This window comes from Pleurodeles waltl, chromosome 3_1, assembly GCF_031143425.1.
Source record: "Pleurodeles waltl isolate 20211129_DDA chromosome 3_1, aPleWal1.hap1.20221129, whole genome shotgun sequence".
In the NCBI taxonomy this organism is placed as follows: Eukaryota; Metazoa; Chordata; class Amphibia; order Caudata; family Salamandridae; genus Pleurodeles; species Pleurodeles waltl.
In genome coordinates this window covers 1069844157-1069988335 of record NC_090440.1, presented here as the reverse complement: position 1 = coordinate 1069988335, position 144179 = coordinate 1069844157, and the positions used below count along the sequence as shown (strand labels likewise).

Below are 144179 nucleotides of genomic sequence, written 5' to 3'. Positions count from 1 at the left end.
CAAAGCCCACATGCCAGAAAATACTTCAAAGTATAGGCAATGGGTCACCATTGATGGGCAACGGGTGGAGGCTCTGCGTGACACAGGAGCCAGTAAGACTACTGTCAAGAGTCAGCTGGTGTCAGCAGAGCAGATAGTCCCTAATTCATTCCACTAGGTCATAGTTGCTGACAATCCTGAGAGTCACCTACCGGTGGCTCTGGTTCCCTTTGAGGGTGGGGGTCTCTGGTACTCTGAAAGTAGCTGGGAGTCCTGCCATGCCTGTAGATTGTCTGTTGGGCAATGATCTTGAGCATACTTCCTGGAAGGAGGTAGAGCTCAGATCCCACCTGAAGATGTTAGGTTTGCCTGAGTGGGTCTGCATGACCACACGTTACATGGCTGCCCGGGAAAGGAGTCAAGGGCGTCTGTAGCCTGGAACGATGGCCCAAACTGCTGCAAAGAGGAAGGGTAAGAGGTGCGGGAAAATTGCTCCAGAAGTTCCCATGGAGGTGGATGGGGCCCCTGAAGAGGAAGAGGCCCCTGAGCTAACTGGAGAGAACATAGCTGACCTGGGCAACCTGCCTGAACTTGCTGGCTGGCAAGTAGGGGGTGGGCCAAACAGGGCAGAATTCTGCAAGGTGCAGAAGGAATGCCCCACCCTTGAGGGTCTGAGGCAACAGGCCACAGCCCAAGCAGCAGGTGACGCCTCTGGCACTCACCGTATTTACCTGGAGAATGATCTCCTTTACAGTATGCCTAAGGTTCCGGGCCCTGGGACAGCACATGTGCTGGTGGTCCTCCGGTGTTACTGGGCCTTCCTACTGGGTCTGGCTCACGACATTCCCTTGGCAGGAAATCTGGGCCAAGACGAGACCTTTAATAGGCTTGTCACCCACTTCCATTGGCCCAGAATGAGGTTAGCCTCAGATAATTTCTGCAGAGCTTGCCCCACCTGCCAGGATAGTGGGAAGACAGGGAAAATGCTTAAAGCTCCCCTGATCCCACTCACCGTCATTGGTGCCCCCTTTGAAAGGGTGGGTATCGATATTGTTGGCCCCATGGACCCCAAAACTTCCTTGGGCAACAGGTTTATCCTGGTTTTGGTGGGCCATGCCACCCGCTATCCAGAGGCCATTACTCTGAGAACAGTGACTGCACTGGTGGTGACCAGAGCCCTGATGGGAATATTTACCCGTGTGCAGGTCCATAAGGAAGTTGTGTCTGACAGGGGCACAAACTTCATGTCTGTATATGTGAAGTCCATGTGGGATGAGTGTGGGGTGACCTACCGGTTTACCACCATTTATCGTCCTCAATCCAATGGGCTTGTTGAGAGATTCAACAAGACCCTGAAACGCATGATTAGTGGCCTGACTGAAGCCATGAGGCATAAGTGGGACGTCCTATTACCATGCCTGTTATTTGCTTACAGGGAAGTGCCCCAGAACAGGGTGGGATTCAGCCCATTTGAGCTTCTCCATGGTCACTCCATCAGGGGACCACTGAGCATAGTTAAAGAGGGCTGGGAGAAAGTTCACAAAACTCCTCCCAGGATGTGGTCAGCTAAATGCTGGCCCTCCGCAACCAAACCCAATGCTTCTGGAAGCACACCAAGAGTAACCTTGAGACCAGTCAAGAGGTGATGAAGGAGTGGTATGACCGGAAGACCACTCTGGTTGAGTTCTCACCTGGAGACAAGGTTTGGGTGACGGAGCCAGTAGAGCCTCAGGCTCTCCAGGACCACTGGACTGGCCCATTTGAGATTAAGGAGCGTAAGGGAAAGGCCGATCACCTAGTGGACCTCAAGACCCCAAGGCACCCCCTAAGGGTCCTCCATCACAACAGACTCAAACCTTACTTTGGGAGGTCTGAGGTCAGTATGCTCCTAGTCATAGTTAAGGGCACGGAAGAGGAGAGTGAACCTCTCTCCGAGCTCCTCTCTGCCAAAGAAGGTAATGGGCCAGTGGAGTGTGTCATTCTCTCTGACTCCCTGACTCTAGACCAGAGAGGAGACTGCTATGAGTTGTTAGAGCAGTTCTCTTCCCTGTTTTCCCTTACTCCTGGACTTACCCATCTATGTGTCAATGATATTGACACAGGAGACAGTCCCCCAGTGAAGAATAAAATGCACAGGTTGTCGGATAAGGTAAAGGCCAGCATCAAGGAGGAGGTCTCCAAGATGTTGACCTTAGGGGTTATTGAGAAATCCAGTAGTTTCTGGGCCAGCCCTGTGGTACTAGTTCCTAAGGCTGCTGACCCAGGTGCAAATCCAGAACTCTTGTTCTGTGTAGACTTCCGGGGTCTCAACTCAGTCACACGGACTGACACTCACTCCTTCCCCCGAGCTGATGAGCTCGTTGACAGGCTAGGCACTGCCAAGTTCGTGAGTACGCTTGATCTTACATCAGGGTACTGGCAGATCGCCCTCACTGTGGGGGCCAAGGATAGATCTGCATTTTCCACACCTGATGGCCATTACCAGTTCTGGGTGATGCCCTCTGGGTTGAAGAATACCCCGCTACCTTCCAACAGTTGGTTAATGGGGTCCTAGCTGGAAAGGATGCCTACTGCACAGCCTACCTAGACGACATAGCTGTCTATAGTTCCAGCTGGGAGGAAAATCTGGTCCACCTCAAGGAGATGCTTCAGGCCCTGCAACAGGCAGAGCTGACCATCAAGGCTAGTAAGTGCCAGATTGGGCAGGGTTCCGTGGTGTACTTGGGACACCTAGTAGGTGGTGGCAAGGTGCAGCCACTCCAGGCCAAGTATGAGACTATCAAGGCTTGGCAACTACCTAACACAGACTGAAGTGAGAGCCTTTTTAGGCCTCACTGTATACTACAGCAGATTTGTCAAGGGCTATGGTACCATTATGTCACCCTTGACAGAACGTACTTCCAAGAAGCAACCTAGGTTTGTGAATTGGACAGAGACTTGTCAGAAAGCCTTTGATTCTCTGAAGGAAGCCATGTGCACGGCCCCCGTGCTCAAGGCCCCTGACAACTACCAGGAATTTATTGTGCAGACAGACGCTGAAGAGCATGGCATAGGGGCTGTTCTAGCACAGCTAAATGAGGAGGGCTCAGACCAACCAGTAGTCTTTATTAGCAGAAGACTATTACCACGGGAACAGAGGTAGAGTGCTATTGAGAGAGAAGGATTTGTTATGGTCAGGGCACTGAAGAAGCTGAGACCATACCGGTTTGGGACTCACTTCCGGGTTCAGACAGACCACAGGCCCCTCAGATGGTTCATGCAGATGAGGGGTGAGAATCCTAAACTCTTGAGGTGTTCCATTTCCCTACAGGGGATGGACTTTACGGTGGGCATCGCCCGTGCATTGACCACACCAACGCTGATGATATCTCCAGATACTTCTGCCTTAGCGATGAGAGATCCCAGGAGGTTGGGTAGAGCTCCCCACTTTCAGCTGGGGAGACACATGTTAGACCTGACAGCTATAGGGTGGTCACCCCTAACTTTTTGCCTGCCTCCCTCCACTTTTTAGATACTGTTTGTGCTAGTTTTAAGACTCTACACACTTTACCACTGCTAATCAGTGCTAAAGCGCATATGCCCGCTCCCTTAAAACATGGTAACTTTGGATCATACCCAATTGGACTATTTAATTTACTTATATGTCCCTAGTAGAGTGCACTATGTGTGCCCAGGGCCTGTAGATTAACTGTTACTAGTGGGCCTGCAGCAATGATTGTGCCACTCACTTAAGTAGCCCCTGAACCTTTTCTCTGGCCTGCAATTGTAAGGCCTATGTGTGCAGTTTCACTGCCAATTCAACTTGGCATTAAATAGTACTTGCCAAGCCTAAAACTCCCCTTTTTCTACATATAGGACATCCCTAAGGTATGCCCTAGGTAACCCATAGGGCAGGGTTCTGTGTAGGCAAAAGGCAGGACATGTATCTATGTAGTTTACATGTCTTGGTAGTGTACAACTCCTAAATTCGTGTTTTCACTGCTGTGAGGCCTGTTCCCTTCATAGGTTAACATTGGGGCTGCCCTCATATATTGTTTGAGTGGTAGCTGCTGATCTGAAAGGAATAGGAAGGTCATATTTAGTATGGCCAGAATGGTGACATTAAATCCTGCTGACTGGTGAAGTTGAATTTAATATTATTATTTTAGAAATGCCACTTTTAGAAAGTGAGCTTTTATCTGCACTGTAGGAAAGTTCTCCTTTTTGCCGTGGTCACCCCCAAACTTTGTGGACAGGTACTGGTGGTTACTGTTCGTTCGTTAAACTTTATTTCGTCAAATATTGCCATAAAAGTCAAGACAAGAGATAAATACAACATACACATATACATTTCACAATTGAATATAAGATACAATACATACAATTAGCAAGAGATATATGGATGTCTCCATGATTAAGCAGTACCGCATATAAAAATATAAGTAACAATTTATAAAGTAATTAAAAGCCAGAACTAAAAAATTAATTAACTTGGATCGAAGAAACAGTGCATCATATACCTATACAAGGAAGGGAAAGATCGGGCCACCTAACAAAATATTACAGTTTGTGACCAAGTCGTTTTCTAATAAGGTACACATTGAATAAGAATCTACTTGTGCCAAACACCACTAATTGCGAAGTATTAGACTGGAATATGCGCTCTGCTTCTTTGTAGGATATAACCCCCACATATTTACAAACGGGTTTTATCCAACAATCCCTTGGTTTCTTGTATACTGGGCAAAAGAAGAGTAGATGAACAACATCTTCTTTAGCCCTTAAAGTACAGAGAGTGCACAATTCACAACCTTTTACCCCTCCCCAATTGCATGTGTATGCATTAGTCTGTAAGACCCCATACCTAAACTGTAAGTATAGTGTTTTTGCCAGTGGAGGACCGATCTCATCCAAAAATTGTTCGAAATAAGGTGTATCTTTTATGTTTAAAAAATTTAAAGTCAAAGTACCAATCGATGAACTATGCAATAGCTCTCCGTTGACATAAGACCAAAAGGTGTCCTTTACATATTTCCTAGTACATGTTGTCATATTCTGAGGAACTTCCCATAGGTGTGATAAACCTAATCTCTCATACCACTTAGATACATATTTTAACCAAGGGGTATTCATATGACCATCTATCTGAGTTAATTCAGTCAATCCACTCTTGTAATCACTCAACTCCGGGGTTACCCATAACCTAACCCAATACAGCAGTGGTCTTAATAATGCTTGATAGTCTGCTCTTTTAAGGTTAATATCAAGGAAAACAGGGACTAGAGGAGTCCTTGTTGGTATTTTGAGTAGCCTTCGTACAAAGTGGTTTTCCGTTTTTCCAAAGTTATTGTTACAATAGTAGCCCCAGAGTTCAGCACCATAAAGGGCGGCCGATTGGGCCTTCGCTTTATATACTTCAAGTGCCAGTGAGATTGCTTTAGAGTAACTAGCTCCGTGTACTTTTAAAATAGGCATTGAGTTTTGTTTAAGGGATAAGATGCTTTTATCCATCTGTCCTTTCCAGGACAGGTTACTATCCAGCATTAACCCCAAATAATTAAAACTCCCTACCTGTTCCAGTTTTTGATTCTCCAAGGACAGATTATTCCTGAGGGATTTCTTCTTGGGGTTTATGGACATATACTTAGTTTTGGTAGGATTTATTTCTAACCCCTTCCCCACACAATATTTCTGAAAAGAATCCACCAAATTTTGCAAACCTCTCGGAGTTTGAGAAATAAGGATGGTATCGTCAGCAAATAATAATGCCGTAACCGGCTCACCACCTAGCTTCGGGGAGTCATGTACACAATTCCTTAAATAGCTCGGAATATCATTAACATATAATGAGAAGAGTGTAGGTGCTAACACGCAACCTTGGCGCACACCACGGTCTACAGGTATGGCCCTTGAGGTTTCACCTTCTTTTCCCCATCTAATTTTTGCATAGTTCCCTGTGTGTAGCTTGATAAGTTCTTTAAGTAGTTCCCCAGGGACCGCCATGTTCCTTAGTGTAGTCCACAACAAATTGCGAAGAACAAGATCAAAGGCGGCCCTTAGATCCACAAATGCCACATAGAGACTACCCTTCCTTATGTTTATGTACTTCCAACAGATGCACATAAACCTAAATACCTGGTCAACCGTACTGATTTTTGTTCTAAACCCAGCCTGATATTTGGTTATTATTTTAGTCTCTTCAATCCAATCTAAAAGCCTATTTAAAATGTGTCTGGCATATATCTTTTGAAAAGTGTCTATTAAACTTATTGGGCGATAATTGCTTGGATCATAGCGATCACCTTTTTTAAAAATTGTTGTAATTTCTGCCCCTTTCCATGAATCGGGGATCGGTGTGCCTGCCACAATGGAATTACTCAGGTAGTTTATATAAGGCCCCCACACATCCACATCGTATTTTAGTAGATCGCCGGGAATTTTATCAGGGCCTGGGGCTTTGCCCATTTTCACAGCTAATAAAGCCTTATTAGTTTCTTCTAAACTAAAAGATAATGGAGCGATACTCATTTCTAAGTTTGTCTCATAGTCCCCGAAGGGCAAACTCTCCTTTTTGTTAGCATAGAGCTTAGTGAAGTGATCACACCAAGTGTTTTCATCTAAAAAAATATCCTTTGTTGATCTACCCTGCTTATTTCCCTTAGCGATTAAGTTCCAGAACATGCTCTGATCCCGTAACTTAGCTGCACTCAAGAGATCCTCCCAAAGACTTTCATCCCATACTTTTTTAGCTTGGGCCATAGTGTTTTTGTAGGTTAGTCTACTGCTTTTTATATCCAAACAGTTCCCGGATTTTACTGCCTGGATCAGTCTTGATTTTGCTATTCGACAATCTTTGTTATACCATGGGTTCGCTGCCTCAAGATGGTTCCTTATCCTATTACCATCTTTTTTATAAATTTTACTCACTAGTGGAGTTAGTGCATCTACCAGCTTAAGATGTAAATCAAGAACACCTTGTGTTCCCACTAATGCTGACTGTAAGTCTCCTACCGTTTCAATAAATACATTGTAAATATTTATCAGCGTCTTTTCTGTTCCCAAGATATATGGCCATCTTAGAACACGCCTGTTATTGGTTACCTCTAGCTCCGCGACCGTGGTATTTAATAGGGTCTCTTCTTCGGATCTAATAATAAATGATTGAGAGTCTAGCCATAGTTGGAGGGGGAAATGATCACTCTCTGTCCTATGGTCTATCTTGAAATCAGTTATTTGGTCCCATATATTCCGGGTAGCCATTACAAAGTCTATATGTGACCTGGAATTTCCCTTAAAATAGGTTGGAGCTGCTGGTCTGTCTGATCGAAATCGACCATTGCAAGCCCTTAGATCATGTACCACAGTCAACTGTAAAATCTGTAGGGCGGCTTTTGTGCTTTTAGCTAGACTTGCAGATTCTAAGGGCAAGATATCATTAGCAGCATCTTGTTCATCAAGCAATTTTTCCAACCCCAAGACAGGCTCATATTTACAGTTAAAGTCCCCACCAACTAGCACTTTATATTATCTCCTAGTGAATCTAAAAAGGAATCCAAGAGTTCTACCACCTCTGATTCCTTGCTAGATGAGGACGGTCTATTATATATCTTTATTAAATATATAGTTTCTTTCCCTCTTGTGTCAATTTTAAGGCCTAGTAGGTCCAGAGAGGGGATGGATAATTGGGTGACAACTATTTCTAGAGTCACTTTAACCCAGATAACCAGCCCCCCTGAGGCTCTACCTCTAGTTGATGGAATAGCATAAGAACAGTATGTTTTATACCCCAACCTATGGGGGGTTTCTACCATCCAAGTTTCCTGTAGGAGTATGATATCATAATTTTCAATATAGGAACACCATACCACGTCCTCAAGATTCCTGGCTAAGCCAGCTATATTCCAAGATATCAGTCTAATATTTGTTTTCCCTTTTACACAGGGTGAATCTAATACTACAGGTAAGTTATCTTTTTCTGTAACATCCTCTAGTTCGACTAAAGGATTTAACTCTTTGCCTTGGTTATAGTTTTTACTAACATCATTAACCTCCATTGACACTGTGAGGCACTTATCAGGTACGCCCAAACTAATTACCTCACTCAAAATAGAATAAGGGGATTTAACGCTATTTACCAATTTAACTGTCCATGAGTTTCTGGGGCTCGAAGGTACTAAAAGTTTCCGTTCTAAATATTCTATACTCTGTTTTTGCTCCCACTTCTGGGTATATACTAACATTCCTGTGATAGATTCCCCTGCTCGTGGGAGTCAATCGTTTTCATCCAAAGTACTCAGTACCGAAAATCTATTTTCAATTGGAATGTAAAAATTTGTGTTTCTTCTATTAGTCAAGAGTCTGTGTTTTTTAGAAGATTCTGATGTACTGGCTAGATGTCTATAAAAGTAACCCAAAGGGTGCACACCCACATCAGACTCCTCTACATCCAGAGAAGCTGCTCTAAGAAGAACAGTCGCAACATGTTGAGGGTGCCTAAAATTAACAATTACACAATCCCCCTTACATTTTTTCCTCGCATTTCCGATCCATGGTACCCGTCTAGTAGACAGTATATGATCGGATAAATGTGGGGGGAAACCACAATTTTTGTTTAGCCAAGCAACTGATTTCCGTTTGAGGGAATCATGTGATTCCTCACGGAAATTCATTGCTGTTGGGTCTAAAGGAGGAACATTCGAAAGGACAATGACATATGGTTCACAATCAGGTGGGAGATTAATATGATTTGGTCTGTTCTCGGGAGTAGTGTACCTCACGGTATTGGATGCAGCTGCTTTCATATGAGAGGTACTATCCACCATACATGGTGGCTCCCTAGATTCTGGTAGACATGACGTCTGTGCTACAACCAATTGTGCAGAGTTACCAGATTGGACAGGTAGGTCAGACTGTTTCATAGTCTGTTCCTTACACATCCTATCTAATAGACCACCCAACCTAGATACCTCCGTAGATAACAATTCAATTTTTTCCATAAGAGGTTTAGTCATATGGTCTAGTTTTTCCTCAAATATCTTAGCGATGTGACCCAAGAGATCACAATTCATATTGTCCTTATTAATTATAATCTCGATATTAGCTACATTACTTCTATGACCATATTCTGTCGTTGGTTTAAGATGTATGTTCCCCTGCTTTATTTGCGTTTTTCTGCATTTTCTAACAGCTCTCTTAGGAGGAGAGTGAGAAAATACAGACTCGCTCGGGGGCTCCAATGGGTCTTGAATTGGTGGCTCTAAAACTAAGGACAAAATGGCTGAGTTTTCCAAAGGGAGAGCTTCAATATTAGGGGGATCCGCCATAATAGAACCGCTACCATCGTCTACAGAGGAAATAATTTCTGAGGTGGACTCCTTCCCTAAGGATTTCCTTCTATCAATGTTTATCTTGCTCACCATTTTAACCAAGTAGTTATCCAGGGTGGAAATATTTTTAGCCATTCTACACCACCCTCACGTATATAACAACCACTACTAGTATTGATAAAATACTCGATGGACTGTCTAGTATTTTATAGCCCTGCCCTACACAGAGCTTTTATATCGCAACAAAGAGTAGGGCATCTACATATATCAACAATAACACAGAACAGCAAGTGTATATGACCCAAAAGGCACAATAACTTAATTAGATGGAGCCCAAGTATACAGCTTACTAAAGTGTTAAAATAGGAGCAGTTAACAGCTTAGCGAATTTGCCCAACCCGACCCCTTCCGGTCCTCTAACGGCTGCCCAACGGCCCGCCCTTTACCTGCGCTTAGCCAGGGGCAGGACCAGTTTATTAGCGCCTGCGTGCACGCAAGATGCGTTGGTTCCGCTTCCGGGGTGTAAGGGGACCTAGGCAATGTAGTCCCGTCCTGTCCCGTCAAACGCTCCCCCCACACAGCGGTCGCGATGTCAGGCGACGGCGGAGGGGAGACGTGGAGGCCAGCAGAAGGAACAGCAGTCCCGAGGACCACAGGGGCACGCAGGTAAGTAGCACGATGCGGGCGTAGGTAAATTTACTGTAGTCTCTGACTTGGCCTCGTGACATAGGTGACCAACCAAGACGTTTCCAGTTCCGTTGCTTGCAGAAAAGAGAGGTGTGAAGGAGGCTTTAGGTTTTAGATAACCAAAAGTGAGAGTGGGGACAGTTCCAAATGAGTGAGAACGACAAGCTAATAGGCTATAGTTTCAACCAGACTGCGCCTTTTAAATGGGGTAATTATTAATTGTGTAAGCCAGGTTAACACCAGCCCAGCTAAAGTAGTTAAACAATCGAGCAGAAAGTGATGTGTATAGAGAACACTTTGCCGAGGGGTAACAATCTATTTGAGTATAAGTTCGAATTAAAAAGGAGGAAGATAAGAAAAAGAATGAATAAAAAAAATAGATTGTCACTTAGATGTCCCACGTGTGGTAGCTCCTGAGATGTTCCTGCTCTTGATATCCCAACAAAGGCTGAAGGCGAGTCCCGAAGTTCCCAAAAAGACACTGCTGGCCGGGTCAGGAAGGACGATAGTTCTTCGCTCCAGTAGGTATTTCGCTTTCCTTTGTGAGCTGGGACCCTCAGAGGGCAAGTGAAAGGGGGGGGGCCCAGCCCAGCCTCTTCCGGGCAATGACGGGCAAGGACGGGCCTGCCCTTGGCCCGGGCTTCGCCCGGGCGCCGCCCGCGTGCGTCCCGCGCAGCGGGAGCGAGAGTTGATTTTAAAGGGCTCCTGCCCTTTCTCAGCTGTAGAGAGTTTCCCCGGTCTCTGGCAGGCAAAAGCGCTTCCCGCGACGGCGGGAGCGTGAGTTGATTTTAAAGGGCTCCTTCCCTTTCTCAGCTGTAGAGAGTTTCCCCGGTCTCTGGCAGGCAAAAGCGCTTTCCGCGCAGCGGGAGCGCGAGTTGATTTTAATGGGCTCCTACCCTTTCTCAGCTGTAGAGAGTTTCCCCGGTCTCTGGCAGGCAAAAGCGCTTCCTGCGACGGCGGGAGAGCGAGTTGATTTTAAAGGGCTCCTGCCCTTTCTCAGCTGTAGAGAGTTTCCCCGGTCTCTGGCAGGCAAAAGCGCTTCCCGCGACGGCGGGAGCGCGAGTTGATTTTAAAGGGCCCCTGCCCTTTCTCAGCTGTAGAGAGTTTCCCCGGTCTCTGGCAGGCAAAAGCGCTTCCCGCGACGGCGGGAGCGCGAGTTGATTTTAAAGGGCTCCTGCCCTTTCTCAGCTGTAGAGAGTTTCCCCGGTCTCTGGCAGGCAAAAGCGCTGGTGGTTACTGACTCTTGGCTGTGCCCTGGGTACTGCTTAACAGTCCCAGGGCCCGTGCTCTGTGTAAAGTGGATATGCAAATTAGGCTAATTATGATTGGCAAAATTAACTTACCTGTAAGTCCCTAGTATATGGTAGGGCACGGAGGTTTAGGGGCCCCAGCATAGGTAGTGCCCCCATAGGTACACTGCTGAGGTGCCTAGTGTCATTTTAAAGGCAGGCCTGCCTTGCTGGCTGCTTTTAAATTAAAGTTACATGCAAATTCAACTTTGGAATTAAAAGTAGTTCCAAAGTCGTAAACTACCTTATTGTTACATATAAGTCACCCCTAAGGTGTGCCCTATGCGCCCCTAGAGCTGGGTGCCATGTAACTATAAGCAGAGACCCTATAAAATAGTTTTATAGGCCCTGGTAAGGTAAAACAGCCAAATTTGTTTTTCCCTCATTGTAGTGAGTTGCCTCCATAGGCTTGAATGGGGAGACTTTATTTTAATTTTAAAAATCCCCTTAAGTAACTGATAACAGACGTTTGGTATCAAATGAATTGCTATAATAAATCCCACAACTTCCAGTTGTTGGATTTAATATAACTTGTTCAGGTGAAGAGTTTTTAACTTTACCTGAAAAGCTGCCAACTTCAGCCCTGCAGTGTTTTTGCTGCTTTGCTATGATTGGCCAGCCTCTGGCAGCCTGGCCAGGGTGCCTTGATGAGTTGTGAAGTGGCCTGGATCAACACAAAGAGATGTGCCTGGGGGAGGAGATCTCCCCTCAGCAGATGGGGAATTAGGAAGGGCAAGGGCTGCCAAACTGGTCTTCAAAGGCAGAGAAGGACATTTAGAGCAACCCAGCAACACCCTCACATCCTGCAAACCCAGACAATTAGGTGCCCCCTTGATTAGATTAGGAGAGGGCAGGAGCGGGGTGTGTTTAGGATTTTTAGCCTCACCAGTGGGTGGGATCAGCCAGATGTAACCTCCAAAAATCACTTTCAGCCATGATGGATTTTTGAGGAATGTTGCTCCCTGGGATTGATTTTTGCCAGACTTCCCAGGAAGTGGTCATCACAGGGGGAAGGACCCTGCCACTGTTTGGAGAACCAGGACCCCCCTGTTTTTCACCTGGGAGCAAGGATAAAACTGGCAAACCTGCACCCACACATCAGATCCCCATCAGATTCCAACAAGGAAGAACTACAGGCGAAGAAGGACCGCCCTGCTGGACCCCTGGCCTGCACCTGGACCCTGCACTCTGGAGGACTGCACCAGCTGCACACTGGGCCTTCACCACAAGAAGGACTTTGCCTGGCTTCAACTGGTTCAAGGGGGACTCCGTGTTCGCTACAGGTGAAAACTTGCTAACCAGAGTCCCCTGCACCAACTCCTGAAGAAACCAACCAGCTGACCTCTGTCCAGTGGCCAAAAAGGAGTTTGCAGCAGGTGCATTCTGGGAGCTGTAGTCCACACCCTCAAGGAGCATCTCAGAGCTTCTGGAACCTTGGGGTGAACTGTGGACCGCAAAAGAAACTTAAAATAACATCTGGAAGAAGATCCAGAAGTTTGGAGAAATTCAGAGAACTTTTGAAAAAAAGCTCCATAGAGGGACCGACCCGCCATGGCAACTCTAGCCAGCTTGCCTCACCGTGACCCAGCCTGACTTGCAGGTTCGTCCCGGTGAACAAATCTCCAAAAAAGAGACTAAGGCCCTCATTACAACATTGGCGGTAAAAGCTGCTTACCGCCGTGCAGAAGACAGCCAACACACCGCCGCGGCCGAGGAATTCCGCCACAGCTATTATGACCCACAGTTTGGAATCCGCCAAAATTCAAACACCCACACAAGTCCGCCACACCAAAGGTCAGTGATAAACTGGCGAAAACAAAACCTCCACCATCACGTCAACAGAAATACGCCCACACTATCACGACCCATGAATCCACGCGGCGGTCTTTCAACCGCAGTAGTCCATTGGCCGCGCTCAAACTACACACACATTTACAAAACACAGCTACATTGGACAATTCCAAATACACACACCTGATACACATACACACCACTCCCACACACCCAATACAATATAAAACACACACCCACATCACCCACAAACGCCTACTACCAAAAATTTCGAAAGAAGGCCAGAGAGAGACAGCACCAGCAAGAACAACTGCATCCACAGGCACACAACACCATAACCCACAGAACTTCCACGCACCTCACACAACACACCACTACATATCAGCACACTTATCACCACACACTCCACCCCACACATCACCTACACCACCCCATGGCACGGCAAAGACACCCCAGGTTCTCGGAGGAGGAGCTCAGGGTCATGGTAGAGGAAATCATCCGGGTAGAGCCACAGCTATTCGGATCACAGGTGCAGCACACCTCCATTGCAAGGAAAGATGGAGCTATGGCGAAGAATCGTGGACAGGGTCAACACAGTGGGACAGCACCCAAGAAATCGGGAGGACATCAGGAAGAGGTGGAACGACCTATGGGGGAAGGTGCGTTCCGTGGTCTCAAGACACCACCTGGCGGTTCAGCGGGCTGGCGGCGGGCCCCCACCTCCTCCCCCACAACTAACAACATGGGAGGAGCAGGTCTTGGCGATTCTGCATCCTGAGGGTCTCGCAGAAGTAGGTGGAGGAATGGACTCTTTTAAGTCAAATCTTAACTATAACATCCCCCACCCTACCTGCATGCCAACACATACCCCCACCCTCACCCTCACCCCATTAATCTAACTCCTCAAAAATGTCCCTACATCACAAACCACACATCCTAACACCAAGCCGTGCATGCAACAACAAAGCATGGACACTCATCAATAAAGCATGCCCACTGCACATACCCATACAACCCCCTAAACCACCATCACACAAGGTCCCACACAGGAATGCAAGCACTGGGGTACACGGTCACCCATCCATTGCACACCATGGCACACACAGATGTAATAACCATCATTTATACCCCTGCAGGACCCCTACCCAACTTCACCGGACAGGAGGGTCCACACATGTCCACACCACCAACAGAAGAGGCCAACAGTGATGACAGCACCTCTGTCCAACTGGATCTAGGGGACCTCTGGACAGTTGGTTCCCCTGACACAGGCCACTACAGACCTTCCCCCCTCTGGAAACACCAGCACAGCACCCACTCAGCGGGCCTATACCTCCGTCCCCAGGACACGTCAATCAGCAGTGTGTCCACCACTACAGGGAACCCTGGCCAACCCACCACCCCAACAACAACAGGGACCTGGGGGCAGTGGCAGTGGGCACACAGTCCAGGGGACGGAGGCCCAGGAACACAGGGGAACTGGGAGGGCTGCTGTGCGACAGGGGGCGGACAGGCCAAGGGAACCCACTCTCCACGAGGCCCTCTCCTCCATCATGGGAGCCTACCACCACTCCCGGGAGACAATGGCAATGGTACTGGCCAAGTTTCAGGAGACCCTGCGCCTGCAGGAGGAACAGTATATGGGCTTCAGGGAGGAACTCAGAACCATCAGCTCCACCCTGGGCACCATCGTAGGGGTGCTGAAGGAACTCGTGAACACCAGGAGGGACACTGTGGCACTACAAGGGGCCCTGACACTAGCATGGATGATGAAGTGCCCACCACCTCCGCCGGCCCTAGTGGACAGGACGCCCCGCTACAGGACCACCACACCAGCACCCCACTCCCAGCAGAGGGAGAACCACCCCGCAAACGGTCCCTGAGATCCAGGACAAAGACAGAGCACGATGCCAAGACCCCCGCCTAGAAATGAGACCACCCTGATTGTCATCCTACTGTCCCACTTTGTCACCCTGTCCATACTTAAACTGCCCCAGCTCCACTTCCTATGCCCATATGGGCAATGCACCTGTGAGACTAATAGACTGGACTCTGCCATGGACATTCCTCCGCCATCACCCCTCACCATTTTACTACCTCCTCCAATATTGAGCACTTAAATAAACTCACTTAAAGCACAAAACAATCTGGAGTCTTTCTGTGATTTCGAAATAGTGTATTAGCAATTACAGTGACAAAATGCTCTTACAATTGTAATGTCAACATACCTATGTCACACAGCTCTAGTCCATGAGGAATCTAAGCAGATGTCACACAGTGGGACCCACATCTGTGAAATCGTAAGGTAAAGTGACAACTCAGTGCAAACACACTGGGTGAAAAGGACAGCCAGTAGAGAGGTAGTAGTGTTAAAGTACATGTAGTAGGCAGGTCTGTACTCTTACCTGTGTCTCACTAGAAATATTGCTGGATCACTGAGTCCCTATTGTTCATGTCTTCTTCCTCTGCTTCCTCGTCTTCACTGTCCACAGGCTCCACAGCTGCCACAACACCGCCATCTGGACCATCCTCCTGCAGAAAAGGCACCTGTTGTCGCAAAGCCAAGTTGTGAAGCATACAGCAGGCCACGATGATCTGGCACACCTTCTTTGGTGAGTAGAATAGGGATCCACCTGTCATATGGAGGCACCAAAACCTGGACTTCAGGAGGCAGGAAGGTCCTCTCTATAATCCTCCTAGTCCGCCCATGGGCCTCATTGTAGCTTTCCTCTGCCCTTGTCCTGGGATTCCTCACTGGGGTCAGTAGCCATGACAGGTTGGGGTAACCAGAGTCAACTGCAAATGGCGAGGGACAACTGATAGACACACACTAACCTATAGAGATATCCCCAGACAACCATTCCCACTGTCTTGCTCCCAGGAGGTGCTCACCTAACAGCCACACACGGTGCCCCTGGAGTTGCCCCATCACATAAGGGATGCTGCTATTCCGCAGGCTGTAGGCGTCATGCACTAAGCCAGGGAACATGGCATTCACATGGGAGATGTACTAGTCGGCCAAACATACCATCTGTACATTCATTGAATAACTCTTCCTGTTTCTGTACACCTGTTCACTCCTGTGGGGGGGGGGGGACTAAAGCCACATGGGTCCCATCATTGGCACCTATGATGTTGGGGATATGTCCCAGGGCATAGAAATCACCTTTTACCGTAGGCAAATCCTCCACCTGAGGGAAAACGATGTGGCTCCGCGTGTGTTTCAGAATGGCAGACAACACTCTGGACAACATGTAGGAAAACATAGGCTGGGACATCCCTGATGCTATGGCCACTGTTGTTTGAAAAGACCCACTTGCAAGGAAATGGAGCACTGACAGCGCCTGCACTTGAGGGGAGATTCCTGTGGGATGGCGGATTGCTGACATCAGGTCTGGTTCCAACTGGGTACAGTTCCTGGATTGTGGCACGGCCAAGCCTGTATGTGATAATCACATGTCACTACTCCATTGTCGACAGGTCCACCAACGGTCAGTACACCGGAGGATGCCGCCATCTCCTCACATGTCCCAGCGGACGGTGCCTATGAAGGACAACAGCGAGCACAGAGTCAAACAACTCAGAGGTACTTACCCACAGTTTACAAGAACACCATTCATACACAAAAGGTGGCCTGTATGTGTGTTGAGTCTAGGCCTAGGTATGTGTGACGCAGTTTAAAATTAGTCCATGTGGGCCCCTGAAATGGCGGCTGCCTGACCTCTAAAGTGGGACAATGGGATGTGAGGTAACTGCGCTGGCGCTGTACACCGTTGCGGTAGGCGGTCGAAGACCGCTGCACAATGCTGCATTGGTTAGCATTGGAGCCTATGGGTCCCAGGAGCCAATGACGATGTACGCCGGCGGTGACGGTACACACCGCCGCAGACGTGACCGTCATTTTCTATCTGTTCAATCACTCGATACCTGATCTTCGACAGGAGAGGAACTACACTGCAAACGCTGCTGTGACCTAGGTCTGGAAGAGACAATGGCTCGAGTGTCTGGGGAAAGGGCCCCTGCCTTCACATCGGAGGAGTTGGAGAAACTCGTGGATGGGGTCCTCCCGCAGTACACGCTACTCTACGGTCCTCCAGACAAACAGGTGAGTACACTAGGAGCATGCTGTATGGGCTATGCCTGTGTGGAGAGTGCTGGATGTAAGAAGGAAGGGGGGAGAGTGCTGCGTGCATGAAACGACGGTGAATGCATGTGCCACATGCAAGGGTAGGGATGGGGGCCAATCACTTTGACGGTGCAGTTGGTAATAACTTACTCTTCCCCCTGTACATTTCATGTAGGTCAGCGCCCACCAGAAAAAACATATTTGGCGTGCCATCGCCAAGGACGTCAGGACCCTGGGGGTCTACCACAGACGGCGCACCCACTGCCGGAAAAGATGGGAGGACATTCGCCGCTGGAGCAAGAAGACGGCGGAGGCTCAGCTGGGGGTGGCCTCCCAACGTGGGAGGGGTGCCCGTCGCACCATGACCCCCGATGTTCAGGGTTCTGGCGGTGGCCTACCCAGAGTTGGATGGGCGCTTGAGGGCATCACAGCAGACACAAGGGGGTGAGTACACTCTCATTCTGCTGACTTTGCGCGCAGTGGAGGGGTCTGGGTGGGGGAGGTGGGCTGTGGGTTTCCCTAGGCCAGGGCGAGTTCCGTAGTCAAGGTCCCTCCGTAAGGCAGGCCATGTGGCACCTCACCCCACATCTGTAGAGTGCCAAGTACACCTAGTCATGCCCCTGTGTCATCTAAGTGTGCAGATGTCGTCCATAGCCTTGTAGGGCATTTCCCTGGAATTGAACAGTGGAGCCCAAGAGCGTCACGTAGTGCAGGGGGCTTCTGTGTCTGTCGTGTCCGCCAGCGGTAGCGGTAATGCATGCACTCAACATGTCTTTCTTCTGTCGTCCCCCCATTTTTGTGGTCTCCCTGTTCTTGTGTGCATTAGCATCATCAGGCGGAGGAGCAGTGGCACCGGAGCACCAGGGGGCTGCATCCCACATGGCCATGGAGGGCCACACTAAGGACTCAGACTTCACCAGTGGGACGGAGGGTGAGGGGAGCTCCACGGCGGGGACAGGAGCTGAGACCAGTGACACGGACTCATCCTCTGATGGGAGCTTCCTTGTTGTGGCAGCAATATCTGTGCCCCCCCCATTTACAGGTACAGCCACCACCCCCCTTCCAGCACCGCCCTCCCAGCAGCCCCTCAGCCATCGCCCCCTGCCCGCTCACCCGGGAGGGTGGGCATCACCTTCGCCCCAGGCACCTCAGGCCCTGCCCCAGTCACCCCTGCTGCCCTCAGTGAGGAGGCCATTGACGTCCTCAGGTCCCTCACTGTTGGGCAGTCTACCATTTTGAATGCCATCCAAGGTGTAGAAAGGCAGTTGCAACAAACCAATGCATTCCCGGACGGCATTCATTCTGGTCAGGCGACCCTTCAGCAAGCTTTTCAGACTCTGGACTCAGCACTGATGGCAGCCATTGTCCCTGTGTCTAGCCTCCCCCCTCCAACTTCCTCCACCCTGACCCAATCCCCTGTACCTCAGCCAATCCCAAGCACACCCACAGACCAGCATGCACACACCTCAACACACAAGGGAAGATCAGGCAAACATAAGCACCACACATCCCACGGGCACTCACGCAAGCATCACACACATGCAGACACACCAACATCCACTGCCTCCACTGTGTCCCCCTCCTCCTCGTCTCCCTCCTCCTTCCCAGTCTCGTCGACACTCACACCTGCATGTACTACCTCTACACCCACTACGTCCCTCTCCAGCACACCCACCAACACACCCCGCTTACGTGCAGTCACCACCCCACTACCATTCACACATCCTGTGTGTCCTCTCCCAGTGTGTCTGTGACACCCCCTCGCAAGATACACAAACGCAGACACACACCCACCCAACAGCCATCCACCTCACGACAGCCTCCAGCGCATGCACCTTCACCCAAAGTCAGCAAACGAACACCTCCTACAACCACCACCTCTTCCTCCTCTCCCAAACCCCCTCCAGCTACCCGTCCCAGTGTGTCAAAAAAACTTTTCATGTCCAACCTTGACCTCTTTCCCACACCTCCCCCACCCCGTCCGCCTCCTAGGTCCCGAACTAGCACCTCAGCCACAACATCTCCAGGACCAGTGGTGCCTATAGTCACCGGAATCTGGAGTGCATCGGCCACTAGGGCAGCCAGTGTGGCAAGGAGTCACAGCACAGACAGTCCCCCACCTGTGAAGCATCAGAAGTTGGCCAGTACCCGGCGGGAGAGGGGGAAGACTCCAGTCACCAAAGTCGCTCCCAGGGGTCCCAGTGGGAGTGTGGACTCAGCTGTGACACCCTCCAAGGTGGGGAAGGGCCACAAGAAACCAGGAAAGTCTGGGAAGAGCAGCACGGCGGAGAAGACCACCATCATCCCCGCTGCGCAGGAGGCCACCTCCAGCACCAGCCCAGCTGCCCAGGACAGGACCGCAAGCACAAGCCCAGCTGCCCAGGACAGGACCGCCAGCACAAGCCCAGCTGCCCAGGACAGGCCCGCCAGCACAAGCCCACCTGCCCAGGAGGCCACCGCCAGCACAAGCCCAGCTGCCCAGGACAGAACCGCCAGCACAAGCCCAGCTGCCCATCACAGGCCTGCCAGCACAAGCCCACCTGCCCAGGAAGCCACCGCCAGCAAAAGCCCCGCTGGGCCATGAAGGACCGCCAGCAACTGAGTCCCTGCAATGGAGACCACCGCCTCAAGCACCACTGCACAGGGCACCGCCATCTCAAGCACTGCTGAACAGGGCACCGCCATCTCAAGCACCGTTGAACAGGGCACCGCCGTCTCAAGCACAGCTGAACAGGGCACCGCCGTCTCAAGCACCGCTGAACAGGGCTCCGCCGTCTCAAGCACCGCTGCACAGGGCACCGCCGTCTCAATCACCGCTGAACAGGGCACCGCCATCTCAAGCACCGCTGAACAGGGCACCGCCATCTCAAGCACCGCTGAACAGGGCACCGCTGTCTCCAGCACTGCTGCACAGGGCACCGCCGTCTCAAGCACTGCTGGCCCATGAGCGGCAAGGGCACTGACGCAACTGAGCCCGTCACGGGGTGAATGATGCACTCTGGGCACCATGCCCCCTCCAGAACCAGTGGAGACTGTCATCCACTACCTCTGTCCTTAGCAGGATGAAGCACTCTGGGCACAAAGCCCCCACCAGAACCAGTGGAGACTGTCATCCACTACCTCTGTCCTTAGTAGGATGAAGCACTCTGGGCACAAAGCCCCCTCTAGATCCTGTGGAGACTGTCATCCACTACCTCTGTCCTTAGCAGGATGAAGCACTCTGGGCACCATGCCCCCTCCAGAACCAGTAGAGACTGTCATCCACTACCTCTGTCCTTAGCAAGATGAAGCACTCTGGGCACAAAGCCCCCTCCAGAACCAGTGGAGACTGTCATCCACTACCTCTGTCCTTAGCGGGATGAAGCACTCTGGGCACAAAGCCCCCTCCAGAACCAGTGGAGACTGTCATCCACTACCTCTGTCCTTAGCGGGATGAAGCACTCTGGGCACAAAGCCCCCTCCAGAACCAGTGGACTATCACATCCACTACCTCTGTCCTTGGCAGGATGAAGCACTCTGGGCACAAGCCCCCCTCCAGAACCAGTGGAGACCGTCATCCACTTGTGAGACTGTGGCTTTGCACTCCCCAGGATTGAACAGTGGGCAAACCACCCACTGGAGAGACTTGTGAGACTGTGGCTTTGCACTCCCCAGGATTGAACAGTGGGCAAACCACCCACTGGAGAGACTTGTGAGACTGTGGCTTTGCACTCCCCAGGATTGAACAGTGGGCAAACCACCCACTGGAGAGACTTGTGAGACTGTGGCTTCGCGATCCCCAGGATTGAACAGTGGGCAAACCACCCACTGGAGAGACTTGGGAGACTGTGGCTTTGCACTCCCCAGGATTGAACAGTGGGCTTGTGGCCCCCTCGTGGATTTGGCGTTGTGCATTCAAGCGGCTGAGGTGCCCCCCCTTTCCCTCCCCCTGAGGTGCCTGTTTAGTTGCTCTCTGATGCCCCTGCTGTGTTCTCTCCGTCATGGTCGGGGATCTTGTGTGGGCCTCGCCCATACGTGTGGTCCCAGTGTTCCACAGACTTTATTAGAGCACTACCTGGACTACTATGCTTGGTATATATTTTGTACATGGTGTATATATATGTTTCTGCCTACTTTCTTTTAATATATTACAATGATTACACTCATTTTCTATTGTCTTTGCATTCTTCCGGGAGGTTTGGGGGGTGTAACTGTGATGTATTGATATGCATTAGTGTGTGTGTTGTGGTGGGTGAGGGTGGGGGTGTTGTGTGTCCCTGTTTTTTTCCTCCCCCCTCCCCTGTGGCGTAGGTGCAGTACTCACCGTGGTCTTCGCAGGTAGAATTTGGAGTTCCGGATCCATGGCGTCCTCATTCCTCATGGGGTGTGTAGAGGTGAGTGTTTTTCCTTCGGGATTCCTGTTTCCACCGTGTTTTTATCCGCGGTGAATCCGCCCCGGAAAAGGTGGTAGATTGGACGGTCATAATAGTGTGGGCGGTACATTGTCTCCTGCCTGTCTGTTGGCGGTGACCGCCGCGCTGTTTGTTTGTACTGCCGTGGCGGTCGGAGTGTTAAAGTGGGTGTCTTTGCTGGCGGTTTCCGCCACAGTCGTAATTGCAAATTTGTTACCGCCGGCCTGTTGGCAGTCTTACCGCCGCTTTAACACTGACAGCCAGGGTTGTAATGACCACCTAAGTCCGAACGTAGGAAGTTGACCCGGACTGCCCAGCCAGCGTATTTAAAGAGGGCTCCACTGACGTCGGATCAAGCTTCAGGTTTGCCCCGGTCGAAGGATTTTCACCTTGAAAAAACGACTATGTCCGAAGGTAAAAATCTGCACTGAGGGCTCCCGCAACGTGTATCCGAGGACGAGTTCCAAGAGGTCGGATTGGACTGGCAGGTTTGTTCCGCAGAAGAAAATCTCCAGGAAAATGACTAAGGTGGTCATTATGACCCTGGCGGTATTACAACCGCAGGGCCAAAACGACGGGAGCACCGCCAACAGGTTGACGTTGCCTCCCGGCTTATTATGACTGCGGCAGTTGCGCCGCGGTCGCACCGCCGGGGGCGGCGGTTTGCCGCCACAATGGCCCCAGCGGATGTAATCCGCCAGGGCAGCGCTGCTTGCAGCGCTGCCCAGGGGATTACGACTCCCCGACCGCCAGCCTTTTTCTGGTGGTCTGAACCGCCAGGAAAAGGCTGGCGGTACGGGGAGTCGTGGGGCCCCTGGGGGCCCCTGCAGTGCCCATGCCACTGGCATGGGCAGTGCAGGGGTCCCCTGACAGGGCCCCATGCGGCTTTTCACTGTCTGCTGTGCAGACAGTGAAAAGTGCGACGGGTGCAACTGCACCCGTCGCACAGCCGCAACACCGCCAGCTCTATTTGGAGCTGGCTCCTATGTTGCGGCCGTGATCCCCGCTGGGCCGGCGGGCGGAAACCAGGTTTCTGCCCGCCGGCCCAGCAGGGATCTCCAAATGGCCGTGGCGGGGGTGCGGTCGCATTGGCGGCCGCATGGCGGTCAGATCTTGGCGGGCGGCGCCAAGGTCGTAATGACCCCCTAAGTCTTTTGACCGAGGCCTCCCGCGGGCTGTACCCTAGCCGGGCTCCATCGTGGTCAGCCTTAAACTTTGACTTTGCCCGGGTCGAGGTGCGACCAGATGTCCAGATTGGCACTTTGTGTTTCTATGTGCTAGAAAACAATAATTCTTAAAAAAATGTATCCGTTTTTGTGTCATTTTAAAGCTAAAAATATTTACTATTTTTATAAATTGATTTTGGATTTTTAAAATGTTTCCTGTGTTTTATTGAATGACTGTTTTGTAATATTTAAATGCTTTACGCTTTTCCTCCTACGTTAAGCCTTGTCGCTCGTTGCCAAGCTACAAAGGGTGGAGCTAGGTTTCATTTACTGAGACCTAACTGGACCTAACTGGAGGTGAGTGGCCTATTGCTAAGTGTAGGTATTAACCTGCCCTTTTCAATAATCTATTTTCCAACACTTTTTGGTGCACAGTGGTGTGATCCTGTACTTGTATTCAGTATCAAATTACAGTTTTAAGTAAAACAAATTAAAAATCCTTTTAGATTAATTTCAATTATTGCATTTCTGTGATTTTTCTAAATTCTTGTTTCCAATTTTTGCAAAAAGTTTTTGTTGACACAAAACTAGGGAACCATGGAGTTTGAGCTGGCTAGCCTACCCACACTGACAGTAGTCCAGCTTAGGGGGCTGTGTACTGCAAGGGGGTTGCCTGCAACCACTGACCTCAGGAAGCATGTCCTGATTAAATCCCTAACAGCATGGGCTGAGGCCCAAGAGGTAGGCTCAGAGGAAGCTCCAGAGTAGGAAGAAGCAGGGGAGGATGCTAGCTCCAACCACTCAAGGGAGGGAGGGCATCTGAGCCTAAGTGAGGAGGAGGAGGACCGGTCCTCACTGCACATAGTCACTAGGGGCATACCCAAAGCTAGTTGGGGAAAGAAGGTGGTTCAGGAGGATAGAACCTGTCCCTCAGGGAAAGAGAGCTGGAGGCCCAGCTAGCATTTATAGCTTTGGAGGCAGAGAACCTGGCCCTAGAAAAGCAGAAATGGGCAAGGGAAGAGAAAAGAGATGGTGTCAGTGAAAGAGAAGCTGACGTGTCCATGGGTGGGGGGTTTTGCCCCAGATTACCCAAGGGAGTGGTTCCTGCCTATATAGAGGGGATGACATAGATAAATGCCTGGGGCCTTTGAAAGGGCCCTCCAAATGAGCAGAGTTAAGCCTCAGTACTGGGGTTCACTTCTTTGGGAGTCTGTCCCCAACTCTGGGAGGGATAGGCTCCTAACCTTGAGAGGAGGAAGATTCACACCCCATTGTGAAGAGATGCTTAACTAAAAGGTTTGGTTTGGCCCCAGAGCAGTATAGGCTCAAGTTTAGGGATACCCAAAAGACAAGTACCCAGTCCTGGGTGGACTAGGTAGACATCTCAGTTAAAGCACTAGAGGGCTGGATACAGGGCAACAACATAAGTACCTTTGAGGGGCTGTACAATTTGATTATGAGGGAGCACCTTCTAACTAATTGTGTCCAAGAGAATCTACACCAGTATCTAGTTGATTCCAAGTTGACCAACCCCAGAGAGCTGGGGGAGGCAGCAGATGACTGGTTAAAAACTAGGGTTAACTAGAAACCCCTAGGGGGTGATCAGAAAAAGGGAGGACATTGTTCTTCTCAGGGGAAGAAACAAGGGAAAGATGATAAAAAAGCCCAAGGAGTCCTCACAAGAATCCCCAAAAACTTCTCAGGGTGAGGGAGCCCAGACCATTCCACTTCTAAGGGGAAAGGGTATCAGGGGAAGCATTATTATCCTGTTAAGGCAGGAACATTTCAGGAGCTTGCTAAGGCTGGCAAGTGCTTTGAGTGTCACCAACCTGGACACAAAAGAGGAGATACTATCTGCTCCAAGAAGCCCCCCCACTGGTGGGCAATCCCAGAGGTTTGCTAGTGTAGGGATTGGGTGGAAGCTGGCCCAGGTCTGGGATCAGGGTACACAGAGGTCACCTTAGTATCTGTGGGTGGGGTGGACATTGCAACTATGACCACCTTACCTCCCAGCATGGAGAGGTATAGGCAGAGGCCTAAAGTCAATGGGACTGAGATGGAAGCTCTGAGAGATACAGGAGCCAGTGTGACAATGGTCGCAGAGAAGCTGGTTTCTCCAGAACAGGTCTTACCTGGTGTCTTCCCCCAAGTGACTTATGCAGATAGCAGAACTAAACTCCATCCCATGGCAATTGTGAGCCTTGACTTGGGTGGTGTGACTGGTCCTAAGAAGGTAGCTATAGCTCCTGCCGTCGCAGTAGAGTGTCTGCTGGGAAATGATCTTGAAGCATCTGAATGGTCAGAGGTGGAGAGAAGGGTCCATACACAGATGCTGGACCTCCCTGAATGGGTGTGTGCTGTGACCAGGTCACAGGCAGCACAACAGGGAAGTGCTGGACACTTGGACCCTGGAACAATGGGCCTAACCTCCAAAAAGAAGAGGAAGGGCACTGGGTCTGACTTGCCACCCCCACAAGTACAGAGGGTCAGGAGGAATCCAAACCTCAGGGGGAGGACCTGAACTCTGAGGGAGGGCCACTTCCCCTGCAAGCTCTGCCTGACTTGGCAGAACTGCAAGGGGCAGGTGGCCCCACCAGAGAATAGTTGTGCCAGGGACAAAGAGAGTGTCCCATTCTTGAGGGCCTAAGGTAGACTGTTGCCAGGCAAGAACAAGGGGATACCAGTGGAACCCACAAGGTTTACTGGGAGGATGGAGTTCTCTACACTGAAGCAAGGGACCCCAAACCAGGGGCAACCAGGAGAGTGGTGGTCCGCCAGAAGTATAGAGAATTCCTCCTCACTTTAAGCCATGATATACCCTTAGCTGGACATTTGGGACAGATCAAGACGTGGAACAGGCTGGACAACCATTTTTATTGGCCCCAAATGTCAGAAAAAGTCAGGGAGTTTTGCAGCCAGGCCAGTGGCAAGGTAGGGGGCAAGCCAAAGCAAGTGGTTGGGACTCCCTTTGAGAGGGTGGGGATTGACATTGCTGGTCCCCTAGACCCACCAACTGCCTCAGGCAACAGGTACATTTTGGTACGTGTGGACCATGCCACCAGGCACCCTGAGGCAATACCCCTCTGGACAGTCACTGCTCCCACAGTGGCTAGGGCCCTACTTGGTGTGTTTGCCAGAGTGGAATTCCCAAAGGAGGTGGTCTCAGATAGGGGCACAAATGTTATGTCCGCCTTTCTGAAAGCCATGTGGTATGAGTGTGGTGTTACTTATTAGTTCACCCCCCCCTATCATCCACAGACCAATGGTCTGGTAGAAAGATTTAATAAGACCCACCAACTGCCTCAGGCAACAGGTACATTTTGGTACTTGTGGACCATGCCACCAGGTACCCTGAGGCAATACTCCTCCGGACAGTCACTGCTCCCACAGTGGCTAGGGCCCTACTTGGTGTGTTCGCCAGAGTGGGATTCCCAAAGGAGGTGGTCTCAGATAGGGACACAAATGTTATGTCTGCCTATCTGAAAGCCATGTGGTATGAGTGTGGTGTTACTTATAAGTTCACAACCCCCTATCATCCACAGACCAATGGTCTGGTGGAAAGATTTAATAAGACCCTGAACGGCATGATCATGGGTTTGTCTGACAAACTCAGGAGGAGATGGGATGTTCTCCTCCCATGCCTGCTGTTTGCCTACAGAGAGGTGCCACAGAAGGGGGTTGGCTTCAGCCCTTTTGAATTACTGTTTGGGCACCCTGTAAGAGGCCCATTGTGCTAGGTGAGAGAGTCTTGGGAGAAGCCTCTCAAGAGTCCAAGGAGAATATGCTGGATTATGTGCTGGGCCTCCGGTCACGCATGGCTGAGTACATGAAGAAGACAAGCAGAAACCTGGAGGCCAGCCAAGAGATCATGAAGCTCTGGCATGATCAGAAGGCTACCATGCCTGAGTATCACCCAGGACAGCTGGTGTGGGTTTTGGAGCCTATGGCTCCTAAGGCATTTCAAGCCAAATGGACTGGGCCCTATCCAATTGTGGAGACAAAGGGTGAGGTCACCTACTTTGTGGATCTTGGCACTCCCAGTAATCCTCATAGGATCCTGCATGTCAACAGATTGAAACCCCACCAGGACAGGGCAGGCATGACCATGCTGATGGTCACTGATGAAGGGAAGGAGGAGGAGAGTGAACCTCTGCCAGACCTCCTGTCCTCAAATGAACAAGATGGTTCAGTGGAGGGAGTGGTACTCTCTCCCAAGTTGACAGACCAGCAACAAAAGGACTGTAGAAAGATATAGGAGCAGTTTGCTAGTCTGTTCTCCCAGACCTCTGGACTCACCAATTGGTGTGTCCATGACGTTGACCCTGGTGACAGCTTACCTGTCAAAAACAAGCTGTACAGGATGTTTCACCAGGTCAAGGCCAGCATCAAAGCTGAAGTGGCTAAGTTGTTGGACCTCAAGGTAATTGAGTACTCTGACAGTCCTTGTTCCAGTCCAGTGGTACTGGTACCCAAACCTAATCTCCAAGGTGGGAAGAAGGAATTGAGATTCTGTGTGGAATACAGAGGTCTAAATGCAGTCACTAGGACTGGTGCTCACCCCATACCTAGAGCTGATGAGCTCATTGATAGGTTGGGGGTTGCCACATTTCTGAGCACATTTGATCTGACCTTGACTGTCAGATTGCCTTAAGTCCAGGAGCTATGTAGATGTCAGCATTTTCCACTCCAGAGGGCCACTTTCAGTTCAAGGTGATGCCCTTTGGCCTGAAAATGTTTCCTGCCACCTTCCAACAATTGGCGAATACAGTCCTGTCTGGGTTGGAATCTTTCAGTGTAGCTTATCTGGATGAGATAGTGGTATTTAGTTCCACCTGGGAGGACAACCTGATCCACCTGAAGGAAGTGCTTCAGGCCCTGCTTCAAGTGGGCCTGGCTATCAAGGCAAGCAAGTGCCAGATAGGGCAGAGCTCAGTTGTGTACCTGGGCCACCTTGTTGGTGGAGGCAATGTACAACCTCCCCAGCCCAAGATCCAGACTATCCTGGATTGGGAGGCTCCTAAAAGTCAGACTGGTCCTTTCTTGGCCTGACTGGGTACTACAGGAGGTTTGTTCAGAATTATGGGACCATAGTGGCCCCTCTGACTGAGCTTACCTCCAAGAAACAGCTCAAGAGGGTCATTTGGACCCCAGAGTGTCGGAAAGCTTTTGACACCCTAAAACAGGCTATGTGTTTAGCACCAGTGTTACTGGCCCCTGACTATAGCATGGAGTTTATAGTGCAAATAGATGCTTCAGAGGAAGGGATTGGGGCAGTGTGAGCACAAGTTAATGAAGAGGGCCAAGATCAACCAGTTGCCTTCATCACCAGGCGACAACTCCCCAGAGAGAAACAATGAAGTGCCATTGAGAGGGAGGACTTTGCAGTGGTCTGGTCCCTGAAGAAGTTGAGGCCATACCTGGATCGGATTGGAATGGCAGGTTCATCCCACTGAAGAAAATCTCCAAAAAAACAACTTAGTCCTAAGGTTAACTTTTGACTGAGGCCTCCCATGGGCTGTAGCCGAGCCGGGCTCCATCACGGTTGGCCTTAAACTTTGACTTTGCCCCGGTCGAGGTGCGACCAGATGACCAGATTGGCGCTTTTTAAAAATTCATATCTCCGGTTCCCCTCATCCGATTTATTCATTTTTGTGTCATTTTGAAGCTAAAAATATTTACTATTTTTATAAATTGATTTTGGATTTTCCTGTGTTTCATTTAATTACTGTTTTGTGATATTTGTATGCTTTACGCTTTGTCTCCTAAGTTAAGCCTTGTTGCTCATTGCCAAGCTACCAAGGGTGGAGCTGGGTTCAATTTACTGAGACCTAACTGGACCTAAGTGGAGGTTAGTGGCCTATTTCTAAGTGTAGGTACTTACCTACCCTTACAAATAACCCATTTTGCAACATGCACTCAAATCTTTCTGTGCCTTACAATCCACGTCTGGCTGGGTTTAGTTGACAGCTCCTTGTGCATTCACTCAGACACAACCCAAACACAGGATACTCAGCCTCACGTGCATACATCTGCATTTTGAATGGGTCTTCCTGGGCCGGGAGGGTGGAGGGCCTACTCTCACATAAAGGATTGCCACACCCCCTACTGGGACCCTGGCAGAAAGGATTGAACTGAAAGGGGACCTGGTGCACTTCTAAGCCGCTCTTTGAAGTCTCCCCCACTTCAAAAGCATATTTGGGTATATAAACAGGGCCTCTGCCCCTTCCAACTCAGACACTTCCTGGAGAAGAAACTTGTAACCAGAACCTGCATTCTGCCAAGAAGAACTGCCTGGCTGCCCAAAGGACTCACCTGACTCAATTCTGTGAAGGACTGCTGCCTTGCTGTTGCCCTGCTGCCTTGCTGCTCTCTGGCTGAGGTGAAGAAGTGCTCTCCAAGGGCTTAGATAGAGCTTGCTTCCTGTTCCCTGAAGTCTCAGGACCAAAAAGACTTCATCTCTTCAAGAAGGACTCTTTTTGCAGTGAAATTAAATGCACAGGCAGCCTGCCAGAAATGATGCACAGCCTGCACTGCTGTGAAAATTTCACTGCATGCCGAATCCAGAATGACGCAGCCCGACTTCACAACGAGAAGATCAATGCAGCACCAGCGTAGAGACTGGAAATTCTACAAATGGCTCACTGGATTGACGCATAGCTGAGCTGAAACGACGTAGCCCATCTTCCAGAGAGGAATCGATGCAGCACCTGCTATGCAGTAGAAAATTCGACACAAAGCCCAATGGATCAGCGCAGTTCCTATGACTTCGTCCTGTCAGGGAGGGAAATCCATGCACCGGCCCAGGCGGTCTGAAAACCCCGAAACCCGAAGAGGATTCACAACCAAGCGCCAGAAATCAACGCACAGCCATCCCTGCATGGAAGCTAAACGACACAACGCCGTGTGCGGCCCGAGAAATCGACGCACACCCCTTTTGTTTCCACGCTTCTTCTCCTCTGTGGCTCTTTGCTGACATTTTTCACGTGAACCAGGTACTTTATGCTTGAAGGAGACTTTGTTTGCTTTTAAAAGACGTAAGACACTTTGGGGGTTATTCCAACTTTGGAGGAGGTGTTAATCCGTCCCAAAAGTGACGGAAAAGTGACGGATTTACCACCAGCCGTATTACGAGTCCATTATATCCTATGGAACTCGTAATACGGCTGGTGGTATATCCGTCACTTTACCGTCACTTTTGGGACGGATTAACACCTCCTCCAAAGTTGGAATAACCCCCTTTACATCACTTTTCAGTGATATCTCTACATTTACTTATTGTATCTATGATCGTTTTGACCTGCATTTAACCAGATGAATATTATATATTTTTCTAAACACTGTGTGATGTATTTTTGTGGTGCTATATGGTGGTATTGTATGATTTATTTCACTAAAGCTTACACATTGGCGGTCATTCCAACGGCGGCGGGCATGGGGTAACCGCCAAATGGCCGCCCGCCGGCCCAGCAGGAAAGACCCAGCAATGATGAAGCCGGCTCCGAATGGAGCCGGCGGAGTTGCTGGGGTGCGACGGGTGCAGTGGCACCCGTTGCGATTTTCAGTGTCTGCTTTGCAGACACTGAAAATCATTATGGGGCCCCTGCACTGCCCATGCCGGTGGCATGGGCAGTGCAGGGGCCCCCAGGGGCCCCACGACACCAGTTCCCACCATCCTGTTCCTGGCGGTTTTACCGCCAGGACCAGGATGGCGGGAAGGGGGTCGGAATCCCCATGGCGGTGCTGCAAGTAGCGCCACCATGGAGGATTCCTTGGGCCAGGGGTAAACCGGCGGGAATCCGCCGGTTGCCCTTTTCTGACCGCGGCTTTACCGCCGCGGTCAGAATGGCCCAGGAAGCACCGCCAGCCTGTTGGCGGTGCTTCCGCGGTCCCCGGCCCTGGCGGTCATGGACCGCCAGGGTCGGAATGACCCCCATTGCCTTCTAAGTTAAGCCTAACTGCTCAGTGCCAAGCTACCAGAGGGTGGGCACAGGATAATTTGGGTTGTGTGTGACTTACCCTGACTAGAGTGAGGGTCCTTGCTTGGACAGGAGGTAACCTGACTGCCAACTAAAAACCCCATTTCTAACAATGTTGCAACCTGCAGGTCAGCTAAGTTATCTTTATATAGAACCTCACATAGTGCCACCAGTAGCATTTGATTGTAGCGGTTTCATTTTCCTGTAACATATTTGCTAAAGAGTCCATCTAGATGTTATCTTCCAGTCTTTCACAGAAAGTTTACATACAGTACATAATGGCAGTCAAAACACACCCATAATCATCCCAACTCCAAAGGTGGATGTTTCATTTGACTCGTTAGGAAAAGGCCCTCGGTGTGCTGCTGTTGGAAGTGGCCCTTTTTGCAAGGTCATCCCTAAACCTTTTGCCTCCTTCCTCCAATTTTGCTGACCAGTTCTTCTTCGCTTTAGGACTCTGAGCATTTTACCACTGCTAACCAGTGCTAAAGTGCATATGCTGCCTGTGTAAATTGTATTGTTGATTGGCTTATCCTTGATTGGCCTATTTGATTTGCTAGTAAGTCCCTTGTAAAGTGCACTAGAGGTGCCCAGGGCCTGTAAATCAAATGCTACCAGGGGGCCTGTGGCACAGTATTCCTGTAAACATAGCTTGGACCTGCCACTGCATTGTCTGTGTGTGCAGTCTTGCACTGCCAATTCAACTTGGCAAGTGTACCCACTTTCCAGGCCTTAATCTTCCCTTTTCATACATTTAAGGCACCGCTAAGGTAGACCGTAGGTAGCCCCATGAACAGTGTGCAGTGTAAGTTAAAGGTGGGACATGTACTGATGTGTGTTACATGTCCTAACAGTGAAATACTGCTACATTTGGTTTTCACAGTGGTGCAAGGCCTAGCTCTTTCATAGGTTTACACGGGGCTGCCTTTAAATATTATTAAAGTGTAGGTTCCCTTTAAGAGCAGATTGAAATGTGGAGTTTGGTGTCTCTGAACTCACAATTTAAAAATACATCTGTTAGTGAAGTTGTTTTTTTAATTGTTAGCTTGAAAATGCCACTTTTAGAAAGTGGGCATTTACTTGCTTAAACCATTCTGTGACTCTGCCTGTATGTGGATTCCCTGTCTGGGTCAGTTTGACAGTTGGGCTGTTTGTAAATCCATTTTTAGACAGTGAGACAAAGAGACCTGCAGTGTAGCCTACATATTCTGATGAGCCATCTGTGCTAGAGTGAAGGAAGTAGTGGTCACTTACATGTGAATCGGCGGTGCCTACCATCTCACAATGCAGTCTCTAACCCCCTGGTGTGTGTGTATAGGGCTTGGCCTGGCAATGCGGGATCGTTTGAACATCAGAGTCTTTTCTTTGAAGTATACCAACTTCAAAGGCAGAAAGGGGTATAAGTATTGGACTCAAAACCCCATGCTTTAGATTTCTTCAATATCATTTCTGGAACCAAGAGGAACCTCTGCCAAGGAGAAGAGCTGAAGAGCAGAGAAGAAGTGCTGCCCCTGCCTGTGGCTGTGCTTTGTTGGACTAACCTGTAGTTGCTGCTTCTGCCTGTGAAATTGGGACAAAGACTGGACTTTGTGGTTGTTCCTTCTTGTTAATAATCTTCAAGGGCTTGATTTGAGCTTGCCTCCTGTTTTTAAGTATTCCTCTGCTAACATCTTGACTCTCTGCTGAGACTCCTGCCCTGCCAAGTACTGCCCTTGAAAGATGAAGTTGGCAGACATGAGCTGAAAATCCAAGGACAGAATCCCATGCGGGGAAATTTTAGATGCAACATCTGCAATGGGGCTAATAAACGACGCGCCGCCAGCTTCCCGGGTAAAATTGATTCTCTACCTGCATCGCGGCTGGGAGATCGACTCATTGGGGCTAGAGAAACCATGTGCAACACCTTCGTGTGGCTGCTGATAACTATGCAAACCCCACGCAGTGCGGTTTTCTAACACTGTGCAACAGAATTGTCTGCGCATTGTTCCTGAGCATCAAAGTCATTCCGACTCTGCGTCGATTCGAGGCGCCCCGTCCGGAAATTGACGTAATGCTCTCTTGCAAGGGAAAGAAATTACGCATTGGTGACCCGACCAGAGAAGAAATGATGCATGGCCTCCCTTGTGAGGAAGGAATTGACACATCACTGCCTTTCACGAAGCACGCTCGCCCGTGCAGCTTTATTTTTTACGATAATCAGGTACTTTGTGCAAAATCATTGTTTCCATTGTGTTCTATCAAGTAAGACTCTTAGGGCCAGATGTAAGACGGCGAAAAACGCCATTTGCGAGGCACAAAAGCCGTTACGCAATGCTGAAACACATTTTGCGAGTCGGTACCGACTCGCAAAATGTGTTTCAGACTCGCAAATAGGAAGGGGTGCTCCCAACCTATTTGCGAGTCGCACCACCATGTAGAGTTGATTTGTGACCGCGAAAGCGGTCGCAAATCAACTCGCAGTTACCATCCACTTGAAGTGGATGGTAACTCATTTGTGAATTTGTGAATGCTCACAATAATATTTTTTCCTACTCTGAAAATAACCGAAACAAAAAGGTTTCGGTATTTTTTCTATTTGCAAAGAGAAAAAAAACAACTGCTTAATTGAAAAGCAGTCACGGACATGGAGGTCTGCTGTCTCCGGCAGGCCACTATCTCTGTGAGTGCCTAGACTCGCTATGGGGTCGCAAACTACGACCCACCTCATAAATATTTATGAGGTGGGTCTGTGCAACCCCATAGCGAGTCGCAGAAGGTATCTGAGACACCTTTCTCCATAACATTTTGCGAGGTGCAAATTGCGAGTCGCTGGGACTCGCAATTTGCACCTCGCAAAATGTTTTCTACCTACATCGGCCCTTATTCTTTTGAAAATTCATATTTTAACTTGTGTGTGTTGGATTTTTGTCATTTTGGTCTTGTTTGCTTTAGATCAATATTACCTATGTGTTTAAACTGGTGTGGTGTCCATTTTGTAGAGTTTTCACTGTATTATTGTGTGTGTTGGTACAAATACTTTACACATTGCTTCTGAGTTAAGCCTGCCTGCTTGTGGCATGCTACCAAGGGGGTGAGTGGGGGTTAACCAGTTTTGTTTCTAATTTGCCCCGACTAGAGTGATGGTCCTTGCTTGGACTGGAGGGGTAACCTGACTGCCAACCAGAGACCCCATTGCTAACAGCTGCATTAAATGATTTTTAATCAGTCTTCTGCTTCCCTCTGGCTACTTCCCACTTCTCCTTACTTAACAGCTTTTCTAAAAAGGTGTAATTAGTTACACACTTTGTTTTGCAGCTATTACCCCTGGACTTCCATTTAGTCAAATACTGGCTGCTTAAAAGACACATACCTCATGCTCAAGGCTGAGGTATTCTTCATTACAACACTTCACTTTTCACAAAAAATAGCAAATGCAAATGAGTGCACCTCATCATCTGCCCTGTGCATTAACCTTATTCCATAAAAAGTGTTCAGAGCACCCTGTTAAGTCATTGGAGGCCAGGTAAATGAATGTAAAAACAAAGGCTTGCCTACCTTTCACGTAACAGTGCATTTTCTATAGCTGATGTTTGTGCATATATTGTCTGCTTGCTATAACGTGATGTGCTTGCGTATTTTAATGCATTTTAGCTCACAGGAAAGCTGAACACAAGTCATTCTTCATTGGTAAATGGTAGGAGACATCCATCCACAGGCTGAATTGCAAAATGTGTTATCCAGAAACCTGAGTTCAAAAGTCAGTTTCCCTACCTCACCAAATTGTGTAGTCCAGGGCAAATCACTGTACTTCACAGTACCTCTTTTTTTGCATGACCAATCTGAGGGTTCAGGGTGTGAGCTGTAGAAAAAGGCCACTCGTACATTGTTTCATGGGGAATTGCTTTACAATTACCAATAACATTTGTTATATGTGCCACAGACGTAAAACTGAAATCTTTCATGGTTGACATGTCAACATTGTCAGGCCACAGGATTATTCTTGAGTAGTTCTATGTTTCTATTTAGAAATTAACAATTTCAAGTAATGTCTTTCAATACAGTGATACCATCTAACATATTAAACGGACACTTTTAAAAAAGTGCTAAACTATTTTCGCAGAACTTTAAAGAATCTTCATCACATTTTTGCATTATGGTTGTTGTGCTAGCGCGCCTGGTCCTTAGTAAGTAAATTTACAAGGAGACGCGTATAGGCCAATGATGCTTTTGGATCGCATGGAGTATCCTTGCTGTGTAGTAATCGATGAACATCAATTATCAGTGTAATCAATCAACAACCACTAAGAGAATCATTAAGCATGAGACAATATATCAACATTTCATGAAAAACTACAACTCAATTATACATTTTATCAATTTTATTTCCCAATTAGTTACAATACTAAATCATTAAGTTAATTCAAACTTTATTCAATTCAGCTCATAATTAGCTCATTAATGACCACCAATAACATAATCTAATCAGAACCTGAGAAAACATATGCTCAATTGCTTCAGCATAAGCCAAAAAGATGATTATACCAGCATTAATAGCAGAGTTCAGCAATCAGTTTGTCAATCATCTGTCACTGTCAACATCTATCAAAGAATCCTACCTAACCCAAATTAGCATTTAGCATGTGGGACTTCAAGCGAAAACAATTTAGAACATGAATTTGGAAAAACATCTAGCTAGTAGATAACCTATAAAAACAGAGCAGTGGGTACCTAGAAAGAAAGGCACAAAAGTTAATAAGTCACATTGTCATAGCTATCTATCCACGAAATGGATCAGCACCAAAGTCAGTCTTTGTCTTCAGGTCATCAATCGATCAGCAATGCATCAGGATCTCAAGAGCAGGAGCCCAATGACATATTCTCGAATCACATCTTCTGGCATCAGCTTTTCACCCCTTGCATCTGCCCTCACATCTGAAGTTTTAGCCCCTTGTCATGACTTTTATATTAGAGTTTTTCAGTCCAATCCCATAATTCCTAATTGGTCAGTCAATCAACAGTTATGACTCTAACCTATAATATTAATTTTACATATCTATAAATTCTAATATTTTCCCATCCCCAATTCATTGCTTGGTTCACTGTACAATGACCTCATCATCCGGCTCATCAGGTATCGAAAATGTTGCATCTTCTTCTCCAGTCAGTGCTTCTGTTATTTGAGTCCTGGGAAAGTACATCAAGTCTACTCTACACATGAGTGTTTCAATTTGATTTCATCATCTCCTGTCCGTTGGTACATTGCAGCAAATTCTAGCTAAGCAAACTTTAACATTGGGTGGTTCAAGGTCAGCTTAGCATCTCAACTTCACTCCTGCATGCTCTAATAATTCAGCTTCTGCATGGCATGAGGCCTGGCAAAACTAGGCCACAACTTCGGCTAAGTTAACTCTACAATATAATGCAAAACATAGGTTATACATCTTAATATGACATATTACATTATTATTATTATACATTTTCATTATTTCACACATTTTTAGTTCTTTTAGTACAAGTTCGCATAAGTGGCTGCCATACCCAGTGGGCACATTTTCAAACATGCACATATTATTTTTCTCTACAATTAATTTCTCTATGAACTTTTATAAATCATAACATATAAGCATTTTATAATAATTTCTAATTAGCATATGTGCTTCAACAGTTGCGTAATTACATTCTAAACCTTCGATTGCTCAGTTCATGCTTTGGCTCTTAGGGCCAAACCCATAGCCCAACTAGCAATTCATGTTCTCAGAACAACCTCATCTCTCTCTAGGAAAAGGGATAGAAAATCCTGCAGGCACTACCGAGACCTGCAATCAGGCGGATGACATAATATTCTCGGACAGCCTTGGTAAGCTTCACGCATGCACAGCAGAAAAGGAAGTTATGGAGTCCTCTGCATTGGCAAACAATACAGGCCGATCTGCCAATGCCGTGGGATCCTTCACTCCCTTAAAAGCCCATATGTTATGTATAATTGTTTTACCACATCATGAATCACCCGCACATTTAAGCTCCACCATTAAACAAATACGTTTCAGCAAAGGGAACACCAACACGGTCATCGCCGGTCTCTGACTGTCGTTTGCTTTAAACAACATGGCTGCCTCATTATTTATTATTATTATTGAATTAGAGCAAAGGGTTTTGGGCCACCCTCTCACCTAAATATTTGGCTCATCATTGCCCTTGATTGCGCGCAGTCGCGAAAAGTGTGCACACAAACATTCTGCTGCTGCACGCTAAGAAAAATAATTACATGGAACATTGGTGATGATAGTTGCCATAAAGGCCCTGGTTAATTTCTAGTCAGTCTTATTTCATTCGTGCCCCATTTACAGACATTTGTTCTGCCTAAAAACTCAAGCAGAAATAGTAAATATGTGGAAAATGTTTATCATTTCCAAAATCAGTTGGAAATTTCATTACTTTCTAACGTTCTTAGGAAATCCAGATATCTACGTGTCCGTCAAAAAATCTGGACTACAGGATTGGACTTCCTCTACTAAGAGCTGAATGTAAACTAGTCGGAGTAGGAAGGTGATGTACTCTGTGTTCAGTTCTCCATACCCAAAGCGCTCCCCACAGCCTCAACATTTCACAGTGAAATAATATAACAATGTAGGAGGCTGGCCTGGCTTATAGTGGGTAACTGATGGTACTTACACCTTGTGCCAGGCCCAGTTATCCCTTATTAGTAGATTAGTAGTGTTCTAGCAGCTTAGGCTGATAGAGGTAGCTATAGCAGAGCAGCTTAGGCTGAACTAGGAGACATGCAAAGCTACTACTATACCACTTATATCACATAGCACTATATCATAAGAAACACAATACTCAGAGTTGCTAAAAATAAAGCTACTTTATTTTAGTGACAATATGCCAAAAGTATCTCAGAGGATATACTCCCTTAGGAGGTAAGTAAAATACACAAAATATACACATAAACAAAAATCAGGTAAGTAAACAGTCAGAAAAGTAGTGCAAACACTGTAGATTACAATAGGATGCAATAGGAGACAATAGGACTTAGGGCAACACAAACCTTATACTCCAAAAGTGGAATGTGAATCACAAATGGACCCCAGGCCTAGTGTAGTGTGTAGAGGGTCACTGGGAGTGTAAGAAAACACTAATGGTGTCCAAGATACTCCACCCCAAGACCCTGAAAAGTAGGAGTAAAGTTACCCTACTACCCCAGAAAGACAGTAAAGCCGAGATAGGGGATTCTGTAAAGGCAACAACTGACTGCAAAGCACTGATGATAGATTCCTGGACCTGAGGACCTGTAAAGGAAGGGGACCAAGTCCAAGCATCATGCAAGTGTCCAGTGGGGCAGGAGCCCAATAAACCCCAGATGAAGGTGCGAAAGGGCTGCCTCTGAGTGGAAGAAGCTGAAGATTCTGCAACAACGGAAGGTGCCAGGAACTTCTCCTTTGCACAGAAGATGTCCCACAGCGTGCTGGAGGATGCAGAGTTGTTTTCACACAGAAAGACCGCAAACAAGCCTTGCTAGCTGCAAGAGTCACAGTTAAAGAAAATGGGTGCTGCCTGGACCCAGGAAGGACCAGGAGGTGGCCCCTTGGAGGAGGAGACAGAGGGGGCGCCCAGCAAGACAGAGAGCCCACGCAGAAGCAGGCAGCACCCACAGAAGCACTTGAACAGGCGTTCAAGAAATCTGAGCATGGCGGTTGTCTCAACACTATAAAAGAGGGTCCCACGAAGTCGGTGGTCAACTCAGCGAGTTGAGCAATGCAGGACGGAGTGCTGGGGACCTGGGCTGTGCTGTGCACAAAGAATTCCTTGCAAAAGTGCACAGAAGCCCTAGCAGCTGCAGTTCACGTAGTACACAGGATTACTGTCTGGCGTGGGGAGGCAAGGACTTACCTCCACCAAATTTGGACAGAAGGACCTCTGGACTGCGGGGGTCACTTGGATCTAGCTCCTGTGTTCCAGGGACCACGCTCAATGAGAGGGTACCCAGAGGACCGGTGATGCAGAAGTTTTGTGCCTGCGTTAGCAGGGTGAAGATTCCGTCGACCCACAGGAGATTTCTTCTTGGCTTCCAGTGCAGGGTGAAGGCAGACAACCCTCAGAGCATGCACCACCAGGAAACAGTCAAGAAAGCCGGCAGGAATAGGCGCTACAATGTTGCTGGTAGTCGTATTGCTACTTTGTTGTGGTTTAGCAGGCGTCCTGGAGCAGTCAGCGGTCGATCCTTGGCAGAAGTTGAAGAAAGAGATGCAGAGGAACTCTGGTGAGCTCTTGCATTCGATATCTGAAGAGAAACCCACAGGAGAGACCCTAAATAGCCTTCAGGAGAGGATTGGCCACCTAACCAGGTAAGCACCTATCAGGAGGGGTCTCTGATGTCACCTGCTGGCACTGGCCACTCAGAGGCCTCCATTGTGCCCTCACACCTCTGCATTCAAGATGGCAGAGGTCTGGGACACACTGGAGGAGCTCTGGGCACCACCCCTGGGGTGGTGATAGACAGGGGAGTGGTCAGTCCCCCTTCCCTTGTCCAGTTTCACGCCAGAGCAGGGGCTGGGGGATCGCTGAACCGGTGTAGACTGGCTTATGCAAGGAGGGCACCATCTGTGCCCTTCAAAGCATTTCCAGAGGCTGGGGGAGGCTACTCCTCCCCAGCCCTTAACACCTATTTCCAAAGGGAGAGGGTGTAACACCCTCTCTCAAAGGAAATCAATTGTTCTACCTTCCTGGGAGTGGGCTGCCCAGACCCCAAGAGGGCAGAAACCTGTCTGAGGGTTGGCAGCAGCGGTAGCTGCAGTGAATACCCCAGAGAGCTAGTTTGGCAGTACCCAGGGTCCATGCTGGAGCCCCGGGGATGCATGGGATTGGCACCCCAATACCAGATTTGGCATCGGAGGATGATTCCATGATCTTAGACATGTTACATGCCCATATTCGGAGTTACCATTGTGAAGCTACATATAGGTATTGACCTATATGTAGTCCAAGTGTGTAATGGTGTCCCCACACTCACAAAGTCTGGGGAAATTGCCCTGAACAATGTGGGGGCACCTTGGCTAGTGCCAGGGTGCCCTCACACTTAGTAACTTTGCACCTAACCTTCACCAAGTGAGGGTTAGACATATAGGTGACTTATAAGTTACTTAAGCGCAGTGTAAAATGGCTGTGAAATAATGTGGACGTTATTTCACTCAGGCTGCAGTGGCAGTCCTGTGTAAGAATTGTCTGAGCTCCCTATGGGTGGCAAAAGAAATGCTGCAGCTCATAGGGATCTCCTGGAACCCCAATGCCCTGGGTACCTAGGTACCATATACTAGGGAATTATAAGGGTGTTCCAGTGTGCCAATCACAATTGGCGAAACTGGTCACTAGCCTGCAGTGACAATTTTAAAAGCAGAGAGAGCATAAACACTGAGGTTCTGGTTAGCAGAGCTTCAGTGATACAGTTAGGCACCACACAGGGAACACATATAGGCCACAAACTATGAGCACTTGGGTCCTGGCTAGCAGGGTCCCATTGACACATATCAAACACACTGACAAATAGGGTTTCCACTATGAGCACTGGGGTGCTGGCTAGCAGGATCCCAGTGAGACAGTAAAAACACCCTGACATATACTCACAAACAGGCCAAAAGTGGGGGTAACAAGGTTAGAGAGAGGCTACCTTCCTACCCTACAAACAATCCATCGTATAATGGTGCAGGGATATCCACTGACATACTTATGTCATAGACACAGCACAGGCTAAACAATGATTCATCTTCCACCACACAACCACATCAAACAACATTCTATCGGAAATCCACAAAAGGGAGGGCCTTATTCAGCATAAAATCAGAAATGTACTCGTTTAGATTTCTTTCTAAGTTAGTAGCAAATGTTTGTTATTTTGGGAAATCGCTAATATTTCCAGGGGTATGCATCAGAAGTTGTGACCATTGCACTTTCCTGTCATGGTTGTTGGTCATCAATGATAAAAAATACTGTGGGACCGAAATATTGAGGGCTAAATATCGGGGACCAAAATTTTACCAAGATGAGTGCACATTGGTAAGAATAGATTTACTTCTCTTAACTCCACATCTGCATACATTGAACACATATTGTCAAGGTAGATACGTGTGAAACTAAGTAAAGTGATCTATACTTAACTATCTGTACTTGATGTTACAAATGATTCTTGTCTATTTAGTCCAAAGGATTTTATCGTTTGTTCACCCGGTTTTGGACCTTTACTCTGAGTTATCTCTCTACCTCAGTATCTCTCATAGTAATTTCACTGTAATTGGACTGAGCGTGTTTATCAGTGTTTAAGATAGGCTGTTGATGCCCAGCTCAAATAAGGGACATTGAGCAGGTTACACATAAACATGGGGCACACGCCTGTAAGCATGTGTGCGTTTTGCACGATTGTGCCTACTGGCCTGCGCAGCCACGTAATTGTGCACCAGTAGCCTGGCAGAAGAGACCCTGTGAGAGTAGGTGCTGACCTGGGGTAGGCCTTATAGTTTAGTGGGATTCATAGATAGGTCAATAGGCTTTACTGGGAAATCTGTAGTGCTCTGACTGTTTTTACACCATTTTGGGGGTCTTTCTTTTTCATTCAGCCTTGCATGCCCTTGGCAGCAGTACATCAGTGACGTTTTTAGTATGAGAGTGGGCTGCGCACTGTGCTCCCACTCATGCACTCCCAGTTACATCTTTAGGCTACTACACAAACGTTGCACAATTATCTTCCCTTCTCCTTGGGCACAACATTGTTTACTTGGACATGCAATATAAACTATTTAGTTCTGAGCAGTGCTTTGCAACTGACGTTTGTAGATGTAGAATAGACGTTACAGTTACGCCCAAAATACAGAAAATGTTTCACATACACATATTGTGTCCGTGTAAAATAAGGATAACTTGGCCCCGTAGTCCGAAGTAATATGAAGCGCGAGGATAATTTGGCACCATAAACCGATGTCATTTGAAGAGCGCCCATGATGTAATGGTCACAAGAAGAAACAGTATAAGTCAAACCCTCAGATGCAGGGCCTCAGGAGTCTTTTACTGCTTTTCATTGCCTGACATTCACACCCTGCGAGAAGGGATCCTGCTCAGGCGAGATGGCTCAAGTCAGCAACGTGAAGCGGGAACCATTTTCTAAATCGGTTACATTGTCCTACATGTTGTCCTTCGCAGCAGCACACAGACTGAGCAGGTGAAGTTAGGAGTTCTCTCTCTCTCTCTCTTGCCATATCTCTCTTTATGCTTTATTTTTCTCTTTAGCCCTCTTTCTTTCTCTCACTCTCTTATTATCTATTACATCTTCTCTCTTCCCCCTCTTTCTCTCCGTCTCTCTCATCCCCTCCCTTCCTGTTTCTCTGGCTTTCATTTTCCGTTTCACTGACTCTCCCGACCTCTTCTTCGCTCTCCTTTTACATCCTCACTCTTCTTATTCGCCATCAACACCTCTTCCATCGCTGTCTACCTCTCTTACTGTCTCAACTCAAACAAATATAATAATCGTTATTACCTATAATGTTACCAGCAGGATTTCCTATTCATGGTATTTGGAGTGTACCACAAACTCAAAGTCCTTAATTTAAATGCCTGACAAGTAACACAACTACGCTCTTATGTAGACAACCTACCTAGAGCAGAGCACTAGCAAATTATGGTGAAAGCAGTCCTTGAAATCAGACATGAAATTGAAAACTTTTGGTTACTTCCTGCATGAGGTTTGGGAAGGCAGCAGGTGTAGTATAGGTGAAAGTGAGGTCATGCTTCTGTAGTGGAGCTGGGAAAGAGTCGTCAGCGTCTAAAGGTTTTCACTATTTGTGTGTCTAACCCACAACCTGTTTGCTTCTGGAATGCGTGAGATGTGTTTCACTAATTGTAAGTGTGAGAGCAGTATAGTTTTGCTGACATTGATGGTGGTACCAGTGGTTTGTCAGGACTGAAGGAAAGTGATGTTCTTGCCTTCAAAGGAACGCTTTTCCGTGTGTGGGGGAACTTTTTTTGTGTAAGACAAGGCTTTGACCTTTCAAATATAATATGGACTGAGTTTCATCCATTCCGCCTACAGCCTGCTTGCTTTTGTATTTTGTGTGTACCAAGGATGCATTTTTCGTAAATTGATAGATAACATTATAACAGCGCTATAATATCGATGAAGTCTGCAGTCATCAGAGACGGAGTTGTATCAGTAAAAGTGCTTCAAGTGACCCTAAATGAGGCCAAAGGAAGCATTTCTCATGTGATGAATGAGGATTTTGTATGTTTTTGTGGCTGAGTTAGTGATTGATGGATGGATTACTCTGTCACAAAAGCGAAAGATATCCTGTCCACCTTATTACATTTGCCATAGGCTATAGTGCATGTTTAATACCTGAAAGCCTGTCATGCAGGTATAAAAACCATCCATATTTTCCTTTTTACAGGCAAATGGAAACACACGTAGGGCCTAATTGCTAGCTTTCTGGTCCCTTCCCCTCACTTTATCCACAGTCAGAGTCATTCACAAAGAATGACACATTCACAGATATCAAACGTCCCCTTTGGGCAGGTCATTGACACTGCACTGCCACACTCCACAAAAACACACATCTGCCCATCTCAGGCACAGGGAGAGTGAGGTGTACAGAACATCTTGTCAAACAACATCAACACCACAGCAAACTAACATCTACCAATTAAACTGACACCCTCACATTCCTCACATGCCTTGGACTATCATCAGATTGAAGGCACATACGTATGGATGTGACATGAAACACGAATACCCCTTCCATGAAACATGCCTGTAATGGACCCACACATCACCCAGATTGACCCACAATCGAAGGTCAATGGGATGCACAATAGTCTGTGAAACAAACATCCAAAGCTCACAGTACAAACAATACCAGCACAATGGGGATGGCGGCATCAGGAACACTCATGTAAGGATGCTGTCCGTGGGGCACATTTCACTTTGCACATACCCCTTAAACATAAACACCATTTGCAGAGGAACTGGCCCTTCATGTATCTGAGCCAAGTGACATGCCTACCTGCCAAATCTGTAAGTGCAAGTCAAGGAAGCACATACAACAGGAACAGCATGGGTCATACATCTAGATGAAGTATCTGCAAGGTACACACATCAAATACTTACCCTAACAAACATAACACAATGCACTGACACCCCGATTGGATAAACACCCACATATCCATACAGTGAACATCTATCCTTGTCTTGGGTTACACCATCATTGCCCACAAAGTCAGATATTGCAAACAACAGCAAATGGATTAGCAATCAGGAAGAAACACACACAACTGTAGGCATACAACACAAGTTACTCTGGAACAATGAATAGCTGAAAAGTAATGGCAGGACAAATGTGTACTCAACAATACAAGAGCCTGTGTTTATTCAATTCAAATGCTGAAGAGCAGATTCATTGGCCAGTCAACATGAGACCATGCACATTACTGTGCCCAACCTTGACTCCGATCAAAGCCAAGGAACCTACATAGGAAGGGGCTGAAGTAGGCAGGGAGGCTCTTCAGGTGTCATCCCCTGTCCGTCACCACCCCAGGGGTGGTGCCCAGTGCTCCTCCAGTGTGTCCCAGACCTCTGCCATCTTGAATGCGGAGGTGTGAGGGCACAATGGAGACCTCTGAGTGGCCAGTGCCAGCAGGTTACGTCAGACACCCCTCCTGATAGGCCCTTACTTGGTTAGGTAGCCAATCCTCCTCCGAGGGCTATTTAGGGTCACTAATGTGGGTTCCTCCTAAGATAACGAATGCAAGAGCTCACCAGAGTTCCTCTGCACTTCTCTCTTCGACATCTACCAAGGATCGACCTCTGACTGCTCCAGGACGCCTGCAAAACTGCAACAAAGTAGCAAGAAGACTACCAGCAACATTGTAGCACCTAATCCTGCCGGCTTGCTCGACTGTTTCTTGGTGATGCATGCTCTGAGGGCTGTCTGCCTTCACCCTGCACTGGAAGTCAAGAAGAAATCTCCAGTGGGTCGACAGACTCTTCCGCCTGCCAATGCAGGCACCAAACTTCTGCATCACCGGTCCTCTGGGTCCCATCTCATCTTGACGAGCATGGTCCCTGAAACACAGGAGCTGGATCCAAGTGACCCCGACAGTCCAGTGGTCCTTCTGTCCAAACTTGGTGGAGGTAAGTCCTTGCCTCCCCACGTCAGACAGTAATCCTGTGTACTGTGTGATCTGCAGCTGCTATGACTTCTGTGCACTTTTGCAAGAGTTCATTCATGCACAGCAGAGGTCCCCAGTACTTCCACCTGCATTGCCCAACTTGCTGAGTTGACCTCCAGCTTCGTGGGACCCTCTTTTGTTGTGTTGAGACGACCGCCATGCTCAGATTTCTTGAACACCTGTTCAAGTGCATCTGCGGGTGCTGCCTGCATTTGAGTGGGCTCCTTTTGTTGCTGAGCGCCCCCCTGTCTCCTCCTCCAAGGGGCGACCTCCTGGTGTTTCCTGGGCCCTGGCAGCACCCATTATCTTCAACCGCGACTCTTGCAGCTAGTAATGCTTGTTTGCAGTCTTTCTGCATGGAAACAACTCTGCATCCTCCAGAACACCATGGGACATCTTCTGACCAAAGGAGAAGTTCCTGGCACCTTCTGTTGTTGCCGAATCTACGGCTTCTTCCATTCGGAGGCAGCCCTTTTGCACCCTTATCCGGGGTTTAGTGGGCTCTTGCCTCCCCAGACACTTGCGTGATTCTTGGACTTGGTCCCCTTCCTTTGCAGGTACTCAGGTCCAGGAATCCGTCTTCAGTGCTTTGCAGTCAGTTGTTGTCTGGGCAGAATTCCCTATCCCAACTTTACTGTCTTTCTGGAGTAGTAGAGTAACTTTACTCCTACTTTTTAGGGTCTTGGGGTGGGGTATCTTGGACACCCTTAGTGTTTTCTGACACTCCCAGTGATCCTCTACACACTACACTAAGCCTGGGGTCCATTTGTGATTCGCATTCCACTTTTGGAGTATATGGTTTGTGCTGCCCCTAGGCCTATGGTCTCCTATTGCATTCTATTGTGTTCTACAGTGTTCGCACTACTTTTCTAAGTGTTTTACTTACCTGATTTTGGTTTGTGTGTATATTTTGTGTATTTTACTTACCTCCTAAGGGAGTATATCCTCTGAGATACTTTTGGCATATTGTCACTAAAATAAAGTACCTTTATTTTAGTAACTCTGAGTATTGTGTTTCTTATGATATAGTGCAATGTGATATAAGTGGAATAGTAGGAGCTTTGCATGTCTCCTAGTTCAGCCTAAGCTGCTCTGCTATAGCTACCTCTATCAGCCTAAGCTGCTAGAACACTATTAATCTACTAATAAGGGATAACGGGACCTGGCACAAGGTGTAAGTACCACTAGGTATCCACTATAAGTCAGGCCAGCCTCCTACACATACAGCCCCTACAGGAAACTACCATAGTACAGACTTCACCCTTACACTTAGGTGAAAATGAAATGGAATATGGTGGGTACACAAAGGCCCATACTTATACTTTTTTAGTGCCACATTTGCGCCACTTTTTGACGCAAAAAAGGCGCAAACTTACAAAATATAATTGTATTTTGAAAGTTTGAGCCATTTCTGCGATAAAAAATGACGCAATTGCGGCGCTAAGAAAGTATAAATATGGGCCAAAGTGTCTTCTGTGTGCATTTGTGGACATGTGACCTACTAAATGCAGACTCATGGCACCTCGATTTCTGTGCTATGTAACTTTACCACAGAATACTCCTTTGAACATATATGTCTATCTTACAGAGATGGCATTCAAAGTATGTATTGCACAGTCTCTGCTATGTAACCAAGCTACTGAGTCACGTCATGGCCTCCTAGGAATCTACACACTGTATGCACTGTGGGTCTGTCATTTGTGCAATAAACCTGTACAGGACAAATATGACTTATTTGAAGGCGACAATAGAACCATGGGAGTAAGCGACCTGTCATGAATCAAAGACACACATTGACAATGATGCAAAATGCACTTATGACTAGTTCTGGGATTTATCTCAGTACCCATTCCTAATCTAGTCAATGGACAGGGACATTTCTGGTAAGTTTTGCCACTAATGCCACATATTGGCCACCTGGCAGAATCTGCAGGTCTACAGGAAAGGGGCACAGTTGCATAGCCAGAGTGACACTCCCACAGCCTGCCTATGTCCCATACTGGGAGATACATTTGACAGGCCCTGATATCTGCAGGCTGAGCATACAGAACCTACATGAAACCCACATTTCCATCACTTCCATGCATGACAGTACATCATGTGACCATCAGCAATGTGGCTTTTATGGCAACCTGATGGGAATAGTGAGTCATGATATGCTTCCTAGACAACAGTTTGGCAAGATCAGATGTGGGTAGAAAGATCTGCTGCGCAATATACATTGCTTACAGGATCCTCAAATGACTTAGACAAGATACATACACAGCTCGTGCTGTCATGCACATACATGTTGTCTAACATGTACAACGATCATAAACAAAGAAATGTAATTGGATGGCAGTAAAGTCCTCCTGCCTAGTTATATACATCCACTACAAGGAGGATCTAGGACCCCCAAAAACATCACAAAGCACAATGCGAATGAGCACAACATATAGTACCGGTTTCCAATACCTGCACCATGTACATCCCATTGATGCCACACAGACTGTAACAACAGGCACTCAAGGAGTCTAACTGGCACACAAGGGCACATTGTAGTCTGTGAGGAAGGAGAGAATGGTTTTGAACAGAGTAAAATGTGCCTGTGAGGTACTTACTTGCTCCTCTGATAAGCTATAGAGCAGACCACACAGGATAAGACCTATGTCACAAGCCTCTCCAGGTCCTCTGGAGAGAAGGCAGGGGCCCTTTCACCTCCTGGACGTAGCATTGTTGCTCCCTGAGGCAGCACACAGCAGAGCAGCAGAAGTCTTGCAGGTATTGCTGGCTGCAGTGGCAGGAGCCAAGTGACTGATTTTGTACAACATGGCGCACACATAACACCACTTTCGTGGTCATCACCGCCGACTGACAAAGCCATTGGGCTGAGACTGCCACAGGCAACAATGTTAACTGTGTTTGCTGCAGTTGAACCTGCCTACCGTGTGGGTGACTTCCACCGGCGGCCACAGGCAATTCCTGATGTCCTGTGGAGTAGGTCTGGCATGTGCCATTTTGGCAGCTTGAAAGACTGTGGCCCTCATTACGACCCTGGCGGTCAGTGGTAAAGCGGCAGTAAGACCGCAAACAGGGCGTCGAAAAAAAAAAGGAATTATGACCACTTCACCATTCCGACCGCCATGGCGGTGAAGACCGCTGGGCTGGAAATTGCGGTCTCCAGCCCGGCAGTCGTCACTAGACCGCCAACGGTATCAGGACCCTGCATACCGCCATGGATCTCGGGTGGTTGGGAACCGCCATGAGAACCATGGTGGTAGGCACTATCATTGCCAGGGAATTCCTTCCCTGGCACTGATAGGGGTCTCCCCCACCCCGATACCCCCCACAAATCCTCCCCTCACACCCCCCAGCCACCCCCCAAAAATGGCACAACCCCCCTCCCCACCCCGACCCCAAACATGCACATATACACCCCCTACATGCACACACCCCCAACATGCTCATATACACACCCCTACACGCACACATACACCCCAACAACACATACCTGCACACATACCTGCACACATACACACAGACATGCACACCGTCCGACCCGCACATATTTCCCATACACACAACACCCCCTGTACGCATACACTCACTCACTCACCCCTCTACACTCCCACACGCCCACCCCCATGCACGCACACAACACTACACCCCCCCACCCCTTCCCTAACGGACGATCAACTTACCTTGTCCGTAAAACCTCCGGGAGTGGATGGGATCCATGGGGGCAGTCCCGCCACCAGAACACCGTCACCAGAACACCGCCACACCAAATCATGGGACGTGATTCAGTGGGTGGTGTTCTGTTGACGTGGCGGTGGAGGTTGAGTAACCTCCACTTTCCTGCCGTCCGCCAGTATGGCTGCTGGCGGCTTTCCGTATGAAAAAGGATGTCAGGCTGCAGCAGTCATAATACGCGGCGCGGAAGACCGTGGTCTTCAGCACGGCGGTACATCGGCGGTCTTGCGAAAAGACCGCCGAGGTCGTAATGACCCCCTGTATGTGGCCCTGTTATATGCATCACAAAAACAATATACGTTTAATATCATCACAAACATATTCAATCAGTCTTGTTGTGTAGGTTCGTCTTCACAACCACCAGTGTGGTGTGTTGAAGGACACAGATGGCTTATGACAGTGGTGCATAGGCCACCACCGCTGACGGTATTTTTGGCAGTCAGAAAATACAGTCATATTTTGAGGTGCAATTGTGTAGCAGATAGTTGGGTGTCTTCCGAATTCATCTTGTGGTCACATGTTCACAACCATGGGGGTCACATTTGACCTTTGTGTAGTGTCCAGCTTTGATGTGTACTGGGTGTCATGTATATCCAGTCAGAAATTCTTTGTCACATGATATTGTTGGTATGCATCATGTATGTTGCTGTGGACACAGTGACTAATGTTCCAAATAATGTAGTTTCACACATAGGTACCCTGGGAGAGGGAGGATGCAACAACCTCCTGTCTACCGTCCATTGCCAGACCTTCAGACAATGGGGGAATGCCACGTCATCCAGCTCTATTGTCTGAATAAGCAAAGAATAGTGGATTTATGCCATCAGTTGAAGCCAGATCTGATGCCAGCTAACAGTAATCCATACCTCATACCACCCATTGTACTAGACATGTCACTATTGCACTTCCTGACCACAGGGTCCATCCAACATACAGTGGCCCTATCTGGTGGTATGTCTCAACCTAAGTTCAGTCTGGTGTTGAAAGATTTCCTATCAGCAATGTTAAAACACATTGAGAGCTGTGTCAGATTCCCCCGACACAGGGAATTAGCCACTGTGAATGCTTGCTTCTATGGTTTTGCCCTTCTCCCACATGAGGTGGGGACTATTGATGGCACACATGTTGGTTTGGTGCCACCACAGGCCACTGAACAAGTCTATTGCAACAGAAAAAACTTCCATTCTATCAAACTGCAGGTTGTCTGCTTGGCGGATCCCTACATCTCAAATTCGTGTGCCTGCTTTACTGGTTCAGCCTATGATTGCTATATAATGAGGAACAGCACTATACCCCTGCTGATGTCACAACTGCAACCAGAGAGGGCCTGCCTAGTTGGTAAGGCACATCTGTACTGATTGTTTATGAGCAATGTCAGATGCTACAATCATGAAGTGAGTACTCATTGTTGCACTTACGTCCCATTCCTTAACAGGACACTCAGCATAACCAAACAGTCTCTGGTTATTGATGCCACCGGGGAATCCAACTACGCCAGTGGAAGTTTGCTTCAATGAGGCCCATGGAAGAACATGGCAGGTTTTGGAGTGGGCTTTTGGGCTCCTGAAGGCCAGATTTTACTGTCTGGACAGGATTGGTAGAGCCCTCTTCTACTTACCCGGGAAAGCGTGTCAGATCACTGTGGCATGCTGCATGCTCCAAGCATTGTCCTGCATAGGAATATCCTGTACATTCCAGAAGAGGGGGAGCCTGCAGTGCCACCAGGGGAGAATCTTGAATGAGAACTGCAGATGAGAACCCTGAAATGCAAACTGAAGATCACAGTGGTGAAGAGGAAGGAGCTGACTTGTGAAAAGATCAAATCAACTTCTACTTCTCACGAGTGTAAGTATGTCATATGATTGTTCTTTTCCAGCATCACTGATGCACCATCTGATGTAAACATGACCATTTTTATATAGTCCAGCTTATTGGCAGTTTAGAAGTCTTTTACAGCTATAGTGATAGCCTCCGCATTGCATGTACTCAGAGTTACAATTCCCCCAAACACTGTTTTGTGCTCTGTTGATGTTACGGATCGGAATTTGAAGTAGAGGATGAGCAATTTTATAACTGAAATATCTGTGCTCTCAATTATAAATGTGTGATACCGAGCACTGCGCAGTTCTATCATGAAGTCAGAGCGTATCACGCTGTTGATTGCCTCCAAAAACTCAAAGGCATAGTTCATGTTCCTCCAGCTGACTGGTATCTTCACATGCGATGTGGTCATGGATGTCATGAACAGACATTGAAGTGTTCATTTTAACTGCTAGCAACACATTGTGGATGAGAATATTTATCTCCTCAGGAAGAGATCTTTGCCATTCAACCACTTCTAGTCTGTTTGCACTGTCACTAGTGGTTTCAGTCAGCATGGTGCACACTCCAAAACCCATCCTGGCAGCTGCACTTTTATTTCTTATGGTCACCAAAGCAGATTCATGAACTTTGCTACACAGGTGGCGTTTCAAGTAGTCCAGCTTCCAGCCATCACTCCATTTCTTCCCACTAGATAAGTCCCCTGCGATTTTTGCTTCTGCACGTATTCTGCAAATCAGGCCTACTTTTGGATTGTATAGAAATAGCTCTCCCAGTTGTACGCGGACCTTGCTTCATGACTTCTGTGTCTCAGTCTCCACAATTTCTTTCAGCCATTCTTCTTTGAACAGAAGACAGCATTTCTTCCTTTGTGGTAAAGCACTGTTCTCTGCAGAAATCACAGAAATTAGAAACTTTGGGGACAATCAGTCGGAGCCCACTATGCTGCAAAACCTGCAAAAAAAAAGAGGGACTTTTTTAAGCTTGGAACAATATTCAAAGTTGGTTCTTATGCTATTGAATGCACTCTACCAGACAAGTCTGAGCTATCTCTTGGAAAATGTAGCAAGTAATTACCTGGGCCTTTCTGTTTGTTCTTTCACCTGCCTGTAGATGTAACACTGTCTTAGATGTCTGCAATAGAAGAAAACAATGGTTACAGCACATGCTTATGTTCCAATGTTTCAGATGTACTAAAATGAAAAGCTACCAAATAATTACTTTGTCTTTCTGCTTCTACTCACATGTGCCTTTTTTGTAATCTATGAGTAGTGCTATCGCAGATGACTGCAAGAGAAGAAAATGTGATTAAAGTAGGTTGTCATATTCCACTGTACTAGGTGCACCATAATGAAAATCTGCAAAAGTATTACCTTGTCTTTCTCCTTCTACTCACTTGTGCCTGTTCAAATTTATGTGTAGAAGGGTCTAAGATACCTGTAAAAGAGGAAAAAATTATTAAAGCACCTGATTGTTTCAATGCCTCAGAATCATCATAAGGAAAAAACTAGCAAATAATAACCTGTTCTTTCTGCTGCTACTCCGGTCTGCCCGTCCTCATTTATGACCAGTACTCTCTGAGATAACTGCAACAAAAGAAAAGATGGTTAACAGTTGGTTACAGCATGTTGCCATATTATAATCTGCCAGGTGACCCAGATGGGGGACCTACCAAAATATTACATAGTCCTTATGCTTCTCCGCATATCGGCCCATTCGAATCTATAACTTGCTTGGTCCACAAACCTGTAATTGAAGCAAAGGTGTGGATCATGAACACTGATTTATCTAGAGCCCTTAATCCCACCTGGAACGTCTACAGAATTACCTGGTCTTCCTTGGGCCTCATCCCTGCTCATTCAAATCCAAATGATGACTGTCTGTAATTAGAAAGAAGATATTTAGCATAAGTTATAGGAGTTATATATATGTTGATGCTAATCCTGCAAAGCACCCAGAGGCCAATTGAAACCAAAGAGAGACTCCTTTTAATGCCTTCTCTGAGCAGGCATTAAAACTCCTGGAAAAAATGATGCAAAGAAATCTGTTAGATTTCTTTGCACCATTTTTATGGCCCCACTATCAGGGGAATGCTTCTTTTGCACACATTATGGCTGGTACAGGCATAATGTAGCGCAAACGGTTACAAAGTGGTGCAATGCATGCATTGCACCACTTTGTAAATATGGCCCTGCTTTTTTGGCCTCCTACCGTCACATTTGGCACCTTTGTATGAGGCTGGAGTGCACCAGAAAAGCCTAAAGCAGCAAAAGATCATAAAATGAATAATTCACTTGTAACTCCATTGGAAGAAGACCCCAGGGCAGGTGATGAAAGATTGGAAAGACTAATAAACATGGGCCTAAGTTGTAACCGCCCTTATGAGTTACACTGTTAATTTTACCAAATAGGCGGACAAGAAAATAGGAAGCCAGAAGCACATTTGCACAGCAAGTCCTCAACCAATGTGTTAACACCACCCAAAAGAGTTTAGTTAGAATCCTGTGGTGTATAAGGAGCAACAGTGAAGTGAAGATGGGATCTAAAGGGAGTAAAGTAAACAGTGACACTGCAAGAAGAGGGGAGAGAAGTTTAACTAGGCACATTCACTATAGTAGTAGGCTGTGGTAAATTAAAACAAAAAAAATGTTGTGCCCTTTTCTAAATACCACAGGAATTCTATTACCGGCGGGTGCTGAGGTCACAGAGAGAGAAAACAAAATTCTGTGGAAATGCAGTTGCTATGTGTTCACGTTAGATTCTTCTAGCCTTGTTTCATGTTAAGAGATTGTATGTATTGCGCGGAATGAAATATTTTATTTCTATTTTCGCTAGAGACCAAACTTAACAATACACCTTGACTGCTTATAGATCTTCTAAGAGGAAATACGAAACCTTCAGGGCCTAGCTGGTGAACTTGCTACATTACCACCTGAAAATGTATGGCAGATGACTTTCTATCTGCCAGACCCCGCTATCATTGCAAGCCATGGAGAGCATAGATCAGTGCAGGGGAAGAGCAGGCAATCCTGCCTATTAGGGTACTGTCCTGAGATGAAAAGTAAATAAGTGGACAGCAAAAGTAGACACCACATCTGTGGACTCCTCTCCTAATTACAGATAGAAGAGAATAAATAAAACCCAGGCGAGAGTTTGATTTTATTAGTAGAGGAAAATGAGCAAACTGCAAATGTAAAGGGACAGTGGGTCTGCAGGAGGGCTGGAAATCGACCTGTTGAGGAGTGAAGAGTATGGGCTGCTGGGATTTTTAATACTAAATGACAAGAACCTCGTCCCTTCCAATCAATTACCATTCAGTATCTCACAAGGAAAGAATATGGAGCATGCACGGTTAGGAGCTAAAAAATTATTATTAAACTATATGGCACAATGTATTTAAAGCTATCAATAGGCACGTTGTGGTATCTTGACGTAGTTCCAGGCATGTGCATGGAACTTAAGCAGAGTTAGAATGTAGCTTGGAGTTCAGTTATGTTATGATGTGAAAGGAGAGATGCCGGCTGAGGAGGATAGAAAGTGCTGGATGACGTTATTTCCTTGGAAGTGAAATAAACCATCTCCTGAGGTATTTACTGGCTGGTGGAGTCACTTGTATACACATTGACAACAAGCAGAAACAACCTACGAAGAAGTCACCTCAACAGTTTCATAATTGATGTGCAACCTCCGCTTGCTTCACTTCAATATTGCCTTAATCGGTGTGCCATTATTTACCAGTGCGCACCAGACCCTTGTGCTCGCGCTCTGCCTGCACTTCCGCTTGCAATCTGCCCGTATCACCAGGCAGCTTGAGGAATGCTCAATGAACAGCTCAAGGAACACTCGCTCCTGCCACATGTGATATCTCGTGAATCCTGAACAGCTACTGGAAGGAAGGGTGCGTGTGCACCTGCGCGTGCACTTTACAGGGAACATTGCTTATAACCCCTCTTAACAAATGTCTCCTCCGTGTCTCTAAATTTCTCCTCCATATAAATACTATCAGAGCAATTCCTCTTCACTCAGATAAATTCCCCATACGGAATGCTTCTTATGAGTGACCTTGGATGAAAGCTAGACCCATGCAATATACTATTGGTTGCCGTGGGCTTACGTTGGAATGTTGTTTGTAATTTGTCATATTTTATAAATACCATTACATCCCAAAAATCTATCTGACTTTCACTCATTTTGTATGTAAATTTTAATCCCACGTCGTTATGATTCAATTTTGTAAAAAAATTCCTTGAATTGTCCTTCTGTACCATTCCAAATTATAAATAGGTCATCAATATAATGGAGCCAGATCACTACCTTCTCCATATATTTCTCATTTTCATCTCGCCAAGCTATGTGTTTTTCCCACCAACCCATAACAAGATCAGCGTAGCTTGGAGAGAAGGAAACTCCCATGGCAAAGATATATATATATATATATATATATATATATATATATATATATATATATTACAGGGAGGCGATCTTAATTGGGTAGTTATAGTTAGGTACTGTTTCTAAAAGAAATGCCTTTTTTGGTTTGTTATTATCTTTGGCATCTTCACAAAACTTTACAAAAAACTACTCTTTTTTGCCTAGTGTTTTCATTAAATGTTTCTAGGTGATCCATCAAGCAAAGGGGGTTTGCAAAGAAAAAGGTAGGAATCCCAAAACATAAAATCCTCATGTTCTTTCCATAAACTTTATTTTGAAATGGTCTTCTGCCCAAATGAAAGAACACAATTGCAACAGATTTGGCAGGGAGCTAGCTCTTAATCCAGAAAGCATGCTTTGTGAAATGTTTGTATAAATACATTCAGCAGTTTAGAAGAAATTAACATACAAAAATATTTGCACATCTGGACAATTGGTCTTTAAGGACCCTCGCGAGAGTCCAACGAGCCAAGCTTCAAAACTATGATCATTCTGTTTGCCCTATGGGGCTTTTTCTCTTGAGCCAGCTTGCTCCTGTGGGAGTGTGCTCCTGCACGAGTAAGTGCTCTGATTAAGGCCCATATTTATACTTTTTGACGCTAAACTGCGCTAACGCAGTTTAGCGTCAAAAAATTTAGCGCCGTCTAACGCCATTCTGAAGCGCCATGCGGGCGCCGTATTTATGGAATGGCGTTAGCCGGCGCAAGCAGACCGGCGCTGCCTGGTTTGCGTGGAAAAAAACCACGTACACCAGACAGCGCCGGCGTAGGGGGAAAATGGCGTATGGGCGTCTTAAAATGGGGCAAGTCAGGTTACGTCGAAAAAATCGTCGTAACCCGACTTGCGCCATTTTTTTTCGACGCCCATCCCCCATCAACATGACTCCTATCATTGTAAAGATAGGAGTCATGCCCCCTTGCCCAATGGCCATGCCCAGGGGACTTCTGTCCCCTGGGCATGGTCATTGGGCATAGTGGCATGTAGGGGGGCACAAATCAGGCCCCCCTATGCCACAAACAAAAAACAAAAAAATACTTACCTGAACTTACCTTAATGTCCATGGGATGGGTCCCTCCGTCCTTGGGTGTCCTCCTGGGGTGGGCAAGGGTGGCAGGGGGGGTCCCTGGGGGCAGGGGAGGGCACTCTGGGCTCATTTTGAGCCCACTTGTCCCTTAACGCCATCCCTGACCCAGGCGTTAAAAAGCGGCGCAAATGCGCCGTTTTTGGCCACGCCCACTCCCGGGCGTCTCTTTTGCCCGGGAGTATAAATACCACGTAAAGGCCTGGGAGTCATTTTTTAAGACGGGAACGCCTCCCTTGCATATCATTAACGCAAGGAAGGGGTTCACGCTAAAAAATGACGCACACTCCGGGCACTTTGGCGCCCGAAGCGTCTAACGCCAGAGTATAAATATGGCGTTAGTTGGCGTTAGTTCTGCGTCGAATTTGCGTCGAAAAAAACTACGCAAATTCGGCGCAACCAGAGTATAAATATGGCCCTAAGTGTCTGCAACATGAAAGAAATATTGCAACAGCCACAAAAAGATTTGGGGACTACAGCCCTCATTATGATATTGGCGGTAAGTCCCACTTACCGCCATGCCGACTGCCGCCAACATAACGTCGCCGCGGTGGATAACCGCCAACTATATTATGACACACACATGCCAAACCGTCACTATACAGCCACACACACAAGTTCGCCAGCCCAAAGGTTAGTGATAAACTGGCGGTATCCTAACCCACACCATTACGCCAACAGAACAACGCCCATCACATTATGACCCATGAATCACTGCAGTGGACATTCAATGTCGGTAAACTATTGGCGGGACATACCGCCGCGCTCAAAATACAAATACTCAAACAAAACTACACCACATTGGACAATTCAAACTACACACACCTAACACACATACACACACCACACCCACACCACACCACTATAAAACACACACCCACAATACCCACATCCCTTTACGACTAGAAATAAAAGCCACCAGAGAGAGATACAGCAAGAGCACCCATACAACCAGAGCCACATAACACCATCACCTTTACACTATCCATGCAGCTTACATCACACACCCCAACACATCACCCCACACACCCTCACCCACACCACTCACACTACACCCATGGCACCTGTAAGGAAATGCCTCCTTGGCATGGTTGCCCCCTGACTTTTTGCCTTTGCTGATGCTATGTTTACAATTGAAAGTGTGCTGAGGCCTGCTAACCAGGCCCCAGCACCAGTGTTCTTTCCCTAACCTGTACTTTTGTATCCACAATTGGCAGACCCTGGCATCCAGATAAGTCCCTTGTAACTGGTACTTCTAGTACCAAGGGCCCTGATGCCAAGGAAGGTCTCTAAGGGCTGCAGCATGTCTTATGCCACCCTTGAGACCTCTCACTCAGCACAGACACCCTGCTTGCCAGCTTGTGTGTGCTAGTGAGAACAAAACGAGTAAGTCGACATGGCACTCCCCTCAGGGTGCCATGCCAGCCTCTCACTGCCTATGCAAGTATAGGTCAGTCACCCCTCTAGCAGGCCTTACAGCCCTAAGGCAGGGTGCACTATACCATAGGTGAGGGTACCAGTGCATGAGCATGGTACCCCTACAGTGTCTAAACAAAACCTTAGACATTGTAAGTGCAGGGTAGCCATAAGAGTATATGGTCTGGGAGTTTGTCATACACGAACTCCACAGCACCATAATGGCTACACTGAAAACTTGGAAGTTTGGTATCAAACTTCTCAGCACAATAAATGCACACTGATGCCAGTGTACATTTTATTGCAAAATACACCCCAGAGGGCACCTTAGAGGTGCCCCCTGAAACTTAACCGACTGTCTGTGTAGGCTGACTAGTTCCAGCAGCCTGCCACACTAGAGACATGTTGCTGGCCCCATGGGGAGAGTGCCTTTGTCACTCTGAGGCCAGTAACAAAGCCTGCACTGGGTGGAGATGCTAACACCTCCCCCAGGCAGGAGCTGTAACACCTGGCGGTGAGCCTCAAAGGCTCACCCCTTTGTCACAGCCCAGCAGGGCACTCCAGCTTAGTGGAGTTGCCCGCCCCCTCCGGCCACGGCCCCCACTTTTGGCGGCAAGGCTGGAGGGAACAAAGAAAGCAACAAGGAGGAGTCACTGGCCAGTCAGGACAGCCCCTAAGGTGTCCTGAGCTGAGGTGACTCTAACTTTTAGAAATCCTCCATCTTGCAGATGGAGGATTCCCCCAATAGGGTTAGGATTGTGACCCCCTCCCCTTGGGAGGAGGCACAAAGAGGGTGTACCCACCCTCAGGGCTAGTAGCCATTGGCTACTAACCCCCCAGACCTAAACACGCCCTTAAAAGTAGTATTTAAGGGCTACCCTGAACCCTAGAAAATTAGATTCCTGCAACAACAAGAAGAAGGACTGCCTAGCTGAAAACCCCTGCAGAGGAAGACCAGAAGACAACAACTGCCTTGGCTCCAGAAACTCACCGGCCTGTCTCCTGCCTTCCAAAGAACTCTGCTCCAGCGACGCCTTCCAAAGGGACCAGCGACCTCTGAATCCTCTGAGGACTGCCCTGCTTCGACGACGACAAGAAACTCCCGAGGACAGCGGACCTGCTCCAAAAAGACTGCAACTTTATCCAAAGAAGCAGCTTTAAAGAACCCTGCAATCTCCCTGCAAGAAGCGTGAGACTTGCAACACTGCACCCGGCGACCCCGACTCGGCTGGTGGAGAACCAACACCTCAGGGAGGATCCCCGGACTACTCTACGACTGTGAGTACCAAAACCTGTCCCCCCTGAGCCCCCACAGCGCCGCCTGCAGAGGGAATCCCGAGGCTTCCCCTGACCGCGACTCTCTGAAACCTAAGTCCCGACGCCTGGAAAAGACCCTGCACCCGCAGCCCCCAGGACCTGAAGGACCAGACTTTCACTGCAGAAGTGACCCCCAGGAGTCCCTCTCCCTTGCCCAAGTGGAGGTTTCCCCGAGGAAGCCCCCCCTTGCCTGCCTGCAGCGCTGAAGAGATCCCTTGATCTCTCATTGACTTCCATTGCGAACCCGACGCTTGTTCTAACACTGCACCCGGCCGCCCCCGCGCCGCTGAGGGTGAAATTTCTGTGTGGGCTTGTGTCCCCCCCGGTGCCCTACAAAACCCCCCTGGTCTGCCCTCCGAAGACGCGGGTACTTACCTGCTGGCAGACTGGAACCGGGGCACCCCCTTCTCTCCATTGAAGCCTATGCGTTTTGGGCACCACTTTGAACTCTGCACCTGACCGGCCCTGAGCTGCTGGTGTGGTGACTTTGGGGTTGCTCTGAACCCCCAACGGTGGGCTACCTTGGACCAAGAACTGAACCCTGTAAGTGTCTTACTTACCTGGTAAAACTAACAACAACTTACCTCCCCCAGGAACTGTGAAAATTGCACTGTGTCCACTTTTAAAATAGCTATTTGTGAATAACTTGAAAAGTATACATGCAATTGAAATGATTCAAAGTTCCTAATGTACTTACCTGCAATACCTTTCAAACAAGATATTACATGTTAAATTTGAACCTGTGGTTCTTAAAATAAACTAAGAAAAGATATTTTTCTATAACAAAACCTATTGGCTGGATTTGTCTCTGAGTGTGTGTACCTCATTTATTGTCTATGTGTATGTACAACAAATGCTTAACACTACTCCTTGGATAAGCCTACTGCTCGACCACACTACCACAAAATAGAGCATTAGTATTATCTCTTTTTACCACTATTTTACCTCTAAGGGGAACCCTTGGACTCTGTGCATGCTATTCCTTACTTTGAAATAGCACATACAGAGCCAACTTCCTACAGCACCACAACAACACCCCTGGTTCTCAGAGGAGAAGCTAAAGGTCATGGTGGAGGAAATCATCCGGATAGAGCCACAGCTATTTGGATCACAAGTACAGCAGGAAGATGGAGCTATGGCGGAGAATCGTGGACAGGGTCAATGCTGTGGAACAGCATCCCAGAACAAGGGATGACATCAGGAAGAGGTGGAATGACCTACAGGGGAAGGTGTGTTCCGTGGCAGCAAGACACCAACTAGCTGTACAGAGGAATGGTGGTAGACCCCCACCTCTCCCACCACAACTAACAACATGGGAGGAGCAAGTCTTGGCAATCATGCATCCTGAGGGCCTGGCAGGAGTAGGAGGAGGGCTGGACTCTGGTAAGTCAAATCACTATCACCTCCCCTACCTGCATGCCATCACAAATCCCCACCCTTACCCTCACTCCCATCACTTCACCACCTCCCACATACCCCACCATCACAGCCCACTCATCCCAATACCAAGCCCTGAATGCAACACCAATGCATGGACACCCCTCACAGACCTGCATGGACACCTATCACTACTGTATTCACACTCGAGAGAATCACCTAGCCCACCAAATTGCAACTCACACAAAGGCAAATCTGCCAGGGTAACAAACAACCATAGAGGGAAACACAACCATGCACAATATGTCACACGCAAAAACAATAACACTGCATTCAAATCCCCACATGTACCCCAGCCAATGTCACCGGAGAAGAGGTGCCAGCAACAACCAGCCCCCCCACCAGAAGAGGCCCACATTGATGACAGCAGCTCTGATTGCCTAGATCTGGATGACCAACCTGGCCCATCAGGGATCTCCGGACAGCCGGTTACCCAGGCACAGTCACACACCACAACAGAGCCTCCCCCCTCTGGAAACACCACCACAGCACCCACCAAGCGGGCCCATACCTCTGTCCCCAGGACACGTCAATCAGCAGTGTGTCCACCACTGAAGGGACCCCAGGCCATCCCACAAACACAGGACAATCAGGGACTTGGGGACAATGGCTGTGGGCACAGGGTTCAGGTGACAGAAGCACAGAACAACAGGGAAGCTGGGAGGACTGCTGTGTGACAGGGGAGGACAGACCCAGGGAACTGACTCTCCAGGAGGCACTCACTGCGATCCTGGGAGCTTACCAACATTCCCAGGATACGCTGGACAAGATACTGGACAAGTTGCAGGAGAACATGCGGCTGCAGGAGAGACAGTACCTGGGAATCAGGGAGGACTTGAAGGACATCAACACCACCCTGGTCTCCATTGAAGGGGTGCTGGCAGACATGGCCAACACTATGAGGGAGGCAGTGGCACACCACCAGGCCCCTGACACTAACCAAACCTATAAACAGCCCTCCACCTGTGCTGCCGCTAGAGGACAGGAGGCCCTGCCACATGACCAACAGGCCACCAGCACCTCTCCCCCTGCAGAAGGAGAACCACCTCACAAACGTTCCCTGGGATCCAGGCAGAAGCCAGAGACTATTGCCAAGACCCCGACAGGAAATAACACTCTCCTGATTGTCACCCTTGTGTCCCACTCTGTCACCCTGTCCACATTGAACTGCCATTGCTCCCCTTCCTATGCCCCCTTGGACAATGCACCTGTGATACAAATAGTCTGGACTCTATTGTGGACTTTCCTCCATCATCAACTCAGCCCATTCCACTACTCCCTCTATCTCTTAGCACTTAAATAAACACCCTTTGAAAAAATACAAATATGGAGTATGTCAAATGATTTAAGTATGTATTCGTTTTTCCAGGTTTAAACATTGCAATTCAACTGTACAGTATTGTATACATTGGAAAGACCTGTAGTTGGCTGCAGTGAACACATTAGGAGCGATAGTGGGGCACAAATATCTGTAAATAGAGATGCTAAAGGGTACATTAAGTGGCCATAGAAGTGGGAAAAACAGCCTGCCAGTGACAATGTCAAACACAAAACTGTCAATTAAATGTGAATTTACACTGTCATACCTGTGTGTTGGTGGAAATATTGACAAATTATTGCACTTCTGTTGTCCTCATCCTCATCCTCTGCCTCCTCATCTTCACTGTCCACAGGGTCCACTGCTGCCACACAGCCATCTCCAGCCTCCTCCTCCTCCAGAAAAGGCACCTGGCGATGCAAGGCAAGGTTGTGCAACATACAGCATGCCACGATGATCTGGCAGACCAACATGGGGGACTAGTGCAGGGATCCATCTGTTAGATGGAGGCAACAAAACCTGGCCTTCAGGAGGCCAAAGGTCCTCTCTATATTTCTTCCTCTTCACCCTCGTGCCTCATTGTAATGTTCCTCTGCCCTTGTCCTGGGATTCCTCACAGGGGTCAGTAGCCATGATATGTTGGGGTAACCAGAGTCACCTGCAAATATCGAGGTACAACTGTTAGCCACACACTAATCCTTAGGGCCCACATCATACCCATACACCAACATACACTGGGTGGGAACCGGGGCTTACCTATTAGCCACACCCTGTTCCTCTGGAGTTGAGCCATTACATTTGGGATGCTGCTACTCCCCAGGATAAAGGCATCATGCACAGACCCAGGATATTTTGCATTGACGTGAGAGATATACTGGTCCGCCAGGCACACCATCCACACATTCGTGGAGTGAAAGCTCTTTCGATTTCTGAACACCCGTTGCTTTCCACCCGGGGGCGGCGGCAAATGCAATATCTGTTCCATCAATAGCCCCAATAATGTTGGGGATATGTCCCATTGCATAGAAATAAGCTTTCACTCTGGCCAAATCCTCCACCTGGGGGAAAACGATGTAGCTGTACATGTGTTTAATCAGGGCAGACAACACACTGTTCAGCACTATTGAGAACATTGGCTGAGACATTCCTGCTGCCAAGCCCACTGTCACTTGGAAGGAGCCAGTTGCCAGGAAATGGAGCACTGTTAGCACTTGCACAAGAGGGGGGATCCCGGTGGGGTTAAAGATAGCAGATATTAGGTTAGGCTCCGTTGGGCACACAGCTCTGTGATTGTAGCCCTGTCCAGTCTATAGGTGAGGATAATGTGCCTGTCCTCCATTGTTGCCAAGTCCACCAGGGTTCTGTACATGTGGTAATGTCTCTATCTCCTATTCATCCGCAGTTGTTGCAATCTATAGGGCAAAATGGTGATCAGCTGGTCATTAGCTCTTTACTCCAACGACTACAGTTCAATGCATGTTGTGATTATAACAGTATTTTGTTGGAGATGTCCAAATGGTGCACTTGTGTACTGTGACGCAGTTAGGATCCAGGGCCTGCCCGCCCCTCCGAAATGGCGTTGGCCTGTCCTGTATGGAGGGACAGATGGAAATGAGGTAATTCCGCTGACGTTGTGCATCGTTGCGGGAGGTGGTCGAAAACCACTATGCAACTCCTCCTTGGTAACATTGGACCCTATGGGGTACAGTGGCCAATAGTGATGTACGCCAGCGGTGACTGTATGCACTGCCGTGGACGTCACTGCCATTTTCTATCTGTTCACTCACTTGCTACCTGACCTTCAACAGGAGAGGACCTACACTGCATGTGCTGCTGTGACCTGTGTCTGGAACTGACCATGTCTCATGTGACTGGGGAAAGGGCCCCTGCCTTCACCTCGGTGAAGTTGGAGAGACTGGTGGATGGGGTCCTACCCCAGAACCGAATGCTGTATGGGCCTCCAGACCAACAAGTGAGTGCACCGTGAGTACGATCCATGGTGCGTGAATGCATGGAGTGCTGTGTGTGAAGGCCTCATGTTTTGGGTGGGTGGTGGATGGTCTCTGGGCAGACTGCAGCATGTATGATGGGCCATGTCTGTGCTAATGGGGATGGGAAGGGGCATGGTGGGCCCTGATTGTAACAGGCAGGACGATCGGACTAATACCTTTCCCTGTGTCCATTTCCCTGCAGGTATATGGTGTGCCATCGCTGAGGACATGCAGACCCGAGGGTTCTATGGCAGGTGGAGCACCCACTGTCAGAAATGGTGGGAGGACCTGAAATGCTGGGCACGAAGACCGAGGAGGCCCAGATGGGGATGGCATTCCAATGAGGAAGGGGTGCCTGTTGAACCCTGACCCCCCTGATGGCCCGTATACTGGCGGTGGCCAGTCCGGAGCTGTATGGGCGCTTGGGGGTATCACAGCAGCCACAAGGGGGTGAGTAGAGTACCCCAATATACAACTTGCACCTGGTGGGGTGGGATCCCGGTGGGGGCCCTGTAGGTGCCCCTAGGCCAGGCCTGGTATTGTATTGTTTGGTCCCATGTTAGGCACGGTTCTGATGTGAAAGTACTCCAACCAAGCTAGTAGGCATCCACTACTGGATAGGGTTCTGTGGGTCTCAGGTATGCTGCAATTGGCGTTAGGTTTCCCTTTCCATGGCCTGGTTACTAGCATTGTGACTGGTAGTTGCCTAGTGTGTAGGGCTGTTCCCTGTGTGTGAGTGTGTTGTGTACGACAAAGGTGGTGTTGTTGGCACCATTGACCAAGTGTATACTTTGTGTCTCCTCCCCCTTTTTGTTTTGTCACCCTGTCATTTTGTGCATTAGCATTATCTTGTGAAGGAGCAGAGGCACCGGCGACGGTGGGAGCTGCATCCCACAGGACCCAGGAGGCTGAATCCACTGACGGTGAGGGCACCAGTGGGACGGAGGGTTAGGGGAGCACCACGGTGGAGACAGGAGGGGACAGTTTGGACTCCGATACCTCCTCCGATGGGAGCTCCCTTTTGGTGGCAGACACTTCTATGCCCACCCCAGCTACAGCTACCACCCGTACCAGCACTGCCCTCCCAGCAGCCCCTCAGTGAGTTTCTTGGGCCTGCTCACCCAGGAGGGTGGGCATCACCTTCGCCCCAGGCACCTCAGGCCCTGCCTCAGTTAGCTCTGCTGCCCTAAGTGAGGAGGCTATTGACCTGCGAACCATCTCTGTTGGGTAGTCAACCATTGTGAATGCCATCCAGGGGCTGGCAGCCCAAATGCAACAGACAACTGCATTCATGGAGGGCATTCACACTGGCATGGCGGCCCAACATAGATCAATTCAGGCTTTGGCCTCCTCTCTGATGGCAGCCATTTTCCCTATTTGCAGCCTCCACCCTCCAACTTCCTTTACCCAGTCCTATTCCCCTCAACCCCAACCTATCCCAAGCACACAGTCAGACGAGCATGCACCCAGGACAACACACAAGAGTAGACGTGTCAAACACAAGCACAACGCTTCATCCCACAGGCACTCACACAAATACCATCCAGAATCAGACATAACAACATCCACTGCCTCCACTATGGCCCCCTCCTCCTCGTTGTCTACCTCCTTCCCAGTTTCATCTCTACTCACACCTGCAAGCACTACATCCTCATCCACTACCCCATCACCAGCACACCTAACAGCACACGCCCCTCACTTGCAGGTGTCCCCCACTTCAATGCACACGTCCCCTGTGTCCTCTCCCACTGTATCTGTGCCCCCTCCTCCCAAAGTACACTAACGCAAGCACTCAGACACCCTATAGCAATCTGCCTCACAACAGCATCCAGCCCATGCACCTGCACCCAAACACAGCAGACAGACACCTCCTACCATCACTCCCTCTTCCTCCACTCCCAAACCATCTCCCTCTTCCCGCCCCAATGTCCCTAAGAAGCTTTTCCTCTCCACCATTGACCTCTTCCCTACCCCTCCGCTGACCCTCACATCACGCCAGGGCAGTCAAAACCCAGGCAAGCACCTCAGCCACCCAGTCCATGGGCACAATAGTGTCCCCAACTACTCCAGGTGGGAAAGGATCCTGGCCACCAGACAGGCAGACAGACAGGGTGCCAGCCCCAAGTGCGTAGAGGAAGGGCAGGGAGTTAGCCCCAGCTGCAGGACAGAAGGGCAAGGAGGCAGCACCTGCTGCAGGACAGAAGGGCAAGGAGGCAGTCCCAGCTGCAGGAAGGAAGGGCAAGGAGGCAGCCCCAGATGCAGGAAGGAGGGGCAAGGGGCCTGCAACAGCAGGCAGGAAGGACAATGGGCCTGGCGAAGGGACTCTGTCAGAGCCCCCACCACCAACCATGGTGGTGCAGCCATCTGAGGCTGCAGGGGAAGGGCTGGAGCCAACCCACACCACTGCCAGCACTGCCACCACATCACTGCCAGCAGCAGCAGCCCCAATGGGCAACTGTCCAAGGCTGCAGAGGAAGGGCTGGAGCCTTCACCTACCACTGCCAGCTCCACCAGCAGCACCACCACTACCACCACTGGGCAGCCATCACTGCCGGCGGACAGTGTGTAGTCCTGCGGCCATGGGCTGTTGTGCGGCCTGGCCCCATCAAATTCTGTGGGTCTGACACCCAGCTGAGAGACTGTGACCTTGCACTCCCCAGATCTACATCACTGGGCACAATGCCCCCTCCAGAACAAGTGGAGAAGACATCCATTCACCCCATCCTCCAAAGGATGAAGCTCACTGGGCACAATGCCCCCTCCAGAACCAGTGGACAGGATGAAGCTCACTGAGCACAATGCCCCCTCCAGAGCATGTGGACATGTCACCCACTTGAGAGACTGTGGTCTTGCACTCCCAGGACTGAGCGCAATGGGCATGTTGCCCCCTCCTGAGCATGTGGGCAAGTCATCCACTTGAGAGACTGTGGCTTACACACCCCAGGACAAAGAGCAATGGGCATGTTGCCTCCTCCAGAGCATGTGGGCAAGTCACACACCGAGAGACTGTGGCCTTGCACTCCCCAGGACAGAGTAATAGGCGTGTTGCCCCCTCCAGAACCAGTGGCGTTGTACCATCTTCTAGCTGAGGTGTCCCCCTGCTACCCATCCCCCTAAGGTGCCTGGCTATTTTCGGCCTGATGCCCCTGCAGTGTTCTCTCCGTGTTGTTGCAGGAGTGAGGTGGAGCCTTAGACTATGTGATGTGGCCCTGTGGCCCACAGACATTAAGGACTGAGCAGTGTCTCTAAATTTGTAAATATCTATATACTTGTTGATTTGGATGCACGTATTGCTACTATACTTATCTTATTACACACACTTTAATAAATTAATTTTGTCCTTGCTTTATTCCTGAGGGGTACGGGTTGAATATGTAATGTTACTGCATCTGCTTGTGTGTTGGTGTTGGGGGTGGGGGTGTTGCATGTCGCGTGTGTGTCACTCTCTTTTCTCCCCCCCCCTCCTGTGTGTGCTAGGCGGCAGTACTCACCGTACTCGTCTTTGCCAGCATTGTTGTTCATAGTGAAGCAGAAGGTAGAAGAGCATGGGAGGTTAGTTGTTTCCCTTCTGTGCAGTGTTTCCGCCAGGCTTTTGATGACGTTGGTACTGCCCCAGAAAAGGTGGCGGATTGGTGTCTCATAATACAGTGGGCAGAACATTGTCTTCGGCCTGGCTGTAGGCGGCTACCGCCGTGGAGCCTGTTGATTTGGCACTGGCAGTCGGTGTGTTAAAGTGGCTGTCTGTCTGTGTGGTTTCTGCCATGGTCATAATTTCATGTTTATTTCTGCCGGCCTGTTGGCCGTATTACTACCGCTTTATCACCAACCGCCAGGGTTGTAATGAGGGCCTTAATCCCCTGTCTTGGATAAGTTAACAAAACAGAATGTAAGGGCAGTTGATAGTGATACCCCACCCTCCTAACCCTTGTGAGAGGTTCCCAGAGGGACCACTGCCTAGGGCCAAAGCTAAAACAAAAGTTTTTTTTTTTTTTTTTTCCATGATCCAGAATTACTCCTGCAGAATTGCAAAACAATTGGTGGATTTAATCAAGATGCCCCCTGGGAGGGCCAGGGCCAAGGGGTTAATATATAGAGGAAATTGGGATGGGTGCATGCACATGCATCCCCATGAGCTGGTTGCAGCCCTGAGGACCAATCTCCCTGGGCCTGGTGTGTAGCCCCACTCTCTGAGTCTGCTAAGGCGTCAAGGACACCACCCCCAGGAGCCAATAATTAAATCAGGGGTTGCAAGGCCCCCATTCCCGAGTCATTTTCCACACCAGAGACCCTATCCCTGGGACTTTCGTTGTACTGAAAAGGGGGAGGAGGTACACAGCCCTCCTCCTCGAGTCTGTTAAGGCCCCAGGGACGTTGTTCCCCTGCAGTCAGTGGTTTAAAAAGGAGGGGAGGTTGATGTTCAGTCATTCCTTCCTGAGCCTGTTAATTAAAGCCCCAGGGACCCCAACTCTAGGGTCAGCTCAATCACTGTGTCCTGGGGGCCGCACCCTGGGTGATAGTTTCATTGCCCACTGGAGCATGGGCAGAGAAGGCATGCCTACTTTCACCCAGTGGGAGCTTTAAAAATGCTTCCATGGGATTTGAGAAAACATCTGTTTCACTGCCCATGCTCTTGTAGGCAGAGAAACTCAGATTTCTCCCACCAGGCGGGAGCAATGTCATCTTCTGCTGCACCCATGATGATTGCATGCAGGACGCCAGCTGGACAGTGGGGTCCTGGAACTACTCCTGTGACCTCAATATTGTCATTTGTGCATGCCCTGGTTGGGTGCCAACCTAAGTCTCCAGGGATAGGGTCCTTGAGGACTGTAGTGGTTTAGGGAGGGGGTGCTCTTTGCTCTCCTTAAAAATGAAAGGCCCCTGGGAATAGAGTCCTTGGGGCCATAAAAGCTCGGGCTGCACATCCTGATCTACTAATAGAATAGAAAGGCCCTGAGGGATGGGGTCCCCAGATCCCTAAAGGCTTGTTTTCAAACTTTATTATACAATTTTATAATGATAACTACAGTTAAACATGTTTATTGTGTGTATTATTGAAATATACCTTAGGTTAGAAATATTTGTGATTTTTGGGGCAAGATGATAGATCTGCTCTATACATATTGATATACTCCCTTCTTCATAAAACCAATGGGAACCCTTTTTGTATTTTAGTGTTCTGACTCCTTGACAAAGTCAGTAAGTCTGTCTGAGTGTGGCCAGGACCTGTGAGTCCATCTGACACTACTTATGCCATAAGGCCATGTTTGGAATGGAGTTGGCTATTTGCAAGCACAGGGCAGGCTCTGTGGGAAACCAAACATCATGCACAGCCTTTGGCCATGCACAGCACGGTAATGACTGCCCTCTGGTGAAGGTGGGTGTTTACTTTTACATATTGTAATGAAATACTACTTTAAATTTATAAGAACAAAATTTGAATTTTGCCCAAAAAATAAAAATTAAAGTAACCTTATAGTTAGCTGGAAATATCACCGACAATGTAACATTTTAAACACAACAACCACTGAAATTCGCCAGTTATAGCTATCTCCAGTAATTATAACGTGTTCCCTAAGGTAAAATTGCACCCCTACCATTCACAGTCTTGTCATCTATGGTGTCATTTCAGATGTTGCAATGATGGCAACAGTGCTGTCACAGGACATGTCATATCCTATGTAATATGCAAGGTAATTAGAAGTGCATTGTGAGGTTTATTTTAGGGCACAAGTTTTAGTTACTTGATATAACTATTAATGGTGAATTTCAATGTTTTTTTTTTGTAAAATGCTACATTGCCACTGAAAGTTTCACCTAACTATAATGTTACTTTACCCTTTGTTTTTTTCTGTGAATTCTAAGGTTTTTTAGTGTACAGTAACACATATTTACAATTCCTAACTGTAACTTCACTTTAACTTTTGCTTTCTTCAGTGAACGTCTCGGGTTTTTGAAATACAAATTAATATTTTATTATGATATGATACCACAACACAGTGCTACGCACAGCCTTCTGCCGGGTGGGCCTGTCAGATTTATCTGACCTATAGCCAGACAGTGCATTCCACTCGATTGGAGCAGCCAAACCCCACTGTGCATGGTCTTTGGCCCTGCACAGCATGAGGTTGACCCCCGCCAACCCCTCCCAGTGGCAAGTGAGGCAACATTACAATATGCCGATCTGCTCCCCAGCTCCGCAGGTCTCCCGGACTCTGGCTTATGCTGCTACTGCTGGCAGTCATCCACCTGCTACCTGCCTGTGCCACTAGAAATCAGCAGAAAGTGCTGCATAACTGCTTACCTATTTCTTTTCTATTTCTATTAACCCATTACATCAGACTACCTGCATTGTAAATCAGAGAGTTAGCTTGTTTTAGTAGGTTAGCTCCCTCTGCACTATGTTTTCAGTATTTTACCTGTTTTCTCCTTATGCACCCTTTTCGTATTTTGCACTTTACTTGTTTTCTCTTAGCCACGCCGCCCGCTCCCTTTAATCCTGTTGGAGGATGCTGTCCCTCTATGTAGGGTGCAAAGCTAGGCACACTGTGCAGGGGGTCAAGGCAACCATACTTTGGTTTCCAAAGCTAAAAAGCAGATCACCTAATGCTCTAATTTTATTGTAGCTTGGTCGAACAGTGAGGCCAATCTTGGAGAAGTACAAAGAAGTTGTTGTACTCACATTATCAATCATGCAATTTGAAGGAATAACTTGGGACCAATTTATATAAATACTTCAGATTTTTATATAAATTTGAAGACCAAAATTATCAAAATTGGTTAAGAACTTTTGGAGATATGCATTTTTTTAATTTTAAATAAATTGTCTTTCCGTGCGTAATTATGCATTAAAGGAATCAATGGAAAGTCACTTTTAAAAATACATATAAAATCTTACAGTTGAGTTACCAAGTTATCCTTTTGCAGGTTGGTGGAGGTTGTCGGTGGGCACACTGTGCCAGCTGGAGAAGTTTGGACGGCTCTAAGTTCAGGCGGAAGCAGCTGGGAAATGTCTCTGGAGCTGGTGCAGGGGCACTGCGAAGGACCACTTGGAAAAGCAATGCACAGGTAAGTTGAGAGGTGAATTCTTGGGGTCCCCTTGGAGTGTCAAGGTTGTAAGGGCTGAGGGACCCTTAGGGCACAGCAGGTTCTTCGTTGCAGGACACAGGGCAGCCAGGTGCAGATTGAATTGGGGATCTAGGAGCTGTGTGCAAAGATGCCGTTTGGATCTGGAGGTAAGCCTCTTTAAGGGTGGCTTGCAGGACAACAAAGGCACTCCGAAGAGAGGACCAGGGTGTTCCAGAAGTCCCTTACCTGGGGCTTCCTCCTGGTCCTTTTTCAGCTCTGGGCGGGCTGGTTTTCCTGGTGTTCGATGTCAGCAGACCCAGGGTATTGATACAGGTCAGCCACTGGAGAGCACAGCACCACCAAACCTGGCAAACTTGCAGAGTTTGTCCCTGTGGCCATCAGTGTATTGTCAGGTCTGGCTGCAACTTTTGGTTTAGGAGTTAGTGACTGATCAGTGAAGTGATCCTCACTGGATTGCTGGTTCCTTCTGTGTTGCAGAGGTGTACCTCCAATCTGGAGAGAGTTCTTGGTTGATTGAGTTGTCCAGAAACCCCTCAGCAGCGATTGTTGGGTCCTGGGCGCAGCAGGCAGGGTTTAGCACCTTTTCTTTGCTAAGCAGGTCCACAGTTCTTGTGACTTGGATCTTCTTTGTGCTGGTCTTCTTTGTGTTCTTCAAATCAGATTTCTTGGTCTAGGGATGCCCACAAAATACTTAATTTAGTGTGCATTTTAGGGGGTACCTGGTAGTGTCCAATGGGACACTTAACTTTGGGTGGCTACACCCACTATATTGACCACGTCCAGTGGGAAGGGGCACCTACCTAACCCTGATTGCCTTTTTTCCTTCCATCTAAGATGGAGGAAAATTAAATGGGGTGTCCACCTTGCAGGCAACAACATTGGATAGTGCGTTTCTGGTGGGGCCACTCCTCTGAAACTTTGTGTGGTTTCTTGCCTTTGTTCCATCCAAAAGTTGGGGTTGAGTTTCTCCACCACCCGTGAGGGAGGGGGAGTTAGCCCCTCCACCCAGGAAGAGCATGTTTTTACAAACCAGAGGGACAGGGCTCTCCCCCAAGGTTGGTATATTGGGTGTCTGGAGGTGACAGGCTTGATAGAATAAGTCAGCAACCATGCTAGGGTAGGTAGCTTTTGATGGGGCACGTCTAAGGTAACCCTTGGATAGAGATAGGAATAAATTCAATACTGGTACCAGTCTGGATTTATCATTCTGAGTTGTTTGATACCAAACAACCCAGGGTTCAGAGAAGCCATCATGTGGCTGGGAAACTCGTGTTGACCAGTGTCCATCACATGTATTAAAATGGCTTCTCTGTTCACTCACTATGTCCCAAGTTTGATAAGGGCACAATGGGGACATATTGCTCATGCACCTATGCCCCACATAAAATATGATGCGCCCTGCCTTATGGCTCTAAGGGCTGCCAAAGGGGTGTCCTACCCATAGTAAATGCAGTGTATGGTAGACAAGGCACACAGGCAGAGCTCCATGTCGAGTTTTTGTTTTACGTTTGCACCGGGACGCTCAACCTGCAATGGCAGTGCTGGGTTCATCTAGATACATGGCCCTAGAGGGTGACACAATCAGTGATGCTGTCCTCAGTGGTCTTCCCATAGTACCCCATTCCCTGGGTACCTATGTACCCACTTACTAGAGACTTACAGTGGTAGTTAACAGTGTGTCCAATTGTGCCAATGAATCATAACAGTTATAGGGAAAGAGCTCTGGCCCAGGGTACCTGGTTAGTAGGAGCCCTGGGCACTACAACTTCTTATCTACGTCAAACATCAGGTAAAAAGTGGGGACTAACCATGTCAAAAAGAGGCCTTTTCTCACAACTGTTTTGCTGCTCCTGCCACCCTGCATCCAAAACCCCTCCCAGATACTACTTAATGGAGGCCACAGCAAGGCCGTCCAAAAGGCACACCAAAGACAAGCCCATCTGTTGCCGTCTGTGCCTGGACCATGCCCAGCACCACAAACTTTGGCCCTCTGACAACCTACAGATACTCCACTGAAAAACTCTGATCCCTGACCTCCAGATGCTGCAACAACTACTGCTACCTCGCATCGCCTAGGTCAGCAGTGGGACCGTTCACCTGCTGCCATTGTCTCTTCAAATGCAACTCAGAACATCACTCCCCAGCAGGAGCCCAGGCCAAACGCTGGACCCTATCTTCTCATCCAGCAACAGAGTCAAGTACAGTCATGACACTGAACTCACCTGGACCGACCATACCATTGTCAACTTCACCCTCACAGGAGCACCTTGCACCACTACCAAGACCCCAAGCTCCCCCTACCACAGCTGGACCAAAGTGACAGAAACCCAATGGAAGGATGCCCTCAGCACTACCCACCCAACCCTTCAAACAGCCTAGAACAACCTGTCAACAACCTCTATGCCTGGATCACCAAGTGCACAAACAGAGTTGCCCCTATCAAGACTTCAAAGACTAACAGATCCACCAAACAAGCCACCTGATACACACCAGAACTCACCACACAGGACATCACAGCCTTGATGAACTCCATCCACTCAGTAGCACCCACTGCCCCCCTGCCCCCCCACCTCTTCAACCTCGGAAGCAAGGAAATCTGCACCAAACTCAGCTCTGTCCTCAACACGTCCATCACCTTAGCCGCATTCCCTAAGCAATGGAAGCACACAGAGGTGAGACCTCTCCTGAAGAAACCCCATGCTGATCCCAGCAAACCCAAGAGCTACTAACCAATCTGTCTACTCCCCTTCCCGATCTAGATCCTTGAGAAAGCCATCAGCCCTCAACTCACCAAACACGTAGAGAACCACAACCTGTTGGACTCATCTCAGACCTGATTTAGATCCAACCAGAACACTGAGTCCACCCTGATCGCCTCCACCGGTGACATCAGAATACTCAACTGGGTGACAAAGCAGCCCTGATCCTCCTTGACCTTTCCACAGTGTTCACCACAGTACCCCACCACAACCTCATCAGAAGGCTCTGCCAAGGAAACACCCTCACATGGATTGTATCCTTCCTCACCAGGCAGACCCAGAGAATCCACCTAGTTCCCTTTATGTCCAGAACTAAGAGCATTTTCTATGGCATTCCGAGGGCTCACCCTCCGGCCCTCCTTGTTCAAGACTTACATGACACCCCTAGCCAGCGTCGTCAGAAGCCATGGCATCAACATAATCTCATACGCAGATGACATTCAGCTCATCATTTTGCTCTCAGAAGACCCCCTTCACCACCAGCACCAATTTCCACAGCTGGCTGACAAGTGTCACCAACTAATTGAAGACCAACTGCCTGAAGCTTAACATTGACAGAAGTTCTGATCTTCAGAAACAACACCTCTCTGTAAAAGACTCCTGGTGGCCTGGCAAATTTGGACCCACACCCTCACCAAAAGATCACTCCTGCAACCTCTGTGTCATCTACTACGGCAACACACTCTATGCCAGAATCCCCACCCAACTCCTGAAGAGACTCCAGACCATTCATAACTCAGCAGCACAACTCATCCTGGACCTTCCCAAAAGGATCTACATCACCCCCCACCTCAGGAACCTCCACTGGCTCCCATCAGGAAAAGGTGCTAATTCAAGATGCTGACACGTCTACAAAGCCCTCCAAAACCAAGGACCAACTTACATCAACCACCGATTGAACTACACCAACCCTCAAGACACCACCACCCCCACCAACACCCCTTGCATCTGTCAAAGACGCAATGGAGGATGCCCTTTCTCCCACTTCACCACCAAATCTTGGAATTAACTACCCCTCCACCTTCGAACAGCACCATCATTCACCGAATTCAGAAAGGGTCTCCAAACATGGCTCTTCGATTGATAGTAGCAGGACCCGTAGTGCCTGGATACCCTCGTAGGTGATTAGCCGTCCTCTATAAATCCTGTTTGAGTTGATTCGATTTGATTTACTGGGTAAGGATGTGCATGATTTATAGTAACTGAAGGTTGTGCATAAATTATAAATTTAAGTTATAACTATTGCTTTAGCATTTGTAACTTTTGTCCAGTTTTTTGCTAGGTTTGTATAGAAAGAACTTAGAAAGATTTCCTAACTATAATTTACCAATTACCTTATTGTTTTGCTCTGAATTATAATGGTTTTGATTTTTTCATGACAAGTGTGTTTGAAATTGTTTTGTTGAATGTCATTTTTTAGGATGTTGTTAATTGGAGTGTCAGTAGAATGGGGGAAAGTGTTGTACAGTGCAATGTGATAGAATGGAGTATTGTAGAGAGGAAGAGTGTGCAATGGAGTAGAGTGGAGTTGGGTAACATACAGTGGAGTAAAGTCTTATAAATTGAGACATACGGTGGAATGGAGCAGCATGTTGTACAGGGAAGTGGCATACATTGCAGCAGGGTAGAATGGAACAGTATTCTTTGAAGTGCGATAGATTGGAGCGGCATCCAATTGAATAGCATAGAATTGAGTGGCATAGAGTAGAGTGTTTTGCACTGGAATGGTGTAGAGTGGAGTACAGTACAGTGGAGTGGAATACAGTGGCATGGCATAGATTGCAGTGGTGTACCATGGATTGGTGTAGAGTGAGGTAGCATGGAGTAGAGTTGCATCCTCTGGAACTTGACGACAGTAGAATGCCATAGAGGGCAGTAGCATAAAGTGGAGTAGTGCATAGTGGAATTGCATGCAGTGGGGTGGCATAGAGTGGAATAGCATACAGTGCAGTTGTGTAGAGTGGTGTGACGTACAGTGGAGTAGCGTTCGCTGGAGTGGTGTACTTTGGAATAGGGTAGAGTGGAATAATATAGAATGGAGTAACTTAGAATGGAGTGTTGTCCAATGGAACAACATAAAATGGAGTAGTGTACAGTGGAGTGGAGTACACTCGAGTGGCATAGAGTTGATTGTCATCCTGTGGAGTGGAATACAGTAGAATAGCAAACAGTGGAGTGTCATTAAGTGGAGTAGCACACATTTGAATATCATAGAGAAGAGTGGCATTCAGTGCAGTGGCATAGAGTGGAATACTGTATTGTGGAGTAGCATACAATAGAGCAGCCTACACTGGAGTGGTGTACAGTAGGTTGGCAAAGACTGCAGTGGCAAACAGGGGAGTGGAGTCCAATGTAATAACATACAGCGTAGTGGTGTAGAGTGGATAGTATGGAATGGAGTGTTGTAGAGTGAAATAACATACAGTGGAGTGGTATAGAGTAGAGTTGTATTCAGTGTAATAGTGTAGAGTGATGTTGCACAGAGTGGAGTGAGGTACAGTGGAATAGTAAAGAGTCTAGTAAAGTGGAGTAGCGTACAGTGGAATAGGGTATAGTGGACTAACATACAACTGAGTGGTGTACTGTAGATCGGCGTAGACTGAAGTGGCATGTAGTCGTGTAGGGTACAGTGGAATACCATATTGTGTCATGACATAGAGTGGAATGGCATTCAATGCAATAGCGTACAATGGTGTGGCGTACACTGCAATGGTGTACAGTGGAGTAGCATCCAGTGGAGTGGCACACAGTGGAATAGCATACAGTGGAGTCTGCTACAGTGGTGTACAGAGGAGTGGGATGGAGTGGAATACCATACAGTGGAGTGGAGTAGAATGAAGTTGAAGGCAGTGTAACATAATAGAGTGGAGTGGCGCACATTGGAGAGGTATACAGTGAAGTGGGGAATAGTGGAGTGGCATAGAGTTATGTGGCATAGAGGGTAGCAGTGTACTCTGTAGTGGCACAGTGAATATCATAGAGTAGAATGGTGTATAGTGGAGTGATGCAAAGTGCAGTGGTGTACAGTGGAGTTGGGTGGAGTGGGGTACCATACAGTGGACTGCTGTAGAGTGGTGTGTACAGTGGAAGAGCATAGAGTGTAGTGACGTACAGTGGAGAGGTGTATATTGGAGAGGCATAGACTGGAGCAGCATACTTTATAGTAGTATAGAGACGAATAGCATATACTATTATTATACCAATGGGTGGTTTAGAAGGAAATATGGCGATTCCTGTCACATACCTGTTCAAATAGTATCCCAATACAGGTCTCGTTATCAGACATTGCACTTAACAGGGAAAAACACCCCAAACCCCTCAACATCAACAATCTATGATTGTTGATAACCAATTATACATAATAAGCCACATGTCCCACAATTGTCTAATGTTACAATCTTCACAGTTTATAAAGGGCCCGGATAATAGGGAAGAGTATGCATGAGGTGATTGGAGATACTGGAGAATCTGGGAAAGCAGTACGGAATATTAAATAAATGAGAATATGAACGGAAATCGAACAACAACTTGATATATATGGGAATACTATTGTGCAGCCCTGATGAAGTCACTGGGTTATTTCCCAGACAAAACACTTGTTGGCTGGAGTGACTTGAGTCTGATCTGAAGATTTGAGGAATATGTAAACAAACTGTGAAGATTGTAACACTGGACAGTTGTAAGACGTGTGCCTTATTAGGTATAATTGGAATAGCATATAGTATAGAGGCGTAGAGTGGAGTTGCATAGAGTGCAGTGGAGTGCAGTGGAATGGCATACAGTGAAATAGCGTAGAGAAGAATGGCCTGTAATGGAATGGTGTACAGATGTAGATAAATTTAGATAGGAATGTAGAATATGGTGTGAAAATAAATTTAAGGCAGCAATTGTGTTAATCCATATTTACCAACCAAAGTGGAGGCACGCATGGTGGCCTTGCATTGCTTTGTTAATCTCTAATAAGTATTTTGTTGGCCCTGCAGCACCATGTATAATTCAAGAGTAACACAACACAATAATAAACCTGGGTGCTAGTGATATTGTGCCACAGTATAACACTGTACATTTGCTGTATACCATAGTTCATGTTGATGGGAAGGCAGTACATCAATTTTCCCTCACTTTGAATGTATTTTGATTTGGGGTATTATACATATTATTTATTAAAGTGATAATAGGTATTGAAAATAGTTTTATTTTTCTACATATTTTTTAAATGTTTGGAGGGTGGCATGCCAGTAGGTAGCAAGTACCTGTTTGTTTTTAACAAATTTATATTTTTTCTTTACGTTTTTGGACTTGTGCTATATTTTAGGGCAATTTCTTTGCTACACCTTATTTTGTTATATTTCTTTAAGGTGTAAAAATGATAAAATACCCTAGAGTACACTATACTGGTAAAATAATTGTTGTTTTCAAGTCTTTAATGTAACTAGAGTATAGGTGGCTCTTTATGGTAGATATACAAAGGAAGGTATGAGTTAGCTGAGGAAAGTGATTGGATTCTATACCTAGAGTAAACATGTGGTATATGAGCAAGTTTGGTTAATCTATGGTCCTCAGAGGCATTCTTTGTACTTCATTTCATTTTTGTAAAGGCAGTCATTAGCCAATCATATAATGCCTTTGGCATGTACCACAATAGTTTCACAAAATTACTGTAAAACTACTGCAGCAATAGATATTACTAAATTGTACACCCATATAACACAATAAATACCTACCCTATTTACCTCAAACCCCACAAAGGATCATATGCTCCCCACAATCCAATTCGGTCAAATCTGATTTGCTGTTTGGGCATACGTTAAATACAAATATCTGTGGAAAATGCATAGGGGACAAATGTGTTTTGGGCTCCCTTTTTTCTTTGCTCCCCGCTGATCAGTCACCACAAACTTTCTATCAAATGCCAATGTAGAAGGAAGAATAGATCATATAGGTTTTGTTGAAATTCTTCGAATGGGTGAAAAATTACTCAATGACAACTGTTGAATTGCTATCTCTGGTAACCATAACTTTAACTACAGAGTGGCTACTGCCACTCTATAATATGTATATGTATTGTCCACTGGCAGTCACCACTGGTTAGTCATAGTCAGGATCGTGTTTCCATCAGAAACGTGTTTTCTTTGTATTCTAACAACTTTGGTGCTGTTTGATGAATCTCAATGAAACTTTCTAAAAAGTTTCTCTTTTTGCATAGTTTGTGCATTTAAGTTTTTAGGGTAGATCTGTCCAGTGGAGAGAGAGAAAAAAGAAGGGGACTCAAAATACAAAATCCCCATGCATTTTCAATAGACTATTGTAGGCAGTGTTACTGCAGAAACTGCAGAATGGAAGTACACCATATGTGTCAGAAAGCTAGGTCTTGGTCCAGAAAACATGCTTTTATGTGATTTGGTATAAATCTGTTCAGTAGTTTCAGAGTTATCAAGCTCCAAAATATCTTTATATCTTGACAGTTGGGTTCGAGGAACTCTTGTGAGAGTCCCTCAAGTTTTAAATAATAGAGACTTCTGATTAGACTAGGGGTCTTTGTTATCCTTGGGCTTACTTGCTTCCGTAGGATCAAGGCTCTGATTGGCTGCTAACAAAATGAAGAACAATGCTGCCGGCGGCCATTACAGGACTTGAGACATAGGGGGTCATTCTGACCCTGGCGGTCGGTGATAAAGCGGCGGCCAACCCGCCAACAGGCTGGCGGTCCAAAAAATGGAATTCTGACCCTGGCGGGAACCGCCAACAGAGCCCGCCACTTTAACACTCCGACCGCCACGGCGGGACAGACAAACAGCGCGGCGGTCACCGCCAACAGGCAGGCGGCAGACAATGTACCGCCCACCCTATCACAACTCACCAATCCGCCACCTTTTCCGGGGCGGGAGCACCGCCGAAAAAAACACGGCGGAAACAGACTACGAACGGGAAAACGCTCACCTCTATACACTCCACGAGGACGGAGGACAGCATGGAGCCCGAATTGAACATCCTACCTGCTCTCGTCTACCTGCTCATCTACCACGAGTATGAACTCCGGCGCAGACGACAACGGTGAGTACCGCACCTACGACACAGGGGAGGGAGGAGGAGGAAGGGTTACGGGCACACACATACGCAATACACCCACCCCCCAACTATCTACACACCAATGCAGAGCACCAAGTCAAAGTGACACCACCCAAACCCCCCGGAATAATGAAAAGATATAATTAAAGTGAGAAACTAAATTTATGTATAAAATAGGTTCATTGAAGTCATGGTAAAATAGGAAATTGAAAAAAAAAATTCAACTTTAAACATTGCTTAACCGATAAATAGAGGCAATAAGTCCAGCACAGTCACTGAAATTTCAACTGTCCGTGGGCCAAAGTGTATCAACACATGGGCAAAGCCCACACAGGAGACCTGAGTCCGTTGGAGAGAACACTGCAGGAGCATCAGATGATAAAACTACAGGCACCTCAGGGGGAAGGGAAGGGGGGGCACCATAGCCACATGAGTCCACGACGCCAGATCCACGAAGGGGCCACCATGCCCACTGTTCAATCCTGGGGAGTGCAAAGCCACAGTCTCTCAAGTCTCTACAGTGGGTGGCTTGCCCACTGTCATATCCTGGGGAGTGCAAAGCCACAGTCTCTCAAGTCTCTACAGTGGGTGGGGTGCCCACTGTCATATCCTGGGGAGTGCAAAGCCACAGTCTCTCAAGTCTCTGCAGTGGGTGGCTTGCCCACTCTCACATCCTGGGGAGTGCAAAGCCACAGTCTCTCAAGTCTCTACAGTGGGTGGCTTGCCCACTGTCATATCCTGGGGAGTGCAAAGCCACAGTCTCTCAAGTCTCTACAGTGGGTGGCTTGCCCACTGTCACATCCTGGGGAGTGCAAAGCCACAGTCTCTCAAGTCTCTACAGTGGGTGGGGTGCCCACTGTCATATCCTGGGGAGTGCAAAGCCACAGTCTATCAAGTGGATAACAGTCTCCACAGGCAATGGAGGAGGCAGGGTGGCCCGAGTGCAGCGTGAACAGTAGCTCGACACAGAACCTGCACTGTCATTGGGCCAGCGGTGCCTGGGACGGCGGGGCCCAGCGGAGCGGTGCTTGAGACGGCGGGGCCCAGCGGAGCGGTGCTTGAGATGAAGGGCCCAGCGGAGCGGTGCTTGAGATGAAGGGCCCAGCGGAGCGGTGCTTGAGATGGCGGTGCCCAGCGGAGCGGTGCTTGAGATGAAGGGCCCAGCGGAGCGGTGCTTGAGACGGCGGTGCCCAGCGGAGCGGTGCTTGAGACGGCGGGGCCCAGCGGAGCGGTGCTTGAGATGAAGGGCCCAGCGGAGCGGTGCTTGAGATGAAGGGCCCAGCGGAGCGGTGCTTGAGATGGCGGTGCCCAGCGGAGCGGTGCTTGAGATGAAGGGCCCAGCGGAGCGGTGCTTGAGACGGCGGTGCCCAGCGGAGCGGTGCTTGAGACGGCGGGGCCCAGCAGAGCGGTGCTTGAGATGAAGGGCCCAGTGGAGCGGTGCTTGAGATGAAGGGCCCAGCGGAGCGGTGCTTGTGACGGCGGGGCCCAGCGGAGCGGTGCTTGAGATGAAGGGCCCAGCGGAGCGGTGCTTGAGATGAAGGGCCCAGCGGAGCGGTGCTTGAGACGGCGGGTCACAGCGGAGCAGTGCTTGAGATGAAGGGCCCAGCGGAGCGGTGCTTGAGATGAAGGGCCCAGCGGAGCGGTGCTTGAGACGGCGGGGCCCAGCGGAGCGGTGCTTGAGATGAAGGGCCCAGCGGAGCGGTGCTTGAGATGAAGGGCCCAGCGGAGCGGTGCTTGAGACGGCGGTGCCCAGCGGAGCGGTGCTTGAGATGAAGGGCCAAGCGGAGCGGTGCTTGAGACGGTGGTGCCCAGCGGAGCGGTGCTAGAGACGGCGGGGCCCAGCGGAGCGGTGCTTGAGACGGCGGGGCCCAGCAGAGCGGTGCTTGAGATGAAGGGCCCAGCGGAGCGGTGCTTGAGATGAAGGGCCCAGCGGAGCGGTGCTTGAGATGGCAGTGCCCAGCGGAGCGGTGCTTGAGATGAAGGGCCCAGTGGAGCGGTGCTTGAGATGAAGGGCCCAGCGGAGCGGTGCTTGAGACGACGGGGCCCAGCGGAGCGGTGCTTGAGATGAAGGGCCCAGCGGAGCGGTGCTTGAGATGAAGGGCCCAGCGGAGCAGTGCTTGAGACGGCGCTGCCCAGCGGAGCGGTGCTTGAGATGACGGGCCCAGCGGAGCGGTGCTTGAGACGGCGGTGCCCAGCGGAGCGTGCTTGAGACGGCGGGGCCCAGCGGAGCGGTGCTTGAGACGAAGGGCCCAGCGGAGTGGTGCTTGAGACGGCGGTACCCAGCGGAGCGGTGCTTGAGATGAAGGGCCCAGCGGAGCGGTGCTTGAGACGGCGGTGCCCAGCGGAGCGGTGCTTGAGACGGCGGGGCCCAGCGGAGCGGTGCTTGAGACGGCGGGGCCCAGCGGAGTGGTGCTTGAGATGAAGGGCCCAGCGGAGCGGTGCTTGAGATGAAGGGCCCAGCAGAGCGGTGCTTGAGACAGCGGGCCCAGCGGAGCGGTGCTTGAGACGGCGGTGCCCAGCAGAGCGGTGCTTGAGATGAAGGGCCCAGCGGAGCGGTGCTTGAGACGGCGGTGCCCAGCGGACCGGTGCTTGAGACGGCGGTGCCCAGCGGAGCGGTGCTTGAGACGGCGGGGCCCAGCGGAGCGGTGCTTGAGATGAAGGGCCCAGCGGAGCGGTGCTTGAGACGGCGGTGCCCAGCGGAGCGGTGCTTGAGACGGCGGTGCCCAGCGGAGCGGTGCTTGAGACGGCGGGGCCCAGCGGAGCGGTGCTTGAGATGAAGGGCCCAGCGGAGCGGTGCTTGAGATGAAGGGCCCAGCGGAGCGGGGCTTGAGACGGCAGGGCCCAGCGGAGCGGTGCCTGAGACGGCGGGGCCCAGCGGAGCGGTGTCTTTCTGCACGGCGGGGCCCTGTTCAGCGGTGCCTTTCTGGACGACGGGGCCCTCTTCAGCGGTGCCTTTCTGGATGGCGGGGCCCTGTTCAGCGGTGCCTTTCTGCACGGCGGGGCCCTGTTCAGCGGTGCCTTTCTGGACGGCGGGGCCCTGTTCAGCGGTGCCTTTCTACACGGCGGGGCCCTGTTCAGCGGTGCCTTTCTGGACGGCGGGGCCCTGTTCAGCGGTGCCTTTCTGCACGGCGGGGCCCTCTTCAGCGGTGCCTTTCTGGACGGCGGGGCCCTGTTCAGCGGTGCCTTTCTGCACGGCGGGGCCCTCTTCAGCGGTGCTTGTTCTGTAAGTCAAGGGAGTCAGACCTGGCCAGGACTCCCTGCTCAGTCGCCCTCCGACCGTGCAGTTGCTGGACCCTTCGGTGACGGTGTCCTGGGCCCTTGGGTGTCCTCCCTCACACCCGGGATGGGGCTTGTGGTGCCCTCCTGGTCCGCGCTCCTGCTGGCTGACTTCTCCGCCCTGCTGCCCTTGCCCTCCTTCGATGTGGCTCTCTGGGCCTTGCCTCCCCTGGATGTTGTGGCAGGTGAAGTGGCAGAACTTTGGTCCTTGGGGGCAGCCGTGTCAGTCTTCTCGCGGCGGCCCCTTACTTTACGGGTCCTCTTTCCAGGGGGGGGCTGGCTGTCCCCTTGCTGCTGACCGATGTATCACTGCTGGCAAAGGGGGGACTCCAAAATCCATGCACCACGGTGACCCTTGAAGCCGGGCTGGTGGTGGCTGAGGCGCTCTTGGGACTCTTAGCAGATGGAGGGGGTGGGTCAGGTGAGGGAAAGAGGTCAAGAGTGGAGAGGTAAAGTTTTTTAGGACCAAGGTAAAGGGTAGGTGTAGTGGTTATGGGAGTGGAGGAAGAGGAGGTGGTTGTAGGAGAGTCAGGTGTGCTGTCCTTGGGTGAAGGTGATTGGGCTGGAGGCTGTCGTGAGGTGGTTGGCTGTTGGGTGGGTGGCTGCCTGCGTTTGTGTGTCTTGGAAGAGGGGGTGACAGACACAGTGGGAGAGGACACAGGGGACGTGTAAATGGCAGTGGGGGTGGTGACTGCACGTGTGCGGACTGTACTGGAGGGTGTGCTAGTGATGGAAGTACTGGCTGTTGGTGGTGGGCATGCAGGTGTGAGTAGAGACATCACAGGGAGGGAGGAGGGAGACGAGGAGGTGGGGGACACAGAGGTGGTAGTGGCTGTTGGCATGTCTGCATCTGGGTGTTGCTTGGGTGAATGTTTGTGTGATCTGTGGTGCTGATGTCTGGATGAGCTGCCCTTGGGTGTTGAGGTGTGTGCAGGCTGGTCAGATGGTGTGGATGGGATAGGCTGAGGAACAGGAGACAGAGACAGGGTGGAGGCAGTTAGAAGAGGGAGGCTGGAAACAGGGACAATGGCTGCCGTCAGTGCTGAGGCCAGAGCATTGAACTATCGTTGATGGGAAGCCTGACCCAAATGAATGCCCTCCAGGTATGCATTGCTACGATGCACCTCCCTCTCTACCCCCTGGATGGCATTCAAAAGGGTAGACTGCCCAACAATGATGGTCTGTAGGAGGTCAATGACCTCCTCACTGAGGGCAGCAGGGGTAACAGGGGCAGGGCCTGAGGTGCCTGGGGCGAAGGAGATGCCCGCCTTCTTGGGTGAGCGGGCACGGAGCGAAGGCTGAGGGGCTGCTGGGAGGGCGGAGCTGGTGTGCTGGGTGGCGGCTGTACCTGTAGAGGCGGGGGCACGGATGTTGCCGCCACCGCTAGGGAGCTCCCATCCGAGGACGTGTCGGTGTCGCTGGTGTCACCACGGGTCCCCGTTGTGAAGCTCCCCTCGCCCTCCGTATCACTGGTGGCCTCGGTGTCTGTGCCATGGCCCACCGGGGCCTTGTGAGTTGCAGCTCCCTCGTGCTCCGGTGCCAATTCTCCTCCGCCTGATGATGCTAATGCACACATGCACAAGAAGATAAAGAAAAAGGGTGGGGGGAGAAATAAAAACAGGTTGAGTGCATGCATTGTCAACACCGTTGGCGGAGAGGACAGACACAGGAGCCTCATGCACTAAGCCGCGCAATCGGGGTACACTACTCAGTACTTGTGACTAGGCCAACAGGTCTAGGGACAACAAACGCGCACATTGGTGATGCAGGACCATGGATAGCTGTACTTGTCACCCTACATAGGTGGGGGGGTGGGGGCACAGGGACATGGCTAAAGGAGAGGACTACACTACAGAAAGCGCCCTGGCCTAATGTCACCCACAGCCCTCCTCCCCCACCCAGGCACCTCCACTGCGCGTAAAGATAGCTGAATGTGCTGGTACTCACCCCCTTGTGTCTGCTGTGATGTCCTCACGCGCCCATCCAAATCGGGGTAGGCCACTGCCAGGATCCGGGACATCAGGGGGGTCAGGGTACGACTGGCACCCCTCCTAGGTTGGGAGGCCATCCCCAGCAGTGAGTCAGCAGTCTTCCTGGTCCCGCGGCGGATGTCCTCCCACCTCTTGCGGCAGTGGGTGCCCTGTCTGTTGTGGACCCCCAGGTTCCGGACTTCCTTGGCGATGGCACGCCAAATGTCGACTTTCTGATGGGCGCTGACCTATTTGACATGTACAGGGTGGAATTGGAAATATCATCAATTTTCCGCATGATAGATGTGATTGGCCCCCCCTCCCCAACCTTGCCATGTGGTACATGCTCTCATCTGTCGTGCCTTGCACTCGTCATTGTCTCCCCACCCCACCATCTAATATCCACCCCACTCAACACAGGCATAGCCCATTCAACGTGCACACAGTGTACTTACCTATTGGTCTGGAGGACCGTGGAGTAGCGCATACTGGGGCAGGACCCCATCCACAAGTTTCTCCAACTCTTCTGTAGTGAAGGCAGGGGCCCTTTCCCCAGTCGCAGCAGCTATTGTCTCTTCCAGACCGAGTTCACAGCAGCACTTGCAGTATAGGTCCTCTCCTGTGGATGATCAGGTCTCGAGTGATTAATCAGATAGAAAATGGCGGTCACGCCCGCGGCGGTGCGTACCGCCGCGGTGCGTACCGCGACCGCCGGCGCACCTCGTCATTGGCTCCTGAAACCCATAGGGTTCAATGTTAACCAATACGGCTTTGCCCCGCGGTCTTCGACCGCCTACCGCCACGGTGTGTCACGCCAGCGCATTGACCTCACATCCCACTGTCACACTTCTCAGGTCAGGCAGCCGCCATTTCAAGGAGCCACATGGCTTAATTTCTACTGCGTCACACAGGCCTAGGCCTTGCATTGCCACTCATACAAGCCATTCAATGCATAGCGATTCGTGTACTGTGCAAGCTGTAGTTATGTACCTGTGGGTTGCTTGACTCTGTACTCCATGTTCTCCTTCCTAGGCACCGTCCGCTGGGACTTGCGAGGAGAAGGATGAATCCTCCCGTGTACCGACCGCTGGTGGACCTGTCGACAATGGAGGAACGTCATATAATACTTCGATACCGACTTGACCGAGCCACTATACATGAACTGTGTGCCCAGCTGGAGCCAACACTGATGTCCCCCATCCGCCAACCCACAGGAATTCCCCCTCTGGTGCAGTTTCTGTAAGTCCTCCATTTTTTGGCAAGTGGGTCTTTTCAGACTACAGTGGCCATGTCATCATGATGTCTCAGCCTATGTTTTCTAAGATTTTGTCCAGAGTGCTGCCCTGACGAAATACATGCGAAGCTACATTGTTTTCCCTGAGGAGGGTGATTTGGCCACTGTGAAGGGTGACTTCTATGCCCTTGGACATATCCCCAACATCATTGGTGCCATTGATGGGACCCATGTGGCCTTAGTACCCCCAAAAGACGATGAACAGGTGTACAGAAACAGGAAGAATTACCATTCTATGAATGTGCAGGTGGTCTGTTTGGCTGACCAGTACATCTCCCATGTAAATGCCAAGTTCCCTGGGTCAGTGCATGACGCGTATGTTATGCAAAATAGCAGCATCCCCTATGTGATGGAACAGCTACAGAGACAACGTGTGTGGCTAATAGGTGACTCTGGTTACCCCAACCTGCCGTGGCTACTGACCCCAGTGAGGAATCCCCGGACCAGGGCAGAGGAACGGTACAATGAGGCCCATGGGCGATCTAGGAGGATCATAGAAAGGACCTTCGGCCTCCTGAAGGCCAGGTTTAGGTGCCTGCATATGACAGGGGGATCCCTAATGTACTCACCAAAGAAGGTGTGCCAGATCATCGTGGCCTGCTGTATGCTTCACAATCTTCCATTGCGACGCCAGGTGCCTTTCCTGCAGGAGGATGGTCCAGATGGTGGTGTTGTAGCAGCTGTGGAGCCTGTGGAGAGTGAAGAGGAGGAAGACGACGGGGACGACACAGACAACAGGGACACAGTCATACAACAGTATTTTCGGTAGCACACAGGTAAGAATCCCCCACGCCATTTTACATTTACTTCAGGCCTCCTGCATCTCTACTTTCTGTGTTTCCCTCCAGTTCCTTTCAACTGAATTGTGACTTTCCCTTCCCTTTTCAGAGCTGTATGACCCACTGCGTGACTTCTGCTTTGTTCGCCCATGGAGTAAAGCACATTGACATTGGTATGTTGTCATCACAATGTAACTGAACATTTTTGAACCGTTATGTGTAATACATTTGTTAAGAATACAAGCAGACTCCTGAGTGTTTTAAGTGCAATTATTGATTTATTTAAAGTGCTACATATAGGTCCATGATAGTAAAAGGGTGATGGGTGGGGGTGGAGTAATGTCCATGGCAGAGTCCAGTTCTCAGTCGCACAGGTGCATTGTCCATATGCCTGTGGAAGGATGGAGCAGGGGCAGTTCAAGGTTGGACAGGGTGACAATGTGGGACAGTGGAATTACATCAGGGGGTATTTTATGCTGGGGGGGTCTTGGCATCCTACTCTGTCTTCCTTTGTGATCTCAGGTTCCTCTTGCAGGGTGGTTGATCTTCAGCAGGTGCTGGGGTTCTGGTGGCCTGTCATTGTGTGGGGGCCTCCTGTCCACTAGCGCCGGCGGAGGTGGTAGGCTGTTCCTGGTCCAGGCTGGTGACAGGGGCCCTTTGGGGTGCCACATGGTCCCGCAACAAGACAGCGTTATCATGCGCTGTTTCTTGAGCTCTTCGAACTATTGGACGCATGACCAAACATACAGCGACTAAAGGAAATAAGGTTGGGCCCAGAGGGACCCCGTGTCTATCACCGTATGTAATCACGGATACACTATTTGACCAATACTTACAAGTACGGCAAGCCGCATAGTGCCAAAGACAGGAGCACTAGCCACAAAATATGGCAAGACTCACTATTTACATTGCAACCAATGCTATATTTTAGGGGCTACAGCAACCCTAGTGAAACTATTCTTCATATAAGTTTGAATCTATGAGCCTTGAAAAAGTCCTTTAGGACGAAACACGTGTTGGCTGTTGTCTGTTCTTGGATTAAACACTCCATGCAACTCTACTCTTTTTGGACTACATATTTATTTTAGAGACTCAGAGTGCCCTGGTCCCTGTTTCCTTCTCAACTTGTATCTCACAGCACAGTCCATGGGTGGTCCCCTCTGGGGTTCCATCTACGAAACCTGTGCAATTTGGAAACCCTTTGTGGTTGGGTTTCTACGACCAGGTTTGCACCGCGCACAAATACAGGCTACGCGACTTTAAATTGATTGGTTTCAGATGTGCGACAATATAGCATTAACCACTTCCTTGTTATAAATGGTCCCGCAATGTGGTGACTATTTGGTTCAGGGCCAGGACGATGTTCCTGAGCTCCTCTCTGTACCCCAAGTACTGTTCCTCCTGCTGTGCCTGGATCTCCTGGAACCTGGCCAGTACCGTCGCCATCGTCTCCTGGGAGTGGTAGTATGCTCCCATGATGGTGGTGAGGGCCTCTTGGAGAGTCGGTTCCCTGGGCCTGTCCTCCCCCCCCTGTCGCACTGCAGCCCTCCCAGTTGCCCTGTTTCCCCGGACCTCTGTCCCCTGGACGGTGTGCCCACTACCACTGCCCCCAGGTCCCTGTTGTTGTTGGGGTGTTGGGTCAGCCTGGGTGCCCTTTAGTGGCGGACACACCGCTGATTGACCTGTCCTGGAGACAGAGGCATGGGCCCGCTGGGTGGGAGCTGTGCTGATATTCCCGGAGGGGGTTAGGTCTGCTGTGGCCTGTGTCTGTGTGTGGGGAACCGACTGTCCAGAGGTCCCCGATGGTCCGTGCTGGTCATCAGGTTCTAGGTCGACAGAGCTTCTGTCCTCACTGGGGGCCTGTTCTGGGGGTGGGATGGACATATCTGGACCCTCCTGGCCGGTGTGTTGGCGTTCGGGCCCTGCAGGGGTGAAAGAGTATGGTTATTGCTTCTGTGTGTTCCATGGCGTGCGATTTGTGGGTGCCCTTGTCCCCCAGTGCTGGCATTCCCTTGTGGGAGGAGTTGTGAGGGTGGTTTGTGGGGGGGGATGGGTATGTGCAGTGGTCATGCATAGGTGATGGGTGTCCATAGTTTGGGTTGGCATTCAGGGTTTGGTTTTGGGTTGGGTGGGTTGTGCTGGTGAGACATTGGCAGGGAGTATGTGTGCTGGGGGGCTGGGGGTGAGGGTGGGCGTGTGGGTTGGCATGCTGGTGGTTGGGGGGGGGAGTAGTTGAGATTAGACTTACCAGAGTCCATTCCTGCGCCTACTCCAGCGAGGCCCGCAGGATGCAGGATGTTCAAGACCTCTTGCTCCCATGCTGTGAATTCGGGTGGAGTGGGTGGTGGTCCGCCGCCAGTCTTTGCACAGCGATGTTCTGTCTTGAGACCATCGACCGTACCTTCCCCTGTAGGTCGTTCCAGCGCTTTCGGATGTCTTCCCGGTTTCTGGGATGCTGTCCCACAGCGTTGACCCTGTCGACGATCCTTTGCCATCGCTCCGCCTTCCTGGCTATTGTGGTGTGTTGCACCTGTGTGCCGAAGAGCTGGGGCTCTACCCTTATAATTACCTCCACCATGACCCTGAGTTCTTGGTCCGAAAACCTGGGTTGTCTTTTGGGTGCCATGGGGTGGTGTGGATGAGGTGTGGGGTGGTGTTTGTGGTGATGTGAGTGGTGGTGTGTGGTGATGTGTGCGTAGATGTGGTGGGGTTGATGATGTTGGGTTCCTGTGTGTGTTGGGGTTTTCGATTGCTGTGCTCTCTCTCTCTCTATCGCCTTCTCTCCGATTTTCTAGTAGTGGGGGTTTGTGGGTGATGTGGGTGTGTGTTTTATAGTTGCTTGGATGTGTGGGAGTGTTGTTTGTATGTGTATCAGGTGTGTGTATTTCAAATTGTCAAATGTGGCTGTGTTTTGGAGCTGGGTGTGTATTTTGACCGCGGCGGTGTGTACCGCCAATGGAATACCGCGGTTGAATGACCGCCGCGTGGATTCGTGTGTCGTAATGGCATGGGCGTGTTTGTGTTGGCGTGGCGGTGGGGGTTTGGTCATCTCCAGTTTATCGCTGCCCGCTGATGAGGCGGCCTTCCGTGGATGTCGGGTTTTTGGCGGCTTGGCAGTTGTGGGTCAGAATGACCGTGGCGGTTTACCGCGGCCGCGGCGGTAGAATGGCGGTCTTCTGACCGGCGGTAAGAGCCTTTTACCGCCGAGGTCAGAATGACCCCCATAGTCACCTGTCCTGAAATTAAAAAGTTTTAAAAAAACGTATAAGGGAGCAGATTAGGTATACCCTGCCTCGTTAGGCCATGTGTGGGGAGGGCCCAGAGGGACCTCTCAGAGCCAAAATAAAAATAAGAAACTGACCATTTTTGCCCCAATCTCTTTAGACTTCCATGTGATCACAGCAAAAACAAAAAAAGGCGGCCCAACATTTAACAAAATATTTGGTGAGGGGGTGAGAGTAGGGGCTGCCTCCCCTAGCCAATTTGGGCCCATGAGACACTATCCTATAGGGCCAATTGGTGCAATAAAGGGAGGGGCACCACATGGTCCTCCTCCTGAGTCTTACAAGGATATGGGGACTCCATCCCCAGGGCCAAAATCAACATTAAACAGAGAAGGTCTGTGTTGCCTTCCTCTCTTCACCTAAAAATGCTCAATTATTTGTCACTCTGTCTCAGGGAGACCACCCTCAGGACAGAGTAGTTTATCTGCCCAAACTAGCACACCTTTTTATTTAGGTGTGGACCTTGGGAATAAAGTCCTCAAGGCCCAGTTGTTCTCTGGGGGCTCACATGTCACCCTCCCCTAATATAAATATATTTAGCCCCAGAGGGTGGGGTCCCCTGGACCTCTTAAGGCTCAGAAAGGGGACCAAGCACCTGTTCCATTATAATTTCTGTATGACCCTGATGGATGGGGTAACTTGCGCCGGGAATAGTGATCCGGGGCCAACAGTGGCTTGGGAACGAGGTTCTGCATGACCCCTTCTCCCAGCAAGGAGCTGACTGCCTGTGAGGATTGGAGGCAGGGTCTTTCTGCAGGCTAGGTCCTGCAGCCAACTTCATTCTGCATGGCCAAAGGCCTTGCATGGCTGTGGTTGCCTTCCTGTGAAGGGTCGTTTGCAGGGCCTGACCATGGGAGAGGCCCTGCAGCCTGTCACATGCACTGCAAGACGGAAGCCGGTGCTAGGCGTGTGCTTGGATCCCTGCAAGGGTAGGCTGCAAGGCCTAACTGCAGGGCAGGCCCTCTAGCCAACCCCGCTATGGGGTGCAGGCAGAAGCTATGCCAAGCTGTGGGATGGCTTTAAGTGTAGTAATGTAATAGTACTTTACATTAACAAATCCTGATAAATGTACTGAAAAACTATGGTTAATGTGATATCGTAGTTGGGAATTGTAATTATATCTTAATTTACATCGAAAATCGAAATTCATTGAAAAAACTAAAGTTAAAGTGACATTGTTAGGTGTGATACAACATCTGATTTTGTTTTTGAAAAAACCCTTAAAAATTAACTGAAAAAAAAGGTTAAAGTGACGTTATAGGTGAAAAGTTCAGTGCCAATGTAACGTTTTGAACTAAAAAACATAGAGTTCACCAATTATAGATAGCAGGTTTAGCTTTAGGTTGAGCGTCGCCATGCACTGTATATGACTTCACAAATTACATCACACATGGCATATTCTATGACAACATTTATGACATTCCTGATGACATCGCAAATGACATGATTGGTGACATCACTGATGACATCATCCAAGATACATTTGTACACATTACTCTATACAGGAGTATGGCATTTGGAGTATGAAAGCAAGTAGAATATAGCTCACAATAATATAAATGCCATTGCATAGACAAAGCCCTTAGGGGAAGCAAGCTTATGTTATGTGTAACATTGACAATATACAAAAAAGTACTTCTGTAACCAAGCTCATGGTGGCAATCAAACCCTCATGGATGGGTAACCCCTACTGCACACAATGTTAAAACTGTGTACAACTATTCAGAAAAAAGATCCTCCAGACACTCAAGACCTGTTACATAACTAATGCCCTACTATGGACAGCCTTTAATGTGTACCAAACTCTTCAGAGTTACTAAATGTCTTGTAAAACATGAGTAGAAAAATGGGTACTATAAACAGTGTTTACCCTATGCAGAGAGTTTACTCTGTACCACACTGTTTGCAGACAGGCAAACGCTCATGAAGAATATACCAAGTATGATTAAATAATATCCATTAGGAACAGTGTTCACTCTATCCAAATTCCCCTCAAAAGAGAGACTGCTCAGTGTAAACGCCCAAGGCCTGAATGTGCTAAAGGTCATACTACCCATGCCCATTATACTCTGCTGAAAACATAGATAGATCGGCTTCAGTGGCTTATTTAGCACAGCAAGTGGGTAGGAACCTTGTACACACAGTTGTCTCTCCTATATAGAAATTATCAGGTTGAGATGATTCTCTCAAAACACTTGAATGCTTACAATTCTTAGTATTTACTATATGCAATCACATACATTTACAGGGACTACCAATCAACACTCTTTCACCATTTACCTGTTGACGTGTTACACAAATTACACTCCCTCTCACCCAAGCAAAGAGCACAGCTCAACAGACAAGGCCTCTACAGCTTTCACCCTGAGTAATTGCATCTTGCCCTTGCTCATGCACATTTACACCCTAAAAATAGTTACCCAAAAGGTATTGTGCTAATTACACTGGTATTATTTCTTTCTCATATACAATAAACTTGAGTGAGAGTCATCAAATGCCATCTGCACACAGCGTTATTCCTGTACACAAACATGCGTAGCGGGCTCAATACCGAGAAATACAAATGATCCATTAGGAGCATAAACATTTTGTAAACACTTAGGGCTATATGTACGAACACATTTTCCCATAGACACAGAATGGGCAAAACTGCTTGCTACATCTGGCCCTTACACACGTTAGCAGCAAGGTGGTTGACAAAATTAGGTAGAGAACTAGGATAATACTTTTCTGCCACTATGGAAAGTATGAAACAACTAACACAGGAACATAATATTAGCGGGCTCTTGAAATACTGGACTTGATTAGAAATACACAAATGTTCTTATAATGTGCTTTGTGAAATGTCATATAAAAAAGTCACCTATGTGGCAGTCATAAATAATTAATTTAATATAGCTTACATTGTATTATGTATTATCTTCCACAATATTTAAGTCACAATTGTCCAGATTTCTAATTCACACAAGGCAATGCAGCAAGAAACCTTGCTGCTCTGCACTTTGTTAAAAGGAGCGGGCTTTAATGTGCCATATTTAATATTATACAGCACATTCCTGTAACCTCCTTCTGCATTGGTGCTGCCACACAATGTGGTGCCTTGCACCATTGCAAGCACCCTTGTACCTTGGTGCAAGAGTGTCAGTAGTGTAGGAAGGACTCTTTTTGTGCAGGAAAGTATACCTTCCTGAATAAAAACATTTGTCTGAAGCTTTTTCCTCTTTCTAGGTGTGATGCAGAATGCAGCACACATAGAAAGAGGAACAATATGAGAAGAAATAAACCTATTGTCATGGAACACAACTCACATAAACATTTTAAGCTCACAGTGCCTTATCTCAGCTGCCAGTAGGCTGCAGAAAATCAAAACATTTTATTTTCAGAAATATAATTATGTTTCAGTTAGATTGTCTTGATACTGTTTATGGATAATTTCCCTAACAGAGTTTTGCTTTCAGCTACATACTTTTCTTCCTCCTCTTTTCTCCTCATACTTCCTGAACAACCTTGAGTTTTCTGGTTTGCTTCCTCATCACATTACTACTTGTTTACTGTGAAGATATTTTTAAGGTGTATCCTTGCATTTGCAACCGGAGCAGTTTCCAGCTGCCTCTGCTTTACACCCAATGATACAGAGAATCTTCATAAGACAATAAACATGTGTGACTGTATGCAATTTTGTAGTTAAATCATTGTTATACAGTGAGTTATTCAAAATGCTAACATTTACAAACAGCAGAAAAACAACTCGAAGAAATGTATTAAAACAATCATGAGCAATTTTATTAGGTCTAACATTTTGTTGGAGAAAGTGTTTTGCCCCCAGCTGTCCCTTAAAGAAAATCCAGCAACAAAGGGCTAGATTTAAAATAAAGTGGTGCAGCGTGGCGCCAAAATTGGCAGTGCCACTCTGCATCACTTTAGAAATGTAGGGATGCGCTGTATTAACAAGAATATGGGGCACCCCCGTCCTTTCCCTTGCGCTGCTGCTAGGTTTTCCGCAGAGTGCCAATGAGGTCAAACGTGTGCCATGGTGCAAAGATGGCAGCGTCGTAGGGGAGATTGTTTTTATGCAGGAAGGAACAGAATGCAGCACACATATAAAGAGCAGAAAATGAGGAGAAATGAAAGCATTTCTCCTCGTTGAGCCATGCTAACGTCACCCCTGGGGCGATGACAGTTTTTGGCACTGCCTCAGATTCACAAAATCTTGTAAATCTGGGGCAGTGTCAAAAGGCAATGGGTGTTGCTATGGAACGCCCACAGCAACACCCATTACATGCCCCACCACCCAAAGGGGTGCATGTGAAGGGGCCATATTTATAAGGTGGTGTTAAGCCACAAAAAGTGGCATTGGCGGTTTGGCTCATGCCAAACTGACAATGTACCACTCCGTCCGCCAGGGCGGTAACAGCCGCCGGGCTGGAGATTTTGTTCCCCAGCCAGGCGGCTGTCACAGTCCCACCCTCTGGATTATGAACCCACCTACTGCCATGGTTTTCATGGCAATCTTATCGCCACAAAAACCATGGTGTTAGGCACTATCAGTGCCAGGGAATTCCTTCCATCACACTGATAGGAGTCAACCCCGCCTCTCCCCCTCCCCAGAGTCCCCCCACGCTCCCCTTCCCCCCCCAACCCTCGACATACACACACCTACGTGCACAGACATACACACGCATACACACATTCACCCATGCAGGCATACATTCATACACACATACATCAACACACACTGACATACATCCTAGCACACACACATTCACACAACACAAAATACAGGCACACTCACACCCATTCATGCACACATGCATTCCACAAGCCTCACACCCGCATGCACGCACACAAAAACAGTCACACACACACCCCCAGACACACAAACAACACTCCCCACCCCCCATCCAAGACCCCAACTTACCTGCTTTCAGGGGGTCCTCCGGCAGGAGACGGGATGCGGCTCTGCTGCCAGCAGCAGCGTCCGCCAGCGGAACACTTCCAGGTCGTATCACGTGTCATGATACAGTCGGCGGCGTTCTACTGGTGTGGCGCAGCTGCTGGCAGCAGTGCCACCTCACAGCCGTCTGCCGCCATGACCGTAGCTGGAATTCCGCCAGCCTTCTGGCAGAATTCCAGCTACGGTCATAATATGGCAGACAGTAGGTAGCTACAGCGATGGTCTTTTGGACGCCATTGCCGAGGCGGTAGGCGGCATTTACCGCCCATTGTCATAATGAGGGCCAATATGTCATGTCACAACTGTAATTTAACAAAAGGACTACTTGATGCTCCATTTCCCTAACCAAACTGGAACATAAGTGAAGCAAGATAGCCATCACGCAAATGATAAGGTGCTGATGGGCGCCCCACTGAAGCAAAGGCAAAATATGGAAACCTAGTGAACGCCAAAGTCTGACGAAAGCTGAGATAAAGGTCAGTCACCCTCTCTGTACACATTGATATAGTTTTGAATGAGTTCATAGCAAGATGTCTTCAGGCAATAAAGCTGTCTCTAACCATACTTATTTTATGGTCTGTTTTAATTCTTAATTGGTCTAAAAAATGTTTTATAAATGTGCTTTGTCGACAGCTTCAATATGCTACTGTTACACGTTACCTGGAAATTGTGCGTGCATACCAACTTGTAGAAGTAAGGGGCTGGACATTGCCGTTGTAGAAAGAGTTCCAGAAACAATGAAAATATAATTTCTTCTTGTTTTCTTACAGTAACTACTTAACTGATGAGGAAAACAAGAAGATATTTGGTATTTGCAATAACCCAAACGGACATGGACACAATTATAGAGGTAAATGGTGTCAAAAACGTAATGAATACATTAAGTTGTTTTCTCAATTTCATGAAAAACACACCACAGCAGTTCGGACTATTTTTGTACAACTGAGTAAAACAAATTTTATTTTAAATATTTAGGATGCATTTTTATGAAAAGTTCATTATTTGTCTTTCGTTTTCTGATTTACGTTTGCTGTGTTGCTTACTTTTCACTCATTTGCTTTTTCCCGAAGTCACCTTTTTTTAAAGTTTTTCTCTGTTTTTATTTACCTCTGTTTAGATTTTGAATGCCTCTCCTCACTAGCAGCAGGTGGTGAACTCCGCTCCACTCTCAGAGTTTGCAATGCTTTTCCCACTCTGGAGTCTACTTAGAGCGCAGAGTGCAGAAAAACTATGCATATTGGAGCGAACAGACTATTTTCCTCGTTCACACTTATCAACGGTGAGTTAGCGAGCACAAGCAAGGAAAATCTCACTCAAGACCACCTCCTATTGAGATTTCTCAACGTGGGCGGTCGCAGATGATTGTGACTGCTCTTGTTGAGAAACCTCCATTTAGATTTTGAATGCCTCTCTTCACTAGGAGTGGGTGGTGAACTCCACTCCACTTGCAGAGTTTGCAATGCTTTTCCCGCTCCAGTGCTCCACTTAGAGCGCAGAGTTCAGAAAAACTCAGCGTAGTGGAGCAGACAGAGTATTGTCCTCACTCACACTCATCAATGGTGATTTGGCGAGCACAAGCAAGGAAAATCTCACTGAAGACCTCCTCTGTCAAGCTTTGTCTTTGGCTTATCGTCCAGACCACAGAGAGATGGTGTGCGGCCTCGGTTCTTGCAGGTCCAGCTCTGGCAGAGGTAGGGGTGACCCCTTCCAGTAGTCACGGTGATGTTGACAGTTATACGCCACTACAGTCCGCGCCCTCCAGAAGGAGTCCCTGAGGAGAAACCCCGTAGGGAAAAAACTTCCAGACGTGCACTCCCTGGAAGAAAGGAGGACACAAGGAAAAAAAATCAGAATCTTGAAATCAGGAAAAAACACAGGGAAGAGGCAAAAAACAGGAGCAAAAACTGGATATCAAAAAGAGATGACCAGCTGGAGCGTGACCACCACCAAGCAGTATTGCAACACAAGGAGAAAGGAAATCAATGCCCAAATATATCCCTAAACAGGAAGTGATGAACAGGAAAAGGAAAAACGGCCATCTTGGATTGGGAACGAGTAATAGAGTCAGATAGGAAAAAATACCTTAGGAAGAAGGTAAACAGGTGCATGTAGGGAACCAAAGAAGAGAAAGGTATTATGGGAAAACAGAAAAAATGGCTTCCCACAAGAAGAGAAGAAAGAGAAAGGCCAATAGGGAATCCCAGGTGAGTAGAAGGCCGAGGAGAAGGGGCCCAAGGGCCTTCACCTAATCTCTGTGTGCCACGCAAAATGCACGGTGAGAACCGAAGCCCAAGTATGGACTTCTGTCCCCGCTGCAGTGGTGACGATGGCACGAGGCGGCACCCCAAGTCCCCGCAGCGCAACAACCTCCTAGTGGGATTTCTCACCACGGGCTGTCGCAGATGATTGTGACCACTCGCATTGAGAAACCTTCCGTTCACGTTGAGGTAACCTGCCGCTACACTCAAAATCAAGTGGAGCAACAGAAAGGAAGCAGCACCCTCTTGCACTGTGCAGGGAGCCATTTTCGCTGATTTTTCAGCGCGGGACAATTACCTGCCACTAAAATTCGGATGGAACAGCACGACCTAACATACTCCACTGCATGTGGAACGCTGCGTACTACAAAAGAGTTTTTTGGGCACTTCGCGGAGTTGCGCAACTCTGTGAACTCTGCCCAGGCCTGCTCCTCCTCCTTGTCTCCTGGGTCGGAGAGTCTGTCAACATCATCCTAATCTAATTATATGAATATTTGTATACCTTCTTTTTAAAATCTGCCCTTTTAATGGAGGAGACCAAATAATCCTCTCATCTGTGGCCCTCAAACCTGTCACTCTACACTACCTAAATGTGGGGTTCTATATCGGTTTGGTGCTGACAGACTGCATGATTTTTATTTACATTTAGGATTTGATGTAGGAGTTACACAAGTGAAAGAAATATGTTGTCGCTTGTCTCGCTGGGAACTGTGAGAATGCCGTAGTTTCAGGAATGCTGGATTTCATTTCTTGTATTCCCATTGAAATTGTAGCCAACAGTGCTTCGACTTTCTCGCTGGCAATTTTGGCTCTAGTGCTGGGTTGCAGTTGGACTGAAGCTCGTGTTTGCTCAATGTGCACCATGTTACGGTGCCCCAGTACAGGTTCTTCCCCATTTGTGTTTGGGACAGTGGAGAGCTGCTCAGGCAGGCATGATTTCTCGATATCCTCAACGTGGGGCATGGGTGTGGAATTTATTAAAATATCTACTTGTCCACGGGACAGGTTGCTTCTCAAATCTACTTGTCCTGTAAAAAGATCTACTTGTCCCTTTGGTGCCATGTAGTGTGGCGCCAAATTATGGCAGCAATCTCATTATGTAAGAGCTCTGATAATAGCCTCTCTGATTATGCCAGGGCTACTACCATAGTAGGGCTTGAATACTTGCAGTTTCAATCCCTACTGTAGCAATTTCCTTATTTTTCAACCTTTCTGCAGATCTGCATACTGGGGCTGGAGGAAGCAGTAAGCAATAGTTCCAGGGCTGGAATGCCTTTGAGTCTGCAAACCTACTAACCTGCATGTTTTAAAGATCTTCACCAGCTTCTCTCTAATATTTTCCCATAATAAGAAAGGTTGGACATTTACTCCTGACAATGGCAGAATTAGAACTTCTTCCAGGGTTGGGAAGAAAGTGGCTGGAGGGAAAATGAACTTGCAAATGCTCAATAGATTTTCACATGAGCAAATCTAGACATGCGTATTTACCCATGCTAAAATACAGTTCACAAATATTTTATAGGGGTACGACATATACCATGGGTGCACTTTTGTGACTTTCTTTAAGAATTTGGGGCCACATGTAGGTAGGTTAAGATTTGCGACCCGCAAATTGCGAGTCGCAAATCCGAATGTAGGATGGTGTCCCTGACACAATCTGTGATTCGCAAGGGCTTCGCAAATGCACACCTCATGAATAATCATGAGGTGGGTCGCAATTTGCGACCCCCTTGCGAATGGTGGCCTCACAGGGATGGTGGCCTGCTGGAGACAGCAGACCACCATGTCTGTGACTGCTTTTCAATAAAGCAGTTTTTTTTTTTGTAATGCAGCCCGTTTTCCTTAAAGGAAAACGAGATGCATTACAAAAACGAAAAATTAAACGTTTCGTTTAATTTTTTCAGAGCAGGCAGTGCGGACCACTGCCTGCTCTGAAAAAATGTTTACAGTGACATTCACAATGGGGAAGGGGTCCCATGGGGACCCCTTCCCTTTTGTGAAACTGTTAGCACCCATTTGAAATGGGTGCAAACTGCGATTGGTTTGCGCCCGCGTTCGCAAAACAATCCTACATTGCACTGCGAGTCGCAATTAGGAAGAGAACACCCCTTCCTAATTGCGAGACGCAAACCTGTTTTGCGATTCAGTAACCAGGTTACCGAATCGCAAAACTGGGTTTGTGCACCGCAATGTGCTTTTTGCACGTCGCAAACAGCGAAAGTCGCTGTTTGCGACATGCAAAAAGCTACCTACATGTGGGTCTTGGTCCCTAATTAGGTCTGGTGTTAAAGACATTTTGTTTTTATTAAACTTCTATTTCTCTCTCTTTCGGCTGGCTTTACTGTGAGTGATCGCATTATTCTCTTCCACAAGGAGCATATTGGCACACAAAGTAGTTTTGTTCAGTGTCAGGAACTACAGTGGCAATCAGTGACGTAACGAAACTGGAGGGTGCCCCTTTGCAAAGAACATGGAGGAGCCCCCTCTCCAGACTCACTCAGGGTAGGTGCTGTGCTGAAGGGGCCCCCTGGAGGGCAGCTGCGGGGCCTTTGTTATGCCACTGGTGGCAATGTGTGCTTTTAGAGTTCAAAAACGTTTTTTTTTTTTTGCCAGTGTTTGTTACAATGTTGAGGGCCTGGTAGCTCCCACAACAATAAAGTGTTACAAAAGCCATGTCAAAACAAGACACGCATTGATGAAACTAAAAGACTTATAAAAATATGTCAGATCAGTTGGCTTTGTCAGTGTTTGTTTATTTTCATGCTTCCCATAATCGTGTTGAAAATGGTTACACTGATTTTCCATTAGAAATATTTTTGGGAAATACTAGCATGCATCAAAACATTTTACTAAATGACACCTCATTTGCATCTAATCAGAGAGCATTCTGGGAGCATTATGCTTAGCCTCATAGCCTAAACTTTTCAAACATGTGTATACACGTTTTTTTTATTTGTACTGGAACCAACGTCAGTAGTGAAGTGTGACCTTAAAACATTTATTTACAGCACTCACCCTAATAATGAAGGTTTTCAAATAATGAACCATAAATACAAGTTCGAACAGCATTATCTTTTGGAAACACATTACCTCAACTGTAGAGCGTGCCACTCTCTGTAAACAGGCAGCCAAAGGGTTTGTGCTGCAGAGGGTTGGGCCTACTTGTCCCAAGGACAAAGTAAACATAAAAACGTGTTGCTCTTGACCCCAAACAAGATGTCTCGGGCGATAGGAATTCCACATCCCTGGTGGGGTGAAAGGGCTGAAGGTATCCCACTTTTCTCTACTTTAGTGTGCATATAGTTGTCGGTCTTCGCGCTGTCTGATGCTTTAGCTCCATTTTCTCCTTTATACTGCATAGCTTATTAGGCTTGGTCGAAATTTAAATCACACCGGTGTACTTGGCATAATTTTGGTAATTTTTTGCAATGAAATTTATGCAAAATTTCCAAGAATATGTCAAATTGTGTAATTTCAGTAGGAAATTTCAATTCAAGATGTATCATTCAGGTAATTTTTGAATTTGAAGTGGCATTTCAGGTCTATTTTTTAACAGAGCTGACACTTAGGGTACATTTTGAATGTATTTCACATTAGACTGTTGTAGCTTTTGAGTGCAAAACCACAAATCTGAATATGAGCATCATTCTTTGGAATAGCAGAAATCAACATTTTCTACATTAATATTTACCTGAACAGCCAGTAATTTAACATAATTTTGTGGTAATTTCACCCAACTATGGTACAGCAAATTAGGCAAATTTTGCACACCCCTAATGATTATCAGCTGTCCTTCTGATCAATGCCTTATTCCTCCACTGAGAAAAACAGACCATGTTTTGCTTCCACTTCCTGTGAAGCAGTGTTTTTCAAACTGTGAGTCAGGATTCACAGGTGCGACGCAAGCACATTTTTTGTGGGTCGCATATGTCTTGGTATATGTAAGTACACATATTTTTTATACACAATCCAAAAAGGGAGCACCCTGTCTTACATTTCAGCTCGAATAGCCCCAAAGCATCATGATAAATGCAGTCATTAGAATGAATTCGAATCATATTTCAAAAAGTCTTTCACCATAAATGGGTGCAGCAAGTGCTGCAACGTTGTAGAAAGTTTTTCACCATAAGTTGGTGTGGCAAATGCCGTATCTCCGGACACGTGTTTCTGGCTTTCGCCATCATCAGCAGAGAGCAAAGTGTGGCAGACGGGGTTGCTTGAAATGCCGCCTAAACGTATTCTCAGGTGTTTTTTACCACTCAGTAGGCACACAGGTGCTTCCCCAGAACTCGCAGTTCAAAGGCTCACGGGAGCCGTTCAGTACACCATCCAAAAAGGGAGCACCCTGTCTTAAATTTCAGCTTGAATAGCCCCAAAGCAGATTCCGTTTTGGGTCCTTACCAATGTTGTCTTTAACTTGCAACTGGGGGCCAATCTTTACTTCAGATATATGTCCGGCTTGTGGCGGTGCCCCGGAAACAGTTGAACATTTTATGTTTTTTTGCCCAACATATTTTTTCCACAGTCAAAATGGATTCGAAAAACCTGTAGGGAAATGGGGCTGAAAAATTGCAGTATAGCAACAAGGGTTTTAAAAAAAGCCATAGATCAAATTAATTAATTTTAGCAGTCAGCAAGTTTTTAGTGGCAGCATGGCATATACGTGATCACCATTTTAATCAAGGACCCATGAAGCGTGCCCAGGCAGGATTTTAGATGAATACTTTGATATCACATGTATGTATTTATTTATGTGTTTTTTTTTTATTTTACAAAATTATTTAATTATTGTACAGATTATAAAATGAGTTGAAATTTTTCCTTTAATGTATGTGATGCTTTGATGGTTAATTGACCGAATAAAGCTTGATTTGATTTGAGCCCCAAAGCATCATGATAAATGCAGTCATTAGAATTAATTTGAATAATATTTCAAAACGTCTTTCACCATAAATGGGTGCAGCAATTGCTGTAACGTTGTGGAAGGTTTTTCACCATAAGTTGGTGCGGCGAATGCCGTATCTCCGGACACATGTTTCTGGCTTTCACATATTTTTTATATTGATATTCATTAATAGATGTAGAAAAATTATTAAAACTAATTACATTAAAAAATAGCCCCTCTTCATCCTCATTAAAGATAGGTGGGTTGTGAAGTTTGTCATTCTAAAATGTGGTTAGAAACCACTGTTGTAGAGTCATAAGCAGCAGAAGACACTGGAATTTCATTCTGGGGCTTCCCTTACTAATGCTTCAGCTGGTACTCTTGGGGGCTGCTAAAGTGTTTATGCAGCTTGCTTAATGTGACTCCCAAATGCCCCCTGCCTGCTTCTTGTCTCTTCCCAGTCAATCCTTAAGACTTTGGTGCTTGGTTTTCCAGCACTGTCATGGTGGACTTAATAGCTGGAAAAGAAACCTCTTACAAAAACTCCTGCGTTTTGGGTACAGAACATTTGAGTTATGGCCAAGACACAGTAGCCGGAGAAGGAGGGAAGTTTTTATTTTCTACAGAGTAAATGTCCAATAATATGTCCAGTGTCTCCAGCCCTATTTTCCTCGTATTGAGAAATGCTTATGTTCTTTCCGCACTGTTAATATCTTTTCTCTTGAAACAGAGTGGTTTTGTTCTTCTGAATATAGCCCTGATCTTTTCTCAGCAGTCACCGGCTGTATTTGGACTTTTAGATTTGTGCTTTAATAAGCTGTATTTGCAATGGCAGTGCCTGCAGAGAAGCCCAGACCAGAACAGCTTAAGTTTTCCTAATGCTGTGCAGCCCCCTCCAGAGTGTTCCCTTCACCTTGTCATTTCAATGATGGTAAATTTTATATAAATTTATTTAAAAGCCTGCTCAGATAATTCTGCCTCCTTGGCTTACCTTGAGTGCTGCTCAGTTAATCCCCCACTCCCAGGACAGTATGAATTGAATTTCCCCAGGCAGCCATGAATTGGAGGACTTTGGAAAATCTTCAACAGTGGTCACCAGGCCATTTACGGTGCAGACAGGTAGATGATGTTTCTGCCATATTCACCTTCACAGCTTGTAGCTTGATCCAGGTTGTACAAATGTATTTCTAAGTGTCTTTCCAGGCCTAGAGAGATCCAGAAGGCTGTGTTGTCCTCATGGTGGTTCTGAAGCAGCTTATGCTTGAACCTCATGTTCATCTATGTCTCTTCCCAGAAGGGAGAGCTGCAGAACATCTATATTCACTCATGCAGATGGCTGCCATGCTGAAAAGGGGAAAGGCCCGATCTGCAGTGCATGTCAGGTGTCAGCATGCATCAACCTTCGCTCTATTCTCATACTGAATCTCTATAAGTTTATTTGTATGAGTATCAGCCTATCTGGAACAGATCAAATATTTTCCCTCAGCTTAATTTGGATCCCTCAAATCCCTTGGTAAAGCCCTCCCTTTTTCCCTCAGAACATTTACCCAACTGATCTCAACATGTGTGCCTTTGTTACTGGTCTACTGCAATATCCTCAATCTGGGGCTTATGGATGACTCTGTGATGAAAGTACAGAGCATCTGAAGTCTTGCTGTCCAGAAGATTTATTATCAAAGGAAATTGAATCATGTTTCATCGGCCTGTAGACAACTCCAATGGTGGCCGGCAGCCCAAGAAATGTTCATGACAGATAATATTCCTGCATTTGGGATACTTTTTTTTGGCCATCAGTCAACACTCCATTTCCCCTCTAACCCCAGTCTGCTGTTCCTTACTTCTCATATTTGTAAGGCACAGATTGGAAGTCAGGCCTTATTTCCTCCTGACCCTAAAGCCTTTCATGTTCTTTCTCTGACCTTCAAATCAACCACATCTACCTACATAGTTGAACATCCCCTAAAACCTTTTTATTTTTCTGATCGATATTCTTGTACCTTTCTCTATTTTATCACCACCCCTTCTAGCGATAAGATGCCTTCGGGTAAATGTTGTGCTTTATAAATATACAATTATAGATGGATAACAGTGATTTACAGAGATTGTTTTCTTGGAGGGTTTCTGGCCTCTGCCCTTTGTCAATCACCCTTTGAAAATTTCACAGCCACGACTGACCCTGGTGCCTCTTGAGGAACATTTTCCCCCAGCTTTAGATGCAAATCATACTCTTAAAATGACTATTTGGCCCTATTTTGCACAAAATTATATCAACCATTGAGCATTATTGTAGCAAATTTAGCTTGTTTGCTTCACTCATTCACTGTGTACAATGCACACTTGTTATTTGTACTCCAGCAATAGTAGACTTTTCCAGTCACTATTTTCACAACTGCTCTTTATGCCACCCACCACTTTTACAGAGATAACTGAGCATGGCATGCTTTAATTTGCATTTTAGCCTTACCAGCAGCAAACATTGCCTCCTTCACTGTCCACAGCCATGTTTTTCCCACTTAAGGCAGTGGTGGCAACACACAGGGGGTCATTCCGACCCTGGCGGTCCATAACCGCCAGGGCCGGGTACCGCGGAAGCACCGCCAACAGGCTGGCGGTGCTTCCTGGACCATTCTGACCCCGGTCAGAAAAGGGCAACCAGCGGTTTCCCGCGGACCCCTGGCCCAGGGAATCCTCCACATGGGGATTCCGACCCCCTTCACCCCATCCTATTCCTGGCGGTTTTTACCGCCAGAAACAGGATGGCGGGAACGGGTGTCGTGGGGCCCCTGGGGGCCCCTGCACTGCCCATGCCACTGGCATGGGCAGTGCAGGGGCCCCCTAACAGGGCCCTATAAAAATTTTCAGTGTCTGCTTTGCAGACACTGAAAATCGCGACGGGTGCCACTGCACCCGTCGCACCCCTACAACTCCGCCGGCTCCATTCGGAGCCGGCTTCATTGTTGCAGGGGGTTTCCCGCTGGGCCGGCGGGCGGCCTTCTGGCGGTCGCCCGCCGGCCCAGCGGGAAAGCCAGAATGCCGGCCGCGGTCTTTTGACCGCAGTGGCGGTCATTCGGCGGTTCCCGCCAGGCGGGCGGCTCCCGCCGCCCGCCGGGGTCAGAATGACCCCCACAGTGTTTATTTTTCTAGACAGTGGTTGTGATATGAATAATGAATTAATAAATGACTGTTGTACCACACACTGCTAAACCAAGTATAAAAAGTAACATTGTTATTCTTGTAAACATTGACTGAAAGTTCCAATCAAATTGAAACATCTAACAAAATAATTGCCAATACAGGTGGTACTTCTTCCTGAAGAAGGCCAGTAATGATTAACATCTCTTGTGTGAAGTTCATAAAATAGAACACATATTCTTATATCAGAATTTCTCAGATTTACTAATAGTGGTCACTTCTTTGGGATCTTCTGTGGCGGCTGAATGGAATGACCTGGGTGTCCTAATGATAATTAACAGTTTTTCTCTGCAAAGTGTTGTAGAGTCTTAATATTAACATTTCATATTTCTTCATCACATTTGTATCAGCTTTGGTTATGTTATATATAATTGTCATGCATTACATTCCCTCTTGTTTTTGTTTTTTTCCCACAGTTATGGTGACAGTACGGGGAGAAGTAAGAACCTTTACTTTTTAATTTCATATTTCCATTTTATTTTTATGCAAACATATAAAGACATGTCTTTTGGTATTACGGTTTTCTCTTCTCAGAGAGGACATGAGGCTCTTATTGGCTGGTACGTCTGCCTTCAGTTTATTTATGTAGATTTTTAAAAATAATCCTATTTTGTACCCAGTTGAGCATTTTGTTTATGCTTGGTAGCATTTTTGGCATCCGTTATGAAAGGGAAATCAAATATTTGAGTGAGGAACGTGGTGAAAACATTGATGACTGTGGTACCAATTGATGAAAGAAATGTTGTAACTGCCATAAAATTGGTAATAATTGGTTGTGCCCAAATCTAATATAAATTTGTTGATAGGATTCTTAGTTCAGGTGATTATCTTCCCCTCTGATACTGTATGTTTACCCTTTTCAAGGTGTCTATATTTTCTGAGTTTCTTTTAAAACTTAGAATTTTATGTAGTGGGTTGTGATCACACTCTGACCTGTTGATTAAACTGATTTGGTAGTGTTTTGCCAACTGTATGACTTTAGGGTTGTGCTGGACACATGGTTGCGAGGAGGCCCTATCAAGTATATGCTATTTGAACATAATCATTTGCAGATCAAATCTTGAACAACAGTGTGACATAGTGATGCTTCATCAATGAACCTTCTAATTCCGAATCTACCTACCATGTGCCATTGAATGAGGGATGGTGAGGATGCAGAAACCAAACTTGTACATCATAATATCCTTGAAAGGGGCACTTGTGTTTGTCACTTCATCACTAAACAATGGCAATTCATGTCCACAATGTGAACATCACACAAACTGTATTGGATTGATGAGTTAAATACAGGTGTACACAATTTTGAATACTTTTAAACTGTGTAATATGTCATTTAAACCACTTGCTTGATTTGAAGAGATCTTGAGTAGAATGTTGTGTATTCTTGTCCATAGGACTTTGTAATATTGTATTCATCTAAGGACATATGGCATGCTAAGTATCTTGTCTATGCTCTTTACAGGTCGATCCAACCACAGGCATGGTGATCAACCTTATGGATTTAAAAGAGTACCTGGAGGTAAATAAGGTCATGTTTTTGTCATTTTATGGTCTTAGTTAGTTTAACAAAATCAAAGGTGTATTTAAGGTTCAGAATCAGATATTTACAAGACCCACACATCACACGAGGATACTTATTTCATGTGGAAAAGCACTTCATGAAGAAGCAATCTTCCCTCTTTTTCCCAGATGAGCAACTGCTTTTGCTGCTGTATTGATGGTAAAAACATATTCAATTCTGGCTCTTCCTGATGTGCAAAATGACTAGAGTTTGTGAAATTATTGAAACTCTACTTCATAATAATTTATTTTAATGTAAAGAACTTCTGGGACAGTTGTGTTAGTCAGAAGAATGGTTTTCAGCAATTCCAATGAGATAGACTTCATTTCAAATCACAAAAAGTATAAAGTGCTCAATTGTAGCATGTCACTTTTGTAAAGTATGTTTTGGAAGGCAGAGCTTTTCAGTTTCTGTAATATGTCTCCCTCTGTTCTCCTCGTGCCACAAGAAAGCCATCACAGAACCTTGTGACCACAAGAACTTGGACAAAGACATCCCATATTTTGCTGATACTGTGAGGTATGTAATCTCATTGTCTCCCAAAAAATGTACATTCACAGAAACTAGATGTTTTGACAATTAGTAGTTCGGAAGAATTAAATACAAATTTAAATCAAGGAAGAGGATGTCACTATTAAAGTTTATGCTTTACCCAATCACATTGCCCCAGCTGCGCACAAAAAAATGATAGCTGCTTCTATCTACTACACAGATCATGCCAAGTGTTAATGACCTATCAGACACAGATTTCAATAACCATGGGAACATTACACTTACTCACATTTTAACCTACATTTCAGACCTAAACTCAACACTCACCATAACACTAATACTTTCCCCTTCTGATTCCCATGACTTTCCTAACAGTTACACTGCCCTATATCACGCAGTGGCACTAATCCTTAATCAATATCCAGACCTTTCCCCTTAGCTTTAAGTTCAAGCTAAAAATATTGTAACTTTAACCCTTGCACTGGACATACGTGTTACCCTCACCCAAACCCTAAGTCTAGACACAACCTTAAATCTTACACTACCTCATCCGTAAATATATGCACACACATTAACATGCTTTACACGCTAAATTCAATCACAATCATTAATCACACCATCACCCTAGCTCTCACCTTTAAAACAACATTAGCTTAACCCCACTTATGATCCAAATCCCTACACTTCACCCTACCTACAACAAACCCGAGTCATAACTCTCACACTAGTCCTTACCTTAACCTTTACAAGTCTTAATCAGCAATAAAGGAAAATATGACCGCACTTGTTTAGTTATTCAAAATAAATGATTATTATAAATATTGAGCTTTTAATATTTAGGCCATCATTATGAGGCTGGTGGCCAGAAGTCCACCAGCCTTGCGGTGGTGGTCAGACCTCTGCCGCAGTCTGTCCTCCACATTACAAGTTTGGCGGTCGGACTGCCAGCAGACCGCCGTTTCCACCAGGATCCATGATCCTGATGCGGTGACGGCGGTGTGTGTTGTAATCAGCCAGGGAGGCTCTGAACTCAGCATGACCCTGCTGATTACAGCTTTGTTCTCAGACAGCCTTTTCTTGCTGGTTTTCCCACTATGAAAAGGCTGGTGGAAAACAAGTGCAGGTCACCATGGGGGCAGGGGCCACCATGACTAACCCCACCAGAATACAGATTTCTGCTTTGCAGACAGTGCACATTCCACTGTTGCTGGTCGGACCCCTCTGTGCTATGAGATTACACTTGGCCCCATTAAAGTAGCACTGTTCCCACTGGTCAGACTGGTAGGAACGCTCTATTTTGAGGATTCTGCCAGTCAACCTGGTCAGGCCAGCAGACCGCTGTAATAGGGCCGGAGAGACGTCATGCCAGTGGCGTCCTCCCTGCAAGTTGGGTGGTGCCACGTTGGGACAGCCAAACTCGTAAGGAGTCCCTTAGTCTACACTTCTTATTTTTGACACAATGATCAGTGGATTTTTAAAGAGACCAAAACCTCAAGGCGGATTCATAAGGGCTTAAACTATGATATCATTATATATTACCTTGCTATTTTCAAAGCATTGTTTGTGGCCCACTGTGCTTAAAAATTTCTAAATTGAAAGAATCATGCTATTAATTTATTTATGGTCCATTAATTTAGGAAATAACATTGTTCCAGTTTTGGTAACTCATCCAGTATCCAAAATGTTGCATTTCTACCACACTGGCCATGACTAGCTCTCAGAACACACCAGTATTTTGTTCAAGGCTATATTTCTGGTGTAGACGTACTGCACACACAATAAATACTCAAATTGGAGTTTCACTGTATGAAAGATTAATGGTCTTACCCAAGGTCATTACAAGTACTATCAACACATTGATGCCATATTCTGTGTTCATGGAAATCTACTTTCATTAACTCACTAAAGTTGTCTACCTGATTGCTAATGATTATAACAACTTCCCAAAACACCATAGGTACTGTCTGTGTAACAGTGAGTGAGTAGAGTCAGTCACATTTCGGCAGTGGTGAAGTGTAAACATCTTCTTTGAATTAAACTAAGAAAGCAAGAAAAGTGAGTGAGATAACTTCTTCTAAGAGGCTAAGGGGCAAACACTTCCCAATATGAGTATATTGTTGTCAAAAAAGGGGAAATTGTACATTTTACAGCACATTTTTCAATAATTTGGGTAAAAATAATCAAGAGGATGGGGCAGTAATATAATCTTATAATATTTTTGTAGTGTGCACTAACGTACCTTAACTTTTCCAGGGGTGATAGGAATTACATGTTCTTTGAAAAAATTATGACATGACAGCGATGATTTGTTGATTTCAACATTCTGCCTCACAAAAGTTTGCTAAACTACTATAAATACAATAGCAGTTATAAAATCCATGTATGCATTTGAACTATTTCTTTCTCTACATATATATCTCCTCACACCAAGTGGTCATCAAATGTTGCAGTCATGGGGGTATGGCCGTTATCCCCAAACATTTGTAACACCAGAGTAAATTCCCGGGGCCTCCAAGACACTTGGGCCCAGATTTAAGAAGGCCTAGAGCCTCCTTACGCCACATCAGCACCATTTTTAATGATGCTAATGTAGCTCAACATGGCCAAATTTGCTGCATCAGATTTACAAAGTGGCGGAATGCATGCATTGCGCCACTTTGTAACCCATGGCACCACATTATGCCTGCATCAGGCATAATGTATGCAAGGAGACGTTCCCCCATTAGGGAATCTATGGGATACCACTGCACCATTTTTAGCAGCTCTTTTTAGCACCTGCACAGAGCAGGTGTTAAAAGGGGGAAAGCCAATATTCTTAATGGACCCCTATGTACCTTAAAGAATTAGCACCAACATTGTTGGTGCTAATCCTGCAATGTACTACAATAGCATCAAAAATGTTGACGCTATTGTCCCTAACCTGCCCCATGGTGTGCGTATGTTTACTACGGTGCACACATGGTGGCATTAGGGGCCACTAAGGGGTACAGTGGTGGGGTATGACTGTTATTCCCAAACATTTGTAACACCAAAGATTAACCGCTGCACTCCAGGCACCTCCAAGACACTTGATTTTATTGGCATGAGTCATAGCACCAGAAATGCCAACAAGGGCATCATGCTCCATGTTTACTGAAACTATGGGGGTCATTCTAACCCTGGCGGTCCAAGACCGCCAGGGCTAAAATGACGGGGGCACCGCCAACAGGCTGGCGGTGCCCCACTGGGCATTCTGACCGCGGCGGTTTGACCGTGGTCAGAAGTGGAAAACCGGCAGTCTCCCGCCGGTTTTCCGCTGCCCATTTGAATCCTCCATGGCGGCGCAGCTCGCTGCGCCGCCATGGGGATTCTGACAGCCCATACCGCCATCCTGTTCCTGGCGGTTCGCCCGCCAGGAACAGGATGGCGGTATGGGTTGTCGTGGGGCCCCTGGGGGCCCCTGCAGTGCCCATGCCAATGGCATGGGCACTGCAGGGGCCCCCGTAAGAGGGCCCCACAAAGAATTTCACTGTCTGCATTGCAGACAAGTGAAATTTGCGACGGGTGCCACTGCACCCGTCGCACCTTCCCACTCCGCCGGCTCCATTCGGAGCCGGCGTCCTCGTGGGAAGGTAGTTTTGCACTGGGCTGGCGGGCGGCCTTTTGGCGGTCGCCCGCCAGCCCAGTGCAAAACCCAGAATACCCTCAGCGGTCTTCCAACCGCGGAGCGGTATTTTGGAGGGGGTAGTCTTGCGGGCGGCCTCCGCCGCCCGCCAGACTTAGAATCACCCCCTATGTCTCCTACACTGTAGAAACTAATTTAGAAAGTTTCGTAGATTATGAGTCATACACAGTACATCTCGGAAATATGCAGGGGACAACCACTGCCCTGTGTTTTTGAGTATGTGCTTAAGACAGCGCACTTTCAGCAAAAACATGTACACGTTCAGGATATATTCCAAGTATCATCAAGTACAACATTCATTCCTATTTACTGCATGTCGAATTTAATCTTGGAACTTATGGTGTAGAAACAATGATCATACACCAATTGAAAATAGACAGTGCACTCCCCTTTAATACCGATAGGTCCGTTATGGGTCTGCAATCCTTTCAGGTTCTATTGGGTGCACGAAGATATTATCCTCTCACCATGGGTGAGAGTAAATACAAACAATGTTGGACTAACATTCCAAATCTCAGGTGAGGTGTTCCGGCGTGCTCAAACGGGACGCTGCCCTGTATAGGAGTCAGTGCTTTTGTTGTTTGCATTAGCAATGATTGCCATTAGGCAACATCACCCATTTGAACCAGTTTCAAAGATTTGAATGGAAACATATTGAGCAGTGCTCATTCTTTCACGAGAAAAGGGGTAATGACAAGAACAGTGCACACTGCATGTTACACAAAGATATGATGCCTTTCGCAACAACGCAATGTGACTGGCATGCACGCATGCCCAGCAGTATTAAGAAAACAACAAAGGGTAACATGATTAGCTGTCCTTGTGCTGACTTTCAAATTGACACTTAATCTTAGTCCAAGAATGTAAAATAACCTTCATTCATGATGAGAACTGCACAAGCAACCTACACAAGGCCTGCTGCAGGCCATGGAACCTGAGTTTGTTGTTACTAAAGTACCTACAGCTGATATCTTGCAAAGTAATTCCTTAGCACGTTTCTGTTCCATGGTCAGGTAGAATAGGTATCGATCCAGATCAGATGGTAATGATAGATTATTAGCCCAGCCCCTTCTTGGTATTTTAAGACAAAGAGCAGGGTAGTGTGACTTTTGGTGGCAATAACAGAGCACCAAGCATCCCACAATACATAGCTCATGTTTTAAGCAGAAAGTATTTATTCGGCCTCTGTATGACCTTTTATGAAGAACTGAGTAGTAGTAATGTGTATTAAAAGCAGACCACTAACCTTCTATTTGCTGTGATCAAATCTTAACGAGGAACATATATATCTGCATGCACTCACATCCTTCCCGTGGGATGAGTCAGGGTGGCGAGAAAGAGGAGTTAGTTGGGAAATGAACCAGGCATGGAAGTGAGAGAAATAGTGAAATGTTACACAAAGAACATGCTCATGGAAAGTGTACAAGGAAGGGTGCGAGAACTGAAATAGAAGGGAAATAGAATTTACAAAAAGCATGAACAATGGAAAGAACCAAATGAAAGATAATAGTTATTTATAAGTAATGGAGCATCAATGTCCAGAGCAAAAAAGAGTAAACACCAATTAACATCGATGTTTACAATTCTTAAAAACATTCGAGAGCAGTGAGAAATTCCAACACTGATGCACAAAAAGTGAAAACTGGAAAGCCCAAGTATCTTACTTTACTTAATTTTTCTATCCAGGTCATTGCAAGTACATTTGCATTTTCATTTTAGAACTTATGTCATAAAGAAGGGACATGTTGAAGAAATAAAAGCGTTTACATATTTCACAATCATGGGTAATAGACAGCAGAGCAAGACATATCATATATCTGAGCATAGTTATGTTATTGCTCAATTATGAGTTCAGATATCAGATTAATATTGTGGCTGTAACCACGTCTGGTGGGAAAATGCGCAGTAAATCATTGACAACATGAATGATCACTGAAATGTCAGCTTTAAATATATGTCAGAAATGCATTTATTTTGTTCGAAACATTAGATTTGCGTTTCTGACAACAACAATTTCTCCAACAATGTCTTCATTAAATATGTTTTCCTTTTAGAGAAGTAAGTTTAATTCTGACAAACAGAAGTGCTTCGTGTCCAATAACAACAGAGTTTTTATCCAAAATTAAACAACTTTATTTTTAGCCTATGCATTTTTAGTCTCAAGCATCACTTTGTCATTTCCACCAAGGGAACAGATAAACTGTTGTTACACATGGACAACTTCTGTTTTTCATGCTGGTTACCATCATCAAATCTATGTATGTCATTACATTGCAGGTGAGTGTCACCAAATCACAGCCTGTACTTTGGACACCATGATAGTACCATTGGCAGTTATGGTTAATAACGCACAAAACACAAGCTCTTACTTGTGCGGTCTACCATGCTCACCACAAATCACAATAATATGGCAGGTGGAACACATTATGGTATGTGTTATGTGTATTGGTAACCACAACCAGTGAATTTCAGTGGCTCTTCATCAGAAATGCACAACAAAACATATAGGCCCATACTTAATGGAAAATGATGGAATGCGACGCTGCGCCAAAATAGTCAGCGTTGCGCTCCGTCATTTTCACATTTATTTGAATACGGCACAGCCCTATGTTTTCCCCTGTGCTGGTGCTAAATTTGGCTGCCAGCGCCAAAGAAGGCCTCCTTGCACCATCGTGCAAGGATGTCTGCTTTGAGGGGTCTGATTGTTTATGTGTGGGAAGGTGTCCCTTCATGCACATAAACAATCACTAATGGGGACTTGACACTTCTGTGTGTGCTGCAGAAAGAAAGTGCAGGTAGGGACACCTTCCCACACATAAACAATCATGTCTGGCATTTTGCTCTTTCTATGCATGCTGCAGAATGCAGCACACATAGAAAAAACAAAAAAGAAGGAGGAATAAAAGTATTCCTCCTCGTTGTGCCTTGCTAACCCCACCCCTGGGGTGGCGTTAGATTTTGATGCTGCCTCAGGTTTATGAAAACTTGTCAAAACGCAATGGGAGTTGCTGTGGCACACTCACAGAAACACCCATTGCACGCCCCTTCCACGCAAAGGGCTGCGTTTGAAGGGGACGTATTTACAAGGTGGCGCTGAGCCACATAAAGTGGCTTAACTCCATCTTGTAAAACCGGCACAGGGCTTAGCGCCACTGGAGAGTCACGAAAAGTGACACTCCGGTGGTGCTAGGGGCTCATAAACATGCCCCATATTAGTATACTTCTTCAAGGTAATTCAAAATCAGTACTTCAAACTATTTAATTTGTTTTTCAGCACACTACATGAATGCTTTTCTGTGTTCCACTTCAGTTTCAAAACACACTTTAGAAAGGGAAAATGCTACTTCTGAATTTGCCACAGCTCTGATAGCAAGATTCTGGTGGCAGCAATAAAGTATCTCATTTACCTTTCAAGGGCACTCTAAGCTATAAGGATACAAATGTAAACTTGAAATTCCAAATGTGAGAGTTCATTAGGCTCATGGTAAAGGTAGTTTGCTTTCAGCTGCTGATGTGTAATACAGCTTCTGGAGTTGTGAAAACGCTTAGCATTGCTACCCAATTTTGCTTCCCTAGACAATGACATTCTGAGAGCAGTGCTAGCCTTTCCTTCCTAGAAATAAACCCAGAGCACTCTCTCACAAGCTAAGTAAACAAAATAGTGAACTAAACCAAAGATGATGGCAGCTGTTGAGTAACATTTTCAAATTGGGATTAACTCCCTGCCAGGAAAGAAGCAATAATGATGTGCAAATCAAAATATGTAATAAAACCGAAGTTGAAATTAATGTATGTGGATGAAATAAAATGAAATAGAGAAAGAGAACAGATAAATAAAAAGAGGATGATGCAGAAATAATAATCATGCCTAGTTAGTTGGAAAATGAAAGTGACTGGAATGGAGGAAGTGTAGATTCCATCCTGAATACAATTATATTTCTCACTGTTCACTGTAATGAAAGTAACATTTAAACTAAATTTACATTCACTCTAAATACTGCTAATGATCCAGTTGACAGCTTTCAGGCTTAGGTCGCCAAAGACTTAAATAAACTACGGAAAAACACTATGAGTAAAATAATGCAAATTTCGCAAGATGTTGGAGACTGCAAATATAGTGACTGCATGAGCACAAACATATTGCCACAAAGCTGTCTGAGAAGGGTGAAATTGCAGTACTGAGGATAAATTATAGCGTACGAAAGAGGCTGAATTAGTTACTTGATAATAAATGTCACTGTTCTCTAAGGTGGGATACGTTTAGAGAAGTTGTGAGAACATACAGTACCAAAAGACCACAGATACCAGTAGAAAATTCCAGTGATAGCCTGCTTGAAAAAACTTTGATGCAAGCAAACAATGTTCCTTTCCAATCCCTCATCATGTGACAACTGTCAACCTAATCCATTTCTGGTCAGCTAACTGTGCCTCATCTCTGCCCAAGAGCAGGGATGATTTGTGTCAACCTGGTGCATTACACTTTGACTTCTCAGGGAAATCCTAGTGGATCAGATCTCATCCTTTTCTCTCAGTTATATTTGTCTCACACATGCAAAGACAAACAGAAGCAGGGAATGGTTCAATAAGATTTATTGAATCAGATGTGTCTTAGATAAAACAATATGAAATGCAATAATTAGGATGATGAAACATACTAGAAGCAAAATGATGACAAGAGAAGTGAAACACAAGAATGGTCCCACCATACTGTCACTATGCATGATATATGTGATTCCTACCTAAGCTATGTTAGAGCACAGCAGGATAAGACCTAATGCACCCTTCAGGATCCACTGGGGAAACATCACCCCCCCTTACCTGCGTATGACAGTAGTGGAGAAGCCTGTTGTCTATAGAGACACATGCCCATGTAGACAAGGGAACCGGTGGTCTCAGCAAGCAGCTGTAAAAAAGTAAGACAGTATGCCGTCATGGTCATCTGGTTTGAACCACCTCCCTCTAATGTGCACGGGACAGGGAAATGCTTTTACAGTAAAACAACTGATTTTCTGAGCAAGTGTCCCCACCAAAAAATACATATGTTTCTGTGAAATGTTAGAGACATGGTGTAACAGTTGTGCCAGAAATCCTATCTTGCTGCATCCTTGGAAAAAGCAGAGTGAAAGAATCTTGTGCTAGGAAATGTAAACACTCCTAGACGAAAGGACAGCAAGATAAAAGAAAAAAAAAACATCACCACAAATGTGGCTGATCCTAAAATAATTAAATACAATTAAATGTTACTAGGCTGAAGGCATAGACAGCATGCCTAGTTACTAAAATACATGCCCACAGACATTACTAAAATGATTTCACAACAGTAGCAATTACATATTTAGAAGACATGAGTTATTACATTTCTTATGGTTATACTCATGTAGACACTATTAGAGCACCCTCCCTGTGAACATTTTAGAACATACTAGCATGATAATTAAGTTGGTGCCATTCTGTCTGGAATATTAAAAGATCAGCTCTGAATCATAAATAATTACTTTTTGCATTAACCTGTCTCAGTTATCTCCCCAGGCTTTCGCCTTCTCCCACAAGTGAATCGTCGGATTGATGTAGGTGACAAGGCAGTCCCTCTCTTCTACCAACATAATTCATCATTGAGTAGGAACACTTTGCTTTGTGGACAAATATCATTCATTTCTTCCATCGTCTGCCTATGTCCACAGTGTTCTAAGTTTTGTTCTTGGAGAAAGTGTTTATATACATTCATTCCTGAGGTGTAGTTTATGTTTGTGTATTTATAGACTGTATCCATTGCTATTGATTTGTACATAGAATAGAGTGCTGATGCTAATATTAAGTTTACATTTAAAAAATCCATTCCTCTTCATCCAACAATCATTCCTCTCTCTCCATTCATTTAATTGTGTTTGAAAACATATTCTAGTGTCTTCCAATGGATTTATGCATATTGTCTCCTAGCTTTCTGTATCATGTAATTGTTGTTCTGTTTTTTGATATTTTTCAGTTCCTTCATTTTCCAGTGTGTCCACCCCATCTGCTGGTTTAATTTCTCTTGTTATATATTCTTGTAGTAATTCAGGGTTTCTCTTTAAATTTTTGATAGATTCTCCACACTCCTTTTCTTAGTATGTGTCCTCTTCAGTTTTTCTAGTTCTGTAATGATCATCTCATGAGACAGGTGAATTTTGCTGTCTGCTAGCAATACTGGGCTGTTACTGTATTAGGGTCTTAGGTTGCTTTCTACACTTTTATTTTGTCCAAATTGAATGATTTATTGACTTTTTCTAAGCCCTTTTCTGTTATTTCTCTGTCCTTATTTTCCTCATGTTATTTTAGTCTTTAAAGTCATTAGGAGTGGGACATCCAATGCAATTGATTTTGTTGAAGTCAATTTTGGCTATTTTAATCTTTCTGATATACCAATGCATATCAATTGTGACATAAGACAGATAATAGAGCTACTGAACAGAAATTAACAACCATTTCAGATTATTTATATTTGGATAGATGTATTACTGTTAATGTTATGCTTACAGTCCTTGTCCTACCTTGTGCCCTTCCACTTCATCCATGTGAATTTAAAAGTTCTTGTTTTTTCCCTTTTGTCCTTCTTGTTCACCTCTTCGTCTTGTGCTTCTTCCATTTGTTTCTCTGACCCTTGTCTGCTGCTGTTCTTGGTTAAGGGGTCTAATTCAATCCAAAAAAATATAGTTTCTTTCTATTCCTCTTGTTTAGGCTTCCACATCCCTTGAATCAATCTTTTTTTCACTTGCTAGTCAAATCTCTCATGTCTTGCTCACTCTTTAATTTATCCAATGCATTTTAATTTAGCCAATGCTTCTCTATTTCTTAAATGTTCAACTCTTTCCACAAATGTGAATATTTTACCTCCCTCATAGCCCTTTCAACCACGTTCAAACTTGCTCTGTTTTTTTCAATTTCATCTATTCCTTATGTTTCTCAAATCTTTTTCGTATTTCATTTTTCACCCTTGTCAATCGTTCTGTGATCTCTTCTTATGCCAGTTGTTCAATTGTTTTGATTTCTTCTTTAATGTGTTCCAAATTGTTTAACATGTTTAATTAATGTTTCTACAAATTCCCTTTCCTGAAGTAGTTCACTACTTGTGTCTTTGTGGCAGGGTATTAACAAATCTTCACTCTTTACGGACCTGTCCAACTTGAGAATATTTTGTAATGAAGCAGATTTTCACCATTTCTTTAGTTCTTTTTCTATGTAATTTTTCAACTTGATATAATATTAGTTTTATTGCTACATGTACTATTTTCATTTCCAATGTTTCCATGGTTTCTCTGATTTTGCTTACTGTCTATTTAAACAATTACCTTACTTCTGCATTTCATTTTGCTTTCCTGGCCTCCATATTCTCCTCTGTGTTCAGCTGTACTTTATTATTATTTGAGTAAATGAGGATATTTTGAAGCTTTCGTTTGACTCCTCTTACTGCTTACATTATCTACCTTACATCCTTAATTCTTCCATGCTGTCCTTTTTTGTGAGCATTACAAAATTAATACCACATACAAGAAAGGGATTTTTGTTTCTGTTAGAAATGGAGTCCCTGTTTGGCAGTTAGTATGCACTCTGTCCACGCAGAGACCATCACTTTTGTCAGGGTAAGGGACATACACACCTAGGATAACCCCTGCTCACCACCTTGGTAGTTTGGCACAAGCGGTCAGGCTTATCTCAAAGTCAACGTGTAAAGTATTTATACCAACACACATTCATCCAGTGAAAACACCACAAAATGGACACAACACAGGTTTAGAAAAATAGCAATATTTATCTAAATCAAACAAGACCAAAATGTCAAAAATCAAACATGCACAAGCAAAGTTATACATTTTTAGAAATTAAACTTCAACATAGCACTTACAAACACAAATTATTCTAATCGGTGCTATCACAGCATCGTGACAGAGTCGTTCCCAACAACCTGACGCTAGTGGCACCGGTTACGGAATCACCAGACCATCAGGTACAGTAACTTATTAAAATGAGGAAACAAGCCAGAGCATGGAGTTAGGGATCGAGGCATCGCTGTATCCGGTGCAGTGTCAGTTCCGGTGCTGCGGAGCGAAGGAGCGGAGGCATTGGTGTGAGGCATCAGGTCCTTGTTGCGGAGCTGTGGAGGTGAGATGGCATCAGTTTGAAGCGTTGGATCTGTGCACTTCTGGTGGGGTCAATATTCGGCAGTCACAGTGTGGTGCAGTGAAGTGGGGTGTCATGGATGTCAGTGACACAGAACTCCAGAACTCACAGAATCATGGAATTCAGCAAGGTGGTGTCGGGCCTTCGGGGTCGTTGCACTCCAGCAAGGACCACAGTTTCAGTTGCAGGTGGCATTGTGGGATCCAACAGCGGCATCAGTCTGGAGTCGTCAGAAGTCAGTGCACTTGGTTCCTCGTGGTTTTCCACCAGCTTCGTCTTTCAAGGGCCCAGGGATTGGACTAGGCACCACTTGGCAGGGTAGGAGTCTCAGCAGATAGTCCAAGTGCCGGCAGAGGAAGTCTTTCATGGCTCTGAGACTTCAGAACAGGGGGCAAGCTCAGGCCAAGCCCTTGGAGAACCTTCACATGCAGGAATATACCACAAAGACCAGACTTTGCCCTCTTTCATGCAAAAGCAGCAACTGCAGGCCAACACAGCAAAGCACAGTCAATGGCAGAGGGGCAGTACTCCTCCTCCAGCTCTTCATCTATTATCCTTGGCAGAGGTTCCTCTCGAGTCCAGAAGTAATCCAAAAATCTGGGTTTTGTGTCCACTACTTATTCCCCTTTCTGCCTTTAAAGTAGGCAAACTTCAAAGGAAAGTATCTGATGTTGACAAGATCCTGCCTTGCCCCAGACATACACCAGGGAATTGGAGACTGCATTGTGTGAGGGCAGACAAAGCCTTTTTAGGTGTAAGTGACCATTCCTCCCTCCACTCTAGCCCAGATGGCCCATCAGGATATGCAGGCTATACCCCAGCTCTCCTTGTGTCACTGTCTAGTAGAGATTTACAAACAGCCCAACTGTCAGTTTGACCCAGACAGGGAATATACAAGCAGGCAGAGTCACAGAATGATTTAAGCAAGAAAATGTCCACTTTCTAAAAGTGGCATTTTCAAACAGACAATTTACAACTTTACCAAAAGATGTATTTTCAAATTGAGAATCCAGAGACCCTAAACTCCATATCTCTCTCTGGCTCCTAAAGGGAAACTGAACTGAAAAGATATTTAAAGCAGCCCCTATGTTAACTTATGAGAGACATAGGCCTTGCACCCGAATTGGCAGTATTTCACTATCTGGACATGGAAAGCACATCAATGCATGTCCTACATGTAACATACATTGCACCCTGCCCATGTGGTTACCTGGGGCCTACCTTAGGGGTGCTTTACATGTATAAAAAGGGAAGGTTTGTAAGTGGTAAGTGGGTACTCTTGGGTATAGTGCAGGGAGATGTTTTACGGGAGAGATAACTCAGTGGAGAATACAGAGAAGCCTCTGTAATGTTACAAGGTCAAAGTGCTTTGTGGAGTGCAAAGAGATTTTAAAAGTCAGTTAACATAGAGGACAGATGCAAAAAGGGGATACATTGGATTAAAAGGCATTGGATTGTATGCAATACAAGGTCAGATTATGTTAAAGAGTGCAATCAGGCATAATAGGTGGGGTTGACATGATAAAATGGCAAGGTTGTTATCTTACAGGACTGGGCCCTCAAATTGTCTCACTGGTGGTTATGTTATTGGGCCTGACCTGTCACCCTGACCCGTCTTCATTGCCTCTGTTGGACTGAGTGCTTCTTTGCTGTCCTGCTGGCAGGATTCAAGCCTTCTGAGTACAATAATCCATTATCAGCAATTGAGTTATTTTGGGATTATGAGTGCCAGTGTTTTGTGAGCAGAGCTGATCTCTGAGTTCTTTGACAAATTTCCTGCACCTCAATAAGGCACTTGAACCAGAATGAATTAAACATAGCAATGAAGAGTCCAAGTAAATGTGAACAATTTAGGTCCAGAAGATTGGATTCAGCAGTATCCTACACAGAGCATTTAACTTGGGACAACAACACAGAAGGTGCAGCCATGACTTATGTTTGTAGCTGCATAACCTGGAAGCCCCTTGGTGGGCACATCCTAGATTAAGGTCTTCCACTGGTAAGCCTAATAAACACATATACGAAATCTCTCTACAAGTCTCTTTGTTAATGGATTCTGGTAGATATGGTTGTGGCATCCCAGACAGGAAAGAGTTGTCCAGGGAAAATAAAATAGCAGTGCTGAAGATAAGTCCTATGTACTCAAGATTGACTTCAGATGCCTTTTGATTACCTTTTAATAGAATGTGTAGGAAACGTTCCCTTTCTTTAATGTTGTCTCTTTCGTTTGGAAGGATGTGATTGCTTCCTGCAGGTGCTGGTGCCAGAGATTGCCCGGAGTCTTGTAAATAACTTTCAGGTGACCTTTTAGTGAGTTAGCAGGTACTTTCAGGACACTGGTGTATTGCTTCAATGTATCTGATTTGCAGGCTAAAGTTTGTTTCACCAAGGCGAATTCTAGTCTAAGGGACTGGAATAAACCATCACAAACATGCCAGACATCCCATCCACCAAATTGCAATCTCTATAGGATATAATGGGATCATACCATGACAGACAGGAGATCCGTTACATTTGTGATGGAGCATTCCCCTCCACCAAGATCTAAATCAGGCCCTAAGTCTTGTCTTGCAGATATTTTGTGGCTTTGGAATATTTTCCTGTAACCTGGGCCAGTAATCTTAACTAGGCTGGGGGGCACAGGCCCCACAGCAGGCCTGATGCCCATACTGAAGAGTGCAAACGAAGGTTGCCTTCATCACCCTGAGTATGGAGGCTGCAGATTTGCTCTGTCATTTCATATTCATTAGGTTAATGTCATGAATGTTTGCTGACCCTTTCTCTTAAAAGACCAGTGGGTTTGGAGGTCTCTGAGATCCAAAAACCCATGTAGTGGTAATTTCTGACTGTATTGATGATATTGCTGCCAATGTTCCATGTAAGGTGTTTCTTACCCCTGAGGTGCTTTTTGTTGTAGATGTTTAGGCTGTTCAGGGCCTGTTGTATGCCAGCTTTGGTGTGGTCCATTACAACTATGTCATCCATGTATTGAAGAATGTATAGTTTAGCTATGCCCAGTTTAGGAGGAACCAGACAGCCACCCTCCATTGCTTTGCCCAAGTCCGCTGTATAGATTAGAAAATAAATTGGCAAGGACACACCCCTGTCTTATGTCACAGTGGGTATAGACTGTAATGTTTTTTAGTGTTTTTAGTAGTTTAAAATGTGAGGTCCTCATTATATACAGGTACCCACATGCCTGTATATAATGAGATTATTGCTCCTGGTATTTTTAAAATGATGCCCCACGCATCCAATTTTCTCTATAGCGTGCCCCGAACTACACTGGCAAATATGGCACTGTAGTCTATATAGAAGCAAAAAAGCTATTTTTTTCCATGCTGCTCAAAGACTCAAGAATGCAAGCACCATGATGTTGTAAATTGTTGATGCAGTGACCAGTAACCCTGTCTGGACGAAATGCAGGGCATCATGTTCGGCAGCCCAAGCCTCTAGGTGTTTGAGTAATGCTCTGGTGAAGGCTTTTGCTTCTAGGGCTTAAACTGTGTCAAGGCAATACATTGATAGTTTTGTCTGGCCCCTTTCTTGAATTTAGGACACAAGGTATTCACCCCTCCATGAGTCTGGGACTTGGCATTCTAGAAAAGAGTAGTTTCCCTGATTGTTTTACAGACAAGGGCAGTAGAGGTTAATTTCTGCAAGTTATCTGCAGTTGTATCTATGTCCTCCCGCTTATCTGCTTTACCAGATGAATGAAACTGGTATGTGCAAAGCTCTGGCACATCTCATCCAGGCTCCCTCAGAAACTCCACTTTCCCGTCCATTACTGGTGGTTTTTAATTTTCTATTATGATTCCAAAAGTGAGCATGATTTGTTCCCTGCAGTATTTCATTGGAAAATCTTTGCCTATTCCTTTTGCTCCATGGTGTTCCTTTCTTTCCAAGTTGATTTTATGTGCTGCCTGCACCGTTTTATATTGGCCACTGCAGTCTTTGCTGTAGGATTGTGCTTGTGGGCTTGCAGGGAACTTTTTAGCGTTCTTCATGTGCAAGCAACTTTATTGTACTGCAGTTGTGGCTACCCCATGACATCATTCCTTGGTTGCTCTTGTGTGTCATCAGGTTTTAGCAGGTAGCAGCAAGCTTGGGATACATTTGGTAAGTAATGAATAGCATCCTTGTAAGTCTGCTTCCCTAGCCAAGTGGTCACCTTTGAAAACCCTTCCTGCCTCCACTTGATTGTCCTTACTCGTGTGGCTGTTTCAACCTCTGTTGAAGAACCCAAAATGTTACTTATGTCCGTGTTGGGAGCTGCTGATTTTAAAGTAAAATTCAGGAGGCTGTGACCACTTTCAGGTCTGTTGGTAATTTCGAAGTTGACAAGCTGACTCGCTTGGGTCTGTAACATAAAAATATAATCAATACTTGAAATTCCCTTGAAGGGGGGCAGACAATGGGGTGCTAGTCAATTTGTGAGTTTTCCGGAAGTCCTTCATATTTTCCTGTTCTTTGGAATTCCCCATACCCCTGATGTTAAAGTGGCCCACCAGCACAATTTCATGGGTAGGAAACTCCATGAAAAGCTCTCCTAATTAGTTGTAGAGGTCAGTGACTGTAGACGCCTTGAGAATTTTTGGCATGTTAAGAAAACAGTTTAGAAGCAGCATAGGTGTTTTTGTGCTATATTTGTATTACAGTTTTATACCTTTAATAGATACAGCTTATAGGGCTGAGGAGTGATGTTTGATCGGAATGGACTCTATCTTGCATGTGTATTTGATAAAGATGGACAGTCCTGCTAGGGGTCAGTCAAAGAGGTTGAAGCACGAAGCAGGCTTGATACTTTCATAGAATCCATGTATCACTGATGGAGTGAGAGCCCATGACACTTGCAAGCAAACAATGTTGTTTCTATCCATGTAAGCAAGCACTAGCATGCTTGACCTAGTTGTCTTGAGGCCAGCCACAATCCAGAATGTTATTATAGGGTTTGGCACAATTTTTGTCTTTCATGGTCAGTGCTATTTGGCGGTTATGGTGCTAGGGATCAGTGCTTAATTTGAAAATAAAAATGTGCTGGTGCCCAGAGCTCTCCTCTGAAACACGCAGCTGCTGCAATTAAATGTGCGAGCACAGAATACTGAGGCAACATAATTCAAAAGACATCTGATGCCTAGTTAATCCATTTACAGCCACTCCCTGCCCCTTCAGCTCATTCTTGCAGCTTTCTGCTTTGCCCCTTTGTGACCTTTTCTGTCCTTCTTTTTTCTGTCTTACCCATATGTGTGTTTTCCTTGCAGTAAATGCCTGCTGCCCAAACATAAGTGCCGGCCCTCAAAAAGAAGTGCCGGTGGCCCCCACCGTAAACCACAGATTCAAGCTAAGCACTGCTAGGGATACTGCTTCAGGCTGCCCATGTGGGAGGGGGCCAACAGTCCCCGGTCATTTTGGCCATTGCTTCTTCTTGCACAGGCCACTTTACTTTGGTTTTGTGAACATGATACCATTAAAGAGGTTTCTGGCTCAGGCACCCTTGGGAAAGTATTGTGGTTATCACCAGATTCACCCTTCAGGCTCCTTCTTACTCTTGATTGCAGTCAGGGTAACAGCAGGTGAGACTTTTTTGGTGGTTACTTTAGCAGCTCTATCCCCCAGTCTTTAAATATCCTCTTTTTGCCCAGAACAGCATCTCTGTGGGCCTCCCTCATCCATATTGTTCTGGTAGTTTCTTCATTTCTGCTTTTAGGCATTAGTGTGAACTTTACAGAAGCTACCTTTTCTGAGGTGAGATCTTTCAGTGAGGAATATGTTGGAATACCCATAGCAGATTCCCTCTATTAAGAATGTGGTAAGACAGAATAAAGGCCACCTTGAAACCCTCTTGCGCACCCATCTAGGTGGCTGTACTCAGTGTAAGGGGGATCGCACTGGGTCTCTTGGGAGTTAGAATTTTAAAGGCATGATATCAACTGGGAGACATTTATTTTTAGATTGAAGAGGGGCTCAGTATTTGTGAAGTTCTGTGTGAGACCATTAGGCAGCTGACCATTTTTGTATCTGCTGGTGTTAAGCAAGAAAACCCCACTGGCTGGATTCAGTGTTATCCCACTGGCTCTTGGCCAAGTTGCAACGCATTTGTTAAATCAGTGTGTTGACAGTCTGACTGTACAGGCCCATTAGGTGGCTGTCCATTTTGATATCTGCTGGCATTGAACAAGGGTGCTTCTATAGATGGATTTAGAGTTATCCCACTGGGCTCTTGGGCATGTTGCAAATTAGTTGTTTAATCAATTTTTGAGCAGTCTGACTGCATGTCCATGTCTGCTGTCCATTTTCCTGGGAAGGTTGAGACTATTGGGCCATCCACTGATGCCTTTATAGTCGCTATTTGTGGCTGTGGACCCTTGTCCCTTTGCACTGCACTTTTAGGGTGGCTTTATGTATAGGGCTGAGTGATGGGCTCGAGGTGTCAGTGACCGTTGTTGGTCTAGCCATTGTCTATCTGGCCGCTGTGGGTCTTACAAAGGTCGACACAATGGGACGGTAATTTTGTTTTGCACATTGGGAACTCGTGTCATCTGGGGTCATTATGTTTGGCCTAATTTGTGGGTCAAATATAGAGAAAAACTTTGTAGGCCTGAGCTCTGGATGCATTGCAGGGATATTGGCTGATCCTAAGATCAAGGATCTCATATTAAAGATGTGCTGCTTCTTAAATTGTTTTTCTTTTAGTTTCTTTTTCACCCTTTTCGAGAGAGAGATGTTTACTGGAGGTGGTGGTCGGGCCAAGTTAGCCGGTGGAACTTATGCTGCTCTGAGCCCTGAATGAGGCTTATCTTGCCTGGTGTGGAGGGAGGTAGTAGAAGGTGTAGGAGGGGAATTATTCTCCCTTACCAACCTGAAGGAGCCACTGGGAACTTAGCTTCCGCTAAATAACTAGTGTGTTTTTTAGCAAGTCCAATCCTGCTTGGTATTATATCCTCTTTATTTGTTTAAGGCCTTTGTGAGTTGTTCTTGGCATGTTCCATAAGAGTTCCAAACATTTCAGGGCCTGTGCTTATCATGTCTAGTATGAGAGCGCAAGGGCATGATTTTTTTCCCCAGAGGAACCTAGCAGCATCCCCTGCAAGTCAAACAGATTGGTAGCTATTGACTCTTTTAGGCCTATTTGCAGCTGCATTTTCTGATATTACCATAAAAGTGTCCCGGTAATGGTGTCTTGGCTAAAGAGGGATTAGTGGAGCCATTGAGGGGAGACACATGGGCCTGTGTGAGGCTGGGAACTCTGACTTGGTGCTCTCTCACAAACATGGATATTTGAGCAAGTGTTTCTTCAATTTGGGCCTCAATTGCGGAGAGAAAATGGTCAGAAAGATTTCCCAATTCCTAGTCCATTATGCTTTTCCTTCTGCCCTCCTAAGGAAAGATGATATTGGTGAAATCACTGGTGTGGTCCTTGAGGACTCATGTTCCTGTGTCTAAAGATGGGGCATGAGCTGGTTGACCGTCCTTGCACTAGTGTGACCACCGCCTGTTTGCTGTGCCATACTTCTAGTTCTGGTGCTGAGGCACCTTCGAACACTGGACTGGTGGAAAGTGTATTGACCAAACGTAGGTGTTTTCAGTGGCAGTACAGATGTTTCATCCACAAATGTTCTGATTTGGCAATTCATGTTTGCACCCAATGTGCCCAGTTATCTAAAGGGCAATGCAAGATGGGCTGCATGCAGATGTGCAGTTTATGGCCAGGAGGGAGCTTCTGCAAGTACATGAGATTTTTCAGGGGCAGGATTTTTATTTTTTTGGCATTTTAACTTGATCACTTTACATTGTGCAAGTTACGTAGGTTATGCGCAACACCTTTTTTCTCTTCTTGCACCGGGTGATTACTTTACGCAACTGTTTTGCTCCCAGGACTGAGTGTAATGAGGTGTCAGAACACTGGTGGGTCCTGGAGTGGCACTGAGTGTGGACTGTGCTTAAAGATAACAGTAGAGGTTAGGCAGGGAGCATACACAGCAGTACAAACTACACTAAACCTAGTCCTACCATCTCCGACCCCACCAGCTCAACCCTCCGTCCAAAGTGCTAGAGCTGCAGCCATGCCACTCCACTCAGCTAGCTTAGGCACTCCACCCAAACCTAACTGCCTGCACAAGAAAGCCTCAGGACCCTGATGCACGTTCAGAACAGCCTGACCCCGAAGGATGGGCTTTTGGGGCTTGAAAGGCTGTACATTAGCTAGAAAGAGTTGGTCCAGAAGTCCCCTATTGGCTCCTCACAGATGCACTGCACCTTGACACACCACTAGGGGGCTACTAGAGGGCCAAGTTGGAATGACTAAGCTGATTAGGCTGGTTGAGCTGGCCGTGTTAACCAGCGACCGCCAAGCCATAGTAGGAGGTAGGTGATAGCAGTAGTAGGAAGTAGGTGATTTCAGCAACAACAGTGTCAGCAGCGCAGGAAGAGGCTGGTGGCAGACTCATACCAGCAGGCAACAAACAACACCAAAAATAGTTTGCAGCCTGGTGTCAACATTGTTGATTATCCCCTGGAGTTGCAGTGCAACTAGCCGTTCCCCTACCTCCAAGCTCCACCTGGCTGCAAGCCCAATCTGCAAGAGGCACAGACCAATGAGCAGGTGAAAGTGGGGGCAAGAATAGCTGGGGGCAGGGAGGGAGTGGTGGAATGAAGGACTCTGGCTGCTTGTCCTGTGGCATCTAGACCCCTACATGTGCCCAAGACACTGAAGCTGCTGATGCTGCTGAAGCTGTCAGAATTGCTGGGGGCTGCCGGGCTAGGTGTTGGGCTGCCAAGCAGAAAAGGCTCCTTGCACTGCTCTGTGCTGTCAAGTGGGGCTTTGAGCTCCAAACTCTACCCTCAAGTAACGTTTGTCTGTCTCTGAATTGAAATTGTGGTGAAGAGCCCCATAAAATGGTAAATCAGGTTTTTATTAATCACAATTATATTCCAGACAGTCACAAAATAGAGGGGTTAAGTGTGTCTTAATGAGACATTTGCTGGCAGGATGGGGAGAGGAGCTGGGCACAGCCCCACTTACAACTGAATAGCCTTTAGGCAGAAATAGCCATTCACCTCAATGAATATTTTCAGAACCTTCTCCCACCTTCCAGAAGAAGGGCAACAGGTTATACAAGTAGGACGTTCAGACCCACTCTTCTGTTCTCTGCTGGATCTGCAGAAGGACTCTCAGATGACTGCCTGCTGCTGAGACCTGCTCTGCACTCTGCCAGACTGCTATTGTACCTGGAAGGACTGCTTTACAGCCTGGAGACTGCCTTGAAACCTCAGAGGTCAGCCTTGCTGTTGAGTCCTGCAACTGGATCCAGTCAGGGTGAGTCCTGAACCTCCAAGAGTTGTTCCACCAGTCCTGGATCTTTGATTGTGGTGGTAAAAGTACCCACATGGCCAAAAACTAAATCCGAGAAATTTAGTTCAGGAGGAGACTGGGACCAACCTGCTCACCTACCTGTCTGTGGTGCATCGCCAGTTGGATTGACTTCTCCACAGCAGCAAATCCCTTTCAACGGTCCTTTGTCAAAGGAATGTCTGACCTTGTGGATCTGTCCTGGCCTACAACCCTCTGCCTTCTCCCACTGGAGGTTTTCAGCCTCCATTTCAGTGACTATGTCCAAACGTAGAAATTGTCATTACCACTTCAACCCATGGCCACCTGACAATGACTCTCCCTCCTCAATCATTTCCTACAGCCTTTCCCCACTGAACTTTACTTTCCCAGACACTTTCTTCTAAACCTTTGACCTGCTCTCGCTTGACTAGATGTCAGCGGTTATCGATTTGATTTTTTAGGCAATAGTTTTCACTAAAAGATTTGAAAATTCATAACACTGATTGTACTGATTAGATTTGTGTCCCTTTCGTGTCAAATGATTTATTAAAATTGACTCTATCTCATAAATTGGTTTGAGATTTTTCTTGTGTTTTGTTTTCACCTTATTGCTGTTTTTGTGCTGCATATATACTTTACACATAGCCTCTATGTTGAGTCTGACTGCTTTCTATGGCAAGCCACCCAGGATCAAACACAGGTTAGTTTAGTGACTTTTTGTAGTTCACCCTGTAGGAAAGTACCATCTTGCCTGGCATGTTACCCCCATATTTCTCTGTATATATGTTGTTTTAGTCTATGTGTCACTGGGACCCTGCCTGGCAGGGCCCTAGTGCTCATAAGTATGTGCCCTGTATGTGTTCCCTGTGTGATGCCTAACTGTCTCACTGAGGCTCTGCTATCCAGAACCTCAGTGGTTATGCTCTCTCTCCTTTCCAAATTTGTCACTAACAGGCTAGTGACTAAATTTACCAATTCACATTGGCATACTGGTACACCCATATAATTCCTTAGTATATGGTACTGAGTTACCCATGGTATTGGGGTCCCAGGAGATCCCTATGGGCTGCAGCATTTATTTTGTCACCCATTGGGAGCTCTGACAATTCTTACACAGGCCTGCCACTGCAGCCTGCGTGAAATAACGTCCACGTTATTTCACAGCCATTTACCACTGCACTTAAGTAACTTATAAGTCACCTATATGTCTAACCTTCACCTGGTGAAGGTTGGGTGCAAAGTTACTGAGTGTGTGGGCACCCTGGCACTAGCCAAGGTGCCCCCACATCGTTCAGGGCAAATTCCCCAGACATTGTGAGTGCGGGGACACCATTACACATGTGCACTGTACATAGGTCACTACATATGTACAGTGTCACAATGGTAACTCCGAACATGGCCATGTAACATGTCTAAGATCATGGAATTGTCACCCCAATGCCATTCTGGCATTGAGGGGACAATTCCATGATCCCCCGGGTCTCTAGCACAGAACCCGGGTACTGCCAAACTGCCTTTCTGGGGTCTCCACTGCAGCTGCTGCTGCTGCCAACCCCTCAGACAGGTTTCTGCCCTCCTGGGGTCCAGGCTGCCCTGGTCCAGGAAGGCAGAAAAAAGGACTTCCTCCAAGAGAGGGTGTAACACCCTCTCCCTTTGGAAAGAGGTGTGAGGGCTGGGGAGGAGTAGCCTCCCCCAGCCTCTGGAAATGCTTTGATGGGCACAGATGGTGCCCATCTCTGCATGAGCCAGTCTACACTGGTTCAGGGATCCCCCAGCCCTGCTCTGGTGCAAAACTGGACAAAGGAAAGGGGAGTGACCACTCCCCTGACCTGCACCTCCCAGGGGAGGTGCCCAGAGCTCCTCCAGTGTGTCCCAGACCTCTGCCATCTTGGAAACAGAGGTGTTTGTGGCACACTGGACTGCTCTGAGTGGCCAGTGCCAGCAGGTGACATCAGAGGCTCCTTCTGATAGGCTCTTACCTCTCTTGGTAGCCAATCCTCCTTCCTAGGTAGCCAAACTTCCTTTTCTGGCTATTTAGGGTATCTGCTTTGAGGATCTCACCAGATAACGAATGCAAGAGCTCATCAGAGTTCCTCTGCATCTCCCTCTTCACCTTCTGCCAAAGGATCAACCGCTGACTGCTCAGGACGCTTGCAAAACTGCAACAAAGTAGCAAGACGACTACTAGCAACCTTGTATCGCTTTATCCTGCCGGCTTTGTCGACTGTTTCCAGGTGGTGCATGCTCTGGGGGTAGCCTGCCTCCTCTCTGCACCAGGAGCTCTGAAGAAATCTCCTGTGGGTCGACGTAATCGTCCCCCTGCAACCGCAGGCACTAAAAGACTGCATCACTGGTCCTCTGGGCACCCTCTCAGCACGACGCTCGTGGTCCCTGGAACTCAGCAACTCTTTCCAAGTGACTCCCACAGGCCAGTGACTCTTCAGTCCAAGTTTGGTGGAGGTAAGTCCTTGCCTCCCCACGCTAGACTGCATTGGTGAGTACCGCATGATTTGCAGCTGCTCTGGCTCCTGTCCACTCTTCCAGGATTTCCTTCATGCACAGCCAAGCCTGGGTCCCTGACAACGCACACAACCTTCTGAGTTATCCTCCGGCATCGTGGGGCTCCCTTTTGTGACTTTGCGTGGACTCCGGTTCACTCTTCTTCCAAGTGCCTGTTCAGGTACGGTACTTCTGCGGGTGCTGCCTGCTTCTGTGAGGGCTTCCTAACTTGCTGGGTGCCCCCCCTCTGTCTCCTCCTCCAAGTGGTGACATCCTGGTCCCTCCTGGACCACAGCAGCACCCAAAAACCTCTACCGCAACCCTTGCAGCTAGCAAGGTTTGTTTGTGGTCTTTCTGTGTGGGAACAACTCTGCAAGCTTTATCGCGACGTGGGACATCCATCCTCCAAAGGGGAAGTTCCTAGTCCTCTTCTTTCTTGCAGAACTCCAAGCTTCTTCCATCCAGTGGCAGCTTCCTTGCACCCTCAGCAGGCATTTCCTGGGCTCCTGCCCACTCTTGACACTGTCTCGACTATTGGACTTGGTCCCCTTGTCTTACAGATACTCAGGTCCATAAATCCACTGTGGTTGCATTGCTGGTGTTTGTTCTTCCTGCAGAATCCACCTATCACGACTTCAGTGATCTCTGGGGGTAGTAGGTGCACTTTACACCTACCTTTCAGGGTCTTGGGGTGGGCTATTTTTCTAACCCTCACTGTTTTCTTACAGTCCCAGCGACCCTCTACAAACTCACATAGGTTTGGGGTCCATTCGTGGTTCGCATTCCACTTTTGGAGTATATGGTTTGTGTTGCCCCTATACCTATGTGCTCCTATTGCAATCTACTGTAACTTTACACTGCTTGCAATACTTTTCTTGCTATTACCTGCATAATTTTGGTTTGTGTACATTTATATTGTGTATATATTTTATCCTCATACTGAGGGTACTCACTGAGATACTTTAGGCATATTGTCATAAAATAAAGTACCTTTATTTTTAGTACTTCTGTGTATTCTGTTTTCTTATGATATTGTGCATATGACACCATTGGTATAGTAGGAGCTTTACATGTCTCCTAGTTCAGCCTAAGCTGCTTTGCCATAGCTACCTTCTATCAGCCTAAGCTGCTAGAAGCACCTCTTCTACACTAATAAGGGATAACTGGACCTGGCACAAGGTGTAAGTGCCTCTGGTACCCACTACAAGCCAGGCCAGCCTCCTACACACCCTACAAGGTATCATGACATCATTCCATCAACAACCTAATTTTCCACCCAGCATATCCATATCCAGCTATGGGCCAGCTACTTTATTCCCACCTGTGAACTCCTCCCACAAAAACACCCACCCTTGAGCCTGTCACAAAACAATGTTTTTGTCAACTCAGCTTGTATTTTGTCTCTCAAAGCCAGATCTTCCCATAAACGTTCTGGATTGTCAGACGTAAGCTCTGCACTTACTAAATCCAGCTGATTCAGAGCAAGAAGACACATGAGATTTGAGGGCAAATCTTACATGCCAAATGTTTGCCTCAGAATATTGATTGCTTGGCTGCTCTTATTCTGGCTGAGTGGATGGATGAAGGTCTGCATCTCAGGCTTCCAATCACCGCCTTCCTTCTTGAAGTCTAGTGGAGAAAGCTCTCATTGCTGGCCCACCACTGCTCAGACTTAACCATAGCCCAACCACATTTTCAGAGATTCATACTTAAAGCAAACTAATCTATTCTGAAGACTGACTTGTTTCCAACAGCATCCTGTTTTGATTAATACTAAGTCTGAAGTTTAAGTCATAAACACAACCAGATCATGTCAGCATTTACAATATTATCTTCATTTCTGCCTCTTGCAGCACTTTGGAGAACGTTGCGGTGATGATCTGGGAGAGTGTTCAGAAGATCCTCCCACCTGGGTTACTGTATAAAGTGAAGGTTTTCGAGATGGATGCTTACTGTGTCACCTATAAAGGACCATCATTTTAATCAGCATTGTTTTATCTATAGCTCAAAATGTGATAGATTTCAAGGAAGAATCACTAAGAGTTGTAAACACATTGATGGAAACCAGTGAGTTAATAGGTTTTACATTCCACTGTTTTTAGCTCATCGCTTGTACTACAAAACAGGGATCAACCAAGGGGCTCCAGATTCAATAACAAAACATATATTTAGAATGTTACTTTTTTATCACAGGATACAGATTGGTTCATTTGAAAGAAAAAAAGAGTGTTGTTAACATATGCATCAAAGAAAATATTTAAGATTCTTATTGGTAAAAAAAATAAATCTACTTACTATCTTTACCAGGCTTCACTTTTCAAAATGACATTCAGATTTTAAATGTGTTGCAATTATATATAAACTATGCAAATTGTGTGTACAAATGTTCACTGTTGCAGTAATACTACTCCTACAATTTTGATAAATCCTTACTAGTTTTCAATTAAGGGTGTATCAATGTTTTCAAAATATTTTGAGAGCAATGTTACTCAATGGATTTAGCAATATGGTTTATTATGCAGAAGTCAGAAATGTCTTCCAAACAAGACCATAATCATCAATAAACGTAAGTTTACCTACTATAAGACTACAGAGAGTGACTGGGCATTTTCCTAAGAATGCTACCAACCCAATGTACCACATTAACAATCAAAACAATTCAACGCAGATGGACAGAATCACCTGGTGCCTAAATGAGGGCTAAGATGTGTAGAAATACAACTAAATGGTCCCACTGACCACGGAATGACTGCAATGAAAACATTCAGCTAGAAGGCTTACAGTGTTTCTCTGTCTGCACTCTACTCTGCCATGGCTTTACTGGATATGATGAAATAAATTGTATTTCACTTCAAATTACTGGAGTGCCCGTGTCTCTTGTGGAGGCAAAGAGAGAAGTAGTTTATCTCAGATATAGCAAAATGAAGCGGGAGATCTGGGTAGTTCCCAAATCCCAAATATATGCATCACTCTAACTCTGAAAGGGGTTTGTTTTGACTTATACTTGGTGCTCCCTTGTTCTGGATAAAACAAAACTTCTTTGATGAGCTTTTATGATAGTGACACACGGGTCAGGGGTTGCTTTTGCTCATTCCAGGTTGACTTGGATGATATTCTTCCAATCCAGAGCTGTAACCCTGTGCCTGGAGTTGTGAAAAGCTTTTGTCATTTTACAGCTCAACAAGGGTGGCACTGTGCCAATATCCTGCGTATACGTTTTGCTGTACAAATGGCAAAATACTTTGATCCCTTTCTAGCTTGGCATGGATGGCACTCTGCTAATCCTATACTTAAAAACTTTAGTAGGAAAACAGACATCGGAGGTGAGCAAATCTACAGTGCTGCTGATGTTGCAGGGTGCTCCTTACTGGAGCTGCTCTCCACCTAAACTTGGGAGTTCCCTTTTCTTTATTGCATAACTTATGCATCACTCTTACTCTGAAAAGGATGTATGTGTTTTGACTTATACTGGGTGCTCCCTTGTATCTTGACAAACCTAATCCTCTCTGATGAGCTATAATGATACAATGCAAACATATAAACAATAGTAGCACATAAAATATTATATCAACTAAAACACATTAAAATGATGTAAACAAATATTTTAACCATTGTATTAGTAATGACAATAAATAATCAATATTATGTTGAACAATATTGCTTGGCTCCAAAAGAGCTTTTCTAATCAACTATATTTGTGCATCACAATATTTGTGTCACAGTATTTAATTTCCCATATTTTTGTCTCCCACTATTTTTACATCATATTTTGTCACAAATGGCCAGCTTGTGGAGGAGGCATTGTTTTGCAGGTCTTGTTGATGCTTCACTTGTTGTAAAAAAATTGTTTTGTAAAGACGGAGTCTGGTCTACAACAAATGCAGGTTTTGTTATATGTTTAGCCAGGACAGCCAAAAGGCCTTATTAAATCCTGCTATCCTGCTTGAGTGAGGTGAGGCATGCAGGCAAGTCTAGTAATTAAAGTTGTGTCCCTGGTGTGATGAGAGGTCCGACAGAAACATGAGCCTGCACAACACTGTAATGTGTGTATGTTCTCGCCAACTGTTTCAAAGCGATCTGTCCCCGGTGTAATCTCTCTCTGGGCTTTTAACCACGCCCATGTCACGTCCATCAGTTTGGTTGGTTTGTGAGCTTTCCTTTTAAAATTAGCTTGATTCCATTAGTGAAAGGCATGCATACGTCATGCTTTTTCTGGTGTTTAGCCCACCTCGAGTGCACCAGCTAACTTCTGAAAACATACGAGGTTCCATGTTTTCGGTATGGTTTCTGGACTACTTTTTCTCTTTAGTTCGTAGGCAACGCGATCTTGCTGGGCACTAGTCGATTGCTTTGCATGACATCGACTCTGTTACATGGATATTTGCACTTTTGCTGGTTACATGGATAATTGCACTTTTGCTGATAGTTTTCTCTTGCTAGCACACTGCTGTTTCCTTTTGTGTGTCTGCATTGTGCTCATGATGGCAGTGGGCTTGTTACTGTGAAACTGTTTTACTTTTTGTTTTCACTTTATGTGGCAAGAAAAGTCCGGTTAGTTATCTGAAACGTTTACTTTTCATTTTCAGTTTATGTGGCAAGAAAGGTCCGGTTAGGAGTTTACAACGAAATAGCTTTAATTCGAGCAAATGCGAGACCCATTGCATTACAAATGCTTGTTGTTACAGCAGACCGTTTGGGGACGCCGGAACTGTTCCTGCAAATCCGGGTCTTCTGGTTACTAAATGTTGTGTTATTTAAATAATGTAAATAGACAGCACAGGAAATCTGTTTCGGCCTCAAAAAGACGTGCAACTCATTAAATAACTATCCACACAATAGCCCAAAATGAATGAGCATGACATTTATGAGTTTCACTATTTGATAACGAGCCATAAACTAGAAATATATCCAGTTTCCCAGTCACCAAAATCACCTCTCCAAAAACGAAAGTACGGCAGGGAGGAGTTGGAGGATAGAGGGAAAATGAACGAGACCAGAAAAGGCAATGGGAACAGCGGTTTAGGGTAATAATTAAAGAAGAGAATTTAAAAATACAAATTAACACATCAGCCAGTGACAGAACACGTGAGATTGGAAGAGGGTTACGGAGAAAAGGATCTATGCAAACCTTGAAGAAAAACTAACAGAGAGAAACCATTGCCAGGTTAATTGACATACACAACATTTAAAATATACGAAAAACATAATTTTGAAAAAATACATCTCACGAATTAATTTCTATTACATGGTAAATGTCATACTAAAATATTCAAACTATTTTAATTAAACAGATTAGTTTAAATTGATTTTCAGGTTGGTATTTTACTAGCTGTTTTTCTAAGAAACACAGACATCCATGTATCTCTTTGGCTCTTTCTAAACAAACACTGATCCTGTCTCAATAGTCATGGGACCGCTTTGTTTGTACCTGGATTTCAATCTGAGTTTGGGGTAAAAGGACAGGCTTTCGGTATAAAATAAACACTCGAACGCATATGTAGCACAGAACACTCCACTTTATTGCCCAAATGTGCAAAAAAGCTGTTATTTTCGGTGATGAGGAAACGAGGTGTGCCAATCTTAAATGTAAGCTTGAAAATCATTGTGAATCATTTACAGAATAATGGCATCGGTCCAGGCTGGACATGAAGCCTTGTAACATCACTACCATGCAATGAGGGGACATTGGGCAAGTTGTAAAACACGTGCTTTCAGCAGGGAAACTTTTTCACTCACACTGTTAGTATATTTTACATTGCATAATGATATGACTCACAATACTGCATTTGTGAGTCAGGCTTGACACATTAAAGCAATTGATTTGAAATGCTGCAGGATCTCAGCATTACACAAGAAGTAGGGTGATTGAAACTACACATTTAGCCAGCCTTTAGCCTGGGGTACTGTATTGGCTAGTTGAAGGATACAGTTAAATCCTAGCCAATATGTTGAATGCTCATCCTTCTACTCTCAGCTGGCCTGGCCAGCAACCAATGGTTTCACATATGAACATAACAGCCCACATATTCTACAAAATACCCTCACAGGCACCAAAGGCAACACACAGTATACATCATCTCCGTTGAGAGGTTGCATCTACTCACACTGTATGCGATTTTAAATATATGTATGATGGGATGTTTTAATGATAAGGCTGATCCAAATATTTAAATAATGCTTGGTTTTTGTGTAACATCAGGCAGGGAAACTTATAAGCAAAACAGTCTTGGTGGTTCTTATGTACGAGCCAACATAAAATTCCAGCCAGTATAAATGTAGCTAGATGTACCCTGTAATCTTCTGTGCTAGAGAATCCCGCATCTGACATTAGTACATAGTAGTCAATAAACACTATTGACATGAAACAGGTACTCTGGCTCTTTTTGCTAAATTTGTTCTTTCCATTTTTCATTTATTGTCACAGGATGAAAACATAGCTTTATTCTAAAGAGAATAAAACCGTGGATCCCCTTTCTGGATTAATATTCTTATTCATTACTATATTTGCTTTGTTGGATGATTTTCGTCTTCTTTGTGTTCTCCTCTAAAATCTGTGATTGAGCCGAGAACACGGTGAATCAAGACCTGCATGATTAAGCCAGCAGCAAAAGGAGAGATCACCCATTATTTGAAAGGTTTTTCACAAACAAGAAGGATTTGAGGTTTTTTTGTAGGACTGTATAGCTTGTGTTCTGAAAGAGTTATTTATCTCCGACACAGTTTTTCAACAGATTGCCAACCCTGTTTGTTGCACAGTGCAATCCAGAGTTCTTAAATGTGATGAAGTTTTACCGCAAAGTCCATATTTGGTGGATGCAGCATCGACTTATGCCAGCTTTCAACAATACTAAGTTGGGTATGACTTCAAAAACATTTATTTGGCCTAAAAGTGTATCCCATTACTACTTTTCTCTATCCATAAATTGGGCACTGACCGAAGGGATTCAAAAATCATTCAGTGATCTATTCCAGTTTCAGAGGCCAAAATAATGTTGAAAACATATTTGAAATGTTAAAATATCACCAATAATCATAGTAATTTAAACTGTCTGTTGAAAGATTATCTCCTGTGTAACGGTTGTATCTCTTACAACACTTATGCCCAGATTTAAGACAAGTGGCGCTTTACACAGTGCAGCACCACTTTTCTTGCGATCCTTAGTGCCCCCCGAACGCAACCATGTGTGTGCCGTATATAAGATATGGTGCACCATGGCGGTAATTAGGGAACTAGCTTCAGATTTTTTTACGCTAGTTCAGAGCATTGCAGGATTAGTGTTAAAAATGTTGACACTAATCCTGCAAAGCCCATTGAGGCTAATTGTAAACAATGGTGTGCCTCATTTTAACACCTGCTCTAAGCAGGGGTTAAAAGTACCGAAAACAATTATGCAAATAAATCTTTCCTTGTACCATTTTTTTGGCCTCCGTAAAGGGCAACGCCCATACATTTTGCCTGTTAATCAGAGAGTTCTGCCGCCATCAACTTGGCGATGTCCATACCCCAGTTTCAACTGCAGACACATACCACCACCCATCTTTATATAGTATTTACCAGCACAGCATCTACATTGCTTCTACACCTCACCACATGCCATCATTTCGCTGCTGCAATGCTATCATGGTCTATGTTCACAAAATTCTCTGGTGTGTGTGCGGTCCATCTGGTGTATGCAGTCCATCTGTCGTTATGCCACACAGAAAAGATGGAAAAATTAATCTGCCATAACTGGCATGCTCTCACCTGTGTTGTACTATCCATATCTTAATTATGTGACTGAATGGGATTATGAAATGAATACGAATCACAACCAAAAAAAACTCCATTCAATTCCAAGAATGTAACTATCCCTGACTCACACAGCATAATATATAATAAACACAAGTGTACCAATAGATGGGCAGCAAAAAAAATAATCTGCACCTTCACAATCGGTCACATTGACGAAAAAAAAAAAAAAAAAGACTGGAGCACCACTTTAGTAACAGCATGGATTCACCCCACAATGGCTACAATCTTACAACACTAGAATGCCATCATTGCCAACATCACAATGAATCTTATGAACTCTACACACAACCATCAACGAGGACATTGAAATAATTTCATCACTGCACACAGCCATTGTTGTACCTGTCAACCACAGATCTCCTTCCCTTTCAATACAAAAGTTACCACCTCATCCATTTCTAATCACATTCATTACTTATAGCAGTTGTGGCGAAGGAAGCTCACCAAGGTCACTCCTACCATGCACCCCTAAGACAAAAAATAAGGCCCTCCCACTTTAACTATTAAAAGGTAACGGGCTTCCCCAATCATTCTTCTCTTTTTTGTGCACACTTTGGGAACACTCTTCTCTGGTACAGTGCAACGACCAGTGTGAAGTTTATTTGGATAGTAAAATACAATCATCCTAGTGATAAAAACAGATAAATCAAGGCAGGGACAATCGTCAAATACTTGTTAAAAAGAATAGAACAAGTGAGATCAAAAAGGTAATTACAATACAAACCAAGAACCCGATACAAGACCAGAGCCTGCATGAGTGATTACATGCTAACTCCTAGGATTGCCCCAGGTGTAGAAAAGTGGAGTATTATGTGGTGTGAAAGCTGGGTCCTCACCATGTAATATTCTCACAATACCCCATCGATGGTCCTTGGATTCATATTAGAAAATCATTAGCTCAGTCCTGGTAGTGTGGCAAAGAGCAGTCAGGCTATGCTTAGAGGAACATGTGTTCAGTATTTTACAACACAAACATGGACGATGAGAAAGTGACATGACTCAAAAGAAATCCAACACCAATTTATAAGAATAGAGGTTATTTTATCTTAAGCTAGGCACCAAAATGAACAGAATTGAACTAGTGTAACTGAAGTTATAGATTTTAGAAGTAACATTAAATTACAGCAGAGCTGGCATTTAAATTTTGCTTTGAAGTCTATGGGAGAAATATCACTGGTTGCAAAAATGCACTTAGAAAGCAAGTTATGTGGAATCCTTACAAGATTAAGTCCTTAGGACCAGATTACAACAGTCAGTGCAGTTTTACCTAGCCTATGGCTTCTGGTAGCAGCATTATCCTGACTGTCCTTGTTGCTGAACAGGATTTGCACTGAAGTCAATGGCAGGGAGCCACTGGTGACAAATGACCACTTGGAGGTCGAGATGTGGAGAACCCTTGCAGGGTTAAGGGTGTGCGGGTCTGGCGACTAGGCCTCAGCAGTCATTTTAATTCTGTCTAGTTCGTGGGGCCCGGGCGCAGAGTTGTCCTGGCTGTATGTGGTGCTGAATGGGACTTGCACTGTTGCTGGTTTTACCACTTAAACAACAGTGCTGACAAGAGGAAGCAAAATCCCAGCTGCAGATGTCAGATTTAGACGCTGTGCCCTACTCCTGCAATATCAAGTGTGGAGGTTAGGTACTAGGCTGGCAACCAACAAGCCTTGGCAGCAGTAAAAGAGCAGAGCACCTTTGGGACCTTCCAAGGGTCCGAGGGAGCTGTGTATTGGCCTGAAACTTGGAGGCAGGTGGAACTACAACTCCACACAATGCTAGACCACCTGGATTTTGATGATACATCAGTGGGCCCAATTGCCGGTGAAACTTCAGATCCTGCATGTGTTTTTACCTGCAGGTAACATGGGGCCGGTGTTTCCAGTCCACAGGAGTCAGAGAGTGCCACTGGCTCCCACAATGCTCCCTCTGTTTGAGAGTGTCGAGTTTCACCCAAAGACGAAAGTCAATTACGCAGTTCCCTGTCTTTATACCCGGAGTGTCCCTTTTTTGCATCAGTGCAGTGGGCAGAGTCTAGTTTTTGTTTTTTCTTGTCCTTCTTTGAGGTTGGTTGTTCAGAACTGAGGTTTTAATGTTGAGGTGTCCCTTAAATCATGGATTTAGGGGAATTCGGTGTGTGGAGACTAGTGACCAATGGGCAGCGAGCACCTATAGTGAGTCCACACCTGAAGTGACCACATCCGGTGGGCAGATCATGTTTAGCTGCCTACAACCCTCTATTTTGCCACTCTTAAAATGGCAGGAATCAAAATTGAGTGTACTGAATAGGCTGATCACCCTAAAGGTGTGGCCAACCTGCTGGGGGTAGGCACAGATCTGCATAGCTAATTTATCAGCTTACCATAAGCAAATGTGCTTGGGAGCAGAGGGAGGGCTGTTTCCCACCCAGGCTGCCTGGCAGGAGGTCAGAAATCTGTCTTGGTGGCAGCAAATATGCAGATAAGCGCAGGCTACTCTGCCAGAGCACAGAAAAGGGGGGGCAAAAGAGGGGCAAAATAGGGGCAACCTCTAGTGTGCCACCTGGGTGCAGTCAGGCCATCCCTTGATGCAAGATTCAAGTTGGGGGAGAGAAAGCAAGTTGTTTGGCACCAAACTCAACATATCTAGGTGGTTCCATAGAAGAGCTAGCAACCCAAGTCTGCCTGGGCGTAAGTTCTGTGTTATCTTACGGACTGGCCTGCACTTTATAGTGTACCTTGAAGGAAAAGAGACAATAGAGAAATATAAGTTTGTGCTTATATGCCTGCACCATAAATATAATGCACCCTGTTTCCAGGGTTGCTGAGGCCCACCTTATGGGTGTCTGACATACATGTATGGTGGTGCATGGAATGATGCCACTTCTAGTGAGGGCACAGTTGAATTTGAGCAGTTTGCACCACTCTGGCGGTCTGCAATGGCAGACCTGCCATCAGTAATTTGGGGAGCCCTTTACCACCTATGCCCTGTGTACCCTGGATACCATTTACAAGTGGCGTATAAAGGGGTAAAGTCTTGCCAATCAGGGAATCACCATGTTGACATAACAATTTAGAGAGAGAGAGCATGGGAATTGGGCCTTGGGTAGCAGGTTTCCAGTGCAACAGAGTCACATGAATCAGCATGAATGGCAGAAAGTGGGGCTTGACCATTCATAAAGGGGCACTTTCCAACATGCCCCCCAGACAAAAGGGGATGAGCAACTAACCCACACCCTGGTAGTTCTCATTGTCTAAGTGGAAAAAACTGGAAAGGCCATCTACAATTGGCATGGTCAGTCCCTGGTTTGTGTTCCACTATAAAGTCCATAACCTGCAGGGAAATGGACCACCTCAACAGTTTGGGGTTTTCCCCTCTTGTATGCATCAGGCATCTGAGAGGCCTGTGGTCTGTTTGAACCTTGAAGTGAGTCTTAAACAAGTATGGTCTCAACTTCTTCAGGGTCCAAACAACTGCAAATACTTCTTTAGGGAGGAGTCACCTGCTGACATAGGCAATTGGTTGATCCTGATCCTCATCATTTGTTTGTGCTAACACTGCCCCTATCCCATGCTCAGAAGTGTCTGTCTGGACAACTAACTTCTTGATATGGTCTGATGCTTTGAGTACAGGTGCTGAGCATACTGCCTTTTTCGGGTTGTCAAATGCCTTTTGGCATCCTGCAGTCCATATGACCTTTCTAGGCTGTTTCTTATAGGTAAGTTCAGTTGAGGGAGCCACAATGATCCCATAACTCTTCACAAACCGTCTATAATAGCATGTCAAGCCAAGGAACACCCTAACCTGAGTCTGGGTTATAGGAGGCTCTCAGTCCAGAATGGTCTGGATCTTGGGCTGAAGAGTTTGTACTTGGTCTCTACCTCCAAGGTGGCCCAGATACACAACAGAACCTGACCCTCTCTGGCAATTGCTGGCCTTGATAATAAGGTGAGCAGCTGCAGGACCTGTAACACTTTCTTCAGGTGGACCAGGTGATCCTCCCAGATGGACCTAAAGACAGAAATGTCATCCAGGTATTCTGCATTAAAGTATTCCAGGCCTAAGAGAACCTGATTCACCAACCTTTTGAAGGTGAAAGGTACATTTATTAACCGTAAGGCATCACCATAAACTGGTAGTCCCCCTCTGGGCTGCAAAATGCAGACCACTTTGTTGCTCCATGGGTGAGTCCATTTCTCCAGTACCCTGATGGTAGGTCAAAGGTACTTAGGAATTCGGTTTGTCAATCAGCTCATCTGCTCAAGGGATAAGAAAAGCATCAGTCTTCCTTACTGCATTGAGGCCCATGTAGTCTACACAGAACCTTATCTCAGGTTTTCTACTTTTGAATGAGTCTTGGGGACCAGCACCACTGGGCTATCCCTGGGACTGTCAGAAGACTCAATGACCCCAACCTCTAACATCTTGCTGACCTCAGTCTTTATGCAAGCTTTAACTTGTAATAGCAGTCTGTCTATTTTGTTCTTGACAGGAAGCCTGCGACTGGTGTTAACATCATGGCTATACCATGTTGTCTGACTAGTGGTTAATGTAAAGATCTCAGCAAACTGGAATAGGACTTGCTCACAGTCAGCATGCTGTTGGGCAGAGAGGGTGACAGACAAGACTACACATTCCACTGACCTGTCCTAGGGGTTATTTTACAGAAGGGCAGGGAGGGGTTCACTTTCCTCCACCTGCCCTTTATCAGTGATCATGAGCATAGTTATATCAGCTATGTCCAGGTGGGGTTTTAGGCAATTTACAGGAAGGACCCAGTTAGGATTCCTGGGGGTGCGTAAGTCTACAAGGTGACTTCCCCCCTTTTCCTCAAAACTGGATAGGGCCAGGTTTACTTATGATGGAGTGCCTTGGAGCCACCGGCTCCAACACCCATACCAGTTGACCTGGTTGGTATTCCACCAGTGCTGACCTCTGGTTATACCAGCACTCAGTAAGCTTCTGGCTGGCATCAAGGTTCTTTTTTGCCTTTTTCATGTACTCTGCCATGCGTGAACTGAGGCCTAGTACATAGTCCACCATGTCCTGGTTGGGCTCTTTGAGAGGCCTCTGCCATCCTACCTTATAAGACTCAATGGACAGGATGACTAAACAAAAGTTCAAAAGGGCTGAATCAAACCCCCTTTTGTGGAACTTATTTCTATGCAAACAACAGGCAAGGTTACAGGACATTCAATCTTCTTCTGAGCTTGTCAGAGAGTCCCATTATCATGTCTTTCAGGGTTTCATTGAATCTCTTAACTACCCCAGTTGTCTGAGGGTAATAGGGGGTGGTAAACTTGTAACTCATCCCACATTCATCGCCCATAGCTTTCAGATAGGCAGCCATAATTAGGCTCTCTATTTGACACCATACATTTAGGAAATCCCACCCTGGTGAAGATACCAAGTAGGGCCTTTGCTACTACAGAAACAGTTGTAGTCCTAAGAGAAATTGCCCCTGGATATCTA

The 144179-nt window shown here is 46.6% G+C and overlaps 1 protein-coding gene across 1 annotated transcript; it reads left to right on the top strand.

Annotated features, from left to right (window-relative positions):
* Positions 1–41725: 41725 nt before the first annotated feature.
* On the top strand, positions 41726–137310 carry LOC138284974 (6-pyruvoyl tetrahydrobiopterin synthase-like). The gene is made up of 6 exons (XM_069224347.1): positions 41726–41895; positions 95680–95759; positions 105661–105683; positions 106707–106763; positions 107254–107324; positions 132799–137310. Exons 1-6 carry the CDS (start codon positions 41801–41803, stop codon positions 132926–132928), a joined length of 456 nt encoding a protein of 151 aa, XP_069080448.1. The 5' UTR covers positions 41726–41800; the 3' UTR covers positions 132929–137310.
* Positions 137311–144179: the final 6869 nt, after the last annotated feature.

Coding starts and splice junctions, on each gene's coding strand:
- LOC138284974 (XM_069224347.1), top strand. CDS start 41,801: ATGGCTCAAGTCAGCAACGTGAAGCGGGAACCATTTTCTAAATCGGTT. Junction 106,764..107,253: donor ATTTAAAAGAGTACCTGGAG/GTAAATAAGGTC, acceptor TCGTGCCACAAG/AAAGCCATCACAGAACCTTG. Junction 107,325..132,798: donor TATTTTGCTGATACTGTGAG/GTATGTAATCTC, acceptor TGCCTCTTGCAG/CACTTTGGAGAACGTTGCGG.